Source organism: Phyllobates terribilis, unplaced genomic scaffold (genome assembly GCF_046119375.1).
Source record: "Phyllobates terribilis strain yellow unplaced genomic scaffold, ASM4611937v1 Scaffold_2__4_contigs__length_985480577, whole genome shotgun sequence".
Lineage (NCBI taxonomy): Eukaryota > Metazoa > Chordata > Amphibia > Anura > Dendrobatidae > Phyllobates > Phyllobates terribilis.
Genome location: NW_027362762.1, coordinates 35732479 through 35876657, shown reverse-complemented (window position 1 = coordinate 35876657; position 144179 = coordinate 35732479).

The following is a 144179-nucleotide window of genomic DNA, read 5'->3' as shown; positions in this document are numbered from 1 at the left end:
GTCTGCTGAGCCGTGTATCTAATCCTAACCTGTGTGATACTGTCTGCTGAGCCGTGTATCTAATCCTATGCTGTGTGATACTGTCTGCTGAGCCGTGTATCTAATCCTCTCACGTGTGATACTGTCTGCTGAGCCGTGTATCTAACCCTCTCCTGTGTGATACTATCTGCTGAGCCGTGTATCTAATCCTATCCTGTGTGATAATGTCTGCTGAGCTGTATCTAATCCTATCCTTTGTGATACCGTCTGCTGAGCCGTGTATCTAACCCTAACCTGTGTGATACTGTCTGCTGAGCCGTGTATCTAATCCTATCCTGTGTGATACTGTCTGCTGAGCCGTGTATCTAATCCTATGCTGTGTGATACTGTGTGCTGAGCCGTGTATCTAATCCTCTCCTGTGTGATACTGTCTGCTGAGCCGTGTATCTAATCCTATCCTGTGTGATACTGTCTGCTGAGCTGTGTATCTAACCCTATCCTGTGTGATACTGTCTGCTGTGCCATGTATCTAATCCTATCCTGTGTGATACCGTCTGCTGAGCCGTGTATCTAATCCTATCCTGTGTGATACTGTGTGCTGAGCCGTGTATCTAATCCTATGCTGTGTGATACTGTCTGCTGAGCCGTGTATCTAATCCTCTCACGTGTGATACTGTCTGCTGAGCCGTGTGTCTAATCCTCTCCTGTGTGATACTGTCTGCTGAGCTGTGTATCTAATCCTCTCCTGTGTTATAATGTTTGCTGAGCTGTGTATCTAATCCTCTCCTGTGTGATACTGTGTGCTGAGCCGTGTATCTAATTCTATCCTGTGTGATACCGTCGGCTGAGCAGTGTATCTAATCCTATCCTGTGTGATACCGTCTGCTGAGCCGTGTATCTAATCCTATCCTGTGTGATACTGTCTGCAGAGCTGTGTATCTAATCCTATCCTGTGTGATACTCTCTGCTGAGCCGTGTATCAAATCCTCTCCTGTGTGATACCGTCTGCTGAGCCGTGTATCTAATCCTATCCTGTGTGATACTGTCTGCTGAGCTGTGAATCTCATCCTATCCTATGTGATACTGTCTGCTGAGCCGTGTATCTAATCCTCTCCTGTGTGATACTGTCTGCTGAGCCGTGTATCTAATCCTATTCTGTGTGATACTGTCTGCTGAGCTGTGTATCTAATCCTATCCTGTGTGATACTGTCTGCTGAGCCATGTATCTAATCCTATCCTGTGTGATACCGTCTGCTGACCCGTGTATCTAATCCTATCCTGAGTGATACCGTCTGCTGACCGCTGTATCTAATCCTGTCCTGTGTGATACTGTCTGCTGAGCCGTGTATCTAATCCTATCCTGTGTGATACCGTCTGCTGAGCCGTGTATCTAATCCTATCCTGTGTGATACTGTCTGCTGAGCCGTGTATCTAATCCTATGCTGTGTGATACTGTCTGCTGAGCCGTGTATCTAATCCTCTCACGTGTGATACTGTCTGCTGAGACGTGTATCTAATCCTCTCCTGTGTGATACTGTCTGCTGAGCCATGTATCTAATCCTATCCTGTGTGATACTGTCTGCTGAGCTGTGTATCTAATCCTATCCTGTGTGATACTGTCTGCTGAGCCGTGTATCTAATCCTACCCTGTGTGACACTGTCTGCTGAGCTGTGTATCTAATCCTATCCTGTGTGATACTGTCTGCTGAGCCGTGTATCTAATCCTATGCTGTGTGATACTGTCTGCTGAGCTGTGTATCTAATCCTCTCCTGTTTGATACTGTCTGCTGAGACGTGTATCTAATCCTGTCCTGTGTGATAATGTCTGCTGATCCATGTATCTAATCCTCTCCTGTGTGATACTGTCTGCTGAGCCATGTATCTAATCCTATCCTGTGTGATACTGACTGCTGAGCCGTGTATCTAATCCTCTCCTGTGTGATAGTGTCTGCTGATCCATGTATCTAATCCTATCCTGTGTGACACTGTCTGCTGAGCTGTATCTAATCCTATCCTTTGTGATACCGTCTGCTGAGCCGTGTATCTAATCCTAACCTGTGTGATACTGTCTGCTGAGCCGTGTATCTAATCCTATCCTGTGTGACACTGTCTGCTGAACTGTGTATCTAACCCTCTCCTGTGTGATACTGTCTGCTGAGCCGTGTATCTAATCCTATCCTGTGTGATACTGTCTGCTGAGCCGTGTATCTAATCCTATCCTGTGTGATACTGTCTGCTGAGCCGTGTATCTAATCCTATCCTGTGTGATACTGTCTGCTGAGCCGTGTATCTAATCCTATCCTGTGTGATACTATCTGCTGAGCTGTGTATCTAATCCTCTCCTGTGTAATACTATCTGCTGAGCTGTGTATCTAATCCTCTCCTGTGTGATACTGTCTGCTGAGCTGTGTATCTAACCCTTTCCTGTGTGATACTGTCTGCTGAGCCGTGTATCTAATCCTATCTTGTGTGACACTGTCTGCTGAGCCGTGTATCTAATCCTATCCTGTGTGATACTGTCTGCTGAGCCGTGTATCTAATCCTATCCTGTGTGATACTGTCTGCTGAGCTGTGTATCTAACCCTCTCCTGTGTGATACTGTCTGCTGAGCCGTGTATCTAATCCTGTCCTTTGTGATACCGTCTTCTGAGCCGTGTATCTAATCCTATCCTGTGTGATACTGTCTGCTGAGCCATGTATCTAATCCTATCCTGTGTGATACTGTCTGCTGAGCCGTGTATCTAATCCTATCCTGTGTGATACTGTCTGCTGAGCCGTGTATCTAATCCTATCCTGTGTGATACTGTCTGCTGAGCCGTGTATCTAATCCTATTCTGTGTGATACTGTCTGCTGAGCCGTGTATCTAATCTTATCCTGTGTGATACTGTCTGCTGAGCCGGGTATCTAATCCTATCCTGTGTGATACTGTTTGCTGAGCCGTGTATCTAATCGTCTCCTGTGTGATACTGTCTGCTGAGCCGTGTATCTAATCCTCTACTGTGTGATACTGTCTGCTGAGCCGTGTATCTAATCCTTTTCTGTGTGAAACTGTCTGCTGAGCCGTGTATCTAATCCTATCCTATGTGATACTGTCTGCTGAGCCGTGTATCTAATCCTATTTTGTGTGATAATGTCTGCTGAGCCGTGTATCTAATCCTCTCCTGTGTGATACTATCTGCTGAGCTGTGTATCTAATCCTATGCTGTGTGATATCGTCTGCTGAACTGTGTATCTAATCCTATGCTGTGCGATACTGTCTGCTGAGCCGTGTATCTAATCCTATCCTGTGCGATACTGTCTGCTGAGCCGTGTATCTAATCCTATCCTGTGTGATACTGTCTGCTGAGCTGTGTATCTAATCCTCTCCTGTGTGATACTATCTGCTGAGCTGTGTATCTAATCCTATGCTGTGCGATACCGTCTGCTGAGCTGTGTATCTAATCCTATCCTGTGCGATACTGTCTGCTGAGCTGTGTATCTAATCCTATGCTGTGCGATACTGTCTGCTGAGCCGTGTATCTAATCCTATCCTGTGCGATACTGTCTGCTGAGCTGTGTATCTAATCCTATCCTGTGTGATACTATCTGCTGAGCTGTGTATCTAAAAATATCCTGTGTGATACTGTCTGCTGAGCCGTGTATCTAATCCTATGCTGTGTGATACTGTCTTTTGAGCCGTGTATCTAATCCTATCCTGTGCGATACTGTCTGCTGAGCTGTGTATCTAATCCTCTCCTGTGTGATACTGTCTGCTGAGCTGTGTATCTAAAAATATCCTGTGTGATACTGTCTGCTGAGCTGTGTATCTAATCCTATCCTGTGTGATACTATCTGCTGAGCTGTGTATCTAAAAATATCCTGTGTGATACTGTCTGCTGAGCCGTGTATCTAATCCTATGCTGTGTGATACTGTCTTTTGAGCCGTGTATCTAATCCTATCCTGTGCGATACTATCTGCTGAGCTGTGTATCTAAACCTATCCTGTGTGATACTGTCTGCTGAGCCGTGCATCTAATCCTCTCCTGTGTGATACTGTCTGCTGAGCCGTGTATCTAATCCTATCCTGTGTGATACTGTCTGCTGAGCCGTGTATCTAACCCTCTCCTGTGTGATACTGTCTGCTGAGCCGTGTATCTAACCCTTTCCTGTGTGATACTGTCTGCTGAGCCGTGTATCTAACCCTCTCCTGTGTGATACTGTCTGCTGAGCCGTGTATCTAATCCTATCCTGTGTGATACTGTCTGCTGAGCTGTGTATCTAATCCTATCCTGTGTGATACCGTCTGCTGAGCTGTGTATCTAATCCTCTCCTGTGTGATACTGTCTTCTGAGCCATGTATCTAATCCTGTCCTGTGTGATACGTCTGCTGAGCCGTGTATCTAATCCTTTCCTGTGTGATACTGTCTGCTGAGCCGTGTATCTAATCCTATCCTGTGTGATACCGTCTGCTGAGCTGTGTATCTAATCCTCTCCTGTGTGATACTGTCTTCTGAGCCATGTATCTAATCCTGTCCTGTGTGATAAGTCTGCTGAGCCGTGTATCTAATCCTTTCCTGTGTGATACTGTCTGCTGAGCCGTGTATCTAATCCTATCCTGTGTGATACCGTCTGCTGAGCCGTGTATCTAATCCTATCCTGTGTGATACTGTCTGCTGAGCCGTGTATCTAACCCTCTCCTGTGTGATACTGTCTGCTGAGCCGTGTATCTAACCCTCTCCTGTGTGATACTGTCTGCTGAGCCGTGTATCTAATCCTATCCTGTGTGATACTGTCTGCTGAGCTGTGTATCTAACCCTCTCCTGTGTGATACGGTCTTCTGAGCCATGTATCTAATCCTGTCCTGTGTGATACTGTCTGCTGAGCCATGTATCTAATCCTATCCTGTGTGATACCGTCTGCTGAGCAGTGTATCTAATCCTATCCTGTGTGATACCGTCTGCTGAGCCGTGTATCTAATCCTATCCTGTGTGATACTGTCTGCAGAGCTGTGTATCTAATCCTATCCTGTGTGATACTCTCTGCTGAGCCGTGTATCTAATCCTCTCCTGTGTGATACCGTCTGCTGAGCCGTGTATCTAATCCTATCCTGTGTGATACTGTCTGCTGAGCTGTGAATCTCATCCTATCCTATGTGATACTGTCTGCTGAGCCGTGTATCTAATCCTCTCCTGTGTGATACTGTCTGCTGAGCCGTGTATCTAATCCTATTCTGTGTGATACTGTCTGCTGAGCTGTGTATCTAATCCTATCCTGTGTGATACTGTCTGCTGAGCCATGTAACTAATCCTATCCTGTGTGATACCGTCTGCTGACCCGTGTATCTAATCCTATCCTGAGTGATACCGTCTGCTGACCGCTGTATCTAATCCTGTCCTGTGTGATACTGTCTGCTGAGCCGTGTATCTAATCCTATCCTGTGTGATACTGTCTGCTGAGCCGTGTATCTAATCCTATCCTGTGTGATACCGTCTGCTGAGCCGTGTATCTAATCCTATCCTGTGTGATACTGTGTGCTGAGCCGTGTATCTAATCCTATGCTGTGTGATACTGTCTGCTGAGCCGTGTATCTAATCCTGTCCAGTGTGATACTGTCTGCTGTGCCGTGTATCTAATCCTATCCTGTGTGATACTGTCTGCTGAGCCGTGTATCTAATCCTATGCTGTGTGATACTGTCTGCTGAGCTGTGTATCTAATCCTCTCCTGTTTGATACTGTCTGCTGAGACGTGTATCTAATCCTGTCCTGTGTGATAGTGTCTGCTGATCCATGTATCTAATCCTCTCCTGTGTGATAGTGTCTGCTGATCCATGTATCTAATCCTATCCTGTGTGACACTGTCTGCTGAACTGTGTATCTAACCCTCTCCTGTGTGATACTGTCTGCTGAGCCGTGTATCTAATCCTATGCTGTGTGATACTGTCTGCTGAGCCGTGTATCTAATCCTATCCAGTGTGATACTGTCTGCTGAGCCGTGTATCTAATCCTATCCTGTGTGATACTGTCTGCTGAGCTGTGTATCTAATCCTATCCTGTGTGATACTGTCTGCTGAGCCATGTATCTAATCCTATCCTGTGTGATACCGTCTGCTGAGCCGTGTATCTAATCCTATCCTGTGTAATACTGTGTGCTGAGCCGTGTATCTAATCCTATGCTGTGTGATACTGTCTGCTGAGCCGTGTATCTAATCCTCTCACGTGTGATACTGTCTGCTGAGCCGTGTATCTAATCCTCTCCTGTGTGATACTGTCTGCTGAGCCGTGTATCTAATCCTCTCCTGTGTGATACTGTCTGCTGAGCCGTGTATCTAATCCTATCCTGAGTGATACCGTCTGCTGACCGCTGTATCTAATCCTGTCCTGTGTGATACTGTCTGCTGAGCTGTGTATCTAATCGTATCCTGTGTGATACTGTATGCTGAGCTGTGTATCTAATCCCATCCTGTGTGATACTGTCTGCTGAGCCGTGTATCTAATCCTATCCTGTGTGATACTGTCTGCTGAGCCGTGTATCTAATCCTATCCTGTGTGATACCGTCTGCTGAGCCATGTATCTAATCCTATCCTGTGTGATACTGTGTGCTGAGCCGTGTATCTAATCCTATGCTGTGTGATACTGTCTGCTGAGCCGTGTATCTAATCCTCTCACGTGTGATACTGTCTGCTGAGACGTGTATCTAATCCTCTCCTGTGTGATAGTGTCTGCTGATCCATGTATCTAATCCTCTCCTGTGTGATACTGTCTGCTGAGCCATGTATCTAATCCTATCCTGTGTGATACTGTCTGCTGAGCCGTGTATCTATTCCTATCCTGTGTGATACCGTCTGCTGAGCCATGTATCTAATCCTATCCTGTGTGATACTGTCTGCTGAGCCGTGTATCTAATCCTATGCTGTGTGATACTGTCTGCTGAGCTGTGTATCTAATCCTCTCCTGTGTGATACTGTCTGCTGAGACGTGTATCTAATCCTCTCCTGTGTGATACTGTCTGCTGATCCATGTATCTAATCCTCTCCTGTGTGATACTGTCTGCTGAGCTGTGTATCTAATCCTCTCCTGTGTGATACTGTCTGCTGATCCATGTATCTAATCCTCTCCTGTGTGATACTGTCTGCTGAGCTGTGTATCTAATCCTCTCCTGTGTGATACTGTCTGCTGAGCCGTGTATCTAATCCTATGCTGTGTGATACTGTCTGCTGAGCTGTGTATCTAATCCTCTCCTGTGTGATACTGTCTGCTGAGACGTGTATCTAATCCTCTCCTGTGTGATACTGTCTGCTGATCCATGTATCTAATCCTCTCCTGTGTGATACTGTCTGCTGAGCTGTGTATCTAATCCTCTCCTGTGTGATACTGTCTGCTGATCCATGTATCTAATCCTCTCCTGTGTGATACTGTCTGCTGAGCTGTGTATCTAATCCTCTCCTGTGTGATACTGTCTGCTGATCCATGTATCTAATCCTCTCCTGTGTGATACTGTCTGCTGAGCTGTGTATCTAATCCTCTCCTGTGTGACACTGTCTGCTGAGCCGTGTATCTAATCCTATCCTGTGTGACACTGTCTGCTGAGCAGTGTATCTAATCCTACCCTGTGTGACACTGTCTGCTGAGCTGTGTATCTAATCCTATCCTGTGTGATACTGTCTGCTGAGCTGTGTATCTAATCCTATCCTGTGTGATACTGTCTGCTGAGCCATGTATCTAATCCTATACTGTGTGATACTGTCTGCTGAGCTGTGTATCTAATCCTATCCTGTGTGATACTGTCTGCTGAACCGTGTATCTAATCCTATCCTGTGTGATACTGTCTGCTGAGCCGTGTATCTAATCCTCTCCTGTGTGATACTATCTGCTGAGCCGTGTATCTAATCCTATCCTGTGTGATAATGTCTGCTGAGCTGTATCTAATCCTATCCTTTGTGATACCGTCTGCTGAGCCGTGTATCTAATCCTAACCTGTGTGATACTGTCTGCTGAGCCGTGTATCTAATCCTATCCTGTGTGATACTGTCTGCTGAGCCGTGTATCTAATCCTATCCTGTGTGATACTGTCTGCTGAGCTGTGTATCTAATCCTATCCTGTGTGATACTGTCTGCTGAGCCATGTATCTAATCCTATCCTGTGTGATACCGTCTGCTGAGCCGTGTATCTAATCCTATCCTGTGTGATACTGTGTGCTGAGCCGTGTATCTAATCCTATGCTGTGTGATACTGTCTGCTGAGCCGTGTATCTAATCCTCTCACGTGTGATACTGTCTGCTGAGCCGTGTATCTAATCCTATCCTGTGTGATACTGTCTGCTGAGCCGTGTATCTAACCCTCTCCTGTGTGATACTATCTGCTGAGCCGTGTATCTAATCCTATCCTGTGTGATAATGTCTGCTGAGCTGTATCTAATCCTATCCTGTGTGATACTGTCTGATGAGCCGTGTATCTAATCCTATCCTGTGTGATACTGTCTGCTGAGCTTTGTATCTAACCCTCTCCTGTGTGATACTGTCTGCTGAGCCGTGTATCTAATCCTGTCCTTTGTGATACCGTCTTCTGAGCCATGTATCTAATCCTATCCTGTGTGATACCGTCTGCTGAGCCGTGTATCTAATCCTATCCTGTGTGATACTGTCTGCTGAGCTGTGTATCTAATCCTATTCTGTGTGATACTGTGTGCTGAGCTGTGTATCTAATCCTCTCCTGTGTGATACTGTCTGCTGAGCCATGTATTTAATCCTATGCTGTGTGATACTTTCTGCTGAGCCGTGTATCTAATCCTATGCTGTGTGATACTATCTGCTGAGCCGTGTATCTAATCCTATCCTGTGTGATACCGTCTGCTGAGCCGTGTATCTAATGCTATCCTGTGTGATACCGTCTGCTGAGCCGTGTATCTAATCCTATCCTGTGTGATAGTGTCTGCTGAGCTGTGTATCTAATCCTCTCCTGTGTTATAATGTTTGCTGAGCTATGTATCTAATCCTCTCCTGTGTGATACTATCTGCTGAGCCGTGTATCTAATCCTATCCTGTGTGATACTGTCTGCTGAGCTGTGTATCTAATCCTATCCTGTGTGATACTCTCTGCTGAGCCGTGTATCTAATCCTATCCTGTGTGATACTGTCTGCTGAGCCGTGTATCTAATCCTATCCTGTGTGATACTCTCTGCTGAGCTGTGTATCTAATCCTATCCTGTGTGATACTGTCTGCTGAGCCGTGTATCTAATCCTATCCTGTGTGATACCGTCTGCTGAGCCGGGTATCTAATCCTATCCTGTGTGATACCGTCTGCTGAGCTGTGTTTCTAATCCTATCCTATGTGATACTGTGTGCTGAGCGGTGTATCTAATCCTATACTGTGTGATACTGTGTGCTGAGCAGTGTATCTAATCCTATCCTGTGTGATACCGTCTGCTGAGCCGGGTATCTAATCCTATCCTGTGTGATACCGTCTGCTGAGCTGTGTTTCTAATCCTATCCTATGTGATACTGTCTGCTGAGCCGTGTATCTAATCCTATACTGTGTGATACTGTCTGCTGAGCCGGGTATCTAATCCTATCCTGTGTGATACTGTCTGCTGAGACGTGTTTCTAATCCTATCCTATGTGATACTGTCTGCTGAGACGTGTATCTAATCCTCTCCTGTGTGATACTGTCTGCTGAGCGGTGTATCTAATACTATCCTGTGTGATATTGTCTGCTGAGCCGTGTATCTAATCCTCTCCTGTGTGATACTGTCTGCTGAGCCGTGTATCTAATCCTATGCTGTGTGATACTGTCTGCTGAGCCGTGTATCTAATCCTATGCTGTGTGATACTGTCTGCTGAGCCGTGTATCTAATCCTCTCACGTGTGATACTGTCTGCTGAGCCGTGTATCTAATCCTCTCCTGTGTGATACTGTCTGCTGAGCCGTGTATCTAATCCTCTCCTGTGTGATACTGTCTGCTGAGCCGTGTATCTAATCCTCTCCTGTGTGATACTGTCTGCTGAGCCGTGTATCTAATCCTATCCTGTGTGATACTGTCTGCTGAGCCGTGTATCTAATCCTCTCCTGTGTGATAGTGTCTGCTGAGCCGTGTATCTAATCCTATGCTGTGTGATACTGTCTGCTGAGCCGTGTATCTAATCCTCTCCTGTGTGACACTGTCTGCTGAGCCATGTATCTAATCCTATCCTGTGTGATACTGTCTGCTGAACTGTATCTAATCCTATCCTGTGTGATACTGTCTAATGAGCCGTGTATCTAATCCTATCCTGTGTGATACTGTCTGCTGAGCTTTGTATCTAACCTTCTCCTGTGTGATACTGTCTGCTGAGCCGTGTATCTAATCCTGTCCTTTGTGATACCGTCTTCAGAGCCGTGTATCTAATCCTATCCTGTGTGATACCGTCTGCTGAGCCGTGTATCTAATCCTATCCAGTGTGATACCGTCTGCTGTGCCGTGTATCTAATCCTATCCTGTGTGATACCGTCTGCTGAGCCGTGTATCTAATCCTATCCAGTGTGATACCGTCTGCTGAGCCGTGTATCTAATCCTATTCTGTGTGATACTGTGTGCTGAGCTGTGTATCTAATCCTCTCCTGTGTGATACTTTCTGCTGAGCCGTGTATCTAATCCTATGCTGTGTGATACCATCTGCTGAGCCGTGTATCTAATCCTATCCTGTGTGATACCGTCTGCTGAGCCGTGTATCTAATGCTATCCTGTGTGATACCGTCTGCTGAGCCGTGTATCTAATCCTATCCTGTGTGATACTGTCTGCTGAGCTGTGTAGCTAATCCTCTCCTGTGTGATACTATCTGCTGAGCCGTGTATCTAATCCTATCCTGTGTGATACTGTCTGCTGAGCTGTGTATCTAATCCTATCCTGTGTGATACTCTCTGCTGAGCCGTGTATCTAATCCTATCCTGTGTGATACTGTCTGGTGAGCCGTGTATCTAATCCTATCCTGTGTGATACTCTCTGCTGAGCTGCGTATCTAATCCTATCCTGTGTGATACTGTCTGCTGAGCCATGTATCTAATCCTATCCTGTGTGATACTGTCTGCTGAGCCGTGTATCTAATCCTATCCTGTGTGATACTGACTGCTGAGCCGTGTATCTAACCCTCTCCTGTGTGATACTGTCTGCTGAACCGTGTATCTAATCTTATCCTGTGTGATACTGTCTGCTGAGCCGTGTACCTAATCCTGTCCTGTGTGATACTGTCTGCTGAGCCGTGTATCTAATCTTATCCTGTGTGATACTGTCTGCTGAGCCGTGTATCTAATCCTATCCTGTGTGATACTGTCTGCTGAGCAGTGTATCTAATCCTTTCCTGTGTGATACCGTCTGCTGAGCCGTGTATCTAATCCTATCCTGTGTGATACTGTCTGCTGAGCCGTGTATCTAATCCTATCCTGTGTGATACTGTCTGCTGAGCCGTGTATCTAATCCTATCCTGTGTGATACTGTCTGCTGAGCAGTGTATCTAATCCTTTCCTGTGTGATACCGTCTGCTGAGCCGTGTATCTAATCCTATCCTGCGTGATACTGTCTGCTGAGCCGTGTATCTAATCCTATCCTGTGTGATACTGTCTGCTGAGCAGTGTATCTAATCCTATCCTGTGTGATACTGTCTGCTGAGCTGTGTATCTAATCCTATACTGTGTGATACTGTGTGCTGAGCGGTGTATCTAATCCTATACTGTGTGATACTGTGTGCTGAGCAGTGTATCTAATCCTATCCTGTGTGATACCGTCTGCTGAGCCGGGTATCTAATCCTATCCTGTGTGATACCGTCTGCTGAGCCGTGTTTCTAATCCTATCCTATGTGATACTGTCTGCTGAGCCGTGTATCTAATCCTGTCCTTTGTGATACCGTCTTCAGAGCCGTGTATCTAATCCTATCCTGTGTGATACCGTCTGCTGAGCCGTGTATCTAATCCTATCCAGTGTGATACCGTCTGCTGTGCCGTGTATCTAATCCTATCCTGTGTGATACCGTCTGCTGAGCCGTGTATCTAATCCTATCCAGTGTGATACCGTCTGCTGAGCCGTGTATCTAATCCTATTCTGTGTGATACTGTGTGCTGAGCTGTGTATCTAATCCTATCCTGTGTGATACCGTCTGCTGAACCGTGTATCTAATCCTATCCTGTGTGATACTGTCTGCTGAGCAGTGTATCTAATTCTATTCTGTGTGATACTGTCTGCAGAGCTGTGTATCTAATCCTATCCTGTGTGATACTATCTGCTGAGCCGTGTATCTAATCCTCTCCTGTGTGATACTGTCTGCTGAGCCGTGTATCTAATCCTCTCCTGTGTGATACTGTCTGCTGAGCCGTGTATCTAATCCTCTCCTGTGTGATACCGTCTGCTGAGCCGTGTATCTAATCCTATCCTGTGTGATACTGTCTGCTGAGCCGTGTATCTAATCCTATCCTGTGTGATACTGTCTGCTGAGCTGTGAATCTAATCCTCTCCTGTGTGATACTGTCTGCTGAGCTGTGTATCTAATCCTCTCCTGTGTGATACTGTCTGCTGAGCTGTGTATCTAATCCTCTCCTGTGTGATACTGTCTGCTGAGCTGTGTATCTAATCCTATCCTGTGTGATACTTTCTGCTGAGCTGTGCATCTAATCCTATCCTGTGTGATACTGTCTGCTGAGCCATGTATCTAATCCTATCCTGTGTGATACCGTCTGCTGACCCGTGTATCTAATCCTATTCTGAGTGATACCGTCTGCTGACCGCTGTATCTAATCCTGTCCTGTGTGATACTGTCTGCTGAGCTGTGTATCTAATCGTATCCTGTGTGATACTGTATGCTGAGCTGTGTATCTAATCCCATCCTGTGTGATACTGTATGCTGAGCCGTGTATCTAATCCTATCCTGTGTGATACTGTCTGCTGAGCCGTATATCTAATCCTATCCTGTGTGATACCGTCTGCTGAGCCATGTATCTAATCCTATCCTGTGTGATACTGTGTGCTGAGCCGTGTATCTAACCCTCTCCTGTGTGATACCGTCTGCTGAGCCATGTATCTAATCCTATCCTGTGTGATACTGTCTGCTGAGCCGTGTATCTAATCCTCTCACGTGTGATACTGTCTGCTGAGACGTGTATCTAATCCTCTCCTGTGTGATAGTGTCTGCTGATCCATGTATCTAATCCTCTCCTGTGTGATACTGTCTGCTGAGCCGTGTATCTAATCCTATCCTGTGTGATACTGTCTGCTGAGCCATGTATCTAATCCTATCCTGTGTGATACTGTCTGCTGAACCGTGTATCTAATCCTATCCTGTGTGATACTGTCTGCTGAGCTGTGTATCTAATCCTCTCCTGTGTGATACTGTCTGCTGAGCTGTGTATCTAATCCTATCCTGTGTGATACTGTCTGCTGAGCCATGTATCTAATCCTATCCTGTGTGATACTGTCTGCTGAACCGTGTATCTAATCCTATCCTGTGTGATACTGTCTGCTGAGCTGTGTATCTAATCCTATCCTGTGTGATACTGTCTGCTGAGCTGTGTATCTAATCCTATCCTGTGTGATACTGTCTGCTGATCCATGTATCTAATCCTCGCCTGTGTGATACTGTCTGCTGAGACGTGTATCTAATCCTACCCTGTGTGACACTGTCTGCTGAGCTGTGTATCTAATCCTATCCTGTGTGATACTGTCTGCTGAGCCGTGTATCTAATCCTATGCTGTGTGATACTGTCTGCTGAGCTGTGTATCTAATCCTCTCCTGTGTGATACTGTCTGCTGAGCTGTGTATCTAATCCTGTCCTGTGTGATACTGTCTGCTGAGCCATGTATCTAATCCTATCCTGTGTGATACTGTCTGCTGAGCTGTGTATCTAATCCTCTCCTGTGTGATACTGTCTGCTGATCCATGTATCTAATCCTCTCCTGTGTGATACTGTCTGCTGAGCCATGTATCTAATCCTATCCTGTGTGATACTGTCTGCTGAGCTGTGTATCTAATCCTCTCCTGTGTGATACTGTCTGCTGATCCATGTATCTAATCCTCTCCTGTGTGATAGTGTCTGCTGATCCATGTATCTAACCCTCTCCTGTGTTACACTGTCTGCTGAGCTGTGTATCTAATCCTCTCCTGTGTGATACTGTCTGCTGAGCTGTATCTAATCCTATCCTGTGTGATACTGTCTGCTGAGCCATGTATCTAATCCTATCCTGTGTGATACTGTCTGCTGAACCGTGTATCTAATCCTATCCTGTGTGATACTGTCTGCTGAGCCGTGTATCTAACCCTCTCCTGTGTGATACTATCTGCTGAGCCGTGTATCTAATCCTATCCTGTGTGATACTGTCTGCTGAGCCGTGTATCTAATCCTATCCTGTGTGATAATGTCTGCTGAGCTGTATCTAATCCTATCCTTTGTGATACCGTTTGCTGAGCCGTGTATCTAATCCTAACCTGTGTGATACTGTCTGCTGAGCCGTGTATCTAATCCTATCCTGTGTGATACTGTCTGCTGAACTGTGTATCTAACCCTCTCCTGTGTGATACTGTCTGCTGAGCCGTGTATCTAATCCTATGCTGTGTGATACTGTCTGCTGAGCCGTGTATCTAATCCTATCCTGTGTGATACTGTCTGCTGAGCCGTGTATCTAATCCTATCCTGTGTGATACTGTCTGCTGAGCTGTGTATCTAATCCTATCCTGTGTGATACTGTCTGCTGAGCCATGTATCTAAACCTATCCTGTGTGATACCGTCTGCTGAGCCGTGTATCTAATCCTATCCTGTGTGATACTGTGTGCTGAGCCGTGTATCTAATCCTAACCTGTGTGATACTGTCTGCTGAGCCGTGTATCTAATCCTATCCTGTGTGATACTGTCTGCTGAACTGTGTATCTAACCCTCTCCTGTGTGATACTGTCTGCTGAGCCGTGTATCTAATCCTATGCTGTGTGATACTGTCTGCTGAGCCGTGTATCTAATCCTATCCTGTGTGATACTGTCTGCTGAGCCGTGTATCTAATCCTATCCTGTGTGATACTGTCTGCTGAGCTGTGTATCTAATCCTATCCTGTGTGATACTGTCTGCTGAGCCATGTATCTAATCCTATCCTGTGTGATACCGTCTGCTGAGCCGTGTATCTAATCCTATCCTGTGTGATACTGTGTGCTGAGGCGTGTATCTAATCCTATGCTGTGTGATACTGTCTGCTGAGCCGTGTATCTAATCCTCTCACGTGTGATACTGTCTGCTGAGCCGTGTATCTAATCCTCTCCTGTGTGATACTGTCTGCTGAGCCGTGTATCTAATCCTCTCCTGTGTGATACTGTCTGCTGAGCCGTGTATCTAATCTTCTCCTGTGTGATACTGTCTGCTGAGCCGTGTATCTAATCCTATGCTGTGTGATACTGTCTGCTGAGCCGTGTATCTAATCCTATCCTGTGTGATACTGTCTGCTGAGCCGTGTATCTAATCCTCTCCTGTGTGATAGTGTCTGCTGATCCATGTATCTAATCCTATCCTGTGTGATACTGTCTGCTGAGCTGTGTATCTAATCCTCTCCTGTGTGACACTGTCTGCTGAGCTGTGTATCTAATCCTATCCTGTGTGATACTGTCTGCTGAACTGTATCTAATCCTATCCTGTGTGATACTGTCTGCTGAGCCATGTATCTAATCCTATCCTGTGTGATACTGTCTGCTGAACCGTGTATCTAACCCTCTCCTGTGTGATACTATCTGCTGAGCCGTGTATCTAATCCTATCCTGTGTGATACTGTCTGCTGAGCCGTGTATCTAATCGCTTCCTGTGTGATACTGTCTGCTGAGCCGTGTATCTAATCCTCTCCTGTGATAGTGTCTGCTGAGCCATGTATCTAATCCCTTCCTGTGTGATACTGTCTGCTGATCCTTGTATCTAATCCCTTACTGTGTGATACTGTCTGCTGAGCCTTGTATCTAATCGCTTCCTGTGTGATACTGTCTGCTGAGCCGTGTATCTAATCCCTTCCTGTGTGATACTGTCTGCTGAGCCGTGTATCTAATCCCTTCCTGTGTGATACTGTCTGCTGATCCTTGTATCTAATCCCTTCCTGTGTGATACTGTCTGCTGAGCCGTGTATCTAATCGCTTCCTGTGTGATACTGTCTGCTGAGCCGTGTATCTAATCCCTTCCTGTGTGATACTGTCTGCTGATACTTGTATCTAATCCTCTTCGGTGTGATACGGTCTGCTGAGCTGTGTATCTAATCCTCTTCTGTGTGATACTGTCTGCTGAGCCGTGTATCTAATCCCTTCCTGTGTGATACTGTCTGCCGATCCTTGTATCTAATCATCTCCTGTGTGATACTATCTACTGAGCCGTGTATCTAATCGCTTCCTGTGTGATACTGTCTGCTGAGCCGTGTATCTAATCGCTTCCTGTGTGATACTGTCTGCTGAGCCATGTATCTAATCCCTTCCTGTGTGATACTGTCTGCTGATCCTTGTATCTAATCCCTTACTGTGTGATACTGTCTGCTGAGCCGTGTATCTAATCCCTTCCTGTGTGATACTGTCTGCTGATCCTTGTATCTAATCCCTTACTGTGTGATACTGTCTGCTGAGCCGTGTATCTAATCCCTTCCTGTGTGATACTGTCTGCTGATCCTTGTATCTAATCATCTCCTGTGTGATACTGTCTGCTGAGCCTTGTATCTAATCGCTTCCTGTGTGATACTGTCTGCTGAGCCGTGTATCTAATCCCTTCCTGTGTGATACTGTCTGCTGAGCCGTGTATCTAATCCCTTCCTGTGTGATACTGTCTGCTGATCCTTGTATCTAATCCCTTCCTGTGTGATACTGTCTGCTGAGCCGTGTATCTAATCGCTTCCTGTGTGATACTGTCTGCTGAGCCGTGTATCTAATCCCTTCCTGTGTGATACTGTCTGCTGATACTTGTATCTAATCCTCTTCGGTGTGATACGGTCTGCTGAGCTGTGTATCTAATCCTCTGCTGTGTGATACTGTCTGCTGAGCCGTGTATCTAATCCTATCCTGTGTGATACTGTCTGCTGAGCTGTGTATCTAATCCTTTCCTGTGTGATACTGTCTGCTGAGCTGTGTATCTAATCCTGTCCAGTGTGATACTGTCTGCTGAGCTGTGTATCTAATCCTATCCTGTGTGATACTGTCTGCTGAGCTGTATCTAATCCTATCCTGTGTGATACTGTCTGCTGAGCCATGTATCTAATCCTATACTGTGTGATACTGTCTGCTGAACCGTGTATCTAATCCTATCCTGTGTGATACTGTCTGCTGAGCCGTGTATCTAACCCTCTCCTGTGTGATACTGTCTGCTGAGCCGTGTATCTAATCCTATCCTGTGTGATACTGTCTGCTGAGCTGTGTAGCTAATCCTTTCCTGTGTGATACTGTCTGCTGAGCTGTGTATCTAATCCTGTCCAGTGTGATACTGTCTGCTGAGACGTGTATCTAATCCCATCCTGTGTGATACTGTCTGCTGAGCCGTGAATCTAATTCTCTCCTGTGTGATACTGTCTGCTGAGACGTGTATCTAATCCCATCCTGTGTGATACTGTCTTCTGAGCCGCGTATCTAATCCTCTCCTGTTTGAAACTGTCTGCTGAGCTGTGTATCTAATCCCATCCTGTGTGATACTATCTGCTGAGCCGTGTATCCAATCCTATCCTGTGTGATACTGTTTGCTGAGACGTGTATCTAATCCCATCCTGTGTGATACTGTCTGCTGAGCTGTGCATCTAATCCTCGCCTGTGTGATACTGTCTGCTGTGCCGTGTATCTAATCCTGTCCTGTGTGATACTGTCTGCTGAGCCGTGTATCTAATCATCTCCTGTGTGATACTATCTACTGAGCTGTGTATCTAATCGCTTCCTGTGTGATACTGTCTGCTGAGCCTTGTATCTAATCGCTTCCTGTGTGATACTGTCTGCTGAGCCGTGTATCTAATCCCTTCCTGTGTGATACTGTCTGCTGAGCCTTGTATCTAATCCCTTCCTGTGTGATACTGTCTGCTGATCCTTGTATCTAATCGCTTCCTGTGTGATACTGTCTGCTGAGCCGTGTATCTAATCGCTTCCTGTGTGATACTGTCTGCTGAGCCGTGTATCTAATCGCTTCCTGTGTGATACTGTCTGCTGAGCCGTGTATCAAATCCCTTCCTGTGTGATACTGTCTGCTGAGCCGTGTATCTAATCGCTTCCTGTGTGATACTGTCTGCTGAGCCGTGTATCTAATCCCTTCCTGTGTGATACTGTCTGCTGATCCTTGTATCTAATCCCTTCCTGTGTGATACTGTCTGCTGAGCCTTGTATCTAATCGCTTCCTGTGTGATACTGTCTGCTGAGCCGTGTATCTAATCCCATCCTGTTTGATACTGTATGCTGAGACGTGTATCTAATCCTCTTCGGTGTGATAGGTCTGCTGAGCTGTGTATCTAATCCTCTTCTGTGTGATACTGTCTGCTGAGCAGTGTATCTAATCCTATCCTGTGTGATACTGTCTGCTGAGCTGTGTATCTAATCCTGTCCTGTGTGATACTGTCTGCTGAGCCGTGTATCTAATCCTGTCCTGTGTGATACTGTCTGCTGAGCCGTGTATCTAATCCTGTCCTGTGTGATACTGTCTGCTGAGCCGTGTATCTAATCCTGTCCTGTGTGATACTGTCTGCTGAGCCATGTATCTAATCCTGTCCTGTGTGATACTGTCTGCTGAGCCGTGTATCTAATCCTATCCTGTGTGATACTGTCTGCTGAGCCGTGTATCTAATCCTGTCCTGTGTGATACTGTCTGCTGAGCCATGTATCTAATCCTGTCCTGTGTGATACTGTCTGCTGAGCTGTGTATCTAATCCTATCCTGTGTGATACTGTCTGCTGAGCCATGTATCTAATCCTGTCCTGTGTGATACTGTCTGCTGAGCTGTGTATCTAATCCTATCCTGTGTGATACTGTCTGCTGAGCTGTGTATCTAATCCTATCCTGTGTGATACTGTCTGCTGAGCCATGTATCTAATCCTGTCCTGTGTGATACTGTCTGCTGAGCCAAGTATCTAATCCTATCCTGTGTGATACTGTCTGCTGAGCCATGTATCTAATCCTGTCCTGTGTGATACTGTCTGCTGAGCCAAGTATCTAATCCTATCCTGTGTGATACTGTCTGCTGAGCCATGTATCTAATCCTGTCCTGTGTGATACTGTCTGCTGAGCCGGGTATCTAATCCTATCCTGTGTGATACTGTTTGCTGAGCCGTGTATCTAATCCTCTCCTGTGTGATACTGTCTGCTGAGCCATGTATCTTATCCTGCCCTGTGTCATACTGTCTGCTGAGCCGGGTATCTAATCCTTTCCTGTGTGAAACTGTCTGCTGATCCCTGTATCTAATCCCTTCCTGTGTGATACTGTCTGCTGAGCCTTGTATCTAATCGCTTCCTGTGTGATACTGTCTGCTGAGCCGTGTATCTAATCCCATCCTGTGTGATACGGTCTGCTGAGCCGTATATCTAATCCTCTTCGGTGTGATACTGTCTGCTGAGCCGTGTATCTAATCCTCTCCTGTGTGATACGGTCTGCTGAGCTGTGTATCTAATCCTCTTCTGTGTGATACTGTCTGCTGAGCCGTGTATCTAATCCTCTCCTGTGTGATACTGTCTGCTGAGCAGTGTATCTAATCCTCTCCTGTGTGATACGGTCTGCTGAGCTGTGTATCTAATCCTCTTCTGTGTGATACTGTCTGCTGAGCCGTGTATCTAATCCTCTCCTGTGTGATACTGTCTGCTAAGCAGTGTATCTAATCCTCTCCTGTGTGATACTGTCTGCTGAGCCGTGTATCTAATCCTCTCCTGTGTGATACTGTCTGCTGAGCCGTGTATCTAATCCTATGCTGTGTGATACTGTCTGCTGAGCCGTGTATCTAATCCTATGCTGTGTGATACTGTCTGCTGAGCCGTGTATCTAATCCTATCCTGTGTGATACTGTCTGCTGAGCCGTGTATCTAATCATATCCTGTGTGATACTGTCTGCTGAGCCGTGTATCTAATCCTCTCCTGTGTGATAGTGTCTGCTGATCCATGTATCTAATCCTCTCCTGTGTGACACTGTCTGCTGAGCTGTGTATCTAATCCTATCCTGTGTGATACTGTCTGCTGAACTGTATCTAATCCTATCCTGTGTGATACTGTCTACTGAACCGTGTATCTAATCCTATCCTGTGTGATACTGTCTGCTGAACTGTGTATCTAATCCTATCCTGTGTGATCCTGTCTGCTGAGCCGTGTATCTAACCCTCTCCTGTGTGATACTGTCTGCTGAGCCGTGTATCTAATCCTATCCTTTGTGATACCGTCTGCTGAGCCGTGTATCTAATCCTATCCTGTGTGATACTGTCTGCTGAGCCGTGTATCTAATCCTATCCTGTGTGATACTGTCTGCTGAACTGTGTATCTAACCCTCTCCTGTGTGATACTGTCTGCTGAGCCGTGTATCTAATCCTGTCCTTTGTGATACCGTCTGCTGAGCCGTGTATCTAATCCTATGCTGTGTGATACTGTCTGATGAGCCGTGTATCTAATCCTATCCTGTGTGATACTGTCTGCTGAGCTGTGTATCTAACCCTCTCCTGTGTGATACTGTCTGCTGAGCCGTGTATCTAATCCTGTCCTTTGTGATACCGTCTTCTGAGCCGTGTATCTAATCCTCTCCTGTGTGATACTGTCTGCTGAGCCGTGTATCTAATCCTCTCCTGTGTGATACTGTCTGCTGAGCCGTGTATCTAATCCTATGCTGTGTGATACTGTCTGCTGAGCCGTGTATCTAATCCTATCCTGTGTGATACTGTCTGCTGAGCCGTGTATCTAATCCTCTCCTGTGTGATACTGTCTGCTGATCCATGTATCTAATCCTATCCTGTGTGATACTGTCTGCTGAGCTGTGTATCTAATCCTCTCCTGTGTGACACTGTCTGCTGAGCTGTGTATCTAATCCTATCCTGTGTGATACTGTCTGCTGAACTGTATCTAATCCTATCCTGTGTGATACTGTCTGCTGAGCCGTGTATCTAATCCTATCCTGTGTGATACTGTCTGCTGAACCGTGTATCTAATCCTATCCTGTGGGATACTGTCTGCTGAACTGTATCTAATCCTATCCTGTGTGATACTGTCTGCTGAGCCATGTATCTAATCCTATCCTGTGTGATACTGTCTGCTGAACCGTGTATCTAATCCTATCCTGTGGGATACTGTCTGCTGAGCCGTGTATCTAACCCTCTCCTGTGTGATACTATCTGCTGAGCCGTGTATCTAATCCTATCCTGTGTGATAATGTCTGCTGAGCTGTATCTAATCCTATCCTGTGTGATACTGTCTGCTGAACTGTGTATCTAATCCTATCCTGTGTGATCCTGTCTGCTGAGCCGTGTATCTAACCCTCTCCTGTGTGATACTGTCTGCTGAGCTGTGTATCTAACCCCCTCCTGTGTGATATTGTCTGCTGAGCTGTGTATCTAACCCTCTCCTGTGTGATACTGTCTGCTGAGCCGTGTATCTAATCCTATCCTGTGTGATACTGTCTGCTGAGCCGTGTATCTAATCCTATCCTGTGTGATACCGTCTGCTGAGCCGTGTATCTAATCCTATCCTGTGTGATACTGTGTGCTGAGCCGTGTATCTAATCCTATCCTGTGTGATACTGTCTGCTGAGCCATGTATCTAATCCTATTCTTTGTGATACTGTCTGCTGAGACGTGTATCTAATCCTATCCTGTGTGATACTGTCTGCTGAGCCGTGTATCTAATCCTATCCTGTGTGATACTATCTGCTGAGCCGTGTATCTAATCCTATCCTGTGTGATACTATCTCCTGAGCCGTGTATCTAATCCTATCCTGTGTGATACTGTCTGCTGAGACGTGTATCTAATCCCATCCTGTGTGATACTGTCTGCTGAGCCGTGTATCTAATCCTGTTCTGTGTGATACTGTCTGCTGAGCCGTGTATCTAATCATCTCCTGTGTGATACTATCTACTGAGCCGTGTATCTAATCGCTTCCTGTGTGATACTGTCTGCTGAGCCGTGTATCTAATCGCTTCCTGTGTGATACTGTCTGCTGAGCCGTGTATCTAATCCCTTCCTGTGTGATACTGTCTGCTGAGCCTTGTATCTAATCGCTTCCTGTGTGATACTGTCTGCTGAGCCGTGTATCTAATCGCTTCCTGTGTGATACTGTCTGCTGAGCCGTGTATCTAATCCCTTCCTGTGTGATACTGTCTGCTGATCCTTGTATCTACTCCCTTCCTGTGTGATACTGTCTGCTGAGCTGTGTATCTAATCCTGTCCTGTGTGATACTGTCCGCTGAGCCGTGTATCTAATCTTATCCTGTGTGATACTGTCTGCTGAGCCGGGTATCTAATCCTATCCTGTGTGATACTGTTTGCTGAGCCGTGTATCTAATCCTCTCCTGTGTGATACTGTCTGCTGAGCCGTGTATCTAATCCTATCCTGTGTGATACTGTCTGCTGAGCTGTGTATCTAATCCTTTCCTGTGTGATACTGTCTGCTGAGCTGTGTATCTAATCCTTTCCTGTGTGAAACTGTCTGCTGATCCTTGTATCTAATCGCTTCCTGTGTGATACTGTCTGCTGAGCCGTGTATCTAATCCTCTTCTGTGTGATACTGTCTGCTGAGCCGTGTATCTAATCCTCTCCTGTGTTATACTGTCTGCTGAGCCGTGTATCTAATCCTATCCTGTGTGATACTGTCTGCTGAGCTGTGTATCTAATCCTTTCCTGTGTGATACTGTCTGCTGAGCTGTGTATCTAATCCTGTCCAGTGTGATACTGTCTGCTGAGCCATGTATCTAATCCTGTCCTGTGTGATACTGTCTGCTGAGCCGTGTATCTAATCCTATCCTGTGTGATACTGTCTGCTGAGCTGTGTATCTAATCCTATCCTGTGTGATACTGTCTGCTGAGCCATGTATCTAATCCTGTCCTGTGTGATACTGTATGCTGAGCTGTGTATCTAATCCTATCCTGTGTGATACTGTCTGCTGAGCCAAGTATCTAATCCTATCCTGTGTGATACTGTCTGCTGAGCCGTGTATCTAATCCTCTCCTGTGTGATACTGTCTGCTGAGCTGTGTATCTAATCCTCTCCTGTGTGATACTGTCTGCTGAGCCGTGTATCTAATCCTATCCTGTGTGATACTGTCTGCTGAGCCGTGTATCTAATCCTATCCTGTGTGATACCGTCTGCTGAGCCGTGTATCTATTCCTATTCTGTGTGATACTGTCTGCTGTGCCGTGTATCTAATCCTATCCTGTGTGATACTGTCTGCTGAGCCGTGTATCTAATCCTATGCTGTGTGATACTGTCTGCTGAGCCGTGTATCTAATCCTATCCTGTGTGATACTGTCTGCTGAGCCGTGTATCTAATCCTATCCTGTGTGATACTGTCTGCCGAGCCGTGTATCTAATCCTATCCTGTGTGATACCGTCTGCTGAACCGTGTATCTAATCCTATCCTGTGTGGTACTGTGTGCTGAGCCGTGTATCTAATTCTATCCTGTGTGATACCGTCTGCTGAGCAGTGTATGTAATTCTATTCTGTGTGATACTATCTGCAGAGCTGTGTATCTAATCCTATCCTGTGTGATACTATCTGCTGGGCCGTGTATCTAATCCTATCCTGTGTGATACTCTCTGCTGAGCCGCGTATCTAATCCTCTCCTGTGTGATACTATCTGCTGAGCCGTGTATCTAATCATCTCCTGTGTGATTCTGTCTACTGAGCCGTGTATCTAATCGCTTCCTGTGTGATACTGTCTGCTGAGCCGTGTATCTAATCCCTTCCTGTGTGATACTGTCTGCTGATCCTTGTATCTAATCCCTTCCTGTGTGATACTGTCTGCTGAGCCTTGTATCTAATCGCTTCCTGTGTGATACTGTCTGCTGAGCCGTGTATCTAATCCCTTCCTGTGTGATACTGTCTGCTGAGCCATGTATCTAATCCTATCCTGTGTGATACTGTCTGCCGAGCCGTGTATCTAATCCTATCCTGTGTGATACTATCTGCTGAGCCATGTATCTAATCGCTTCCTGTGTGATACTGTCTGCTGAGCCTTGTATCTAATCGCTTCCTGTGTGATACTGTCTGCTGAGCCATGTATCTAATCCTATCCTGTGTGATACTGTCTGCCGAGCCGTGTATCTAATCCTATCCTGTGTGATACTATCTGCTGAGCCATGTATCTAATCGCTTCCTGTGTGATACTGTCTGCTGAGCCTTGTATCTAATCGCTTCCTGTGTGATACTGTCTGCTGAGCAGTGTATCTAATCCCTTCCTGTGTGATACTGTCTGCTGAGCCGTGTATCTAATCATCTCCTGTGTGATACTATCTACTGAGCCGTGTATCTAATCGCTTCCTGTGTGATACTGTCTGCTGAGCCGTGTATCTAATCGCTTCCTGTGTGATACTGTCTGCTGAGCCGTGTATCTAATCGCTTCCTGTGTGATACTGTCTGCTGAGCCGTGTATCTAATCCTGTCCAGTGTGATACTGTCTGCTGAGCCATGTATCTAATCCTGTCCTGTGTGATACTGTCTGCTGAGCCGTGTATCTAATCCTGTCCTGTGTGATACTGTCTGCTGAGCCGTGTATCTAATCCTATCCTGTGTGATACTGTCTGCTGAGCCATGTATCTAATCCTGTCCTGTGTGATACTGTCTGCTGAGCTGTGTATCTAATCCTATCCTGTGTGATACTGTCTGCTGAGCCAAGTATCTAATCCTATCCTGTGTGATACTGTCTGCTGAGCCATGTATCTAAACCTGTCCTGTGTGATACTGTCTGCTGAGCTGTGTATCTAATCCTGTCCTGTGTGATACTGTCTGCTGAGCCGTGTATCTAATCTTATCCTGTGTGATACTGTCTGCTGAGCCGGGTATCTAATCCTATCCTGTGTGATACTGTTTGCTGAGCCGTGTATCTAATCCTCTCCTGTGTGATACTGTCTGCTGAGCCGTGTATCTGATCCTGCCCTGTGTCATACTGTCTGCTGAGCCGTGTATCTAATCCTTTCCTGTGTGAAACTGTCTGCTGATCCTTGTATCTAATCCCTTCCTGTGTGATACTGTCTGCTGAGCCATGTATCTAATCCCATCCTGTTTGATACTGTCTGCTGAGCTGTGTATCTAATCCTCTTCTGTGTGATACTGTCTGCTGAGCCGTGTATCTAATCCTCTTCTGTGTGATACTGTCTGCTGAGTCGTGTATCTAATCCTCTCCTGTGTTATACCGTCTGCTGAGCCGTGTATCTAATCCTAACCTGTGTGATACTGTCTGCTGAGCCGTGTATCTAATCCTATCCTGTGTGATACTGTCTGCTGAACTGTGTATCTAACCCTCTCCTGTGTGATACTGTCTGCTGAGCCGTGTATCTAATCCTATGCTGTGTGATACTGTCTGCTGAGCCGTGTATCTAATCCTATCCTGTGTGATACTGTCTGCTGAGCCGTGTATCTAATCCTATCCTGTGTGATACTGTCTGCTGAGCTGTGTATCTAATCCTTTCCTCTGTGATACTGTCTGCTGAGATGTGTATCTAATCCTGTCCAGTGTGATACTGTCTGCTGAGCCATGTATCTAATCCTGTCCTGTGTGATACTGTCTGCTGAGCCGTGTATCTAATCCTATCCTGTGTGATACTGTCTGCTGAGCTGTGTATCTATTCCTATCCTGTGTGATACTGTCTGCTGAGCCGTGTATCTAATCCTATCCTGTGTGATACTGTCTGCTGAGCTGTGTATCTATTCCTATCCTGTGTGATACTGTCTGCTGAGCCATGTATCTAATCCTATCCTGTGTGATACTGTGTGCTGAGCCGTGTATCTAATCCTATGCTGTGTGATACTGTCTGCTGAGCCCTGTATCTAATCCTCTCACGTGTGATACTGTCTGCTGAGCCGTGTATCTAATCCTCTCCTGTGTGATACTGTCTGCTGAGCCGTGTATCTAATCCTATGCTGTGTGATACTGTCTGCTGAGCCGTGTATCTAATCCTATCCTGTGTGATACTGTCTGCTGAACTGTGTATCTAATCCTATCCTGTGTGATACTGTCTGCTGAGCTGTGTATCTAATCCTATCCTGTGTGATACTGTCTGCTGAGCCGTGTATCTAATCCTCTCCTGTGTGATACTGTCTGCTGAGCCGTGTATCTAATCCTCTCCTGTGTGATACTGTCTGCTGAGCCGTGTATCTAATCCTCTCCTGTGTGATACTGTCTGCTGAGCCGTGTATCTAACCCTCTCCTGTGTGATACTGTCTGCTGAGCCGTGTATCTAACCCTCTCCTGTGTGATACTGTCTGCCGAGCCGTGTATCTAATCCTATCCTGTGTGATACCGTCTGCTGAACCGTGTATCTAATCCTATCCTGTGTGATACTGTCTGCTGAGCCGTGTATCTAACCCTCTCCTGTGTGATACTGTCTGCCGAGCCGTGTATCTAATCCTATCCTGTGTGATACCGTCTGCTGAACCGTGTATCTAATCCTATCCTGTGTGATACTGTCTGCTGAGCTGTGTATCTAATCCTATCCTGTGTGATACTGTCTGCTGAGCCGTGTATCTAACCCTCTCCTGTGTGATACTGTCTGCTGAGCTGTGTATCTAATCCTATCCTGTGTGATACTGTCTGCTGAGCTGTGTATCTAATCCTATCCTGTGTGATACTGTCTGCTGAGCCGTGTATCTAATCCTATCCTGTGTGATACTGTCTGCTGAACTGTGTATCTAATCCTATCCTGTGTGATCCTGTCTGCTGAGCCGTGTATCTAACCCTCTCCTGTGTGATACTGTCTGCCGAGCCGTGTATCTAATCCTATCCTGTGTGATACCGTCTGCTGAACCGTGTATCTAATCCTATCCTGTGTGATACTGTGTGCTGAGCCGTGTATCTAATTCTATTCTGTGTGATACTGTCTGCTGAGCCGTGTATCTAATCCTCTCCTGTGTGATACTATCTGCTGGGCCGTGTATCTAATCCTATCCTGTGTGATACTCTCTGCTGAGCCGCGTATCTAATCCTCTCCTGTTTGAAACTGTCTGCTGAGCTGTGTATCTAATCCCATCCTGTGTGATACTATCTGCTGAGCCGTGTATCTAATCCTCTCCTGTGTGATACTGTCTACTGAGCCGTGTATCTAATCGCTTCCTGTGTGATACTGTCTGCTGAGCCGTGTATCTAATCCCTTCCTGTGTGATACTGTATGCTGAGCCGTGTATCTAATCGCTTCCTGTGTGATACTGTCTGCTGAGCCTTGTATCTAATCGCTTCCTGTGTGATACTGTCTGCTGAGCCGTGTATCTAATCCCTTCCTGTGTGATACTGTCTGCTGAGCCGTGTATCTAATCATCTCCTGTGTGATACTATATACTGAGCCGTGTATCTAATCACTTCCTGTGTGATACTGTCTGCTGAGCCGTGTATCTAATCGCTTCCTGTGTGATACTGTCTGCTGAGCCGTGTATCTAATCCCTTCCTGTGTGATACTGTCTGCTGATCCTTGTATCTAATCCCTTCCTGTGTGATACTGTATGCTGAGCCGTGTATCTAATCGCTTCCTGTGTGATACTGTCTGCTGAGCCTTGTATCTAATCGCTTCCTGTGTGATACTGTCTGCTGAGCCGTGTATCTAATCCCATCCTGTGTGATACTGTCTGCTGATCCTTGTATCTAATCCCTTCCTGTGTGATACTGTCTGCTGAGCCGTGTATCTAATCCCATCCTGTTTGATACTGTATGCTGAGCCGTGTATCTAATCCCTTCCTGTGTGATACTGTCTGCTGAGCCGTGTATCTAATCGCTTCCTGTGTGATACTGTCTGCTGAGCCGTGTATCTAATCCCTTCCTGTGTGATACTGTCTGCTGAGCCGTGTATCTAATCGCTTCCTGTGTGATACTGTCTGCTGAGCCTTGTATCTAATCGCTTCCTGTGTGATACTGTCTGCTGAGCCGTGTATCTAATCCCTTCCTGTGTGATACTGTCTGCTGAGCCGTGTATCTAATCATCTCCTGTGTGATACTATCTACTGAGCCGTGTATCTAATCGCTTCCTGTGTGATACTGTCTGCTGAGCCGTGTATCTAATCGCTTCCTGTGTGATACTGTCTGCTGAGCCGTGTATCTAATCCCTTCCTGTGTGATACTGTCTGCTGATCCTTGTATCTAATCCCTTCCTGTGTGATACTGTATGCTGAGCCGTGTATCTAATCGCTTCCTGTGTGATACTGTCTGCTGAGCCGTGTATCTAATCCTGTCCAGTGTGATACTGTCTGCTGAGCTATGTATCTAATCCTGTTCTGTGTGATACTGTCTGCTGAGCCGTGTATCTAATCCTATCCTGTGTGATACTGTCTGCTGAGCTGTGTATCTAATCATATCCTGTGTGATACTGTCTGCTGAGCCATGTATCTAATCCTGTCCTGTGTGATACTGTCTGCTGAGCTGTGTATCTAATCCTATCCTGTGTGATACTGTGTGCTGAGCCAAGTATCTAATCCTATCCTGTGTGATACTGTCTGCTGAGCCATGTATCTAAACCTGTCCTGTGTGATACTGTCTGCTGAGCTGTGTATCTAATCCTGTCCTGTGTGATACTGTCTGCTGAGCCGTGTATCTAATCTTATCCTGTGTGATACTGTCTGCTGAGCCGTGTATCTAATCCTTTCCTGTGTGAAACTGTCTGCTGATCCTTGTATCTAATCCCTTCCTGTGTGATACTGTCTGCTGAGCCTTGTATCTAATCGCTTCCTGTGTGATACTGTCTGCTGAGCCGTGTATCTAATCCCATCCTGTTTGATACTGTATGCTGAGCCGTATATCTAATCCTCTTCGGTGTGATACGGTCTGCTGAGCTGTGTATCTAATCCTCTTCTGTGTGATACTGTCTGCTGAGCTGTGTATCTAATCCTCTTCTGTGTGATACTGTCTGCTGAGTCGTGTATCTAATCCTCTCCTGTGTTATACCGTCTGCTGAGCCGTGTATCTAATCCTAACCTGTGTGATACTGTCTGCTGAGCCGTGTATCTTATCCTATCCTGTGTGATACTGTCTGCTGAACTGTGTATCTAACCCTCTCCTGTGTGATACTGTCTGCTGAGCCGTGTATCTAATCCTATGCTGTGTGATACTGTCTGCTGAGCCGTGTATCTAATCCTATCCTGTGTGATACTGTCTGCTGAGCCGTGTATCTAATCCTATCCTGTGTGATACTGTCTGCTGAGCCGTGTATCTAATCCTATCCTGTGTGATACTGTCTGCTGAGCCGTGTATCTAATCCTATCCTGTGTGATACTGTCTGCTGAGCCGTGTATCTAATCCTTTCCTCTGTGATACTGTCTGCTGAGATGTGTATCTAATCCTGTCCAGTGTGATACTGTCTGCTGAGCCATGTATCTAATCCTGTCCTGTGTGATACTGTCTGCTGAGCCGTGTATCTAATCCTATCCTGTGTGATACTGTCTGCTGAGCTGTGTATCTAATCCTATCCTGTGTGATACTGTCTGCTGAGCCATGTATCTAATCCTATCCTGTGTGATACTGTGTGCTGAGCCTTGTATCTAATCCTATGCTGTGTGATACTGTCTGCTGAGCCCTGTATCTAATCCTCTCACGTGTGATACTGTCTGCTGAGCCATGTATCTAATCCTCTCCTGTGTGATACTGTCTGCTGAGCCGTGTATCTAATCCTCTCCTGTGTGATACTGTCTGCTGAGCCGTGTATCTAATCCTCTCCTGTGTGATACTGTCTGCTGAACCGTGTATCTAATCCTCTCCTGTGTGATACTGTCTGCTGAGCCGTGTATCTAATCCTATGCTGTGTGATACTGTCTGCTGAGCCGTGTATCTAATCCTATCCTGTGTGATACTGTCTGCTGAGCCATGTATCTAATCCTATCCTGTGTGATACTGTCTGCTGAACTGTGTATCTAATCATATCCTGTGTGATACTGTCTGCTGAGCTGTGTATCTAATCCTATCCTGTGTGATACTGTCTGCTGAACTGTGTATCTAATCCTATCCTGTGTGATACTGTCTACTGAACTGTGTATCTAATCCTATCCTGTGTGATCCTGTCTGCTGAGCCGTGTATCTAACCTTCTCCTGTGTGATACTGTCTGCTGAGCCGTGTATCTAACCCTCTCCTGTGTGATACTGTCTGCCGAGCCGTGTATCTAATCCTATCCTGTGTGATACCATCTGCTGAACCGTGTATCTAATCCTATCCTGTGTGATACTGTGTGCTGAGCCGTGTATCTAATTCTATTCTGTGTGATACTGTCTGCTGAGCCGTGTATCTAATCCTCTCCTGTGTGATACTATCTGCTGGGCCGTGTATCTAATCCTATCCTGTGTGATACTCTCTGCTGAGCCGCGTATCTAATCCTCTCCTGTTTGAAACTGTCTGCAGAGCTGTGTATCTAATCCCATCCTGTGTGATACTATCTGCTGAGCCGCGTATCTAATCCTCTCCTGTTTGAAACTGTCTGCTGAGCTGTGTATCTAATCCCATCCTGTGTGATACTATCTGCTGGGCCGTGTATCTAATCCTATCCTGTGTGATACTCTCTGCTGAGCCGCGTATCTAATCCTCTCCTGTTTGAAACTGTCTGCTGAGCTGTGTATCTAATCCCATCCTGTGTGATACTATCTGCTGAGCCGTGTATCTAATCCTCTCCTGTGTGATACTGTCTACTGAGCCGTGTATCTAATCGCTTCCTGTGTGATACTGTCTGCTGATCCTTGTATCTAATCCCTTCCTGTGTGATACTGTATGCTGAACCGTGTATCTAATCGCTTCCTGTGTGATACTGTCTGCTGAGCCTTGTATATAATCCCTTCCTGTGTGATACTGTCTGCTGATCCTTGTATCTAATCCCTTCCTGTGTGATACTGTATGCTGAGCCGTGTATCTAATCCCTTCCTGTGTGATACTGTCTGCTGATCCTTGTATCTAATCCCTTCCTGTGTGATACTGTATGCTGAGCCGTGTATCTAATCGCTTCCTGTGTGATACTGTCTGCTGAGCCTTGTATCTAATCGCTTCCTGTGTGATACTGTCTGCTGAGCCGTGTATCTAATCCCTTCCTGTGTGATACTGTCTGCTGAGCCGTGTATCTAATCATCTCCTGTGTGATACTATATACTGAGCCGTGTATCTAATCACTTCCTGTGTGATACTGTCTGCTGAGCCGTGTATCTAATCGCTTCCTGTGTGATACTGTCTGCTGAGCCGTGTATCTAATCCCTTCCTGTGTGATACTGTCTGCTGATCCTTGTATCTAATCCCTTCCTGTGTGATACTGTATGCTGAGCCGTGTATCTAATCGCTTCCTGTGTGATACTGTCTGCTGAGCCTTGTATCTAATCGCTTCCTGTGTGATACTGTCTGCTGAGCCGTGTATCTAATCCCTTCCTGTGTGATACTGTCTGCTGATCCTTGTATCTAATCCCTTCCTGTGTGATACTGTCTGCTGAGCCTTGTATCTAATCGCTTCCTGTGTGATTCTGTCTGCTGAGCCGTGTATCTAATCCCATCCTGTTTGATACTGTATGCTGAGCCGTGTATCTAATCCACTTCGGTGTGATACGGTCTGCTGAGCTGTGTATCTAATCCTCTTCTGTGTGATACGGTCTGCTGAGCTGTGTATCTAATCCTCTCCTGTGTTATACTGTCTGCTGAGCCGTGTATCTAATCCTATCCTGTGTGATACTGTCTGCTGAGCTGTGTATCTAATCCTTTCCTGTGTGATACTGTCTGCTGAGCTGTGTATCTAATCCTGTCCAGTGTGATACTGTCTGCTGAGCCATGTATCTAATCCTGTCCTGTGTGATACTGTCTGCTGAGCCGTGTATCTAATCCTATCCTGTGTGATACTGTCTGCTGAGCTGTGTATCTAATCCTATCCTGTGTGATACTGTCTGCTGAGCCAAGTATCTAATCCTATCCTGTGTGATACTGTCTGCTGAGCCGTGTATCTAATCCTATCCTGTGTGATACTGTCTGCTGAGCCGTGTATCTAACCCTCTCCTGTGTGATACTGTCTGCTGAGCCATGTATCTAACCCTCTCCTGTGTGATACTGTCTGCTGAGCCGTGTATCTAACCCTTTCCTGTGTGATACTGTCTGCTGAGCCGTGTATCTAACCCTCTCCTGTGTGATACTGTCTGCTGAGCCGTGTATCTAATCCTATCCTGTGTGATACTGTCTGCTGAGCTGTTTATCTAATCCTATCCTGTGTGATACCGTCTGCTGAGCTGTGTATCTAATCCTCTCCTGTGTGATACTGTCTTCTGAGCCATGTATCTAATCCTGTCCTGTGTGATACGTCTGCTGAGCCGTGTATCTAATCCTTTCCTGTGTGTTACTGTCTGCTGAGCCGTGTATCTAATCCTATCCTGTGTGATACCGTCTGCTGAGCCGTGTATCTAATCCTATCCTGTGTGATACTGTCTGCTGAGCCGTGTATCTAATCCTATCCTGTGTGATACTGTCTGCTGAGCCGTGTATCTAATCCTATCCAGTGTGATACCGTCTGCTGAGCCGTGTATCTAATCCTATCCTGTGTGATACTGTCTGCTGAGCCGTGTATCTAACCCTCTCCTGTGTGATACTGTCTGCTGAGCCGTGTATCTAACCCTCTCCTGTGTGATACTGTCTGCTGAGCCGTGTATCTAATCCTATCCTGTGTGATACTGTCTGCTGAGCTGTGTATCTAACCCTCTCCTGTGTGATACGGTCTTCTGAGCCATGTATCTAATCCTGTCCTGTGTGATACTGTCTGCTGAGCCGTGTATCTAATCCTATCCTGTGTGATACCGTCTGCTGAGCCGTGTATCTAATCCTATCCAGTGTGATACCGTCTGCTGTGCCGTGTATCTAATCCTATCCTGTGTGATACTGTCTGCTGAGCCATGTATCTAATCATATCCTGTGTGATACCGTCTACTGAGCCGTGTATCTAATTCTATCCTGTGTGATACTGTCTGCTGAGCCGTGTATCTAATCCTATCCTGTGTGATACTGTCTGCTGAGCCGTGTATCTAATGCTATCCTGTGTGATACTGTCTGCTGAGCCGTGTATCTAATCCTATGCTGTGTGATACTATCTGCTGAGCCGTGTATCTAATCCTATCCTGTGTGATACCGTCTGCTGAGCCGTGTATCTAATGCTATCCTGTGTGATACTGTCTGCTGAGCCGTGTATCTAATGCTATCCTGTGTGATACTGTCTGCTGAGCCATGTATCTAATCCTCTCCTGTGTTATAATGTTTGCTGAGCTGTGTATCTAATCCTCTCCTGTGTGATACTGTGTGCTGAGCCGTGTATCTAATTCTATCCTGTGTGATACCGTCGGCTGAGCAGTGTATCTAATCCTATCCTGTGTGATACCGTCTGCTGAGCCGTGTATCTAATCCTATCCTGTGTGATACTGTCTGCAGAGCTGTGTATCTAATCCTATCCTGTGTGATACCGTCTGCTGAGCCGTGTATCTAATCCTATCCTATGTGATACTGTCTGCTGAGCCGTGTATCTAATCCTCTCCTGTGTGATACTGTCTGCTGAGCCGTGTATCTAATCGTATCCTGTGTGATACTTTCTGCTGAGCTGTGCATCTAATCCTATCCTATGTGATACTGTCTGCTGAGCCGTGTATCTAATCCTCTCCTGTGTGATACTGTCTGCTGAGCCGTGTATCTAATCGTATCCTGTGTGATACTTTCTGCTGAGCTGTGCATCTAATCCTATCTTGTGTGATACTGTCTGCTGAGCTGTGTATCTAATCCTATCCTGTGTGATACTGTCTGCTGAGCCATGTATCTAATCCTATCCTGTGTGATACCGTCTGCTGACCCGTGTATCTAATCCTATCCTGAGTGATACCGTCTGCTGACCGCTGTATCTAATCCTGTCCTGTGTGATACTGTCTGCTGAGCCGTGTATCTAATCCTATCCTGTGTGATACCGTCTGCTGAGCCGTGTATCTAATCCTATCCTGTGTGATACTGTGTGCTGAGCCGTGTATCTAATCCTATGCTGTGTGATACTGTCTGCTGAGCCGTGTATCTAATCCTCTCACGTGTGATACTGTCTGCTGAGACGTGTATCTAATCCTCTCCTGTGTGATACTGTCTGCTGAGCCATGTATCTAATCCTATCCTGTGTGATACTGTCTGCTGAGCTGTGTATCTAATCCTCTCCTGTGTGATAGTGTCTGTTGAGCCGTGTATCTAATCCTATCCTGTGTGACACTGTCTGCTGAGCTGTGTAGCTAATCCTATCCTGTGTGATACTGTCTGCTGAGCCGTGTATCTAATCCTACCCTGTGTGACACTGTCTGCTGAGCCGTGTATCTAATCCTACCCTGTGTGACACTGTCTGCTGAGCTGTGTAGCTAATCCTATCCTGTGTGATACTGTCTGCTGAGCCGTGTATCTAATCCTACCCTGTGTGATACTGTCTGCTGAGCTGTGTAGCTAATCCTATCCTGTGTGATACTGTCTGCTGAGCCGTGTATCTAATCCTACCCTGTGTGATACTGTCTGCTGAGCCGTGTATCTAATCCTACCCTGTGTGACACTGTCTGCTGAGCCGTGTATCTAATCCTACCCTGTGTGACACTGTCTGCTGAGCCGTGTATCTAATCCTACCCTGTGTGATACTGTCTGCTGAGCCGTGTATCTAATCCTACCCTGTGTGACACTGTCTGCTGAGCTGTGTATCTAATCGTCTCCTGTGTGATACTGTCTGCTGAGCTGTGTATCTAATCCTCTCCTGTGTGATAGTGTCTGCTGATCCATGTATCTAATCCTATCCTGTGTGACACTGTCTGCTGAGCCGTGTATCTAATCCTATCCTTTGTGATACCGTCTGCTGAGCCGTGTATCTAACCCTCTCCTGTGTGATACTGTCTGCTGAGCCGTGTATCTAATCCTATGCTGTGTGATACTGTCTGCTGAGCCGTGTATCTAATCCTATCCTGTGTGATACTGTCTGCTGAGCTGTGTATCTAATCCTATCCTGTGTGATACTGTCTGCTGAGCCATGTATCTAATCCTATCCTGTGTGATACCGTCTGCTGAGCCGTGTATCTAATCCTATCCTGTGTAATACTGTCTGCTGAGCCGTGTATCTAATCCTATGCTGTGTGATACTGTCTGCTGAGCCGTGTATCTAATCCTCTCACGTGTGATACTGTCTGCTGAGCCGTGTATCTAATCCTATGCTGTGTGATACTGTCTGCTGAGCCGTGTATCTAATCCTCTCACGTGTGATACTGTCTGCTGAGCCGTGTATCTAATCCTCTCCTGTGTGATACTGTCTGCTGAGCCGTGTATCTAATCCTCTCCTGTGTGATACTGTCTGCTGAGCCGTGTATCTAATCCTATGCTGTGTAATACTGTCTGCTGAGCCGTGTATCTAATCCTATGCTGTGTGATACTGTCTGCTGAGCCGTATATCTAATCCTCTCCTGTGTGATACTGTCTGCTGAGCCGTGTATCTAATCCTCTCACGTGTGATACTGTCTGCTGAGCCGTGTATCTAATCCTCTCCTGTGTGATACTGTCTGCTGAGCCGTGTATCTAATCCTCTCCTGTGTGATACTGTCTGCTGAGCCGTGTATCTAATCCTATGCTGTGTGATACTGTCTGCTGAGCCGTGTATCTAATCCTATCCTGTGTGATACTGTCTGCTGAGCCGTGTATCTAATCCTCTCCTGTGTGATAGTGTCTGCTGATCCATGTATCTAATCCTATCCTGTGTGATAGTGTCTGCTGATCCATGTATCTAATCCTATCCTGTGTGATACCGTCTGCTGAGCCATGTATCTAATCCTATCCTGTGTGATACCGTCTGCTGACCCGTGTATCTAATCCTATCCTGAGTGATACCGTCTGCTGACCGCTGTATCTAATCCTGTCCTGTGTGATACTGTCTGCTGAGCTGTGTATCTAATCGTATCCTGTGTGATACTGTATGCTGAGCTGTGTATCTAATCCCATCCTGTGTGATACTGTCTGCTGAGCCGTGTATCTAATCCTATCCTGTGTGATACTGTCTGCTGAGCCGTGTATCTAATCCTATCCTGTGTGATACCGTCTGCTGAGCCATGTATCTAATCGTATCCTGTGTGATACTGTGTGCTGAGCCGTGTATCTAATCCTATGCTGTGTGATACTGTCTGCTGAGCCGTGTATCTAATCCTCTCACGTGTGATACTGTCTGCTGAGACGTGTATCTAATCCTCTCCTGTGTGATAGTGTCTGCTGATCCATGTATCTAATCCTCTCCTGTGTGATACTGTCTGCTGAGCCATGTATCTAATCCTATCCTGTGTGATACTGTCTGCTGAGCTGTGTATCTAATCCTCTCCTGTGTGATACTGTCTGCTGAGCTGTGTATCTAATCCTCTCCTGTGTGACACTGTCTGCTGAGCTGTGTATCTAATCCTATCCTGTGTGATACTGTCTGCTGAGCCGTGTATCTAATCCTATGCTGTGTGATACTGTCTGCTGAGCTGTGTATCTAATCCTCTCCTGTGTGATACTGTCTGCTGAGACGTGTATCTAATCCTCTCCTGTGTGATACTGTCTGCTGATCCATGTATCTAATCCTCTCCTGTGTGATACTGTCTGCTGAGTTGTGTATCTAATCCTCTCCTGTGTGATACTGTCTGCTGAGCTGTGTATCTAATCCTCTCCTGTGTGATACTGTCTGCTGAGCTGTGTATCTAATCCTCTCCTGTGTGATACTGTCTGCTGAGCCGTGTATCTAATCCTATCCTGTGTGATACTGTCTGCTGATCCATGTATCTAATCCTCTCCTGTGTGATAGTGTCTGCTGATCCATGTATCTAATCCTATCCTGTGTGACACTGTCTGCTGAGCTGTGTATCTAATCCTATCCTGTGTGATACTGTCTGCTGAGCTGTGTATCTAATCCTCTCCTGTGTGACACTGTCTGCTGAGCTGTGTATCTAATCCTATCCTGTGTGATACTGTCTGCTGAGCCGTGTATCTAATCCTATGCTGTGTGATACTGTCTGCTGAGCTGTGTATCTAATCCTCTCCTGTGTGATACTGTCTGCTGAGACGTGTATCTAATCCTCTCCTGTGTGATACTGTCTGCTGATCCATGTATCTAATCCTCTCCTGTGTGATACTGTCTGCTGAGCTGTGTATCTAATCCTCTCCTGTGTGATACTGTCTGCTGATCCATGTATCTAATCCTCTCCTGTGTGATACTGTCTGCTGAGCTGTGTATCTAATCCTCTCCTGTGTGATACTGTCTGCTGAGCCGTGTATCTAATCCTATCCTGTGTGATACTGTCTGCTGATCCATGTATCTAATCCTCTCCTGTGTGATACTGTCTGCTGAGCAGTGTATCTAATCCTACCCTGTGTGACACTGTCTGCTGAGCTGTGTATCTAATCCTATCCTGTGTGATACTGTCTGCCAAGCCATGTATCTAATCCTATCCTGTGTGATACTGTCTGCTGAGCTGTGTATCTAATCCTATCCTGTGTGATACTGTCTGCTGAACCGTGTATCTAATCCTATCCTGTGTGATACTGTCTGCTGAGCCGTGTATCTAACCCTCTCCTGTGTGATACTATCTGCTGAGCCGTGTATCTAATCCTATCCTGTGTGATAATGTCTGCTGAGCTGTATCTAATCCTAACCTGTGTGATACTGTCTGCTGAGCCGTGTATCTAATCCTATCCTGTGTGATACTGTCTGCTGAGCCGTGTATCTAATCCTATCCTGTGTGATACTGTCTGCTGAACTGTGTATCTAACCCTCTCCTGTGTGATACTGTCTGCTGAGCCGTGTATCTAATCCTATGCTGTGTGATACTGTCTGCTGAGCCGTGTATCTAATCCTATCCTGTGTGATACTGTCTGCTGAGCCGTGTATCTAATCCTGTCCTTTGTGATACTGTCTTCTGAGCCATGTATCTAATCCTATCCTGTGTGATACCGTCTGCTGAGCCGTGTATCTAATAATATCCAGTGTGATACCGTCTGCTGTGCCGTGTATCTAATCCTATTCTGTGTGATACTGTCTGATGAGCCGTGTATCTAATCCTATCCTGTGTGATACTGTCTGATGAGCCGTGTATCTAATCCTATCCTGTGTGATACTGTCTGCTGAGCCGTGTATCTAATCCTATCCTGTGTGATACTGTCTGATGAGCCGTGTATCTAATCCTATCCTGTGTGATACTGTCTGCTGAGCTTTGTATCTAACCTCTCCTGTGTGATACTGTCTGCTGAGCCGTGTATCTAATCCTGTCCTTTGTGATACCGTCTTCTGAGCCATGTATCTAATCCTATCCTGTGTGATACCGTCTGCTGAGCCGTGTATCTAATCCTATCCTGTGTGATACTGTCTGCTGAGCCGTGTATCTAATCCTATTCTGTGTGATACTGTGTGCTGAGCTGTGTATCTAATCCTCTCCTGTGTGATACTGTCTGCTGAGCCATGTATTTAATCCTATGCTGTGTGATACTTTCTGCTGAGCCGTGTATCTAATCCTATGCTGTGTGATACTATCTGCTGAGCCGTGTATCTAATCCTATCATGTGTGATACCGTCTGCTGAGCCGTGTATCTAATGCTATCCTGTGTGATACCGTCTGCTGAGCCGTGTATCTAATCCTATCCTGTGTGATACTGTCTGCTGAGCTGTGTATCTAATCCTCTCCTGTGTTATAATGTTTGCTGAGCCGTGTATCTAATCCTCTCCTGTGTGATACTATCTGCTGAGCCGTGTATCTAATCCTATCCTGTGTGATACTGTCTGGTGAGCCGTGTATCTAATCCTATGCTGTGTGATACTATCTGCTGAGCCGTGTATCTAATCCTATCCTGTGTGATACTGTCTGCTGAGCCGTGTATCTAATCCTATCCTGTGTGATACTGTCTGGTGAGCCGTGTATCTAATCCTATCCTGTGTGATACTCTCTGCTGAGCCGTGTATCTAATCCTATCCTGTGTGATACTGTCTGCTGAGCCGTGTATCTAATCCTATCCTGTGTGATACTGTCTGGTGAGCCGTGTATCTAATCCTATCCTGTGTGATACTGTCTGCTGAGCTGTGTATCTAATCCTATCCTGTGTGATACTCTCTGCTCAGCCGTGTATCTAATCCTATCCTGTGTGATACTGTCTGGTGAGCCGTGTATCTAATCCTATCCTGTGTGATACTCTCTGCTGAGCTGTGTATCTAATCCTATCCTGTGTGATACTGTCTGCTGAGCCATGTATCTAATCCTATCCTGTGTGATACTGTCTGCTGAGCCGTGTATCTAATCCTATCCTGTGTGATACTGACTTTTGAGCCGTGTATCTAACCCTCTCCTGTGTGATACTGTCTGCTGAGCCGTGTATCTAACCCTCTCCTGTGTGATACTGTCTGCTGAACCGTGTATCTAATCTTATCCTGTGTGATACTGTCTGCTGAGCCGTGTACCTAATCTTGTCCTGTGTGATACTGTCTGCTGAGCCGTGTATCTAATCTTATCCTGTGTGATACTGTCTGCTGAGCCGTGTATCTAATCCTATCCTGTGTGATACTGTCTGCTGAGCCATGTATCTAATCCTCTCCTGTGTGATACTGTCTGCTGAGCCGTGTATCTAATCCTATCCTGTGTGATACTGTCTGCTGAGCCGTGTATCTAATCCTATCCTGTGTGATACTGTCTGCTGAGCAGTGTATCTAATCCTTTCCTGTGTGATACCGTCTGCTGAGCCGTGTATCTAAACCTATCCTGTGTGATACTGTCTGCTGAGCCGTGTATCTAATCCTATCGTGTGTGATACTGTCTGCTGAGCAGTGTATCTAATCCTATCCTGTGTGATACTGTCTGCTGAGCTGTGTATCTAATCCTATACTGTGTGATACTGTGTGCTGAGCCTTGTATCTAATCCTATACTGTGTGATACTGTGTGCTGAGCAGTGTATCTAATCCTATCCTGTGTGATACCGTCTGCTGAGCCGGGTATCTAATCCTATCCTGTGTGATACCGTCTGCTGAGCTGTGTTTCTAATCCTATCCTATGTGATACTGTCTGCTGAGCCGTGTATCTAATCCTATACTGTGTGATACTGTGTGCTGAGCCGGGTATCTAATCCTATCCTGTGTGATACTGTCTGCTGAGCCGTGTTTCTAATCCTATCCTGTGTGATACTGTCTGCCGAGCCGTTTGTCTAACCCTCTCCTGTGTGATACTGTCTGCTGAGCCGTGTATCTAATCCTATGCTGTGTGATACTGTCTGCTGAGCCGTGTATCTAATCCTATCCTGTGTGATACTGTCTGCTGAGCCATGTATCTAATCCTATCCTGTGTGATACTGTCTGCTGAACCGTGTATCTAACCCTCTCCTGTGTGATACTATCTGCTGAGCCGTGTATCTAATCCTATCCTGTGTGATAATGTCTGCTGAGCTGTATCTAATCCTATCCTGTGTGATACTGTCTGCTGAACTGTGTATCTAATCCTCTCCTGTGTGATACTGTCTGCTGAGCCGTGTATCTAACCCTCTCCTGTGTGACACTGTCTGCTGAGCCGTGTATCTAATCCTATCCTTTGTGATACCGTCTGCTGAGCCGTGTATCTAATCCTATCCTGTGTGATACTGTCTGCTGAGCCGTGTATCTAATCCTATCCTGTGTGATACTGTCTGCTGAGCCGTGTATCTAATCCTCTCCTGTGTGATACTGTCTGCTGAGCCGTGTATCTAATCCTCTCCTGTGTGATACTGTATGTTGAGCCGTGTATCTAACCCTCTCCTGTGTGATACTGTCTGCTGAGCCGTGTATCTAATCCTATCCTGTGTGACACTGTCTGCTGAGCCGTGTATCTAATCCTATCCTTTGTGATACCGTCTGATGAGCCCTGTATCTAATCCTATCCTGTGTGATACTGTCTGCTGAGCCGTGTATCTAATCCTATCCTGTGTGATACTGTCTAATGAGCCGTGTATCTAATCCTATCCTGTGTGATACTGTCTGCTGAGCTTTGTATCTAACCCTCTCCTGTGTGATACTGTCTGCTGAGCCGTGTATCTAATCCTGTCCTTTGTGATACCGTCTTCTGAGCCGTGTATCTAATCCTATCCTGTGTGATACCGTCTGCTGAGCCGTGTATCTAATCCTATCCAGTGTGATACCGTCTGCTGTGCCGTGTATCTAATCCTATCCCGTGTGATACTGTCTGCTGAGCCGTGTATCTAATCCTATTCTGTGTGATACTGTGTGCTGAGCTGTGTATCTAATCCTCTCCTGTGTGATACTGTCTGCTGAGCCGTGTATCTAATCCTATCCCGTGTGATACTGTCTGCTGAGCCGTGTATCTAATCCTATTCTGTGTGATACTGTGTGCTGAGCTGTGTATCTAATCCTATGCTGTGTGATACAATCTGCTGAGCCGTGTATCTAATCCTATCCTGTGTGATACTGTCTGCTGAGCCGTGTATCTAATCCTATGCTGTGTGATACTATCTGCTGAGCCGTGTATCTAATCCTATCCCGTGTGATACTGTCTGCTGAGCCATGTATCTAATGCTATCCTGTGTGATACCGTCTGCTGAGCCGTGTATCTAATCCTATCCTGTGTGATACTTTCTGCTGAGCCGTGTATCTAATCCTATGCTGTGTGATACTATCTGCTGAGCCGTGTATCTAATCCTATCCTGTGTGATACCGTCTGCTGAGCCGTGTATCTAATGCTATCCTGTGTGATACCGTCTGCTGAGCCGTGTATCTAATCCTATCCTGTGTGATACTGTCTGCTGAGCCGTGTATCTAATCCTATCCTGTGTGATACTGTCTGCTGAGCCGTGTATCTAATCCTATCCAGTGTGATACTGTCTGCTGAGCTGTGTATCTAATCCTATCCTGTGTGATACCGTCTGCTGAACCGTGTATCTAATCCTATCCTGTGTGATACTGTGTGCTGAGCCGTGTATCTAATCCTATCCTGTGTGATACTATCTGCTGAGCCGTGTATCTAATCCTCTCCTGTGTGATACTGTCTGCTGAGCCGTGTATCTAATCCTATCCTGTGTGATACTCTCTGCTGAGCCGTGTATCTAATCCTCTCCTGTGTGATACCGTCTGCTGAGCCGTGTATCTAATCCTATCCTGTGTGATACTGTCTGCTGAGCCGTGTATCTAATCCTCTCCTGTGTGATACTTTCTGCTGAGCTGTGCATATAATCCTATCCTGTGTGATACTGTCTGCTGAGCCGTGTATCTAATCCTATTCTGTGTGATGCCGTCTGCTGAGCTGTGTATCTAATCCTATCCTGTGTGATACTGTCTGCTGAGCCATGTATCTAATCCTATCCTGTGTGATACCGTCTGCTGACCCGTGTATCTAATCCTATTCTGAGTGATACCGTCTGCTGACCGCTGTATCTAATCCTGTCCTGTGTGATACTGTCTGCTGAGCTGTGTATCTAATCCCATCCTGTGTGATACTGTATGCTGAGCCGTGTATCTAATCCTATCCTGTGTGATACTGTCTGCTGAGCCGTGTATCTAATCCTATCCTGTGTGATACCGTCTGCTGAGCCATGTATCTAATCCTATCCTGTGTGATACTGTGTGCTGAGCCGTGTATCTAATCCTATGCTGTGTGATACTGTCTGCTGAGCCGTGTATCTAATCCTCTCACGTGTGATACTGTCTGCTGAGACGTGTATCTAATCCTCTCCTGTGTGATAGTGTCTGCTGATCCATGTATCTAATCCTCTCCTGTGTGATACTGTCTGCTGAGCCATGTATCTAATCCTATCCTGTGTGATACTGTCTGCTGAGCTGTGTATCTAATCCTCTCCTGTGTGATACTGTCTGCTGAGCTGTGTATCTAATCCTCTCCTGTGTGACACTGTCTGCTGAGCTGTGTATCTAATCCTATCCTGTGTGATACTGTCTGCTGAGCCGTGTATCTAATCCTATGCTGTGTGATACTGTCTGCTGAGCTGTGTATCTAATCCTCTCCTGTGTGATACTGTCTGCTGAGACGTGTATCTAATCCTCTCCTGTGTGATACTGTCTGCTGATCCATGTATCTAATCCTCTCCTGTGTGATACTGTCTGCTGAGCTGTGTATCTAATCCTCTCCTGTGTGATACTGTCTGCTGATCCATGTATCTAATCCTCTCCTGTGTGATACTGTCTGCTGAGCTGTGTATCTAATCCTCTCCTGTGTGATACTGTCTGCTGAGCTGTGTATCTAATCCTCTCCTGTGTGATACTGTCTGCTGAGCCGTGTATCTAATCCTATCCTGTGTGATACTGTCTGCTGATCCATGTATCTAATCCTCTCCTGTGTGATACTGTCTGCTGAGCTGTGTATCTAATCCTCTCCTGTGTGATACTGTCTGCTGAGCTGTGTATCTAATCCTATCCTGTGTGACACTGTCTGCTGAGCTGTGTATCTAATCCTATCCTGTGTGATACTGTCTGCTGAGCTGTATCTAATGCTATCCTGTGTGATACTGTCTGCTGAGCAGTGTATCTAATCCTACCCTGTGTGACACTGTCTGCTGAGCTGTGTATCTAATCCTATCCTGTGTGATACTGTCTGCCAAGCCATGTATCTAATCCTATCCTGTGTGATACTGTCTGCTGAGCTGTGTATCTAATCCTATCCTGTGTGATACTGTCTGCTGAACCGTGTATCTAATCCTATCCTGTGTGATACTGTCTGCTGAGCCGTGTATCTAACCCTCTCCTGTGTGATACTATCTGCTGAGCCGTGTATCTAATCCTATCCTGTGTGATAATGTCTGCTGAGCTGTATCTAATCCTAACCTGTGTGATACTGTCTGCTGAGCCGTGTATCTAATCCTATCCTGTGTGATACTGTCTGCTGAGCCGTGTATCTAATCCTATCCTGTGTGATACTGTCTGCTGAACTGTGTATCTAACCCTCTCCTGTGTGATACTGTCTGCTGAGCCGTGTATCTAATCCTAAGCTGTGTGATACTGTCTTCTGAGCCGTGTATCTAATCCTAACCTGTGTGATACTGTCTGCTGAGCCGTGTATCTAATCCTATCCTGTGTGATACTGTCTGCTGAACTGTGTATCTAACCGTCTCCTGTGTGATACTGTCTGCTGAGCCGTGTATCTAATCCTATGCTGTGTGATACTGTCTGCTGAGCCGTGTATCTAATCCTATCCTGTGTGATACTGTCTGCTGAGCCGTGTATCTAATCCTGTCCTTTGTGATACTGTCTTCTGAGCCATGTATCTAATCCTATCCTGTGTGATACCGTCTGCTGTGCCGTGTATCTAATCCTATTCTGTGTGATACTGTCTGCTGAGCTGTGTATCTAATCCTCTCCTGTGTTATAATGTTTGCTGAGCCGTGTATCTAATCCTCTCCTGTGTGATACTATCTGCTGAGCCGTGTATCTAATCCTATCCTGTGTGATACTGTCTGGTGAGCCGTGTATCTAATCCTATGCTGTGTGATACTATCTGCTGAGCCGTGTATCTAATCCTATCCTGTGTGATACTGTCTGCTGAGCCGTGTATCTAATCCTATCCTGTGTGATACTGTCTGGTGAGCCGTGTATCTAATCCTATCCTGTGTGATACTCTCTGCTGAGCCGTGTATCTAATCCTATCCTGTGTGATACTGTCTGCTGAGCCGTGTATCTAATCCTATCCTGTGTGATACTGTCTGGTGAGCCGTGTATCTAATCCTATCCTGTGTGATACTGTCTGCTGAGCTGTGTATCTAATCCTATCCTGTGTGATACTCTCTGCTGAGCCGTGTATCTAATCCTATCCTGTGTGATACTGTCTGGTGAGCCGTGTATCTAATCCTATCCTGTGTGATACTCTCTGCTGAGCTGTGTATCTAATCCTATCCTGTGTGATACTGTCTGCTGAGCCGTGTATCTAATCCTATCCTGTGTGATACTGACTGCTGAGCCGTGTATCTAACCCTCTCCTGTGTGATACTGTCTGCTGAGCCGTGTATCTAACCCTCTCCTGTGTGATACTGTCTGCTGAACCGTGTATCTAATCTTATCCTGTGTGATACTGTCTGCTGAGCCGTGTACCTAATCTTGTCCTGTGTGATACTGTCTGCTGAGCCGTGTATCTAATCTTATCCTGTGTGATACTGTCTGCTGAGCCGTGTATCTAATCCTATCCTGTGTGATACTGTCTGCTGAGCCGTGTATCTAATCCTCTCCTGTGTGATACTGTCTGCTGAGCCGTGTATCTAATCCTATCCTGTGTGATACTGTCTGCTGAGCAGTGTATCTAATCCTTTCCTGTGTGATACCGTCTGCTGAGCCGTGTATCTAATCCTATCCTGTGTGATACTGTCTGCTGAGCCGTGTATCTAATCCTATCCTGTGTGATACTGTCTGCTGAGCAGTGTATCTAATCCTATCCTGTGTGATACTGTCTACTGAGCTGTGTATCTAATCCTATACTGTGTGATACTGTGTGCTGAGCGGTGTATCTAATCCTATACTGTGTGATACTGTGTGCTGAGCAGTGTATCTAATCCTATCCTGTGTGATACCGTCTGCTGAGCCGGGTATCTAATCCTATCCTGTGTGATACCGTCTGCTGAGCTGTGTTTCTAATCCTATCCTATGTGATACTGTCTGCTGAGCCGTGTATCTAATCCTATACTGTGTGATACTGTGTGCTGAGCCGGGTATCTAATCCTATCCTGTGTGATACTGTCTGCTGAGCCGTGTTTCTAATCCTATCCTATGTGATACTGTCTGCTGAGCCGTGTTTCTAATCCTATACTGTGTGATACTGTCTGCTGAGCCGTTTGTCTAACCCTCTCCTGTGTGATACTGTCTGCTGAGCCGTGTATCTAATCCTATGCTGTGTGATACTGTCTGCTGAGCCGTGTATCTAATCCTCTCCTGTGTGATACTGTCTGCTGAGCCGTGTATCTAATCCTATCCTGTGTGATACTGTCTGCTGAGCCGTGTATCTAATCCTCTCCTGTGTGATAGTGTCTGCTGATCCATGTATCTAATCCTCTCCTGTGTGACACTGTCTGCTGAGCTGTGTATCTAATCCTATCCTGTGTGATACTGTCTGCTGAACTGTATCTAATCCTATCCTGTGTGATACTGTCTGCTGAGCCATGTATCTAATCCTATCCTGTGTGATACTGTCTGCTGAACCGTGTATCTAACCCTCTCCTGTGTGATACTATCTGCTGAGCCGTGTATCTAATCCTATCCTGTGTGATAATGTCTGCTGAGCTGTATCTAATCCTATCCTGTGTGATACTGTCTGCTGAACTGTGTATCTAATCCTCTCCTGTGTGATACTGTCTGCTGAGCCGTGTATCTAACCCTCTCCTGTGTGACACTGTCTGCTGAGCCGTGTATCTAATCCTATCCTTTGTGATACCGTCTGCTGAGCCGTGTATCTAATCCTATCCTGTGTGATACTGTCTGCTGAGCCGTGTATCTAATCCTATCCTGTGTGATACTGTCTGCTGAGCCGTGTATCTAATCCTCTCCTGTGTGATACTGTATGTTGAGCCGTGTATCTAACCCTCTCCTGTGTGATACTGTCTGCTGAGCCGTGTATCTAATCCTATCCTGTGTGACACTGTCTGCTGAGCCGTGTATCTAATCCTATCCTTTGTGATACCGTCTGATGAGCCCTGTATCTAATCCTATCCTGTGTGATACTGTCTGCTGAGCCGTGTATCTAATCCTATCCTGTGTGATACTGTCTAATGAGCCGTGTATCTAATCCTATCCTGTGTGATACTGTCTGCTGAGCTTTGTATCTAACCCTCTCCTGTGTGATACTGTCTGCTGAGCCGTGTATCTAATCCTGTCCTTTGTGATACCATCTTCTGAGCCGTGTATCTAATCCTATCCTGTGTGATACCGTCTGCTGAGCCGTGTATCTAATCCTATCCAGTGTGATACCGTCTGCTGTGCCGTGTATCTAATCCTATCCCGTGTGATACTGTCTGCTGAGCCGTGTATCTAATCCTATTCTGTGTGATACTGTGTGCTGAGCTGTGTATCTAATCCTCTCCTGTGTGATACTTTCTGCTGAGCCGTGTATCTAATCCTATGCTGTGTGATACTATCTGCTGAGCCGTGTATCTAATCCTATCCTGTGTGATACCGTCTGCTGAGCCGTGTATCTAATGCTATCCTGTGTGATACCGTCTGCTGAGCCGTGTATCTAATCCTATCCTGTGTGATACTGTCTGCTGAGCCGTGTATCTAATCCTATGCTGTGTGATACTGTCTGCTGAGCTGTGTATCTAATCCTCTCCTGTGTGATACTGTCTGCTGAGACGTGTATCTAATCCTGTCCTGTGTGATAGTGTCTGCTGATCCATGTATCTAATCCTCTCCTGTGTGATACTGTCTGCTGAGCCATGTATCTAATCCTATCCTGTGTGATACTGTCTGCTGAGCTGTGTATCTAATCCTCTCCTGTGTGATACTGTGTGCTGAGCTGTATCTAATCCTATCCTGTGTGATACTGTCTGCAGAGCCATGTATCTAATCCTATCCTGTGTGATACTGTCTGCTGAACCGTGTATCTAATCCTATCCTGTGTGATACTGTCTGCTGAGCCGTGTATCTAATCCTATCCTGTGTGATAATGTCTGCTGAACTGTATCTAATCCTATCCTTTGTGATACCGTTTGCTGAGCCGTGTATCTAATCCTAACCTGTGTGATACTGTCTGCTGAGCCGTGTATCTAATCCTATCCTGTGTGATACTGTCTGCTGAACTGTGTATCTAACCCTCTCCTGTGTGATACTGTCTGCTGAGCCGTGTATCTAATCCTATGCTGTGTGATACTGTCTGCTGAGCCGTGTATCTAATCCTATCCTGTGTGATACTGTCTGCTGAGCCGTGTATCTAATCCTATCCTGTGTGATACTGTCTGCTGGGCTGTGTATCTAATCCTATCCTGTGTGATACTGTCTGCTGAGCCATGTATCTAATCCTATCCTGTGTGATACCGTCTGCTGAGCCGTGTATCTAATCCTATCCTGTGTGATACTGTGTGCTGAGCCGTGTATCTAATCCTATGCTGTGTGATACTGTCTGCTGAGCCGTGTATCTAATCCTCTCACGTGTGATACTGTCTGCTGAGCCGTGTATCTAACCCTCTCCTGTGTGATACTGTCTGCTGAGCCGTGTATCTAACCCTCTCCTGTGTGATACTGTCTGCTGAACCGTGTATCTAATCTTATCCTGTGTGATACTGTCTGCTGAGCCGTGTACCTAATCCTGTCCTGTGTGATACTGTCTGCTGAGCCGTGTATCTAATCTTATCCTGTGTGATACTGTCTGCTGAGCCATGTATCTAATCCTATCCTGTGTGATACTGTCTGCTGAGCCGTGTATCTAATCCTCTCCTGTGTGATACTGTCTGCTGAGCCGTGTATCTAATCCTATCCTGTGTGATACTGTCTGCTGAGCCGTGTATCTAATCCTATCCTGTGTGATACTGTCTGCTGAGCAGTGTATCTAATCCTTTCCTGTGTGATACCGTCTGCTGAGCCGTGTATCTAATCCTATCCTGTGTGATACTTTCTGCTGAGCCGTGTATCTAATCCTATCCTGTGTGATACTGTCTGCTGAGCAGTGTATCTAATCCTATCCTGTGTGATACTGTCTGCTGAGCTGTGTATCTAATCCTATACTGTGTGATACTGTGTGCTGAGCGGTGTATCTAATCCTATACTGTGTGATACTGTGTGCTGAGCAGTGTATCTAATCCTATCCTGTGTGATACCGTCTGCTGAGCCGTGTTTCTAATCCTATCCTATGTGATACTGTCTGCTGAGCCGTGTATCTAATCCTATACTGTGTGATACTGTGTGCTGAGCCGGGTATCTAATCCTATCCTGTGTGATACTGTCTGCTGAGCCGTGTTTCTAATCCTATCCTATGTGATACTGTCTGCTGAGCTGTGTATCTAATCCTATCCTGTGTGATACCGTCTGCTGAACCGTGTATCTAATCCTATCCTGTGTGATACTGTGTGCTGAGCCGTGTATCTAATTCTATCCTGTGTGATACCGTCTGCTGAACCGTGTATCTAATCCTATCCTGTGTGATACTGTGTGCTGAGCCGTGTATCTAATTCTATTCTGTGTGATACTGTCTGCAGAGCTGTGTATCTAATCCTATCCTGTGTGATACTATCTGCTGAGCCGTGTATCTAATCCTCTCCTGTGTGATACTGTCTGCTGAGCCGTGTAGCTAATCCTATCCTGTGTGATACTCTCTGCTGAGCCGTGTATCTAATCCTCTCCTGTGTGATACCGTCTGCTGAGCCGTGTATCTAATCCTATCCTGTGTGATACTGTCTGCTGAGCTGTGAATCTCATCCTATCCTATGTGATACTGTCTGCTGAGCCGTGTATCTAATCCTATCCTGTGTGATACTGTCTGCTGAGCTGTGTATCTAATCTTATCCTGTGTGATACTTTCTGCTGAGCTGTGCATCTAATCCTATCCTGTGTGATACTGTCTGCTGAGCCGTGTATCTAATCCTATTCTGTGTGATGCCGTCTGCTGAGCTGTGTATCTAATCCTATCCTGTGTGATACTGTCTGCTGAGCCATGTATCTAATCCTATCCTGTGTGATACCGTCTGCTGACCCGTGTATCTAATCCTATTCTGAGTGATACCGTCTGCTGACCGCTGTATCTAATCCTGTCCTGTGTGATACTGTCTGCTGAGCTGTGTATCTAATCGTATCCTGTGTGATACTGTATGCTGAGCTGTGTATCTAATCCCATCCTGTGTGATACTGTATGCTGAGCCGTGTATCTAATCCTATCCTGTGTGATACTGTCTGCTGAGCCGTGTATCTAATCCTATCCTGTGTGATACCGTCTGCTGAGCCGTGTATCTAATCCTATCCTGTGTGATACTGTGTGCTGAGCCGTGTATCTAACCCTCTCCTGTGTGATACTGTCTGCTGAGCCGTGTATCTAATCCTCTCACGTGTGATACTGTCTGCTGAGACGTGTATCTAATCCTCTCCTGTGTGATAGTGTCTGCTGATCCATGTATCTAATCCTCTCCTGTGTGATACTGTCTGCTGAGACGTGTATCTAATCCTACCCTGTGTGACACTGTCTGCTGAGCTGTGTATCTAATCCTATCCTGTGTGATACTGTCTGCTGAGCCGTGTATCTAATCCTCTCCTGTGTGATACTGTCTGCTGAGACGTGTATCTAATCCTACCCTGTGTGACACTGTCTGCTGAGCTGTGTATCTAATCCTATCCTGTGTGATACTGTCTGCTGAGCTGTGAATCTAATCCTCTCCTGTGTGATACTGTCTGCTGAGACGTGTATCTAATCCTGTCCTGTGTGATAGTGTCTGCTGATCCATGTATCTAATCCTCTCCTGTGTGATACTGTCTGCTGAACCGTGTATCTAATCCTATCCTGTGTGATACTGTCTGCTGAGCTGTGTATCTAATCCTATCCTGTGTGATACTGTCTGCTGAGCCATGTATCTAATCCTGTCCTGTGTGATACTGTCTGCTGAGCCATATATCTAATCCTGTCCTGTGTGATACTGTCTGCTGAGCTGTGTATCTAATCCTATCCTGTGTGATACTGTCTGCTGAGCCAAGTATCTAATCCTATCCTGTGTGATACTGTCTGCTGAGCCAAGTATCTAATCCTATCCTGTGTGATACTGTCTGCTGAGCCGTGTATCTATTCTTATCCTGTGTGATACTGTCTGCTGAGCCGGGTATCTAATCCTATCCTGTGTGATACTGTTTGCTGAGCCGTGTATCTAATCGTCTCCTGTGTGATACTGTCTGCTGAGCCGTGTATCTAATCCTATCCTGTGTGATACTGTCTGCTGAGCCGTGTATCTGATCGTCTCATGTGTGATACTGTCTGCTGAGCCGTGTATCTAATCCTTTCCTGTGTGAAACTGTCTGCTGAGCCGTGTATCTGATCCTGCCCTGTGTCATACTGTCTGCTGAGCCGTGTATCTAATCCTCTCCTGTGTGATACTATCTGCTGAGCTGTGTATCTAATCCTATGCTGTGTGATATCGTCTGCTGAGCTGTGTATCTAATCCTATGCTGTGCGATACTGTCTGCTGAGCCGTGTATCTAATCCTATCCTGTGCGATACTGTCTACTGAGCCGTGTATCTAATCCTCTCCTGTGTGATACTATCTGCTGAGCTGTGTATCTAATCCTATGCTGTGTGATACCGTCTGCTGAGCTGTGTATCTAATCCTATCCTGTGCGATACTGTCTGCTGAGCCGTGTATCTAATCCTATCCTGTGCGATACTGTCTGCTGAGCCGTGTATCTAAGCTTATGCTGTGTGACACTGTCTGCTGAGCCGTGTATCTAATCCTATCCTGTGTGATACTCTCTGCTGAGCCGTGTATCTAACCCTCTACTGTGTGATACTGTCTGCTGAGCCATGTATCTAATCCTATCCTGTGTGATACTGTCTGCTGAGCCGTGTATCTAATCCTATCCTGTGTGATACTGTATGCTGAGCTGTATCTAATCCTATCCTGTGTGATACTGTCTGCTGAGCCATGTATCTAATTCTATCCTGTGTGATACTGTCTGCTGAGCCGTGTATCTAAACCTATCCTGTGTGATACTGTCTGCTGAGCCATGTATCTAAACCTATCCTGTGTGATACTGTCTGCTGAGCCGTGTATCTAACCCTCTACTGTGTGATACTGTCTGCTGAGCCGTGTATCTAATCCTATCCTGTGTGATACTGTCTGCTGAGCCGTGTATCTAACCCTCTCCTGTGTGGTACTGTATGCTGAGCTGTATCTAATCCTATCCTGTGTGATACTGTCTGCTGAGCCATGTATCTAATCCTATCCTGTGTGATACTGTCTGCTGAGCCGTGTATCTAATCCTATCCTGTGTGATACTTTCTGCTGAGCCGTGTATCTAATCCTATCCTGTGTGGTACTGTATGCTGAGCTGTATCTAATCCTATCCTGCGTGATACTGTCTGCTGAGCCGTGTATCTAAACCTATCCTGTGTGATACTGTCTGCTGAGCCTGTATCTAACCCTCTCCTGTGTGATACTGTCTGCTGAGCCGTGTATCTAATCCTATCCTGTGTGATACTTTCTGCTGAGCCGTGTATCTAATCCTGTCCTGTGTGGTACTGTATGCTGAGCCGTGTATCTAATACTATCCTGTGTGATACTGTCTGCTGAGCTGTGTATCTAATCCTATCCTGTGTGATACTGTCTGCTGAGCCATGTATCTAATCCTGTCCTGTGTGATACTGTCTGCTGAGCTGTGTATCTAATCCTATCCTGTGTGATACTGTCTGCTGAGCCAAGTATCTAATCCTATCCTGTGTGATACTGTCTGCTGAGCTGTGTATCTAATCCTATCCTGTGTGATACTGTCTGCTGAGCCGTGTATCTATTCTTATCCTGTGTGATACTGTCTGCTGAGCCGGGTATCTAATCCTATCCTGTGTGATACTGTTTGCTGAGCCGTGTATCTAATCGTCTCCTGTGTGATACTGTCTGCTGAGCCGTGTATCTAATCCTATCCTGTGTGATACTGTCTGCTGAGCCGTGTATCTGATCGTCTCCTGTGTGATACTGTCTGCTGAGCCGTGTATCTAATCCTCTCCTGTGTCATACTGTCTGCTGAGCCGTGTATCTAATCCTCTCCTGTGTGATACTATCTGCTGAGCTGTGTATCTAATCCTATGCTGTGTGATATCGTCTGCTGAGCTGTGTATCTAATCCTATGCTGTGCGATACTGTCTGCTGAGCCGTGTATCTAATCCTATCCTGTGCGATACTGTCTACTGAGCCGTGTATCTAATCCTCTCCTGTGTGATACTATCTGCTGAGCTGTGTATCTAATCCTATGCTGTGTGATACCGTCTGCTGAGCTGTGTATCTAATCCTATCCTGTGCGATACTGTCTGCTGAGCCGTGTATCTAATCCTATCCTGTGCGATACTGTCTGCTGAGCCGTGTATCTAAGCCTATGCTGTGTGACACTGTCTGCTGAGCCGTGTATCTAATCCTATCCTGTGTGATACTCTCTGCTGAGCCGTGTATCTAACCCTCTACTGTGTGATACTGTCTGCTGAGCCATGTATCTAATCCTATCCTGTGTGATACTGTCTGCTGAGCCGTGTATCTAATCCTATCCTGTGTGATACTGTCTGCTGAGCTGTATCTAATCCTATCCTGTGTGATACTGTCTGCTGAGCCATGTATCTAATCCTATCCTGTGTGATACTGTCTGCTGAGCCGTGTATCTAAACCTATCCTGTGTGATACTGTCTGCTGAGCCGTGTATCTAACCCTCTCCTGTGTGATACTGTCTGCTGAGCCGTGTATCTAATCCTATCCTGTGTGATACTTTCTGCTGAGCCGTGTATCTAATCCTATCCTGTGTGATACTGTATGCTGAGCTGTATCTAATCCTATCCTGTGTGATACTGTCTGCTGAGCCATGTATCTAATCCTATCCTGTGTGATACTGTCTGCTGAGCCGTGTATCTAAACCTATCCTGTGTGATACTGTCTGCTGAGCCTGTATCTAATCCTATCCTGTGTGATACTGTCTGCTGAGCCGTGTATCTAACCCTCTCCTGTGTGATACTGTCTGCTGAGCCGTGTATCTAATCCTATCCTGTGTGATACTGTCTGATGAGCCGTGTATCTAATCCTATCCTGTGTGATACTGTCTGCTGAGCCGTGTATCTAACCCTCTCCTGTGTGATACTGTCTGCTGAGCCGTGTATCTAACCCTCTCCTGTTTGATACTGTCTGCTGAGCCGTGTATCTAATCCTATCCTGTGTGATACCGTCTGCTGAGCTGTGTATCTAATCCTCTCCTGTGTGTTATTGTCTTCTGAGCCATGTATCTAGTCCTGTCCTGTGTGATACGTCTGCTGAGCCGTGTATCTAATCCTATCCTGTGTGATACTGTCTGCTGAGCCGTGTATCTAATCCTATCCTGTGTGATACCGTCTTCTGAGCCGTGTATCTAATCCTATCCTGTGTGATACTGTCTGCTGAGTCATGTATCTAATCCTATCCTGTGTGATACTGTCTGCTGAGCCGTCTATCTAATCCTATCCAGTGTGATACCGTCTGCTGAGCCGTGTATCTAATCCTATCCTGTGTGATACTGTCTACTGAGCCGTGTATCTAATTCTATCCTGTGTGATACTGTCTGCTGAGCCGTGTATCTAATCCTATCCTGTGTGATACTGTCTGTTGAGCCGTGTATCTAACCCTCTCCTGTGTGATACTGTCTGCTGAGCCGTGTATCTAATCCTATCCTGTGTGATACTGTCTGCTGAGCCGTGTATCTAATCCTATCCTGTGTGATACTGTATGCTGAGCTGTATCTAATCCTATCCTGTGTGATACTGTCTGCTGAGCCGTGTATCTAATCCTATCCTGTGTGATACTGTCTGCTGAGCCGTGTATCTAACCCTCTCCTGTGTGATACTGTCTGCTGAGCCGTGTATCTAATCGTATCCTGTGTGATACTGTCTGCTGAGCCGTGTATCTAATCCAATCCTGTGTGATACTGTATGCTGAGCTGTATCTAATCCTATCCTGTGTGATACTGTCTGCTGAGCCATGTATCTAATCCTATCCTGTGTGATACTGTCTGCTGAGCCGTTTATCTAAACCTAACCTGTGTGATACTGTCTGCTGAGCCGTGCATCTAATCCTCTCCTGTGTGATACTGTCTGCTGAGCCGTGTATCTATTCTTATCCTGTGTGATACTGTCTGCTGAGCCGGGTATCTAATCCTATCCTGTGTGATACTGTTTGCTGAGTCGTGTATCTAATCCTCTCCTGTGTCATACTGTCTGCTGAGCCGTGTATCTAATCCTTTCCTGTGTGAAACTGTCTGCTGAGCCGTGTATCTAATCCTCTCCTGTGTGATACTGTCTGCTGAGCCGTGTATCTAATCCTCTCCTGTGTGATACTGTCTGCTGAGCCGTGTATCTAATCCTCTCCTGTGTCATACTGTCTGCTGAGCCGTGTATCTAATCCTCTCCTGTGTGATACTATCTGCTGAGCTGTGTATCTAATCCTATGCTGTGTGATATCGTCTGCTGAGCTGTGTATCTAATCCTATGCTGTGCGATACTGTCTGCTGAGCCGTGTATCTAATCCTATCCTGTGCGATACTGTCTACTGAGCCGTGTATCTAATCCTCTCCTGTGTGATACTATCTGCTGAGCTGTGTATCTAATCCTATGCTGTGTGATACCGTCTGCTGAGCTGTGTATCTAATCCTATCCTGTGCGATACTGTCTGCTGAGCCGTGTATCTAATCCTATCCTGTGTGATACTCTCTGCTGAGCCGTGTATCTAACCCTCTACTGTGTGATACTGTCTGCTGAGCCATGTATCTAATCCTATCCTGTGTGATACTGTCTGCTGAGCCGTGTATCTAATCCTATCCTGTGTGATACTGTATGCTGAGCTGTATCTAATCCTATCCTGTGTGATACTGTCTGCTGAGCCATGTATCTAATCCTATCCTGTGTGATACTGTCTGCTGAGCCGTGTATCTAAACCTATCCTGTGTGATACTGTCTGCTGAGCCGTGTATCTAACCCTCTCCTGTGTGATACTGTCTGCTGAGCCGTGTATCTAATCCTATGCTGTGTGATACTTTCTGCTGAGCCGTGTATCTAATCCTATCCTGTGTGATACTGTATGCTGAGCTGTATCTAATCCTATCCTGTGTGATACTGTCTGCTGAGCCATGTATCTAATCCTATCCTGTGTGATACTGTCTGCTGAGCCGTGTATCTAAACCTATCCTGTGTGATACTGTCTGCTGAGCCTGTATCTAATCCTATCCTGTGTGATACTGTCTGCTGAGCCGTGTATCTAACCCTCTCCTGTGTGATACTGTCTGCTGAGCCGTGTATCTAATCCTATCCTGTGTGATACTGTCTGATGAGCCGTGTATCTAATCCTATCCTGTGTGATACTGTCTGCTGAGCCGTGTATCTAACCCTCTCCTGTTTGATACTGTCTGCTGAGCCGTGTATCTAATCCTATCCTGTGTGATACTGTCTGCTGAGCTGTGTATGTAATCCTATCCTGTGTGATACCGTCTGCTGAGCTGTGTATCTAATCCTCTCCTGTGTGATATTGTCTTCTGAGCCATGTATCTAATCCTGTCCTGTGTGATACGTCTGCTGAGCCGTGTATCTAATCCTATCCTGTGTGATACTGTCTGCTGAGCCGTGTATCTAATCCTATCCTGTGTGATACCGTCTGATGAGCCGTGTATCTAATCCTATCCTGTGTGATACTGTCTGCTGAGCCGTGTATCTAATCCTATCCTGTGTGATACTGTCTGCTGAGCCGTCTATCTAATCCTATCCAGTGTGATACCGTCTGCTGAGCCGTGTATCTAATCCTATCCTGTGTGATACTGTCTACTGAGCCGTGTATCTAATTCTATCCTGTGTGATACTGTCTGCTGAGCCGTGTATCTAATCCTATCCTGTGTGATACTGTCTGTTGAGCCGTGTATCTAACCCTCTCCTGTGTGATACTGTCTGCTGAGCCGTGTATCTAATCCTATCCTGTGTGATACTGTCTGCTGAGCCATGTATCTAATCCTATCCTGTGTGATACTGTCTGCTGAGCCGTGTATCTAATCCTATCCTGTGTGATACTGTCTGCTGAGCCGTGTATCTAATCCTATCCTGTGTGATACTGTATGCTGAGCTGTATCTAATCCTATCCTGTGTGATACTGTCTGCTGAGCCATGTATCTAATCCTATCCTGTGTGATACTGTCTGCTGAGCCGTGTATCTAAACCTAATCTGTGTGATACTGTCTGCTGAGCCGTGCATCTAATCCTCTCCTGTGTGATACTGTCTGCTGAGCCGTGTATCTAACCCTCTACTGTGTGATACTGTCTGCTGAGCCGTGTATCTAACCCTCTCCTGTGTGATACTGTCTGCTGAGCCGTGTATCTAATCCTATCCTGTGTGATACTGTCTGCTGAGCCGTGTATCTAATCCTATCCTGTGTGATACTGTCTGCTGAGCCATGTATCTAATCCTGTCCTGTGTGATACGTCTGCTGAGCCGTGTATCTAATCCTATCCTGTGTGATACTGTCTGCTGAGCCGTGTATCTAATCCTCTCCTGTATGATACTGTCTGCTGAGCCGTGTATCTAATCCTATACTGTGTGATACTGTGTGCTGAGCCGAGCATCTAATTCTATACTGTGTGATACTGTGTGCTGAGCAGTGTATCTAATCCTATCCTGTGTGATACCGTCTGCTGAGCCGGGTATCTAATCCTATCCTGTGTGATACCGTCTGCTGAGCCGGGTATCTAATCCTACCCTGTGTGATACCGTCTGCTGAGCCGTCTATCTAATCCTATACTGTGTGATACTGTGTGCTGAAACGTGTATCTAATCCTATCCTGTGTGATACTGTGTGCTGAGCCGGGTATCTGATCCTATCCTGTGTGATACTATCTGCTGAGCTGTGTATCTAATCCTCTCCTGTGTGATACTGTCTGCTGAGCCGTGTTTCTAATCCTATCCTGTGTGATATTGTCTGCTGAGCCGTGTATCTAATCCTATCCTGTGTGATACCGTATGCTGAGCTGTGTATCTAATCCTATCCTGTGTGATACTGTCTGCTGATCAGTGTATCTAATCCTATCCTGTGTGATACCGTCTGCTGAGCCATGTATCTAATCCTATTCTGTGTGATACTGTCTGCTGAGCCGTGTATCTAATCCTATCCTGTGTGATACTGTCTGCTGAGCCGTGTATCTAATCCTATGCTGTGTGATACTGTCTGCTGAGCCGTGTATCTAATCCTATCCTGTGTGATACTGTCTGCTGAGCCGTGTATCTAATCCTATGCTGTGTGATACTTTCTGCTGAGCCGTGTATCTAATCCTATCCTGTGTGATACTGTATGCTGAGCTGTATCTAATCCTATCCTGTGTGATACTGTCTGCTGAGCCATGTATCTAATCCTATCCTGTGTGATACTGTCTGCTGAGCCGTGTATCTAAACCTATCCTGTGTGATACTGTCTGCTGAGCCGTGTATCTAATCCTATCCTGTGTGATACTGTCTGCTGAGCCGTGTATCTAAACCTATCCTGTGTGATACTGTCTGCTGAGCCGTGTATCTAACCCTCTCCTGTGTGATACTGTCTGCTGAGCCGTGTATCTAATCCTATGCTGTGTGATACTTTCTGCTGAGCCGTGTATCTAATCCTATCCTGTGTGATACTGTATGCTGAGCTGTATCTAATCCTATCCTGTGTGATACTGTCTGCTGAGCCATGTATCTAATCCTATCCTGTGTGATACTGTCTGCTGAGCCGTGTATCTAAACCTATCCTGTGTGATACTGTCTGCTGAGCCTGTATCTAATCCTATCCTGTGTGATACTGTCTGCTGAGCCGTGTATCTAACCCTCTCCTGTGTGATACTGTCTGCTGAGCCGTGTATCTAATCCTATCCTGTGTGATACTGTCTGATGAGCCGTGTATCTAATCCTATCCTGTGTGATACTGTCTGCTGAGCTGTGTATGTAATCCTATCCTGTGTGATACGTCTGCTGAGCTGTGTATCTAATCCTCTCCTGTGTGATATTGTCTTCTGAGCCATGTATCTAATCCCGTCCTGTGTGATACGTCTGCTGAGCCGTGTATCTAATCCTATCCTGTGTGATATTGTCTGCTGAGCCGTGTATCTAATCCTATCCTGTGTGATACCGTCTGATGAGCCGTGTATCTAATCCTATCCTGTGTGATACTGTCTGCTGAGCCGTGTATCTAATCCTATCCTGTGTGATACTGTCTGCTGAGCCGTCTATCTAATCCTATCCAGTGTGATACCGTCTGCTGAGCCGTGTATCTAATCCTATCCTGTGTGATATTGTCTGCTGAGCCGTGTATCTAATCCTATCCTGTGTGATACCGTCTGATGAGCCGTGTATCTAATCCTATCCTGTGTGATACTGTCTGCTGAGCCGTGTATCTAATCCTATCCTGTGTGATACTGTCTGCTGAGCCGTCTATCTAATCCTATCCAGTGTGATACCGTCTGCTGAGCCGTGTATCTAATCCTCTCCTGTGTGATACTATCTGCTGAGCTGTGTATCTAATCCTATGCTGTGTGATACCGTCTGCTGAGCTGTGTATCTAATCCTATCCTGTGCGATACTGTCTGCTGAGCCGTGTATCTAATCCTATCCTGTGTGATACTCTCTGCTGAGCCGTGTATCTAACCCTCTACTGTGTGATACTGTCTGCTGAGCCATGTATCTAATCCTATCCTGTGTGATACTGTCTGCTGAGCCGTGTATCTAATCCTATCCTGTGTGATACTGTATGCTGAGCTGTATCTAATCCTATCCTGTGTGATACTGTCTGCTGAGCCATGTATCTAATCCTATCCTGTGTGATACTGTCTGCTGAGCCGTGTATCTAAACCTATCCTGTGTGATACTGTCTGCTGAGCCGTGTATCTAACCCTCTCCTGTGTGATACTGTCTGCTGAGCCGTGTATCTAATCCTATGCTGTGTGATACTTTCTGCTGAGCCGTGTATCTAATCCTATCCTGTGTGATACTGTATGCTGAGCTGTATCTAATCCTATCCTGTGTGATACTGTCTGCTGAGCCATGTATCTAATCCTATCCTGTGTGATACTGTCTGCTGAGCCGTGTATCTAAACCTATCCTGTGTGATACTGTCTGCTGAGCCTGTATCTAATCCTATCCTGTGTGATACTGTCTGCTGAGCCGTGTATCTAACCCTCTCCTGTGTGATACTGTCTGCTGAGCCGTGTATCTAATCCTATCCTGTGTGATACTGTCTGATGAGCCGTGTATCTAATCCTATCCTGTGTGATACTGTCTGCTGAGCCGTGTATCTAACCCTCTCCTGTTTGATACTGTCTGCTGAGCCGTGTATCTAATCCTATCCTGTGTGATACTGTCTGCTGAGCTGTGTATGTAATCCTATCCTGTGTGATACCGTCTGCTGAGCTGTGTATCTAATCCTCTCCTGTGTGATATTGTCTTCTGAGCCATGTATCTAATCCTGTCCTGTGTGATACGTCTGCTGAGCCGTGTATATAATCCTATCCTGTGTGATACTGTCTGCTGAGCCGTGTATCTAATCCTATCCTGTGTGATACCGTCTGATGAGCCGTGTATCTAATCCTATCCTGTGTGATACTGTCTGCTGAGCCGTGTATCTAATCCTATCCTGTGTGATACTGTCTGCTGAGCCGTCTATCTAATCCTATCCAGTGTGATACCGTCTGCTGAGCCGTGTATCTAATCCTATCCTGTGTGATACTGTCTACTGAGCCGTGTATCTAATTCTATCCTGTGTGATACTGTCTGCTGAGCCGTGTATCTAATCCTATCCTGTGTGATACTGTCTGTTGAGCCGTGTATCTAACCCTCTCCTGTGTGATACTGTCTGCTGAGCCGTGTATCTAATCCTATCCTGTGTGATACTGTCTGCTGAGCCGTGTATCTAATCCTATCCTGTGTGATACTGTATGCTGAGCTGTATCTAATCCTATCCTGTGTGATACTGTCTGCTGAGCCATGTATCTAATCCTATCCTGTGTGATACTGTCTGCTGAGCCGTGTATCTAATCCTATCCTGTGTGATACTGTCTGCTGAGCCGTGTATCTAATCCTATCCTGTGTGATACTGTATGCTGAGCTGTATCTAATCCTATCCTGTGTGATACTGTCTGCTGAGCCATGTATCTAATCCTATCCTGTGTGATACTGTCTGCTGAGCCGTGTATCTAAACCTAATCTGTGTGATACTGTCTGCTGAGCCGTGCATCTAATCCTCTCCTGTGTGATACTGTCTGCTGAGCCGTGTATCTAACCCTCTACTGTGTGATACTGTCTGCTGAGCCGTGTATCTAACCCTCTCCTGTGTGATACTGTCTGCTGAGCCGTGTATCTAATCCTATCCTGTGTGATACTGTCTGCTGAGCCGTGTATCTAATCCTATCCTGTGTGATACTGTCTGCTGAGCCATGTATCTAATCCTGTCCTGTGTGATACGTCTGCTGAGCCGTGTATCTAATCCTATCCTGTGTGATACTGTCTGCTGAGCCGTGTATCTAATCCTATGCTGTGTGATACTTTCTGCTGAGCCGTGTATCTAATCCTATCCTGTGTGATACTGTATGCTGAGCTGTATCTAATCCTATCCTGTGTGATACTGTCTGCTGAGCCATGTATCTAATCCTATCCTGTGTGATACTGTCTGCTGAGCCGTGTATCTAAACCTATCCTGTGTGATACTGTCTGCTGAGCCGTGTATCTAATCCTATCCTGTGTGATACTGTCTGCTGAGCCGTGTATCTAAACCTATCCTGTGTGATACTGTCTGCTGAGCCGTGTATCTAACCCTCTCCTGTGTGATACTGTCTGCTGAGCCGTGTATCTAATCCTATGCTGTGTGATACTTTCTGCTGAGCCGTGTATCTAATCCTATCCTGTGTGATACTGTATGCTGAGCTGTATCTAATCCTATCCTGTGTGATACTGTCTGCTGAGCCATGTATCTAATCCTATCCTGTGTGATACTGTCTGCTGAGCCGTGTATCTAAACCTATCCTGTGTGATACTGTCTGCTGAGCCTGTATCTAATCCTATCCTGTGTGATACTGTCTGCTGAGCCGTGTATCTAACCCTCTCCTGTGTGATACTGTCTGCTGAGCCGTGTATCTAATCCTATCCTGTGTGATACTGTCTGATGAGCCGTGTATCTAATCCTATCCTGTGTGATACTGTCTGCTGAGCCGTGTATCTAACCCTCTCCTGTTTGATACTGTCTGCTGAGCCGTGTATCTAATCCTATCCTGTGTGATACTGTCTGCTGAGCTGTGTATGTAATCCTATCCTGTGTGATACGTCTGCTGAGCTGTGTATCTAATCCTCTCCTGTGTGATATTGTCTTCTGAGCCATGTATCTAATCCCGTCCTGTGTGATACGTCTGCTGAGCCGTGTATCTAATCCTATCCTGTGTGATATTGTCTGCTGAGCCGTGTATCTAATCCTATCCTGTGTGATACCGTCTGATGAGCCGTGTATCTAATCCTATCCTGTGTGATACTGTCTGCTGAGCCGTGTATCTAATCCTATCCTGTGTGATACTGTCTGCTGAGCCGTCTATCTAATCCTATCCAGTGTGATACCGTCTGCTGAGCCGTGTATCTAATCCTATCCTGTGTGATATTGTCTGCTGAGCCGTGTATCTAATCCTATCCTGTGTGATACCGTCTGATGAGCCGTGTATCTAATCCTATCCTGTGTGATACTGTCTGCTGAGCCGTGTATCTAATCCTATCCTGTGTGATACTGTCTGCTGAGCCGTCTATCTAATCCTATCCAGTGTGATACCGTCTGCTGAGCCGTGTATCTAATCCTCTCCTGTGTGATACTATCTGCTGAGCTGTGTATCTAATCCTATGCTGTGTGATACCGTCTGCTGAGCTGTGTATCTAATCCTATCCTGTGCGATACTGTCTGCTGAGCCGTGTATCTAATCCTATCCTGTGTGATACTCTCTGCTGAGCCGTGTATCTAACCCTCTACTGTGTGATACTGTCTGCTGAGCCATGTATCTAATCCTATCCTGTGTGATACTGTCTGCTGAGCCGTGTATCTAATCCTATCCTGTGTGATACTGTATGCTGAGCTGTATCTAATCCTATCCTGTGTGATACTGTCTGCTGAGCCATGTATCTAATCCTATCCTGTGTGATACTGTCTGCTGAGCCGTGTATCTAAACCTATCCTGTGTGATACTGTCTGCTGAGCCGTGTATCTAACCCTCTCCTGTGTGATACTGTCTGCTGAGCCGTGTATCTAATCCTATGCTGTGTGATACTTTCTGCTGAGCCGTGTATCTAATCCTATCCTGTGTGATACTGTATGCTGAGCTGTATCTAATCCTATCCTGTGTGATACTGTCTGCTGAGCCATGTATCTAATCCTATCCTGTGTGATACTGTCTGCTGAGCCGTGTATCTAAACCTATCCTGTGTGATACTGTCTGCTGAGCCTGTATCTAATCCTATCCTGTGTGATACTGTCTGCTGAGCCGTGTATCTAACCCTCTCCTGTGTGATACTGTCTGCTGAGCCGTGTATCTAATCCTATCCTGTGTGATACTGTCTGATGAGCCGTGTATCTAATCCTATCCTGTGTGATACTGTCTGCTGAGCCGTGTATCTAACCCTCTCCTGTTTGATACTGTCTGCTGAGCCGTGTATCTAATCCTATCCTGTGTGATACTGTCTGCTGAGCTGTGTATGTAATCCTATCCTGTGTGATACCGTCTGCTGAGCTGTGTATCTAATCCTCTCCTGTGTGATATTGTCTTCTGAGCCATGTATCTAATCCTGTCCTGTGTGATACGTCTGCTGAGCCGTGTATATAATCCTATCCTGTGTGATACTGTCTGCTGAGCCGTGTATCTAATCCTATCCTGTGTGATACCGTCTGATGAGCCGTGTATCTAATCCTATCCTGTGTGATACTGTCTGCTGAGCCGTGTATCTAATCCTATCCTGTGTGATACTGTCTGCTGAGCCGTCTATCTAATCCTATCCAGTGTGATACCGTCTGCTGAGCCGTGTATCTAATCCTATCCTGTGTGATACTGTCTGTTGAGCCGTGTATCTAACCCTCTCCTGTGTGATACTGTCTGCTGAGCCGTGTATCTAATCCTATCCTGTGTGATACTGTATGCTGAGCTGTATCTAATCCTATCCTGTGTGATACTGTCTGCTGAGCCATGTATCTAATCCTATCCTGTGTGATACTGTCTGCTGAGCCGTGTATCTAAACCTAATCTGTGTGATACTGTCTGCTGAGCCGTGTATCTAACCCTCTACTGTGTGATACTGTCTGCTGAGCCGTGTATCTAACCCTCTCCTGTGTGATACTGTCTGCTGAGCCGTGTATCTAATCCTATCCTGTGTGATACTGTCTGCTGAGCCGTGTATCTAATCCTATCCTGTGTGATACTGTCTGCTGAGCCATGTATCTAATCCTGTCCTGTGTGATACGTCTGCTGAGCCGTGTATCTAATCCTATCCTGTGTGATACTGTCTGCTGAGCCGTGTATCTAATCCTCTCCTGTATGATACTGTCTGCTGAGCCGTGTATCTAATCCTATACTGTGTGATACTGTGTGCTGAGCCGAGCATCTAATCCTATACTGTGTGATACTGTGTGCTGAGCAGTGTATCTAATCCTATCCTGTGTGATACCGTCTGCTGAGCCGTGTATCTAATCCTATCCTGTGTGATACTGTCTGTTGAGCCGTCTATCTAATCCTATACTGTGTGATACTGTGTGCTGAAACGTGTATCTAATCCTATCCTGTGTGATACTGTGTGCTGAGCCGGGTATCTAATCCTATCCTGTGTGATACTATCTGCTGAGCTGTGTATCTAATCCTCTCCTGTGTGATACTGTCTGCTGAGCCGTGTTTCTAATCCTATCCTGTGTGATATTGTCTGCTGAGCCGTGTATCTAATCCTATCCTGTGTGATACCGTATGCTGAGCTGTGTATCTAATCCTATCCTGTGTGATACTGTCTGCTGATCAGTGTATCTAATCCTATCCTGTGTGATACCGTCTGCTGAGCCATGTATCTAATCCTATTCTGTGTGATACTGTCTGCTGAGCCGTGTATCTAATCCTATCCTGTGTGATACTGTCTGCTGAGCCGTGTATCTAATCCTATGCTGTGTGATACTGTCTGCTGAGCCGTGTATCTAATCCTATCCTGTGTGATACTGTCTGCTGAGCCGTGTATCTAATCCTATGCTGTGTGATACTTTCTGCTGAGCCGTGTATCTAATCCTATCCTGTGTGATACTGTATGCTGAGCTGTATCTAATCCTATCCTGTGTGATACTGTCTGCTGAGCCATGTATCTAATCCTATCCTGTGTGATACTGTCTGCTGAGCCGTGTATCTAAACCTATCCTGTGTGATACTGTCTGCTGAGCCGTGTATCTAATCCTATCCTGTGTGATACTGTCTGCTGAGCCGTGTATCTAAACCTATCCTGTGTGATACTGTCTGCTGAGCCGTGTATCTAACCCTCTCCTGTGTGATACTGTCTGCTGAGCCGTGTATCTAATCCTATGCTGTGTGATACTTTCTGCTGAGCCGTGTATCTAATCCTATCCTGTGTGATACTGTATGCTGAGCTGTATCTAATCCTATCCTGTGTGATACTGTCTGCTGAGCCATGTATCTAATCCTATCCTGTGTGATACTGTCTGCTGAGCCGTGTATCTAAACCTATCCTGTGTGATACTGTCTGCTGAGCCTGTATCTAATCCTATCCTGTGTGATACTGTCTGCTGAGCCGTGTATCTAACCCTCTCCTGTGTGATACTGTCTGCTGAGCCGTGTATCTAATCCTATCCTGTGTGATACTGTCTGATGAGCCGTGTATCTAATCCTATCCTGTGTGATACTGTCTGCTGAGCCGTGTATCTAACCCTCTCCTGTTTGATACTGTCTGCTGAGCCGTGTATCTAATCCTATCCTGTGTGATACTGTCTGCTGAGCTGTGTATCTAATCCTCTCCTGTGTGATATTGTCTTCTGAGCCATGTATCTAATCCCGTCCTGTGTGATACGTCTGCTGAGCCGTGTATCTAATCCTATCCTGTGTGATATTGTCTGCTGAGCCGTGTATCTAATCCTATCCTGTGTGATACCGTCTGATGAGCCGTGTATCTAATCCTATCCTGTGTGATACTGTCTGCTGAGCCGTGTATCTAATCCTATCCTGTGTGATACTGTCTACTGAGCCGTCTATCTAATCCTATCCAGTGTGATACCGTCTGCTGAGCCGTGTATCTAATCCTATCCTGTGTGATACTGTCTACTGAGCCGTGTATCTAATTCTATCCTGTGTGATACTGTCTGCTGAGCCGTGTATCTAATCCTATCCTGTGTGATACTGTCTGTTGAGCCGTGTATCTAACCCTCTCCTGTGTGATACTGTCTGCTGAGCCGTGTATCTAATCCTATCCTGTGTGATACTGTCTGCTGAGCCGTGTATCTAATCCTATCCTGTGTGATACTGTATGCTGAGCTGTATCTAATCCTATCCTGTGTGATACTGTCTGCTGAGCCATGTATCTAATCCTATCCTGTGTGATACTGTCTGCTGAGCCGTGTATCTAATCCTATCCTGTGTGATACTGTCTGCTGAGCCGTGTATCTAATCCTATCCTGTGTGATACTGTATGCTGAGCTGTATCTAATCCTATCCTGTGTGATACTGTCTGCTGAGCCATGTATCTAATCCTATCCTGTGTGATACTGTCTGCTGAGCCGTGTATCTAAACCTAACCTGTGTGATACTGTCTGCTGAGCCGTGCATCTAATCCTCTCCTGTGTGATACTGTCTGCTGAGCCGTGTATCTAACCCTCTACTGTGTGATACTGTCTGCTGAGCCGTGTATCTAACCCTCTCCTGTGTGATACTGTCTGCTGAGCCGTGTATCTAATCCTATCCTGTGTGATACTGTCTGCTGAGCCGTGTATCTAATCCTATCCTGTGTGATACTGTCTGCTGAGCCATGTATCTAATCCTGTCCTGTGTGATACGTCTGCTGAGCCGTGTATCTAATCCTATCCTGTGTGATACTGTCTGCTGAGCCGTGTATCTAATCCTCTCCTGTATGATACTGTCTGCTGAGCCGTGTATCTAATCCTATACTGTGTGATACTGTGTGCTGAGCCGAGCATCTAATCCTATACTGTGTGATACTGTGTGCTGAGCAGTGTATCTAATCCTATCCTGTGTGATACCGTCTGCTGAGCCGGGTATCTAATCCTACCCTGTGTGATACCGTCTGCTGAGCCGTGTATCTAATCCTATCCTGTGTGATACTGTCTGTTGAGCCGTGTATCTAATCCTATACTGTGTGATACTGTGTGCTGAAACGTGTATCTAATCCTATCCTGTGTGATACTGTGTGCTGAGCCGGGTATCTAATCCTCTCCTGTGTGATACTGTCTGCTGATCCGTGTTTCTAATCCTATCCTGTGTGATATTGTCTGCTGAGCCGTGTATCTAATCCTATCCTGTGTGATACCGTATGCTGAGCTGTGTATCTAATCCTATCCTGTGTGATACTGTCTGCTGATCAGTGTATCTAATCCTATCCTGTGTGATACCGTCTGCTGAGCCATGTATCTAATCCTATTCTGTGTGATACTGTCTGCTGAGCCGTGTATCTAATCCTATCCTGTGTGATACTGTCTGCTGAGCCGTGTATCTAATCCTATGCTGTGTGATACTGTCTGCTGAGCCGTGTATCTAATCCTATCCTGTGTGATACTGTCTGCTGAGCCGTGTATCTAATCCTATGCTGTGTGATACTTTCTGCTGAGCCGTGTATCTAATCCTATCCTGTGTGATACTGTCTGCTGAGCCATGTATCTAATCCTATCCTGTGTGATACTGTCTGCTGAGCCATGTATCTAATCCTATCCTGTGTGATACTGTCTGCTGAGCCATGTATCTAATCCTATCCTGTGTGATACTGTCTGCTGAGCCGTGTATCTAATCCTATACTGTGTGATACTGTCTGCTGAGCCTGTATCTAATCCTATCCTGTGTGATACTGTCTGCTGAGCTGTGTATCTAATCCTATCCTGTGTGATACTGTCTGCTGAGCCGTGTATCTAATCCTATACTGTGTGATACTGTCTGCTGAGCCGTGTATCTAATCCTATACTGTGTGATACTGTCTGCTGAGCTGTGTATCTAATCCTATCCTGTGTGATACTGTCTGCTGAGCCGTGTATCTAACCCTCTCCTGTGTGATACTGTCTGCTGAGCCGTGTATCTAATCCTATCCTGTGTGATACTGTCTGATGAGCCGTGTATCTGATCCTATCCTGTGTGATACTGTCTGCTGAGCCGTGTATCTAACCCTCTCCTGTGTGATACTGTCTGCTGAGCCGTGTATCTAACCCTCTCCTGTTTGATACTGTCTGCTGAGCCATGTATCTAATCCTATCCTGTGTGATACTGTCTGCTGAGCTGTGTATGTAATCCTATCCTGTGTGATACCGTCTGCTGAGCTGTGTATCTAATCCTCTCCTGTGTGATATTGTCTTCTGAGCCATGTATCTAATCCTGTCCTGTGTGATACGTCTGCTGAGCCGTGTATCTAATCCTATCCTGTGTGATACTGTCTGCTGAGCCGTGTATCTAATCCTATCCTGTGTGATACCGTCTGATGAGCCGTGTATCTAATCCTATCCTGTGTGATACTGTCTGCTGAGCCGTGTATCTAATCCTATCCTGTGTGATACTGTCTGCTGAGCCGTCTATCTAATCCTATCCAGTGTGATACCGTCTGCTGAGCCGTGTATCTAATCCTATCCTGTGTGATACTGTCTACTGAGCCATGTATCTAATCCTATCATGTGTGATACTGTCTGTTGAGCCGTGTATCTAACCCTCTCCTGTGTGATACTGTCTGCTGAGCCGTGTATCTAATCCTATCCTGTGTGATACTGTCTGCTGAGCCGTGTATCTAATCCTATCCTGTGTGATACTGTGTGCTGAGCCGTGTATCTAATCCTATCCTGTGTGATACTGTCTGCTGAGCTGTATCTAATCCTATCCTGTGTGATACTGTCTGCTGAGCCATGTATCTAATCCTATCCTGTGTGATACTGTCTGCTGAGCCGTGTATCTAACCCTCTCCTGTGTGATACTGTCTGCTGAGCCGTGTATCTAATCCTGTCCTGTGTGATACTGTCTGCTGAGCCGTGTATCTAATCCTATCCTGTGTGATACTGTATGCTGAGCTGTATCTAATCCTATCCTGTGTGATACTGTCTGCTGAGCCATGTATCTAATCCTATCCTGTGTGATACTGTCTGCTGAGCCGTGTATCTAAACCTAACCTGTGTGATACTGTCTGCTGAGCCGTGCATCTAATCCTCTCCTGTGTGATACTGTCTGCTGAGCCGTGTATCTAACCCTCTACTGTGTGATACTGTCTGCTGAGCCGTGTATCTAACCCTCTCCTGTGTGATACTGTCTGCTGAGCCGTGTATCTAATCCTATCCTGTGTGATACTGTCTGCTGAGCCGTGTATCTAATCCTATCCTGTGTGATACTGTCTGCTGAGCCGTGTATCTAATCCTGTCCTGTGTGATATGTCTGCTGAGCCGTGTATCTAATCCTATCCTGTGTGATACTGTCTGCTGAGCCGTGTATCTAATCCTCTCCTGTATGATACTGTCTGCTGAGCCGTGTATCTAATCCTATACTGTGTGATACTGTGTGCTGAGCCGAGCATCTAATCCTATACTGTGTGATACTGTGTGCTGAGCAGTGTATCTAATCCTATCCTGTGTGATACCGTCTGCTGAGCCGGGTATCTAATCCTACCCTGTGTGATACCGTCTGCTGAGCCGTGTATCTAATCCTATCCTGTGTGATACTGTCTGTTGAGCCGTGTATCTAATCCTATACTGTGTGATACTGTGTGCTGAAACGTGTATCTAATCCTATCCTGTGTGATACTGTGTGCTGAGCCGGGTATCTAATCCTATCCTGTGTGATACTATCTGCTGAGCTGTGTATCTAATCCTCTCCTGTGTGATACTGTCTGCTGAGCCGTGTTTCTAATCCTATCCTGTGTGATATTGTCTGCTGAGCCGTGTATCTAATCCTATCCTGTGTGATACCTTATGCTGAGCTGTGTATCTAATCCTATCCTGTGTGATACTGTCTGCTGATCAGTGTATCTAATCCTATCCTGTGTGATACCGTCTGCTGAGCCGTGTATCTAATCCTATCCTGTGTGATACTGTCTGCTGAGCCGTGTATCTAATCCTATTCTGTGTGATACTGTCTGCTGAGCCGTGTATCTAATCCTATCCTGTGTGATACTGTCTGCTGAGCCGTGTATCTAATCCTATCCTGTGTGATACTGTCTGCTGAGCCGTGTATCTAATCCTATTCTGTGTGATACTGTCTGCTGAGCCGTGTATCTAATCCTATCCTGTGTGATACTGTCTGCTGAGCCGTGTATCTAATCCTATCCTGTGTGATACCGTCTGCTGAGCCGTGTATCTAATCCTATCCTGTGTGATACTGTCTGCTGAGCCGTGTATCTAATCCTATTCTGTGTGATACTGTCTGCTGAGCCGTGTATCTAATCCTATCCTGTGTGATACTGTCTGCTGAGCCGTGTATCTAATCCTATGCTGTGTGATACTGTCTGCTGAGCCGTGTATCTAATCCTATCCTGTGTGATACTGTCTGCTGAGCCGTGTATCTAATCCTATCCTGTGTGATACTGTCTGCTGAGCCGTGTATCTAACCCTCTCCTGTGTGATACTGTCTGCTGAGCCGTGTATCTAACCCTCTCCTGTGTGATACTGTCTGCTGAGCCGTGTTTCTAATCCTATCCTGTGTGATATTGTCTGCTGAGCCGTGTATCTAATCCTATCCTGTGTGATACTGTCTGCTGAGCCGTGTTTCTAATCCTATCCTGTGTGATATTGTCTGCTGAGCCGTGTATCTAATCCTATCCTGTGTGATACCGTATGCTGAGCTGTGTATCTAATCCTATCCTGTGTGATACTGTCTGCTGATCAGTGTATCTAATCATATCCTGTGTGATACCGTCTGCTGAGCCATGTATCTAATCCTATTCTGTGTGATACTGTCTGCTGAGCCGTGTATCTAATCCTATCCTGTGTGATACTGTCTGCTGAGCCGTGTATCTAATCCTATGCTGTGTGATACTGTCTGCTGAGCCGTGTATCTAATCCTATCCTGTGTGATACTGTCTGCTGAGCCGTGTATCTAATCCTATGCTGTGTGATACTTTCTGCTGAGCCGTGTATCTAATCCTATCCTGTGTGATACTGTATGCTGAGCTGTATCTAATCCTATCCTGTGTGATACTGTCTGCTGAGCCATGTATCTAATCCTATCCTGTGTGATACTGTCTGCTGAGCCGTGTATCTAACCCTCTCCTGTGTGATACTGTCTGCTGAGCCGTGTATCTAATCCTATCCTGTGTGATACTGTCTGATGAGCCGTGTATCTAATCCTATCCTGTGTGATACTGTCTGCTGAGCCGTGTATCTAACCCTCTCCTGTGTGATACTGTCTGCTGAGCCGTGTATCTAACCCTCTCCTGTTTGATACTGTCTGCTGAGCCGTGTATCTAATCCTATCCTGTGTGATACTGTCTGCTGAGCTGTGTATGTAATCCTATCCTGTGTGATACCGTCTGCTGAGCTGTGTATCTAATCCTCTCCTGTGTGATATTGTCTTCTGAGCCATGTATCTAATCCTGTCCTGTGTGATACGTCTGCTGAGCCGTGTATCTAATCCTATCCTGTGTGATACTGTCTGCTGAGCCGTGTATCTAATCCTATCCTGTGTGATACCGTCTGATGAGCCGTGTATCTAATCCTATCCTGTGTGATACTGTCTGCTGAGCCGTGTATCTAATCCTATCCTGTGTGATACTGTCTGCTGAGCCGTCTATCTAATCCTATCCAGTGTGATACCGTCTGCTGAGCCGTGTATCTAATCCTATCCTGTGTGATACTGTCTACTGAGCCGTGTATCTAATCCTATCCTGTGTGATACTGTCTGTTGAGCCGTGTATCTAACCCTCTCCTGTGTGATACTGTCTGCTGAGCCGTGTATCTAATCCTATCCTGTGTGATACTGTCTGCTGAGCCGTGTATCTAATCCTATCCTGTGTGATACTGTCTGCTGAGCCATGTATCTAATCCTATCCTGTGTGATACTGTCTGCTGAGCCGTGTATCTAACCCTCTCCTGTGTGATACTGTCTGCTGAGCCGTGTATCTAATCCTATCCTGTGTGATACTGTCTGCTGAGCCGTGTATCTAATCCTATCCTGTGTGATACTGTATGCTGAGCTGTATCTAATCCTATCCTGTGTGATACTGTCTGCTGAGCCATGTATCTAATCCTATCCTGTGTGATACTGTCTGCTGAGCCGTGTATCTAAACCTAACCTGTGTGATACTGTCTGCTGAGCCGTGCATCTAATCCTCTCCTGTGTGATACTGTCTGCTGAGCCGTGTATCTAACCCTCTACTGTGTGATACTGTCTGCTGAGCCGTGTATCTAACCCTCTCCTGTGTGATACTGTCTGCTGAGCCGTGTATCTAATCCTATCCTGTGTGATACTGTCTGCTGAGCCGTGTATCTAATCCTATCCTGTGTGATACTGTCTGCTGAGCCATGTATCTAATCCTGTCCTGTGTGATACGTCTGCTGAGCCGTGTATCTAATCATATCCTGTGTGATACTGTCTGCTGAGCCGTGTATCTAATCCTATGCTGTGTGATACTATCTGCTGAGCTGTGTATCTAATCCTCTCCTGTGTGATACTGTCTGCTGAGCCGTGTTTCTAATCCTATCCTGTGTGATACCGTATGCTGAGCTGTGTATCTAATCCTATCCTGTGTGATACTGTCTGCTGATCAGTGTATCTAATCCTATCCTGTGTGATACCGTCTGCTGAGCCGTGTATCTAATCCTATCCTGTGTGATACCGTCTGCTGAGCCATGTATCTAATCCTATTCTGTGTGATACTGTCTGCTGAGCCGTGTATTTAATCCTATCCTGTGTGATACTGTCTGCTGAGCCGTGTATCTAATCCTATGCTGTGTGATACTGTCTGCTGAGCCGTGTATCTAATCCTATTCTGTGTGATACTGTCTGTTGAGCCGTGTATCTAATCCTATACTGTGTGATACTGTGTGCTGAAACGTGTATCTAATCCTATCCTGTGTGATACTGTCTGCTGAGCCGTGTATCTAATCCTATGCTGTGTGATACTATCTGCTGAGCTGTGTATCTAATCCTCTCCTGTGTGATACTGTCTGCTGAGCCGTGTTTCTAATCCTATCCTGTGTGATACCGTATGCTGAGCTGTGTATCTAATCCTATCCTGTGTGATACTGTCTGCTGATCAGTGTATCTAATCCTATCCTGTGTGATACTGTCTGCTGATCAGTGTATCTAATCCTATCCTGTGTGATACCGTCTGCTGAGCCATGTATCTAATCCTATTCTGTGTGATACTGTCTGCTGAGCCATGTATCTAATCCTATCCTGTGTGATACTGTCTGCTGAGCCGTGTATCTAATCCTATGCTGTGTGATACTGTCTGCTGAGCCGTGTATCTAATCCTATCCTGTGTGATACTGTCTGCTGAGCCGTGTATCTAATCCTATCTATCCTGTGTGATACTGTCTGCTGAGCCGTGTATCTAACCCTCTCCTGTGTGATACTGTCTGCTGAGCCGTGTATCTAACCCTCTCCTGTGTGATACTGTCTGCTGAGCCATGTATCTAATCCTATCCAGTGTGATACCGTCTGCTGAGCCGTGTATCTAATCCTATCCTGAGTGATACTGTCTGCTGAGCCATGTATCTAATCATATCCTGTGTGATACCGTCTACTGAGCCGTGTATCTAATTCTATCCTGTGTGATACTGTCTGTTGAGCCGTGTATCTAACCCTCTCCTGTGTGATACTGTCTGCTGAGCCGTGTATCTAATTCTATCCTGTGTGATACTGTCTGCTGAGCCGTGTATCTAATCCTATCCTGTGTGATACTGTGTGCTGAGCTGTGTATCAAATCCTCTCCTGTGTGATACTGTCTGCTGAGCCATGTATCTATTCCTATGCTGTGTGATACTGTCTGCTGAGCTGAGTATCTAATCATATGCTGTGTGATACTATCTGCTGAGCCGTGTATCTAATCCTATCCTGTGTGATACTGTCTGCTGAGCCGTGTATCTAATCCTATCCTGTGTGATACTGTCTGCTGAGCCGTGTATCTAATCCTATCCTGTGTGATACTGTCTGCTGAGCCGTGTATTCAACCCTCTCCTGTGTGATACTGTCTGCTGAGCCGTGTATCTAACCCTCTCCTGTGTGATACTGTCTGCTGAGCCGTGTATCTAATCCTATCCAGTGTGATACCGTCTGCTGAGCCGTGTATCTAATCCTATCCTGAGTGATACTGTCTGCTGAGCCATGTATCTAATCCTATCCAGTGTGATACCGTCTGCTGAGCCATGTATCTAATCCTATCCAGTGTGATACCGTCTGCTGAGCCATGTATCTAATCCTATCCTGTGTGATACTGTCTGCTGAGCCGTGTATCTAATCCTATGCTGTGTGATACTATCTGCTGAGCTGTGTATCTAATCCTCTCCTGTGTGATACTGTCTGCTGAGCCGTGTTTCTAATCCTATCCTGTGTGATACCGTATGCTGAGCTGTGTATCTAATCCTATCCTGTGTGATACTGTCTGCTGATCAGTGTATCTAATCCTATCCTGTGTGATACTGTCTGCTGATCAGTGTATCTAATCCTATCCTGTGTGATACCGTCTGCTGAGCCATGTATCTAATCCTATTCTGTGTGATACTGTCTGCTGAGCCATGTATCTAATCCTATCCTGTGTGATACTGTCTGCTGAGCCGTGTATCTAATCCTATGCTGTGTGATACTGTCTGCTGAGCCGTGTATCTAATCCTATCCTGTGTGATACTGTCTGCTGAGCCGTGTATCTAATCCTATCTATCCTGTGTGATACTGTCTGCTGAGCCGTGTATCTAACCCTCTCCTGTGTGATACTGTCTGCTGAGCCGTGTATCTAACCCTCTCCTGTGTGATACTGTCTGCTGAGCCATGTATCTAATCCTATCCAGTGTGATACCGTCTGCTGAGCCGTGTATCTAATCCTATCCTGAGTGATACTGTCTGCTGAGCCATGTATCTAATCATATCCTGTGTGATACCGTCTACTGAGCCGTGTATCTAATTCTATCCTGTGTGATACTGTCTGTTGAGCCGTGTATCTAACCCTCTCCTGTGTGATACTGTCTGCTGAGCCGTGTATCTAATTCTATCCTGTGTGATACTGTCTGCTGAGCCGTGTATCTAATCCTATCCTGTGTGATACTGTGTGCTGAGCTGTGTATCAAATCCTCTCCTGTGTGATACTGTCTGCTGAGCCATGTATCTAATCCTATGCTGTGTGATACTGTCTGCTGAGCTGTGTATCTAATCATATGCTGTGTGATACTATCTGCTGAGCCGTGTATCTAATCCTATCCTGTGTGATACTGTCTGCTGAGCCGTGTATCTAATCCTATCCTGTGTGATACTGTCTGCTGAGCCGTGTATCTAATCCTATCATGTGTGATACTGTCTGCTGAGCCGTGTATCTAACCCTCTCCTGTGTGATACTGTCTGCTGAGCCGTGTATCTAACCCTCTCCTGTGTGATACTGTCTGCTGAGCCGTGTATCTAATCCTATCCAGTGTGATACCGTCTGCTGAGCCGTGTATCTAATCCTATCCTGAGTGATACTGTCTGCTGAGCCATGTATCTAATCATATCCTGTGTGATACTGTCTACTGAGCCGTGTATCTAATTCTATCCTGTGTGATACTGTCTACTGAGCCGTGTATCTAATTCTATCCTGTGTGATACTGTCTGCTGAACCATGTATCTAATCCTATCCTGTGTGATACTGTCTGTTGAGCCGTGTATCTAACCCTCTCCTGTGTGATACTGTCTGCTGAGCCGTGTATCTAATTCTATCCTGTGTGAAACTGTCTGCTGAGCCGTGTATCTAATCCTATGCTGTGTGATACTGTCTGCTGAGCTGTGTATCTAATCCTCTCCTGTGTGATACTGTCTACTGAGCCGTGTATCTAATTCTATCCTGTGTGATACTGTCTGCTGAACCATGTATCTAATCCTATCCTGTGTGATACTGTCTGTTGAGCCGTGTATCTAACCCTCTCCTGTGTGATACTGTCTGCTGAGCCGTGTATCTAATTCTATCCTGTGTGAAACTGTCTGCTGAGCCGTGTATCTAATCCTATGCTGTGTGATACTGTCTGCTGAGCTGTGTATCTAATCCTATCCTGTGTGATACTGTCTGTTGAGCCGTGTATCTAACCCTCTCCTGTGTGATACTGTCTGCTGAGCCGTGTATCTAATTCTATCCTGTGTGATACTGTCTGCTGAGCTGTGTATCAAATCCTCTCCTGTGTGATACTGTCTGCTGAGCCATGTATCTAATCCTATGCTGTGTGATACTGTCTGCTGAGCTGTGTATCTAATCCTCTCCTGTGTGAAACTGTCTGCTGAGCCGTGTATCTAATCCTATCCTGTGTGATACTGTGTGCTGAGCTGTGTATCAAATCCTCTCCTGTGTGATACTGTCTGCTGAGCCATGTATCTAATCCTATCCTGTGTGATACTGTCTGCTGAGCTGGGTATCTAATCCTCTCCTGTGTGATACTGTCTGCTGAGCTGTGTATCTAATCCTCTCCTGTGTGATACTGTCTGCTGAGCCGTGTATCTAATCCTCTCCTGTGTGATACTGTCTGCTGAGCCATGTATCTAATCCTATCCTGCGTGATACTGTCTGCTGAGCAGTGTATCTAATCCTATCCTGTGTGATACTGTCTGCTGAGCCGTGTATCTAATCCTATCCTGTGTGATACCGTCTGCTGAGCTGTGTATCTAATCCTCTCCTGTGTGATACTGTGTGCTGAGCTGTGTATCAAATCCTCTCCTGTGTGATACTGTCTGCTGAGCCATGTATCTAATCCTATGCTGTGTGATACTGTCTGCTGAGCTGTGTATCTAATCCTCTCCTGTGTGAAACTGTCTGCTGAGCCGTGTATCTAATCCTATCCTGTGTGATACTGTCTGCTGAGCCATGTATCTAATCCTATCCTGTGTGATACTGTCTGCTGAGCTGTGTATCTAATCCTCTCCTGTGTGATACTGTCTGCTGAGCTGTGTATCTAATCCTCTCCTGTGTGATACTGTCTGCTGAGCCGTGTATCTAATCCTCTCCTGTGTGATACTGTCTGCTGAGCCATGTATCTAATCCTATCCTGCGTGATACTGTCTGCTGAGCAGTGTATCTAATCCTATCCTGTGTGATACTGTCTGCTGAGCCGTGTATCTAATCCTATCCTGTGTGATACCGTCTGCTGAGCTGTGTATCTAATCCTATCCTGTGTGATACTGTCTGCTGAGCCGTGTATCTAATCCTATCCTGTGTGATACCGTCTGCTGAGCTGTGTATCTAATCCTATCCTGTGTGATAATGTCTGCTGAGCCATGTATCTAATCCTATCCTGTGTGATACCGTCTGCTGAGCTGTGTATCTAATCCTATCCTGTGCGATACTGTCTGCTGAGCCGTGTATCTAATCCTATCCTGTGCGATACTGTCTGCTGAGCCGTGTATCTAAGCCTATGCTGTGTGACACTGTCTGCTGAGCCGTGTATCTAATCCTATCCTGTGTGATACTCTCTGCTGAGCCGTGTATCTAACCCTCTACTGTGTGATACTGTCTGCTGAGCCATGTATCTAATCCTATCCTGTGTGATACTGTCTGCTGAGCCGTGTATCTAATCCTATCCTGTGTGATACTGTATGCTGAGCTGTATCTAATCCTATCCTGTGTGATACTGTCTGCTGAGCCATGTATCTAATCCTATCCTGTGTGATACTGTCTGCTGAGCCGTGTATCTAATCCTATCCTGTGTGATACTGTATGCTGAGCTGTATCTAATCCTATCCTGTGTGATACTGTCTGCTGAGCCATGTATCTAATCCTATCCTGTGTGATACTGTCTGCTGAGCCGTGTATCTAATCCTATCCTGTGTGATACTGTATGCTGAGCTGTATCTAATCCTATCCTGTGTGATACTGTCTGCTGAGCCATGTATCTAATCCTATCCTGTGTGATACTTTCTGCTGAGCCGTGTATCTAATCCTATCCTGTGTGATACTGTATGCTGAGCTGTATCTAATCCTATCCTGTGTGATACTGTCTGCTGAGCCATGTATCTAATCCTATCCTGTGTGATACTGTCTGCTGAGCCGTGTATCTAAACCTATCCTGTGTGATACTGTCTGCTGAGCCTGTATCTAATCCTATCCTGTGTGATACTGTCTGCTGAGCCGTGTATCTAACCCTCTCCTGTGTGATACTGTCTGCTGAGCCGTGTATCTAATCCTATCCTGTGTGATACTGTCTGATGAGCCGTGTATCTAATCCTATCCTGTGTGATACTGTCTGCTGAGCCGTGTATCTAACCCTCTCCTGTTTGATACTGTCTGCTGAGCCGTGTATCTAATCCTATCCTGTGTGATACTGTCTGCTGTGCCATGTATCTAATCCTATCCTGTGTGATACTGTCTGCTGAGCTGTATCTAATCCTATCCTGTGTGATACTGTCTGCTGAGCCGTGTATCTAATCCTCTCCTGTGTGATACTGTCTGCTGAGCCGTGTATCTAATCCTCTCCTGTGTGATACTGTCTGCTGAGCTGTGTATGTAATCCTATCCTGTGTGATACCGTCTGCTGAGCTGTGTATCTAATCCTCTCCTGTGTGATATTGTCTTCTGAGCCATGTATCTAATCCTGTCCTGTGTGATACGTCTGCTGAGCCGTGTATCTAATCCTATCCTGTGTGATACTGTCTGCTGAGCTGTGTATCTAATCATATGCTGTGTGATACTATCTGCTGAGCCGTGTATCTAATCCTATCCTGTGTGATACTGTCTGCTGAGCCGTGTATCTAATCCTATCCTGTGTGATACTGTCTGCTGAGCCGTGTATCTAATCCTATCCTGTGTGATACTGTCTGCTGAGCCGTGTATCTAACCCTCTCCTGTGTGATACTGTCTGCTGAGCCGTGTATCTAACCCTCTCCTGTGTGATACTGTCTGCTGAGCCGTGTATCTAATCCTATCCAGTGTGATACCGTCTGCTGAGCCGTGTATCTAATCCTATCCTGAGTGATACTGTCTGCTGAGCCATGTATCTAATCATATCCTGTGTGATACTGTCTACTGAGCCGTGTATCTAATTCTATCCTGTGTGATACTGTCTACTGAGCCGTGTATCTAATTCTATCCTGTGTGATACTGTCTGTTGAGCCGTGTATCTAACCCTCTCCTGTGTGATACTGTCTGCTGAGCCGTGTATCTAATCCTATCCTGTGTGATACTGTCTGCTGAACCATGTATCTAATCCTATCCTGTGTGATACTGTCTGTTGAGCCGTGTATCTAACCCTCTCCTGTGTGATACTGTCTGCTGAGCCGTGTATCTAATTCTATCCTGTGTGAAACTGTCTGCTGAGCCGTGTATCTAATCCTATGCTGTGTGATACTGTCTGCTGAGCTGTGTATCTAATCCTCTCCTGTGTGATACTGTCTACTGAGCCGTGTATCTAATTCTATCCTGTGTGATACTGTCTGCTGAACCATGTATCTAATCCTATCCTGTGTGATACTGTCTGTTGAGCCGTGTATCTAACCCTCTCCTGTGTGATACTGTCTGCTGAGCCGTGTATCTAATTCTATCCTGTGTGAAACTGTCTGCTGAGCCGTGTATCTAATCCTATGCTGTGTGATACTGTCTGCTGAGCTGTGTATCTAATCCTATCCTGTGTGATACTGTCTGTTGAGCCGTGTATCTAACCCTCTCCTGTGTGATACTGTCTGCTGAGCCGTGTATCTAATTCTATCGTGTGTGAAACTGTCTGCTGAGCCGTGTATCTAATCCTATGCTGTGTGATACTGTCTGCTGAGCTGTGTATCAAATCCTCTCCTGTGTGATACTGTCTGCTGAGCCATGTATCTAATCCTATGCTGTGTGATACTGTCTGCTGAGCTGTGTATCTAATCCTCTCCTGTGTGAAACTGTCTGCTGAGCCGTGTATCTAATCCTATCCTGTGTGATACTGTGTGCTGAGCTGTGTATCAAATCCTCTCCTGTGTGATACTGTCTGCTGAGCCATGTATCTAATCCTATCCTGTGTGATACTGTCTGCTGAGCTGGGTATCTAATCCTCTCCTGTGTGATACTGTCTGCTGAGCTGTGTATCTAATCCTCTCCTGTGTGATACTGTCTGCTGAGCCGTGTATCTAATCCTCTCCTGTGTGATACTGTCTGCTGAGCCATGTATCTAATCCTATCCTGCGTGATACTGTCTGCTGAGCAGTGTATCTAATCCTATCCTGTGTGATACTGTCTGCTGAGCCGTGTATCTAATCCTATCCTGTGTGATACCGTCTGCTGAGCTGTGTATCTAATCCTCTCCTGTGTGATACTGTGTGCTGAGCTGTGTATCAAATCCTCTCCTGTGTGATACTGTCTGCTGAGCCATGTATCTAATCCTATGCTGTGTGATACTGTCTGCTGAGCTGTGTATCTAATCCTCTCCTGTGTGAAACTGTCTGCTGAGCCGTGTATCTAATCCTATCCTGTGTGATACTGTCTGCTGAGCCATGTATCTAATCCTATCCTGTGTGATACTGTCTGCTGAGCTGTGTATCTAATCCTCTCCTGTGTGATACTGTCTGCTGAGCTGTGTATCTAATCCTCTCCTGTGTGATACTGTCTGCTGAGCCGTGTATCTAATCCTCTCCTGTGTGATACTGTCTGCTGAGCCATGTATCTAATCCTATCCTGCGTGATACTGTCTGCTGAGCAGTGTATCTAATCCTATCCTGTGTGATACTGTCTGCTGAGCCGTGTATCTAATCCTATCCTGTGTGATACCGTCTGCTGAGCTGTGTATCTAATCCTATCCTGTGTGATACTGTCTGCTGAGCCGTGTATCTAATCCTATCCTGTGTGATACCGTCTGCTGAGCTGTGTATCTAATCCTATCCTGTGTGATAATGTCTGCTGAGCCATGTATCTAATCCTATCCTGTGTGATACCGTCTGCTGAGCTGTGTATCTAATCCTATCCTGTGCGATACTGTCTGCTGAGCCGTGTATCTAATCCTATCCTGTGCGATACTGTCTGCTGAGCCGTGTATCTAAGCCTATGCTGTGTGACACTGTCTGCTGAGCCGTGTATCTAATCCTATCCTGTGTGATACTCTCTGCTGAGACGTGTATCTAACCCTCTACTGTGTGATACTGTCTGCTGAGCCATGTATCTAATCCTATCCTGTGTGATACTGTCTGCTGAGCCGTGTATCTAACCCTCTCCTGTGTGATACTGTCTGCTGAGCCGTGTATCTAATCCTATGCTGTGTGATACTTTCTGCTGAGCCGTGTATCTAATCCTATCCTGTGTGATACTGTATGCTGAGCTGTATCTAATCCTATCCTGTGTGATACTGTCTGCTGAGCCATGTATCTAATCCTATCCTGTGTGATACTGTCTGCTGAGCCGTGTATCTAAACCTATCCTGTGTGATACTGTCTGCTGAGCCTGTATCTAATCCTATCCTGTGTGATACTGTCTGCTGAGCCGTGTATCTAACCCTCTCCTGTGTGATACTGTCTGCTGAGCCGTGTATCTAATCCTATCCTGTGTGATACTGTCTGATGAGCCGTGTATCTAATCCTATCCTGTGTGATACTGTCTGCTGAGCCGTGTATCTAACCCTCTCCTGTTTGATACTGTCTGCTGAGCCGTGTATCTAATCCTATCCTGTGTGATACTGTCTGCTGTGCCATGTATCTAATCCTATCCTGTGTGATACTGTCTGCTGAGCTGTATCTAATCCTATCCTGTGTGATACTGTCTGCTGAGCCGTGTATCTAATCCTCTCCTGTGTGATACTGTCTGCTGAGCCGTGTATCTAATCCTCTCCTGTGTGATACTGTCTGCTGAGCTGTGTATGTAATCCTATCCTGTGTGATACCGTCTGCTGAGCTGTGTATCTAATCCTCTCCTGTGTGATATTGTCTTCTGAGCCATGTATCTAATCCTGTCCTGTGTGATACGTCTGCTGAGCCGTGTATCTAATCCTATCCTGTGTGATACTGTCTGCTGAGCCGTGTATCTAATCCTATCCTGTGTGATACCGTCTGATGAGCCGTGTATCTAATCCTATCCTGTGTGATACTGTCTGCTGAGCCGTGTATCTAATCCTATCCTGTGTGCTACTGTCTGCTGAGCCGTCTATCTAATCCTATCCAGTGTGATACCGTCTGCTGAGCCGTGTATCTAATCCTCTCCTGTGTGATACTGTCTGCTGAGCCGTGTATCTAATCCTATCCTGTGTGATACTGTCTGTTGAGCCGTGTATCTAACCCTCTCCTGTGTGATACTGTCTGCTGAGCCGTGTATCTAATCCTATCCTGTGTGATACTGTCTGCTGAGCCGTGTATCTAATCCTATCCTGTGTGATACTGTATGCTGAGCTGTATCTAATCCTATCCTGTGTGATACTGTCTGCTGAGCCATGTATCTAATCCTATCCTGTGTGATACTGTCTGCTGAGCCGTGTATCTAACCCTCTCCTGTGTGATACTGTCTGCTGAGCCGTGTATCTAATCCTATCCTGTGTGATACTGTCTGCTGAGCCGTGTATCTAATCCTATCCTGTGTGATACTGTATGCTGAGCTGTATCTAATCCTATCCTGTGTGATACTGTCTGCTGAGCCATGTATCTAATCCTATCCTGTGTGATACTGTCTGCTGAGCCGTGCATCTAATCCTCTCCTGTGTGATACTGTCTGCTGAGCCGTGTATCTAACCCTCTACTGTGTGATACTGTCTGCTGAGCCGTGTATCTAACCCTCTCCTGTGTGATACTGTCTGCTGAGCCGTGTATCTAATCCTATCCTGTGTGATACTGTCTGCTGAGCCGTGTATCTAATCCTATCCTGTGTGATACTGTCTGCTGAGCCATGTATCTAATCCTGTCCTGTGTGATACGTCTGCTGAGCCGTGTATCTAATCCTATCCTGTGTGATACTGTCTGCTGAGCCGTGTATCTAATCCTCTCCTGTATGATACTGTCTGCTGAGCCGTGTATCTAATCCTATACTGTGTGATACTGTGTGCTGAGCCGAGCATCTAATCCTATACTGTGTGATACTGTGTGCTGAGCAGTGTATCTAATCCTATCCTGTGTGATACCGTCTGCTGAGCCGGGTATCTAATCCTACCCTGTGTGATACCGTCTGCTGAGCCGTGTATCTAATCCTATCCTGTGTGATACTGTCTGTTGAGCCGTGTATCTAATCCTATACTGTGTGATACTGTGTGCTGAAACGTGTATCTAATCCTATCCTGTGTGATACTGTGTGCTGAGCCGGGTATCTAATCCTATCCTGTGTGATACTATCTGCTGAGCTGTGTATCTAATCCTCTCCTGTGTGATACTGTCTGCTGAGCCGTGTTTCTAATCCTATCCTGTGTGATATTGTCTGCTGAGCCGTGTATCTAATCCTATCCTGTGTGATACCGTATGCTGAGCTGTGTATCTAATCCTATCCTGTGTGATACTGTCTGCTGATCAGTGTATCTAATCCTATCCTGTGTGATACCGTCTGCTGAGCCATGTATCTAATCCTATTCTGTGTGATACTGTCTGCTGAGCCGTGTATCTAATCCTATCCTGTGTGATACTGTCTGCTGAGCCGTGTATCTAATCCTATGCTGTGTGATACTGTCTGCTGAGCCGTGTATCTAATCCTATCCTGTGTGATACTGTCTGCTGAGCCGTGTATCTAATCCTATCCTGTGTGATACTGTCTGCTGAGCCGTGTATCTAACCCTCTCCTGTGTGATACTGTCTGCTGAGCCGTGTATCTAACCCTCTCCTGTGTGATACTGTCTGCTGAGCCGTGTATCTAATCCTATCCAGTGTGATACCGTCTGCTGAGCCGTGTATCTAATCCTATCCTGGGTGATACTGTCTGCTGAGCCATGTATCTAATCATATCCTGTGTGATACCGTCTACTGAGCCGTGTATCTAATTCTATCCTGTGTGATACTGTCTGTTGAGCCGTGTATCTAACCCTCTCCTGTGTGATACTGTCTGCTGAGCCGTGTATCTAATTCTATCCTGTGTGATACTGTCTGCTGAGCCGTGTATCTAATCCTATCCTGTGTGATACTGTCTGCTGAGCCATGTATCTAATCCTATCCTGTGTGATACTGTCTGCTGAGCCGTGTATCTAAACCTAACCTGTGTGATACTGTCTGCTGAGCCGTGCATCTAATCCTCTCCTGTGTGATACTGTCTGCTGAGCCGTGTATCTAACCCTCTACTGTGTGATACTGTCTGCTGAGCCATGTATCTAACCCTCTCCTGTGTGATACTGTCTGCTGAGCCGTGTATCTAATCCTATCCTGTGTGATACTGTCTGCTGAGCCGTGTATCTAATCCTATCCTGTGTGATACTGTCTGCTGAGCCATGTATCTAATCCTGTCCTGTGTGATACGTCTGCTGAGCCGTGTATCTAATCCTATCCTGTGTGATACTGTCTGCTGAGCCGTGTATCTAATCCTCTCCTGTATGATACTGTCTGCTGAGCCGTGTATCTAATCCTATACTGTGTGATACTGTGTGTTGAGCCGAGCATCTAATCCTATACTGTGTGATACTGTGTGCTGAGCCGTGTATCTAATCCTATCCTGTGTGATACCGTCTGCTGAGCCGGGTATCTAATCCTACCCTGTGTGATACCGTCTGCTGAGCCGTGTATCTAATCCTATCCTGTGTGATACTGTCTGTTGAGCCGTGTATCTAATCCTATACTGTGTGATACTGTGTGCTGAAACGTGTATCTAATCCTATCCTGTGTGATACTGTGTGCTGAGCCGGGTATCTAATCCTATCCTGTGTGATACTATCTGCTGAGCTGTGTATCTAATCCTCTCCTGTGTGATACTGTCTGCTGAGCCGTGTTTCTAATCCTATCCTGTGTGATATTGTCTGCTGAGCCGTGTATCTAATCCTATCCTGTGTGATACCGTATGCTGAGCTGTGTATCTAATCCTATCCTGTGTGATACTGACTGCTGATCAGTGTATCTAATCCTATCCTGTGTGATACCGTCTGCTGAGCCATGTATCTAATCCTATTCTGTGTGATACTGTCTGCTGAGCCGTGTATCTAATCCTATCCTGTGTGATACTGTCTGCTGAGCCGTGTATCTAATCCTATGCTGTGTGATACTGTCTGCTGAGCCGTGTATCTAATCCTATCCTGTGTGATACTGTCTGCTGAGCCGTGTATCTAATCCTATCCTGTGTGATACTGTCTGCTGAGCCGTGTATCTAACCCTCTCCTGTGTGATACTGTCTGCTGAGCCGTGTATCTAACCCTCTCCTGTGTGATACTGTCTGCTGAGCCGTGTTTCTAATCCTATCCTGTGTGATATTGTCTGCTGAGCCGTGTATCTAATCCTATCCTGTGTGATACCGTATGCTGAGCTGTGTATCTAATCCTATCCTGTGTGATACTGTCTGCTGATCAGTGTATCTAATCCTATCCTGTGTGATACCGTCTGCTGAGCCATGTATCTAATCCTATTCTGTGTGATACTGTCTGCTGAGCCGTGTATCTAATCCTATCCTGTGTGATACTGTCTGCTGAGCCGTGTATCTAATCCTATGCTGTGTGATACTGTCTGCTGAGCCGTGTATCTAATCCTATCCTGTGTGATACTGTCTGCTGAGCCGTGTATCTAATCCTATGCTGTGTGATACTTTCTGCTGAGCCGTGTATCTAATCCTATCCTGTGTGATACTGTATGCTGAGCTGTATCTAATCCTATCCTGTGTGATACTGTCTGCTGAGCCATGTATCTAATCCTATCCTGTGTGATACTGTCTGCTGAGCCGTGTATCTAAACCTATCCTGTGTGATACTGTCTGCTGAGCCTGTATCTAATCCTATCCTGTGTGATACTGTCTGCTGAGCCGTGTATCTAACCCTCTCCTGTGTGATACTGTCTGCTGAGCCGTGTATCTAATCCTTTCCTGTGTGATACTGTCTGATGAGCCGTGTATCTAATCCTATCCTGTGTGATACTGTCTGCTGAGCCGTGTATCTAACCCTCTCCTGTTTGATACTGTCTGCTGAGCCGTGTATCTAATCCTATCCTGTGTGATACTGTCTGCTGAGCTGTGTATGTAATCCTATCCTGTGTGATACCGTCTGCTGAGCTGTGTATCTAATCCTCTCCTGTGTGATATTGTCTTCTGAGCCATGTATCTAATCCTGTCCTGTGTGATACGTCTGCTGAGCCGTGTATCTAATCCTATCCTGTGTGATACTGTCTGCTGAGCCGTGTATCTAATCCTATCCTGTGTGATACCGTCTGATGAGCCGTGTATCTAATCCTATCCTGTGTGATACTGTCTGCTGAGCCGTGTATCTAATCCTATCCTGTGTGATACTGTCTGCTGAGCCGTCTATCTAATCCTATCCAGTGTGATACCGTCTGCTGAGCCGTGTATCTAATCCTATCCTGTGTGATACTGTCTACTGAGCCGTGTATCTAATCCTATCCTGTGTGATACTGTCTGTTGAGCCGTGTATCTAACCCTCTCCTGTGTGATACTGTCTGCTGAGCCGTGTATCTAATCCTATCCTGTGTGATACTGTCTGCTGAGCCGTGTATCTAATCCTATCCTGTGTGATACTGTATGCTGAGCTGTATCTAATCCTATCCTGTGTGATACTGTCTGCTGAGCCATGTATCTAATCCTATCCTGTGTGATACTGTCTGCTGAGCCGTGTATCTAACCCTCTCCTGTGTGATACTGTCTGCTGAGCCGTGTATCTAATCCTATCCTGTGTGATACTGTCTGCTGAGCCGTGTATCTAATCCTATCCTGTGTGATACTGTATGCTGAGCTGTATCTAATCCTATCCTGTGTGATACTGTCTGCTGAGCCATGTATCTAATCCTATCCTGTGTGATACTGTCTGCTGAGCCGTGTATCTAAACCTAACCTGTGTGATACTGTCTGCTGAGCCGTGCATCTAATCCTCTCCTGTGTGATACTGTCTGCTGAGCCGTGTATCTAACCCTCTACTGTGTGATACTGTCTGCTGAGCCGTGTATCTAACCCTCTCCTGTGTGATACTGTCTGCTGAGCCGTGTATCTAATCCTATCCTGTGTGATACTGTCTGCTGAGCCGTGTATCTAATCCTATCCTGTGTGATACTGTCTGCTGAGCCATGTATCTAATCCTGTCCTGTGTGATACGTCTGCTGAGCCGTGTATCTAATCCTATCCTGTGTGATACTGTCTGCTGAGCCGTGTATCTAATCCTCTCCTGTATGATACTGTCTGCTGAGCCGTGTATCTAATCCTATACTGTGTGATACTGTGTGCTGAGCCGAGCATCTAATCCTATACTGTGTGATACTGTGTGCTGAGCAGTGTATCTAATCCTATCCTGTGTGATACCGTCTGCTGAGCCGGGTATCTAATCCTACCCTATGTGATACCGTCTGCTGAGCCGTGTATCTAATCCGATCCTGTGTGATACTGTCTGTTGAGCCGTGTATCTAATCCTATACTGTGTGATACTGTGTGCTGAAACGTGTATCTAATCCTATCCTGTGTGATACTGTGTGCTGAGCCGGGTATCTAATCCTATCCTGTGTGATACTATCTGCTGAGCTGTGTATCTAATCCTCTCCTGTGTGATACTGTCTGCTGAGCCGTGTTTCTAATCCTATCCTGTGTGATATTGTCTGCTGAGCCGTGTATCTAATCCTATCCTGTGTGATACCGTATGCTGAGCTGTGTATCTAATCCTATCCTGTGTGATACTGTCTGCTGATCAGTGTATCTAATCCTATCCTGTGTGATACCGTCTGCTGAGCCATGTATCTAATCCTATTCTGTGTGATACTGTCTGCTGAGCCGTGTATCTAATCCTATCCTGTGTGATACTGTCTGCTGAGCCGTGTATCTAATCCTATGCTGTGTGATACTGTCTGCTGAGCCGTGTATCTAATCCTATCCTGTGTGATACTGTCTGCTGAGCCGTGTATCTAATCCTATCCTGTGTGATACTGTCTGCTGAGCCGTGTATCTAACCCTCTCCTGTGTGATACTGTCTGCTGAGCCGTGTATCTAACCCTCTCCTGTGTGATACTGTCTGCTGAGCCGTGTATCTAATCCTATCCAGTGTGATACCGTCTGCTGAGCCGTGTATCTAATCCTATCCTGAGTGATACTGTCTGCTGAGCCATGTATCTAATCATATCCTGTGTGATACCGTCTGCTGAGCCGTGTATCTAATTCTATCCTGTGTGATACTGTCTGCTGAGCTGTGTATCAAATCCTCTCCTGTGTGATACTGTCTGCTGAGCTGTGTATCTAATCCTATGCTGTGTGATACTGTCTGCTGAGCCATGTATCTAATCCTATGCTGTGTGATACTGTCTGCTGAGCCGTGTATCTAATCATATGCTGTGTGATACTATCTGCTGAGCCGTGTATCTAATCCTATCCTGTGTGATACTGTCTGCTGAGCCGTGTATCTAATCCTATCCTGTGTGATACTGTCTGCTGAGCCGTGTATCTAATCCTATCCTGTGTGATACTGTCTGCTGAGCCGTGTATCTAACCCTCTCCTGTGTGATACTGTCTGCTGAGCCGTGTATCTAATCCTATCCAGTGTGATACCGTCTGCTGAGCCGTGTATCTAATCCTATCCTGAGTGATACTGTCTGCTGAGCCATGTATCTAATCATATCCTGTGTGATACCGTCTACTGAGCCGTGTATCTAATTCTATCCTGTGTGATACTGTCTGCTGAACCATGTATCTAATCCTATCCTGTGTGATACTGTCTGTTGAGCCGTGTATCTAACCCTCTCCTGTGTGATACTGTCTGCTGAGCCGTGTATCTAATTCTATCCTGTGTGAAACTGTCTGCTGAGCCGTGTATCTAATCCTATCCTGTGTGATACTGTGTGCTGAGCTGTGTATCAAATCCTCTCCTGTGTGATACTGTCTGCTGAGCCATGTATCTAATCCTATCCTGTGTGATACTGTCTGCTGAGCCGTGTATCTAATCCTATCCTGTGTGATACTGTCTGCTGAGCTGTGTATCTAATCCTCTCCTGTGTGATACTGTCTGCTGAGCTGTGTATCTAATACTCTCCTGTGTGATACTGTCTGCTGAGCCGTGTATCTAATCCTCTCCTGTGTGATACTGTCTGCTGAGCCATGTATCTAATCCTATCCTGCGTGATACTGTCTGCTGAGCAGTGTATCTAATCCTATCCTGTGTGATACTGTCTGCTGAGCCGTGTATCTAATCCTATCCTGTGTGATACCATCTGCTGAGCTGTGTATCTAATCCTATCCTGTGTGATACTGTCTGCTGAGCCGTGTATCTAATCCTATCCTGTGTGATACCGTCTGCTGAGCTGTGTATCTAATCCTATCCTGTGTGATAATGTCTGCTGAGCCATGTATCTAATCCTATCCTGTGTGATACCGTCTGCTGAGCTGTGTATCTAATCCTATCCTGTGCGATACTGTCTGCTGAGCCGTGTATCTAATCCTATCCTGTGCGATACTGTCTGCTGAGCCGTGTATCTAAGCCTATGCTGTGTGACACTGTCTGCTGAGCCGTGTATCTAATCCTATCCTGTGTGATACTCTCTGCTGAGCCGTGTATCTAACCCTCTACTGTGTGATACTGTCTGCTGAGCCATGTATCTAATCCTATCCTGTGTGATACTGTCTGCTGAGCCGTGTATCTAATCCTATCCTGTGTGATACTGTATGCTGAGCTGTATCTAATCCTATCCTGTGTGATACTGTCTGCTGAGCCATGTATCTAATCCTATCCTGTGTGATACTGTCTGCTGAGCCGTGTATCTAAACCTATCCTGTGTGATACTGTCTGCTGAGCCGTGTATCTAACCCTCTCCTGTGTGATACTGTCTGCTGAGCCGTGTATCTAATCCTATGCTGTGTGATACTTTCTGCTGAGCCGTGTATCTAATCCTATCCTGTGTGATACTGTATGCTGAGCTGTATCTAATCCTATCCTGTGTGATACTGTCTGCTGAGCCGTGTATCTAAACCTATCCTGTGTGATACTGTCTGCTGAGCCTGTATCTAATCCTATCCTGTGTGATACTGTCTGCTGAGCCGTGTATCTAAACCTATCCTGTGTGATACTGTCTGCTGAGCCTGTATCTAATCCTATCCTGTGTGATACTGTCTGCTGAGCCGTGTATCTAACCCTCTCCTGTGTGATACTGTCTGCTGAGCCTGTATCTAATCCTATCCTGTGTGATACTGTCTGCTGAGCCGTGTATCTAACCCTCTCCTGTGTGATACTGTCTGCTGAGCCTGTATCTAATCCTATCCTGTGTGATACTGTCTGCTGAGCCATGTATCTAAACCTATCCTGTGTGATACTGTCTGCTGAGCCTGTATCTAATCCTATCCTGTGTGATACTGTCTGCTGAGCCGTGTATCTAACCCTCTCCTGTGTGATACTGTCTGCTGAGCCTGTATCTAATCCTATCCTGTGTGATACTGTCTGCTGAGCCGTGTATCTAATCCTCTCCTGTGTGATATTGTCTTCTGAGCCATGTATCTAATCCTGTCCTGTGTGATACGTCTGCTGAGCCGTGTATCTAATCCTATCCTGTGTGATACTGTCTGCTGAGCCGTGTATCTAATCCTATCCTGTGTGATACCGTCTGATGAGCCGTGTATCTAATCCTATCCTGTGTGATACTGTCTGCTGAGCCGTGTATCTAATCCTATCCTGTGTGATACTGTCTGCTGAGCCGTCTATCTAATCCTATCCAGTGTGATACCGTCTGCTGAGCCGTGTATCTAATCCTCTCCTGTGTGATACTGTCTACTGAGCCGTGTATCTAATTCTATCCTGTGTGATACTGTCTGCTGAGCCGTGTATCTAATCCTATCCTGTGTGATACTGTCTGTTGAGCCGTGTATCTAACCCTCTCCTGTGTGATACTGTCTGCTGAGCCGTGTATCTAATCCTATCCTGTGTGATACTGTCTGCTGAGCCGTGTATCTAATCCTATCCTGTGTGATACTGTATGCTGAGCTGTATCTAATCCTATCCTGTGTGATACTGTCTGCTGAGCCATGTATCTAATCCTATCCTGTGTGATACTGTCTGCTGAGCCGTGTATCTAATCCTATCCTGTGTGATACTGTCTGCTGAGCCGTGTATCTAATCCTATCCTGTGTGATACTGTATGCTGAGCTGTATCTAATCCTATCCTGTGTGATACTGTCTGCTGAGCCATGTATCTAATCCTATCCTGTGTGATACTGTCTGCTGAGCCGTGTATCTAAACCTAACCTGTGTGATACTGTCTGCTGAGCCATGCATCTAATCCTCTCCTGTGTGATACTGTCTGCTGAGCCGTGTATCTAACCCTCTACTGTGTGATACTGTCTGCTGAGCCGTGTATCTAACCCTCTCCTGTGTGATACTGTCTGCTGAGCCGTGTATCTAATCCTATCCTGTGTGATACTGTCTGCTGAGCCGTGTATCTAATCCTATCCTGTGTGATACTGTCTGCTGAGCCATGTATCTAATCCTGTCCTGTGTGATACGTCTGCTGAGCCGTGTATCTAATCCTATCCTGTGTGATACTGTCTGCTGAGCCGTGTATCTAATCCTCTCCTGTATGATACTGTCTGCTGAGCCGTGTATCTAATCCTCTCCTGTGTGATACTGTGTGCTGAGCAGTGTATCTAATCCTATCCTGTGTGATACCGTCTGCTGAGCCGGGTATCTAATCCTACCCTGTGTGATACCGTCTGCTGAGCCGTGTATCTAATCCTATCCTGTGTGATACTGTCTGTTGAGCCGTGTATCTAATCCTATACTGTGTGATACTGTGTGCTGAAACGTGTATCTAATCCTATCCTGTGTGATACTGTGTGCTGAGCCGGGTATCTAATCCTATCCTGTGTGATACTATCTGCTGAGCTGTGTATCTAATCCTCTCCTGTGTGATACTGTCTGCTGAGCCGTGTTTCTAATCCTATCCTGTGTGATATTGTCTGCTGAGCCGTGTATCTAATCCTATCCTGTGTGATACCGTATGCTGAGCTGTGTATCTAATCCTATCCTGTGTGATACTGTCTGCTGATCAGTGTATCTAATCCTATCCTGTGTGATACCGTCTGCTGAGCCATGTATCTAATCCTATTCTGTGTGATACTGTCTGCTGAGCCGTGCATCTAATCCTCTCCTGTGTGATACTGTCTGCTGAGCCGTGTATCTAACCCTCTACTGTGTGATACTGTCTGCTGAGCCGTGTATCTAACCCTCTCCTGTGTGATACTGTCTGCTGAGCCGTGTATCTAATCCTATCCTGTGTGATACTGTCTGCTGAGCCGTGTATCTAATCCTATCCTGTGTGATACTGTCTGCTGAGCCGTGTATCTAATCCTGTCCTGTGTGATATGTCTGCTGAGCCGTGTATCTAATCCTATCCTGTGTGATACTGTCTGCTGAGCCGTGTATCTAATCCTCTCCTGTATGATACTGTCTGCTGAGCCGTGTATCTAATCCTATACTGTGTGATACTGTGTGCTGAGCCGAGCATCTAATCCTATACTGTGTGATACTGTGTGCTGAGCAGTGTATCTAATCCTATCCTGTGTGATACCGTCTGCTGAGCCGGGTATCTAATCCTACCCTGTGTGATACCGTCTGCTGAGCCGTGTATCTAATCCTATCCTGTGTGATACTGTCTGTTGAGCCGTGTATCTAATCCTATACTGTGTGATACTGTGTGCTGAAACGTGTATCTAATCCTATCCTGTGTGATACTGTGTGCTGAGCCGGGTATCTAATCCTATCCTGTGTGATACTATCTGCTGAGCTGTGTATCTAATCCTCTCCTGTGTGATACTGTCTGCTGAGCCGTGTTTCTAATCCTATCCTGTGTGATATTGTCTGCTGAGCCGTGTATCTAATCCTATCCTGTGTGATACCTTATGCTGAGCTGTGTATCTAATCCTATCCTGTGTGATACTGTCTGCTGATCAGTGTATCTAATCCTATCCTGTGTGATACCGTCTGCTGAGCCGTGTATCTAATCCTATCCTGTGTGATACTGTCTGCTGAGCCGTGTATCTAATCCTATTCTGTGTGATACTGTCTGCTGAGCCGTGTATCTAATCCTATCCTGTGTGATACTGTCTGCTGAGCCGTGTATCTAATCCTATCCTGTGTGATACTGTCTGCTGAGCCGTGTATCTAATCCTATTCTGTGTGATACTGTCTGCTGAGCCGTGTATCTAATCCTATCCTGTGTGATACTGTCTGCTGAGCCGTGTATCTAATCCTATCCTGTGTGATACCGTCTGCTGAGCCGTGTATCTAATCCTATCCTGTGTGATACTGTCTGCTGAGCCGTGTATCTAATCCTATTCTGTGTGATACTGTCTGCTGAGCCGTGTATCTAATCCTATCCTGTGTGATACTGTCTGCTGAGCCGTGTATCTAATCCTATGCTGTGTGATACTGTCTGCTGAGCCGTGTATCTAATCCTATCCTGTGTGATACTGTCTGCTGAGCCGTGTATCTAATCCTATCCTGTGTGATACTGTCTGCTGAGCCGTGTATCTAACCCTCTCCTGTGTGATACTGTCTGCTGAGCCGTGTATCTAACCCTCTCCTGTGTGATACTGTCTGCTGAGCCGTGTTTCTAATCCTATCCTGTGTGATATTGTCTGCTGAGCCGTGTATCTAATCCTATCCTGTGTGATACTGTCTGCTGAGCCGTGTTTCTAATCCTATCCTGTGTGATATTGTCTGCTGAGCCGTGTATCTAATCCTATCCTGTGTGATACCGTATGCTGAGCTGTGTATCTAATCCTATCCTGTGTGATACTGTCTGCTGATCAGTGTATCTAATCATATCCTGTGTGATACCGTCTGCTGAGCCATGTATCTAATCCTATTCTGTGTGATACTGTCTGCTGAGCCGTGTATCTAATCCTATCCTGTGTGATACTGTCTGCTGAGCCGTGTATCTAATCCTATGCTGTGTGATACTGTCTGCTGAGCCGTGTATCTAATCCTATCCTGTGTGATACTGTCTGCTGAGCCGTGTATCTAATCCTATGCTGTGTGATACTTTCTGCTGAGCCGTGTATCTAATCCTATCCTGTGTGATACTGTATGCTGAGCTGTATCTAATCCTATCCTGTGTGATACTGTCTGCTGAGCCATGTATCTAATCCTATCCTGTGTGATACTGTCTGCTGAGCCGTGTATCTAACCCTCTCCTGTGTGATACTGTCTGCTGAGCCGTGTATCTAATCCTATCCTGTGTGATACTGTCTGATGAGCCGTGTATCTAATCCTATCCTGTGTGATACTGTCTGCTGAGCCGTGTATCTAACCCTCTCCTGTGTGATACTGTCTGCTGAGCCGTGTATCTAACCCTCTCCTGTTTGATACTGTCTGCTGAGCCGTGTATCTAATCCTATCCTGTGTGATACTGTCTGCTGAGCTGTGTATGTAATCCTATCCTGTGTGATACCGTCTGCTGAGCTGTGTATCTAATCCTCTCCTGTGTGATATTGTCTTCTGAGCCATGTATCTAATCCTGTCCTGTGTGATACGTCTGCTGAGCCGTGTATCTAATCCTATCCTGTGTGATACTGTCTGCTGAGCCGTGTATCTAACCCTCTCCTGTGTGATACTGTCTGCTGAGCCGTGTTTCTAATCCTATCCTGTGTGATATTGTCTGCTGAGCCGTGTATCTAATCCTATCCTGTGTGATACCGTATGCTGAGCTGTGTATCTAATCCTATCCTGTGTGATACTGTCTGCTGATCAGTGTATCTAATCCTATCCTGTGTGATACCGTCTGCTGAGCCATGTATCTAATCCTATTCTGTGTGATACTGTCTGCTGAGCCGTGTATCTAATCCTATCCTGTGTGATACTGTCTGCTGAGCCGTGTATCTAATCCTATGCTGTGTGATACTGTCTGCTGAGCCGTGTATCTAATCCTATCCTGTGTGATACTGTCTGCTGAGCCGTGTATCTAATCCTATGCTGTGTGATACTTTCTGCTGAGCCGTGTATCTAATCCTATCCTGTGTGATACTGTATGCTGAGCTGTATCTAATCCTATCCTGTGTGATACTGTCTGCTGAGCCATGTATCTAATCCTATCCTGTGTGATACTGTCTGCTGAGCCGTGTATCTAAACCTATCCTGTGTGATACTGTCTGCTGAGCCTGTATCTAATCCTATCCTGTGTGATACTGTCTGCTGAGCCGTGTATCTAACCCTCTCCTGTGTGATACTGTCTGCTGAGCCGTGTATCTAATCCTTTCCTGTGTGATACTGTCTGATGAGCCGTGTATCTAATCCTATCCTGTGTGATACTGTCTGCTGAGCCGTGTATCTAACCCTCTCCTGTTTGATACTGTCTGCTGAGCCGTGTATCTAATCCTATCCTGTGTGATACTGTCTGCTGAGCTGTGTATGTAATCCTATCCTGTGTGATACCGTCTGCTGAGCTGTGTATCTAATCCTCTCCTGTGTGATATTGTCTTCTGAGCCATGTATCTAATCCTGTCCTGTGTGATACGTCTGCTGAGCCGTGTATCTAATCCTATCCTGTGTGATACTGTCTGCTGAGCCGTGTATCTAATCCTATCCTGTGTGATACCGTCTGATGAGCCGTGTATCTAATCCTATCCTGTGTGATACTGTCTGCTGAGCCGTGTATCTAATCCTATCCTGTGTGATACTGTCTGCTGAGCCGTCTATCTAATCCTATCCAGTGTGATACCGTCTGCTGAGCCGTGTATCTAATCCTATCCTGTGTGATACTGTCTACTGAGCCGTGTATCTAATCCTATCCTGTGTGATACTGTCTGTTGAGCCGTGTATCTAACCCTCTCCTGTGTGATACTGTCTGCTGAGCCGTGTATCTAATCCTATCCTGTGTGATACTGTCTGCTGAGCCGTGTATCTAATCCTATCCTGTGTGATACTGTATGCTGAGCTGTATCTAATCCTATCCTGTGTGATACTGTCTGCTGAGCCATGTATCTAATCCTATCCTGTGTGATACTGTCTGCTGAGCCGTGTATCTAACCCTCTCCTGTGTGATACTGTCTGCTGAGCCGTGTATCTAATCCTATCCTGTGTGATACTGTCTGCTGAGCCGTGTATCTAATCCTATCCTGTGTGATACTGTATGCTGAGCTGTATCTAATCCTATCCTGTGTGATACTGTCTGCTGAGCCATGTATCTAATCCTATCCTGTGTGATACTGTCTGCTGAGCCGTGTATCTAAACCTAACCTGTGTGATACTGTCTGCTGAGCCGTGCATCTAATCCTCTCCTGTGTGATACTGTCTGCTGAGCCGTGTATCTAACCCTCTACTGTGTGATACTGTCTGCTGAGCCGTGTATCTAACCCTCTCCTGTGTGATACTGTCTGCTGAGCCGTGTATCTAATCCTATCCTGTGTGATACTGTCTGCTGAGCCGTGTATCTAATCCTATCCTGTGTGATACTGTCTGCTGAGCCATGTATCTAATCCTGTCCTGTGTGATACGTCTGCTGAGCCGTGTATCTAATCCTATCCTGTGTGATACTGTCTGCTGAGCCGTGTATCTAATCCTCTCCTGTATGATACTGTCTGCTGAGCCGTGTATCTAATCCTATACTGTGTGATACTGTGTGCTGAGCCGAGCATCTAATCCTATACTGTGTGATACTGTGTGCTGAGCAGTGTATCTAATCCTATCCTGTGTGATACCGTCTGCTGAGCCGGGTATCTAATCCTACCCTATGTGATACCGTCTGCTGAGCCGTGTATCTAATCCGATCCTGTGTGATACTGTCTGTTGAGCCGTGTATCTAATCCTATACTGTGTGATACTGTGTGCTGAAACGTGTATCTAATCCTATCCTGTGTGATACTGTGTGCTGAGCCGGGTATCTAATCCTATCCTGTGTGATACTATCTGCTGAGCTGTGTATCTAATCCTCTCCTGTGTGATACTGTCTGCTGAGCCGTGTTTCTAATCCTATCCTGTGTGATATTGTCTGCTGAGCCGTGTATCTAATCCTATCCTGTGTGATACCGTATGCTGAGCTGTGTATCTAATCCTATCCTGTGTGATACTGTCTGCTGATCAGTGTATCTAATCCTATCCTGTGTGATACCGTCTGCTGAGCCATGTATCTAATCCTATTCTGTGTGATACTGTCTGCTGAGCCGTGTATCTAATCCTATCCTGTGTGATACTGTCTGCTGAGCCGTGTATCTAATCCTATGCTGTGTGATACTGTCTGCTGAGCCGTGTATCTAATCCTATCCTGTGTGATACTGTCTGCTGAGCCGTGTATCTAATCCTATCCTGTGTGATACTGTCTGCTGAGCCGTGTATCTAACCCTCTCCTGTGTGATACTGTCTGCTGAGCCGTGTATCTAACCCTCTCCTGTGTGATACTGTCTGCTGAGCCGTGTATCTAATCCTATCCAGTGTGATACCGTCTGCTGAGCCGTGTATCTAATCCTATCCTGAGTGATACTGTCTGCTGAGCCATGTATCTAATCATATCCTGTGTGATACCGTCTGCTGAGCCGTGTATCTAATTCTATCCTGTGTGATACTGTCTGCTGAGCTGTGTATCAAATCCTCTCCTGTGTGATACTGTCTGCTGAGCTGTGTATCTAATCCTATGCTGTGTGATACTGTCTGCTGAGCCATGTATCTAATCCTATGCTGTGTGATACTGTCTGCTGAGCCGTGTATCTAATCATATGCTGTGTGATACTATCTGCTGAGCCGTGTATCTAATCCTATCCTGTGTGATACTGTCTGCTGAGCCGTGTATCTAATCCTATCCTGTGTGATACTGTCTGCTGAGCCGTGTATCTAATCCTATCCTGTGTGATACTGTCTGCTGAGCCGTGTATCTAACCCTCTCCTGTGTGATACTGTCTGCTGAGCCGTGTATCTAATCCTATCCAGTGTGATACCGTCTGCTGAGCCGTGTATCTAATCCTATCCTGAGTGATACTGTCTGCTGAGCCATGTATCTAATCATATCCTGTGTGATACCGTCTACTGAGCCGTGTATCTAATTCTATCCTGTGTGATACTGTCTGCTGAACCATGTATCTAATCCTATCCTGTGTGATACTGTCTGTTGAGCCGTGTATCTAACCCTCTCCTGTGTGATACTGTCTGCTGAGCCGTGTATCTAATTCTATCCTGTGTGAAACTGTCTGCTGAGCCGTGTATCTAATCCTATCCTGTGTGATACTGTGTGCTGAGCTGTGTATCAAATCCTCTCCTGTGTGATACTGTCTGCTGAGCCATGTATCTAATCCTATCCTGTGTGATACTGTCTGCTGAGCCGTGTATCTAATCCTATCCTGTGTGATACTGTCTGCTGAGCTGTGTATCTAATCCTCTCCTGTGTGATACTGTCTGCTGAGCTGTGTATCTAATACTCTCCTGTGTGATACTGTCTGCTGAGCCGTGTATCTAATCCTCTCCTGTGTGATACTGTCTGCTGAGCCATGTATCTAATCCTATCCTGCGTGATACTGTCTGCTGAGCAGTGTATCTAATCCTATCCTGTGTGATACTGTCTGCTGAGCCGTGTATCTAATCCTATCCTGTGTGATACCATCTGCTGAGCTGTGTATCTAATCCTATCCTGTGTGATACTGTCTGCTGAGCCGTGTATCTAATCCTATCCTGTGTGATACCGTCTGCTGAGCTGTGTATCTAATCCTATCCTGTGTGATAATGTCTGCTGAGCCATGTATCTAATCCTATCCTGTGTGATACCGTCTGCTGAGCTGTGTATCTAATCCTATCCTGTGCGATACTGTCTGCTGAGCCGTGTATCTAATCCTATCCTGTGCGATACTGTCTGCTGAGCCGTGTATCTAAGCCTATGCTGTGTGACACTGTCTGCTGAGCCGTGTATCTAATCCTATCCTGTGTGATACTCTCTGCTGAGCCGTGTATCTAACCCTCTACTGTGTGATACTGTCTGCTGAGCCATGTATCTAATCCTATCCTGTGTGATACTGTCTGCTGAGCCGTGTATCTAATCCTATCCTGTGTGATACTGTATGCTGAGCTGTATCTAATCCTATCCTGTGTGATACTGTCTGCTGAGCCATGTATCTAATCCTATCCTGTGTGATACTGTCTGCTGAGCCGTGTATCTAAACCTATCCTGTGTGATACTGTCTGCTGAGCCGTGTATCTAACCCTCTCCTGTGTGATACTGTCTGCTGAGCCGTGTATCTAATCCTATGCTGTGTGATACTTTCTGCTGAGCCGTGTATCTAATCCTATCCTGTGTGATACTGTATGCTGAGCTGTATCTAATCCTATCCTGTGTGATACTGTCTGCTGAGCCGTGTATCTAAACCTATCCTGTGTGATACTGTCTGCTGAGCCTGTATCTAATCCTATCCTGTGTGATACTGTCTGCTGAGCCGTGTATCTAAACCTATCCTGTGTGATACTGTCTGCTGAGCCTGTATCTAATCCTATCCTGTGTGATACTGTCTGCTGAGCCGTGTATCTAACCCTCTCCTGTGTGATACTGTCTGCTGAGCCTGTATCTAATCCTATCCTGTGTGATACTGTCTGCTGAGCCGTGTATCTAACCCTCTCCTGTGTGATACTGTCTGCTGAGCCTGTATCTAATCCTATCCTGTGTGATACTGTCTGCTGAGCCATGTATCTAAACCTATCCTGTGTGATACTGTCTGCTGAGCCTGTATCTAATCCTATCCTGTGTGATACTGTCTGCTGAGCCGTGTATCTAACCCTCTCCTGTGTGATACTGTCTGCTGAGCCTGTATCTAATCCTATCCTGTGTGATACTGTCTGCTGAGCCGTGTATCTAATCCTCTCCTGTGTGATATTGTCTTCTGAGCCATGTATCTAATCCTGTCCTGTGTGATACGTCTGCTGAGCCGTGTATCTAATCCTATCCTGTGTGATACTGTCTGCTGAGCCGTGTATCTAATCCTATCCTGTGTGATACCGTCTGATGAGCCGTGTATCTAATCCTATCCTGTGTGATACTGTCTGCTGAGCCGTGTATCTAATCCTATCCTGTGTGATACTGTCTGCTGAGCCGTCTATCTAATCCTATCCAGTGTGATACCGTCTGCTGAGCCGTGTATCTAATCCTCTCCTGTGTGATACTGTCTACTGAGCCGTGTATCTAATTCTATCCTGTGTGATACTGTCTGCTGAGCCGTGTATCTAATCCTATCCTGTGTGATACTGTCTGTTGAGCCGTGTATCTAACCCTCTCCTGTGTGATACTGTCTGCTGAGCCGTGTATCTAATCCTATCCTGTGTGATACTGTCTGCTGAGCCGTGTATCTAATCCTATCCTGTGTGATACTGTATGCTGAGCTGTATCTAATCCTATCCTGTGTGATACTGTCTGCTGAGCCATGTATCTAATCCTATCCTGTGTGATACTGTCTGCTGAGCCGTGTATCTAATCCTATCCTGTGTGATACTGTCTGCTGAGCCGTGTATCTAATCCTATCCTGTGTGATACTGTATGCTGAGCTGTATCTAATCCTATCCTGTGTGATACTGTCTGCTGAGCCATGTATCTAATCCTATCCTGTGTGATACTGTCTGCTGAGCCGTGTATCTAAACCTAACCTGTGTGATACTGTCTGCTGAGCCATGCATCTAATCCTCTCCTGTGTGATACTGTCTGCTGAGCCGTGTATCTAACCCTCTACTGTGTGATACTGTCTGCTGAGCCGTGTATCTAACCCTCTCCTGTGTGATACTGTCTGCTGAGCCGTGTATCTAATCCTATCCTGTGTGATACTGTCTGCTGAGCCGTGTATCTAATCCTATCCTGTGTGATACTGTCTGCTGAGCCATGTATCTAATCCTGTCCTGTGTGATACGTCTGCTGAGCCGTGTATCTAATCCTATCCTGTGTGATACTGTCTGCTGAGCCGTGTATCTAATCCTCTCCTGTATGATACTGTCTGCTGAGCCGTGTATCTAATCCTCTCCTGTGTGATACTGTGTGCTGAGCAGTGTATCTAATCCTATCCTGTGTGATACCGTCTGCTGAGCCGGGTATCTAATCCTACCCTGTGTGATACCGTCTGCTGAGCCGTGTATCTAATCCTATCCTGTGTGATACTGTCTGTTGAGCCGTGTATCTAATCCTATACTGTGTGATACTGTGTGCTGAAACGTGTATCTAATCCTATCCTGTGTGATACTGTGTGCTGAGCCGGGTATCTAATCCTATCCTGTGTGATACTATCTGCTGAGCTGTGTATCTAATCCTCTCCTGTGTGATACTGTCTGCTGAGCCGTGTTTCTAATCCTATCCTGTGTGATATTGTCTGCTGAGCCGTGTATCTAATCCTATCCTGTGTGATACCGTATGCTGAGCTGTGTATCTAATCCTATCCTGTGTGATACTGTCTGCTGATCAGTGTATCTAATCCTATCCTGTGTGATACCGTCTGCTGAGCCATGTATCTAATCCTATTCTGTGTGATACTGTCTGCTGAGCCGTGCATCTAATCCTCTCCTGTGTGATACTGTCTGCTGAGCCGTGTATCTAACCCTCTACTGTGTGATACTGTCTGCTGAGCCGTGTATCTAACCCTCTCCTGTGTGATACTGTCTGCTGAGCCGTGTATCTAATCCTATCCTGTGTGATACTGTCTGCTGAGCCGTGTATCTAATCCTATCCTGTGTGATACTGTCTGCTGAGCCGTGTATCTAATCCTGTCCTGTGTGATATGTCTGCTGAGCCGTGTATCTAATCCTATCCTGTGTGATACTGTCTGCTGAGCCGTGTATCTAATCCTCTCCTGTATGATACTGTCTGCTGAGCCGTGTATCTAATCCTATACTGTGTGATACTGTGTGCTGAGCCGAGCATCTAATCCTATACTGTGTGATACTGTGTGCTGAGCAGTGTATCTAATCCTATCCTGTGTGATACCGTCTGCTGAGCCGGGTATCTAATCCTACCCTGTGTGATACCGTCTGCTGAGCCGTGTATCTAATCCTATCCTGTGTGATACTGTCTGTTGAGCCGTGTATCTAATCCTATACTGTGTGATACTGTGTGCTGAAACGTGTATCTAATCCTATCCTGTGTGATACTGTGTGCTGAGCCGGGTATCTAATCCTATCCTGTGTGATACTATCTGCTGAGCTGTGTATCTAATCCTCTCCTGTGTGATACTGTCTGCTGAGCCGTGTTTCTAATCCTATCCTGTGTGATATTGTCTGCTGAGCCGTGTATCTAATCCTATCCTGTGTGATACCTTATGCTGAGCTGTGTATCTAATCCTATCCTGTGTGATACTGTCTGCTGATCAGTGTATCTAATCCTATCCTGTGTGATACCGTCTGCTGAGCCGTGTATCTAATCCTATCCTGTGTGATACTGTCTGCTGAGCCGTGTATCTAATCCTATTCTGTGTGATACTGTCTGCTGAGCCGTGTATCTAATCCTATCCTGTGTGATACTGTCTGCTGAGCCGTGTATCTAATCCTATCCTGTGTGATACTGTCTGCTGAGCCGTGTATCTAATCCTATTCTGTGTGATACTGTCTGCTGAGCCGTGTATCTAATCCTATCCTGTGTGATACTGTCTGCTGAGCCGTGTATCTAATCCTATCCTGTGTGATACCGTCTGCTGAGCCGTGTATCTAATCCTATCCTGTGTGATACTGTCTGCTGAGCCGTGTATCTAATCCTATTCTGTGTGATACTGTCTGCTGAGCCGTGTATCTAATCCTATCCTGTGTGATACTGTCTGCTGAGCCGTGTATCTAATCCTATGCTGTGTGATACTGTCTGCTGAGCCGTGTATCTAATCCTATCCTGTGTGATACTGTCTGCTGAGCCGTGTATCTAATCCTATCCTGTGTGATACTGTCTGCTGAGCCGTGTATCTAACCCTCTCCTGTGTGATACTGTCTGCTGAGCCGTGTATCTAACCCTCTCCTGTGTGATACTGTCTGCTGAGCCGTGTTTCTAATCCTATCCTGTGTGATATTGTCTGCTGAGCCGTGTATCTAATCCTATCCTGTGTGATACTGTCTGCTGAGCCGTGTTTCTAATCCTATCCTGTGTGATATTGTCTGCTGAGCCGTGTATCTAATCCTATCCTGTGTGATACCGTATGCTGAGCTGTGTATCTAATCCTATCCTGTGTGATACTGTCTGCTGATCAGTGTATCTAATCATATCCTGTGTGATACCGTCTGCTGAGCCATGTATCTAATCCTATTCTGTGTGATACTGTCTGCTGAGCCGTGTATCTAATCCTATCCTGTGTGATACTGTCTGCTGAGCCGTGTATCTAATCCTATGCTGTGTGATACTGTCTGCTGAGCCGTGTATCTAATCCTATCCTGTGTGATACTGTCTGCTGAGCCGTGTATCTAATCCTATGCTGTGTGATACTTTCTGCTGAGCCGTGTATCTAATCCTATCCTGTGTGATACTGTATGCTGAGCTGTATCTAATCCTATCCTGTGTGATACTGTCTGCTGAGCCATGTATCTAATCCTATCCTGTGTGATACTGTCTGCTGAGCCGTGTATCTAACCCTCTCCTGTGTGATACTGTCTGCTGAGCCGTGTATCTAATCCTATCCTGTGTGATACTGTCTGATGAGCCGTGTATCTAATCCTATCCTGTGTGATACTGTCTGCTGAGCCGTGTATCTAACCCTCTCCTGTGTGATACTGTCTGCTGAGCCGTGTATCTAACCCTCTCCTGTTTGATACTGTCTGCTGAGCCGTGTATCTAATCCTATCCTGTGTGATACTGTCTGCTGAGCTGTGTATGTAATCCTATCCTGTGTGATACCGTCTGCTGAGCTGTGTATCTAATCCTCTCCTGTGTGATATTGTCTTCTGAGCCATGTATCTAATCCTGTCCTGTGTGATACGTCTGCTGAGCCGTGTATCTAATCCTATCCTGTGTGATACTGTCTGCTGAGCCGTGTATCTAATCCTATCCTGTGTGATACCGTCTGATGAGCCGTGTATCTAATCCTATCCTGTGTGATACTGTCTGCTGAGCCGTGTATCTAATCCTATCCTGTGTGATACTGTCTGCTGAGCCGTCTATCTAATCCTATCCAGTGTGATACCGTCTGCTGAGCCGTGTATCTAATCCTATCCTGTGTGATACTGTCTACTGAGCCGTGTATCTAATCCTATCCTGTGTGATACTGTCTGTTGAGCCGTGTATCTAACCCTCTCCTGTGTGATACTGTCTGCTGAGCCGTGTATCTAATCCTATCCTGTGTGATACTGTCTGCTGAGCCGTGTATCTAATCCTATCCTGTGTGATACTGTCTGCTGAGCCATGTATCTAATCCTATCCTGTGTGATACTGTCTGCTGAGCCGTGTATCTAACCCTCTCCTGTGTGATACTGTCTGCTGAGCCGTGTATCTAATCCTATCCTGTGTGATACTGTCTGCTGAGCCGTGTATCTAATCCTATCCTGTGTGATACTGTATGCTGAGCTGTATCTAATCCTATCCTGTGTGATACTGTCTGCTGAGCCATGTATCTAATCCTATCCTGTGTGATACTGTCTGCTGAGCCGTGTATCTAAACCTAACCTGTGTGATACTGTCTGCTGAGCCGTGCATCTAATCCTCTCCTGTGTGATACTGTCTGCTGAGCCGTGTATCTAACCCTCTACTGTGTGATACTGTCTGCTGAGCCGTGTATCTAACCCTCTCCTGTGTGATACTGTCTGCTGAGCCGTGTATCTAATCCTATCCTGTGTGATACTGTCTGCTGAGCCGTGTATCTAATCCTATCCTGTGTGATACTGTCTGCTGAGCCATGTATCTAATCCTGTCCTGTGTGATACGTCTGCTGAGCCGTGTATCTAATCATATCCTGTGTGATACTGTCTGCTGAGCCGTGTATCTAATCCTATGCTGTGTGATACTATCTGCTGAGCTGTGTATCTAATCCTCTCCTGTGTGATACTGTCTGCTGAGCCGTGTTTCTAATCCTATCCTGTGTGATACCGTATGCTGAGCTGTGTATCTAATCCTATCCTGTGTGATACTGTCTGCTGATCAGTGTATCTAATCCTATCCTGTGTGATACCGTCTGCTGAGCCGTGTATCTAATCCTATCCTGTGTGATACCGTCTGCTGAGCCATGTATCTAATCCTATTCTGTGTGATACTGTCTGCTGAGCCGTGTATTTAATCCTATCCTGTGTGATACTGTCTGCTGAGCCGTGTATCTAATCCTATGCTGTGTGATACTGTCTGCTGAGCCGTGTATCTAATCCTATTCTGTGTGATACTGTCTGTTGAGCCGTGTATCTAATCCTATACTGTGTGATACTGTGTGCTGAAACGTGTATCTAATCCTATCCTGTGTGATACTGTCTGCTGAGCCGTGTATCTAATCCTATGCTGTGTGATACTATCTGCTGAGCTGTGTATCTAATCCTCTCCTGTGTGATACTGTCTGCTGAGCCGTGTTTCTAATCCTATCCTGTGTGATACCGTATGCTGAGCTGTGTATCTAATCCTATCCTGTGTGATACTGTCTGCTGATCAGTGTATCTAATCCTATCCTGTGTGATACTGTCTGCTGATCAGTGTATCTAATCCTATCCTGTGTGATACCGTCTGCTGAGCCATGTATCTAATCCTATTCTGTGTGATACTGTCTGCTGAGCCATGTATCTAATCCTATCCTGTGTGATACTGTCTGCTGAGCCGTGTATCTAATCCTATGCTGTGTGATACTGTCTGCTGAGCCGTGTATCTAATCCTATCCTGTGTGATACTGTCTGCTGAGCCGTGTATCTAATCCTATCTATCCTGTGTGATACTGTCTGCTGAGCCGTGTATCTAACCCTCTCCTGTGTGATACTGTCTGCTGAGCCGTGTATCTAACCCTCTCCTGTGTGATACTGTCTGCTGAGCCATGTATCTAATCCTATCCAGTGTGATACCGTCTGCTGAGCCGTGTATCTAATCCTATCCTGAGTGATACTGTCTGCTGAGCCATGTATCTAATCATATCCTGTGTGATACCGTCTACTGAGCCGTGTATCTAATTCTATCCTGTGTGATACTGTCTGTTGAGCCGTGTATCTAACCCTCTCCTGTGTGATACTGTCTGCTGAGCCGTGTATCTAATTCTATCCTGTGTGATACTGTCTGCTGAGCCGTGTATCTAATCCTATCCTGTGTGATACTGTGTGCTGAGCTGTGTATCAAATCCTCTCCTGTGTGATACTGTCTGCTGAGCCATGTATCTAATCCTATGCTGTGTGATACTGTCTGCTGAGCTGTGTATCTAATCATATGCTGTGTGATACTATCTGCTGAGCCGTGTATCTAATCCTATCCTGTGTGATACTGTCTGCTGAGCCGTGTATCTAATCCTATCCTGTGTGATACTGTCTGCTGAGCCGTGTATCTAATCCTATCCTGTGTGATACTGTCTGCTGAGCCGTGTATCTAACCCTCTCCTGTGTGATACTGTCTGCTGAGCCGTGTATCTAACCCTCTCCTGTGTGATACTGTCTGCTGAGCCGTGTATCTAATCCTATCCAGTGTGATACCGTCTGCTGAGCCGTGTATCTAATCCTATCCTGAGTGATACTGTCTGCTGAGCCATGTATCTAATCCTATCCAGTGTGATACCGTCTGCTGAGCCATGTATCTAATCCTATCCAGTGTGATACCGTCTGCTGAGCCATGTATCTAATCCTATCCTGTGTGATACTGTCTGCTGAGCCGTGTATCTAATCCTATGCTGTGTGATACTATCTGCTGAGCTGTGTATCTAATCCTCTCCTGTGTGATACTGTCTGCTGAGCCGTGTTTCTAATCCTATCCTGTGTGATACCGTATGCTGAGCTGTGTATCTAATCCTATCCTGTGTGATACTGTCTGCTGATCAGTGTATCTAATCCTATCCTGTGTGATACTGTCTGCTGATCAGTGTATCTAATCCTATCCTGTGTGATACCGTCTGCTGAGCCATGTATCTAATCCTATTCTGTGTGATACTGTCTGCTGAGCCATGTATCTAATCCTATCCTGTGTGATACTGTCTGCTGAGCCGTGTATCTAATCCTATGCTGTGTGATACTGTCTGCTGAGCCGTGTATCTAATCCTATCCTGTGTGATACTGTCTGCTGAGCCGTGTATCTAATCCTATCTATCCTGTGTGATACTGTCTGCTGAGCCGTGTATCTAACCCTCTCCTGTGTGATACTGTCTGCTGAGCCGTGTATCTAACCCTCTCCTGTGTGATACTGTCTGCTGAGCCATGTATCTAATCCTATCCAGTGTGATACCGTCTGCTGAGCCGTGTATCTAATCCTATCCTGAGTGATACTGTCTGCTGAGCCATGTATCTAATCATATCCTGTGTGATACCGTCTACTGAGCCGTGTATCTAATTCTATCCTGTGTGATACTGTCTGTTGAGCCGTGTATCTAACCCTCTCCTGTGTGATACTGTCTGCTGAGCCGTGTATCTAATTCTATCCTGTGTGATACTGTCTGCTGAGCCGTGTATCTAATCCTATCCTGTGTGATACTGTGTGCTGAGCTGTGTATCAAATCCTCTCCTGTGTGATACTGTCTGCTGAGCCATGTATCTAATCCTATGCTGTGTGATACTGTCTGCTGAGCTGTGTATCTAATCATATGCTGTGTGATACTATCTGCTGAGCCGTGTATCTAATCCTATCCTGTGTGATACTGTCTGCTGAGCCGTGTATCTAATCCTATCCTGTGTGATACTGTCTGCTGAGCCGTGTATCTAATCCTATCCTGTGTGATACTGTCTGCTGAGCCGTGTATCTAACCCTCTCCTGTGTGATACTGTCTGCTGAGCCGTGTATCTAACCCTCTCCTGTGTGATACTGTCTGCTGAGCCGTGTATCTAATCCTATCCAGTGTGATACCGTCTGCTGAGCCGTGTATCTAATCCTATCCTGAGTGATACTGTCTGCTGAGCCATGTATCTAATCATATCCTGTGTGATACTGTCTACTGAGCCGTGTATCTAATTCTATCCTGTGTGATACTGTCTACTGAGCCGTGTATCTAATTCTATCCTGTGTGATACTGTCTGCTGAACCATGTATCTAATCCTATCCTGTGTGATACTGTCTGTTGAGCCGTGTATCTAACCCTCTCCTGTGTGATACTGTCTGCTGAGCCGTGTATCTAATTCTATCCTGTGTGAAACTGTCTGCTGAGCCGTGTATCTAATCCTATGCTGTGTGATACTGTCTGCTGAGCTGTGTATCTAATCCTCTCCTGTGTGATACTGTCTACTGAGCCGTGTATCTAATTCTATCCTGTGTGATACTGTCTGCTGAACCATGTATCTAATCCTATCCTGTGTGATACTGTCTGTTGAGCCGTGTATCTAACCCTCTCCTGTGTGATACTGTCTGCTGAGCCGTGTATCTAATTCTATCCTGTGTGAAACTGTCTGCTGAGCCGTGTATCTAATCCTATGCTGTGTGATACTGTCTGCTGAGCTGTGTATCTAATCCTATCCTGTGTGATACTGTCTGTTGAGCCGTGTATCTAACCCTCTCCTGTGTGATACTGTCTGCTGAGCCGTGTATCTAATCCTATGCTGTGTGATACTGTCTGCTGAGCTGTGTATCAAATCCTCTCCTGTGTGATACTGTCTGCTGAGCCATGTATCTAATCCTATGCTGTGTGATACTGTCTGCTGAGCTGTGTATCTAATCCTCTCCTGTGTGAAACTGTCTGCTGAGCCGTGTATCTAATCCTATCCTGTGTGATACTGTGTGCTGAGCTGTGTATCAAATCCTCTCCTGTGTGATACTGTCTGCTGAGCCATGTATCTAATCCTATCCTGTGTGATACTGTCTGCTGAGCTGGGTATCTAATCCTCTCCTGTGTGATACTGTCTGCTGAGCTGTGTATCTAATCCTCTCCTGTGTGATACTGTCTGCTGAGCCGTGTATCTAATCCTCTCCTGTGTGATACTGTCTGCTGAGCCATGTATCTAATCCTATCCTGCGTGATACTGTCTGCTGAGCAGTGTATCTAATCCTATCCTGTGTGATACTGTCTGCTGAGCCGTGTATCTAATCCTATCCTGTGTGATACCGTCTGCTGAGCTGTGTATCTAATCCTCTCCTGTGTGATACTGTGTGCTGAGCTGTGTATCAAATCCTCTCCTGTGTGATACTGTCTGCTGAGCCATGTATCTAATCCTATGCTGTGTGATACTGTCTGCTGAGCTGTGTATCTAATCCTCTCCTGTGTGAAACTGTCTGCTGAGCCGTGTATCTAATCCTATCCTGTGTGATACTGTCTGCTGAGCCATGTATCTAATCCTATCCTGTGTGATACTGTCTGCTGAGCTGTGTATCTAATCCTCTCCTGTGTGATACTGTCTGCTGAGCTGTGTATCTAATCCTCTCCTGTGTGATACTGTCTGCTGAGCCGTGTATCTAATCCTCTCCTGTGTGATACTGTCTGCTGAGCCATGTATCTAATCCTATCCTGCGTGATACTGTCTGCTGAGCAGTGTATCTAATCCTATCCTGTGTGATACTGTCTGCTGAGCCGTGTATCTAATCCTATCCTGTGTGATACCGTCTGCTGAGCTGTGTATCTAATCCTATCCTGTGTGATACTGTCTGCTGAGCCGTGTATCTAATCCTATCCTGTGTGATACCGTCTGCTGAGCTGTGTATCTAATCCTATCCTGTGTGATAATGTCTGCTGAGCCATGTATCTAATCCTATCCTGTGTGATACCGTCTGCTGAGCTGTGTATCTAATCCTATCCTGTGCGATACTGTCTGCTGAGCCGTGTATCTAATCCTATCCTGTGCGATACTGTCTGCTGAGCCGTGTATCTAAGCCTATGCTGTGTGACACTGTCTGCTGAGCCGTGTATCTAATCCTATCCTGTGTGATACTCTCTGCTGAGCCGTGTATCTAACCCTCTACTGTGTGATACTGTCTGCTGAGCCATGTATCTAATCCTATCCTGTGTGATACTGTCTGCTGAGCCGTGTATCTAATCCTATCCTGTGTGATACTGTATGCTGAGCTGTATCTAATCCTATCCTGTGTGATACTGTCTGCTGAGCCATGTATCTAATCCTATCCTGTGTGATACTGTCTGCTGAGCCGTGTATCTAAACCTATCCTGTGTGATACTGTCTGCTGAGCCGTGTATCTAACCCTCTCCTGTGTGATACTGTCTGCTGAGCCGTGTATCTAATCCTATGCTGTGTGATACTTTCTGCTGAGCCGTGTATCTAATCCTATCCTGTGTGATACTGTATGCTGAGCTGTATCTAATCCTATCCTGTGTGATACTGTCTGCTGAGCCATGTATCTAATCCTATCCTGTGTGATACTGTCTGCTGAGCCGTGTATCTAAACCTATCCTGTGTGATACTGTCTGCTGAGCCTGTATCTAATCCTATCCTGTGTGATACTGTCTGCTGAGCCGTGTATCTAACCCTCTCCTGTGTGATACTGTCTGCTGAGCCGTGTATCTAATCCTATCCTGTGTGATACTGTCTGATGAGCCGTGTATCTAATCCTATCCTGTGTGATACTGTCTGCTGAGCCGTGTATCTAACCCTCTCCTGTTTGATACTGTCTGCTGAGCCGTGTATCTAATCCTATCCTGTGTGATACTGTCTGCTGTGCCATGTATCTAATCCTATCCTGTGTGACACTGTCTGCTGAGCTGTATCTAATCCTATCCTGTGTGATACTGTCTGCTGAGCCGTGTATCTAATCCTCTCCTGTGTGATACTGTCTGCTGAGCCGTGTATCTAATCCTCTCCTGTGTGATACTGTCTGCTGAGCTGTGTATGTAATCCTATCCTGTGTGATACCGTCTGCTGAGCTGTGTATCTAATCCTCTCCTGTGTGATATTGTCTTCTGAGCCATGTATCTAATCCTGTCCTGTGTGATACGTCTGCTGAGCCGTGTATCTAATCCTATCCTGTGTGATACTGTCTGCTGAGCTGTGTATCTAATCATATGCTGTGTGATACTATCTGCTGAGCCGTGTATCTAATCCTATCCTGTGTGATACTGTCTGCTGAGCCGTGTATCTAATCCTATCCTGTGTGATACTGTCTGCTGAGCCGTGTATCTAATCCTATCCTGTGTGATACTGTCTGCTGAGCCGTGTATCTAACCCTCTCCTGTGTGATACTGTCTGCTGAGCCGTGTATCTAACCCTCTCCTGTGTGATACTGTCTGCTGAGCCGTGTATCTAATCCTATCCAGTGTGATACCGTCTGCTGAGCCGTGTATCTAATCCTATCCTGAGTGATACTGTCTGCTGAGCCATGTATCTAATCATATCCTGTGTGATACTGTCTACTGAGCCGTGTATCTAATTCTATCCTGTGTGATACTGTCTACTGAGCCGTGTATCTAATTCTATCCTGTGTGATACTGTCTGCTGAACCATGTATCTAATCCTATCCTGTGTGATACTGTCTGTTGAGCCGTGTATCTAACCCTCTCCTGTGTGATACTGTCTGCTGAGCCGTGTATCTAATTCTATCCTGTGTGAAACTGTCTGCTGAGCCGTGTATCTAATCCTATGCTGTGTGATACTGTCTGCTGAGCTGTGTATCTAATCCTCTCCTGTGTGATACTGTCTACTGAGCCGTGTATCTAATTCTATCCTGTGTGATACTGTCTGCTGAACCATGTATCTAATCCTATCCTGTGTGATACTGTCTGTTGAGCCGTGTATCTAACCCTCTCCTGTGTGATACTGTCTGCTGAGCCGTGTATCTAATTCTATCCTGTGTGAAACTGTCTGCTGAGCCGTGTATCTAATCCTATGCTGTGTGATACTGTCTGCTGAGCTGTGTATCTAATCCTATCCTGTGTGATACTGTCTGTTGAGCCGTGTATCTAACCCTCTCCTGTGTGATACTGTCTGCTGAGCCGTGTATCTAATTCTATCCTGTGTGAAACTGTCTGCTGAGCCGTGTATCTAATCCTATGCTGTGTGATACTGTCTGCTGAGCTGTGTATCAAATCCTCTCCTGTGTGATACTGTCTGCTGAGCCATGTATCTAATCCTATGCTGTGTGATACTGTCTGCTGAGCTGTGTATCTAATCCTCTCCTGTGTGAAACTGTCTGCTGAGCCGTGTATCTAATCCTATCCTGTGTGATACTGTGTGCTGAGCTGTGTATCAAATCCTCTCCTGTGTGATACTGTCTGCTGAGCCATGTATCTAATCCTATCCTGTGTGATACTGTCTGCTGAGCTGGGTATCTAATCCTCTCCTGTGTGATACTGTCTGCTGAGCTGTGTATCTAATCCTCTCCTGTGTGATACTGTCTGCTGAGCCGTGTATCTAATCCTCTCCTGTGTGATACTGTCTGCTGAGCCATGTATCTAATCCTATCCTGCGTGATACTGTCTGCTGAGCAGTGTATCTAATCCTATCCTGTGTGATACTGTCTGCTGAGCCGTGTATCTAATCCTATCCTGTGTGATACCGTCTGCTGAGCTGTGTATCTAATCCTCTCCTGTGTGATACTGTGTGCTGAGCTGTGTATCAAATCCTCTCCTGTGTGATACTGTCTGCTGAGCCATGTATCTAATCCTATGCTGTGTGATACTGTCTGCTGAGCTGTGTATCTAATCCTCTCCTGTGTGAAACTGTCTGCTGAGCCGTGTATCTAATCCTATCCTGTGTGATACTGTCTGCTGAGCCATGTATCTAATCCTATCCTGTGTGATACTGTCTGCTGAGCTGTGTATCTAATCCTCTCCTGTGTGATACTGTCTGCTGAGCTGTGTATCTAATCCTCTCCTGTGTGATACTGTCTGCTGAGCCGTGTATCTAATCCTCTCCTGTGTGATACTGTCTGCTGAGCCATGTATCTAATCCTATCCTGCGTGATACTGTCTGCTGAGCAGTGTATCTAATCCTATCCTGTGTGATACTGTCTGCTGAGCCGTGTATCTAATCCTATCCTGTGTGATACCGTCTGCTGAGCTGTGTATCTAATCCTATCCTGTGTGATACTGTCTGCTGAGCCGTGTATCTAATCCTATCCTGTGTGATACCGTCTGCTGAGCTGTGTATCTAATCCTATCCTGTGTGATAATGTCTGCTGAGCCATGTATCTAATCCTATCCTGTGTGATACCGTCTGCTGAGCTGTGTATCTAATCCTATCCTGTGCGATACTGTCTGCTGAGCCGTGTATCTAATCCTATCCTGTGCGATACTGTCTGCTGAGCCGTGTATCTAAGCCTATGCTGTGTGACACTGTCTGCTGAGCCGTGTATCTAATCCTATCCTGTGTGATACTCTCTGCTGAGCCGTGTATCTAACCCTCTACTGTGTGATACTGTCTGCTGAGCCATGTATCTAATCCTATCCTGTGTGATACTGTCTGCTGAGCCGTGTATCTAATCCTATCCTGTGTGATACTGTATGCTGAGCTGTATCTAATCCTATCCTGTGTGATACTGTCTGCTGAGCCATGTATCTAATCCTATCCTGTGTGATACTGTCTGCTGAGCCGTGTATCTAAACCTATCCTGTGTGATACTGTCTGCTGAGCCGTGTATCTAACCCTCTCCTGTGTGATACTGTCTGCTGAGCCGTGTATCTAATCCTATGCTGTGTGATACTTTCTGCTGAGCCGTGTATCTAATCCTATCCTGTGTGATACTGTATGGTGAGCTGTATCTAATCCTATCCTGTGTGATACTGTCTGCTGAGCCATGTATCTAATCCTATCCTGTGTGATACTGTCTGCTGAGCCGTGTATCTAAACCTATCCTGTGTGATACTGTCTGCTGAGCCTGTATCTAATCCTATCCTGTGTGATACTGTCTGCTGAGCCGTGTATCTAACCCTCTCCTGTGTGATACTGTCTGCTGAGCCGTGTATCTAATCCTATCCTGTGTGATACTGTCTGATGAGCCGTGTATCTAATCCTATCCTGTGTGATACTGTCTGCTGAGCCGTGTATCTAACCCTCTCCTGTTTGATACTGTCTGCTGAGCCGTGTATCTAATCCTATCCTGTGTGATACTGTCTGCTGTGCCATGTATCTAATCCTATCCTGTGTGATACTGTCTGCTGAGCTGTATCTAATCCTATCCTGTGTGATACTGTCTGCTGAGCCGTGTATCTAATCCTCTCCTGTGTGATACTGTCTGCTGAGCCGTGTATCTAATCCTCTCCTGTGTGATACTGTCTGCTGAGCTGTGTATGTAATCCTATCCTGTGTGATACCGTCTGCTGAGCTGTGTATCTAATCCTCTCCTGTGTGATATTGTCTTCTGAGCCATGTATCTAATCCTGTCCTGTGTGATACGTCTGCTGAGCCGTGTATCTAATCCTATCCTGTGTGATACTGTCTGCTGAGCCGTGTATCTAATCCTATCCTGTGTGATACCGTCTGATGAGCCGTGTATCTAATCCTATCCTGTGTGATACTGTCTGCTGAGCCGTGTATCTAATCCTATCCTGTGTGCTACTGTCTGCTGAGCCGTCTATCTAATCCTATCCAGTGTGATACCGTCTGCTGAGCCGTGTATCTAATCCTCTCCTGTGTGATACTGTCTGCTGAGCCGTGTATCTAATCCTATCCTGTGTGATACTGTCTGTTGAGCCGTGTATCTAACCCTCTCCTGTGTGATACTGTCTGCTGAGCCGTGTATCTAATCCTATCCTGTGTGATACTGTCTGCTGAGCCGTGTATCTAATCCTATCCTGTGTGATACTGTATGCTGAGCTGTATCTAATCCTATCCTGTGTGATACTGTCTGCTGAGCCATGTATCTAATCCTATCCTGTGTGATACTGTCTGCTGAGCCGTGTATCTAACCCTCTCCTGTGTGATACTGTCTGCTGAGCCGTGTATCTAATCCTATCCTGTGTGATACTGTCTGCTGAGCCGTGTATCTAATCCTATCCTGTGTGATACTGTATGCTGAGCTGTATCTAATCCTATCCTGTGTGATACTGTCTGCTGAGCCATGTATCTAATCCTATCCTGTGTGATACTGTCTGCTGAGCCGTGCATCTAATCCTCTCCTGTGTGATACTGTCTGCTGAGCCGTGTATCTAACCCTCTACTGTGTGATACTGTCTGCTGAGCCGTGTATCTAACCCTCTCCTGTGTGATACTGTCTGCTGAGCCGTGTATCTAATCCTATCCTGTGTGATACTGTCTGCTGAGCCGTGTATCTAATCCTATCCTGTGTGATACTGTCTGCTGAGCCATGTATCTAATCCTGTCCTGTGTGATACGTCTGCTGAGCCGTGTATCTAATCCTATCCTGTGTGATACTGTCTGCTGAGCCGTGTATCTAATCCTCTCCTGTATGATACTGTCTGCTGAGCCGTGTATCTAATCCTATACTGTGTGATACTGTGTGCTGAGCCGAGCATCTAATCCTATACTGTGTGATACTGTGTGCTGAGCAGTGTATCTAATCCTATCCTGTGTGATACCGTCTGCTGAGCCGGGTATCTAATCCTACCCTGTGTGATACCGTCTGCTGAGCCGTGTATCTAATCCTATCCTGTGTGATACTGTCTGTTGAGCCGTGTATCTAATCCTATACTGTGTGATACTGTGTGCTGAAACGTGTATCTAATCCTATCCTGTGTGATACTGTGTGCTGAGCCGGGTATCTAATCCTATCCTGTGTGATACTATCTGCTGAGCTGTGTATCTAATCCTCTCCTGTGTGATACTGTCTGCTGAGCCGTGTTTCTAATCCTATCCTGTGTGATATTGTCTGCTGAGCCGTGTATCTAATCCTATCCTGTGTGATACCGTATGCTGAGCTGTGTATCTAATCCTATCCTGTGTGATACTGTCTGCTGATCAGTGTATCTAATCCTATCCTGTGTGATACCGTCTGCTGAGCCATGTATCTAATCCTATTCTGTGTGATACTGTCTGCTGAGCCGTGTATCTAATCCTATCCTGTGTGATACTGTCTGCTGAGCCGTGTATCTAATCCTATGCTGTGTGATACTGTCTGCTGAGCCGTGTATCTAATCCTATCCTGTGTGATACTGTCTGCTGAGCCGTGTATCTAATCCTATCCTGTGTGATACTGTCTGCTGAGCCGTGTATCTAACCCTCTCCTGTGTGATACTGTCTGCTGAGCCGTGTATCTAACCCTCTCCTGTGTGATACTGTCTGCTGAGCCGTGTATCTAATCCTATCCAGTGTGATACCGTCTGCTGAGCCGTGTATCTAATCCTATCCTGGGTGATACTGTCTGCTGAGCCATGTATCTAATCATATCCTGTGTGATACCGTCTACTGAGCCGTGTATCTAATTCTATCCTGTGTGATACTGTCTGTTGAGCCGTGTATCTAACCCTCTCCTGTGTGATACTGTCTGCTGAGCCGTGTATCTAATTCTATCCTGTGTGATACTGTCTGCTGAGCCGTGTATCTAATCCTATCCTGTGTGATACTGTCTGCTGAGCCATGTATCTAATCCTATCCTGTGTGATACTGTCTGCTGAGCCGTGTATCTAAACCTAACCTGTGTGATACTGTCTGCTGAGCCGTGCATCTAATCCTCTCCTGTGTGATACTGTCTGCTGAGCCGTGTATCTAACCCTCTACTGTGTGATACTGTCTGCTGAGCCATGTATCTAACCCTCTCCTGTGTGATACTGTCTGCTGAGCCGTGTATCTAATCCTATCCTGTGTGATACTGTCTGCTGAGCCGTGTATCTAATCCTATCCTGTGTGATACTGTCTGCTGAGCCATGTATCTAATCCTGTCCTGTGTGATACGTCTGCTGAGCCGTGTATCTAATCCTATCCTGTGTGATACTGTCTGCTGAGCCGTGTATCTAATCCTCTCCTGTATGATACTGTCTGCTGAGCCGTGTATCTAATCCTATACTGTGTGATACTGTGTGTTGAGCCGAGCATCTAATCCTATACTGTGTGATACTGTGTGCTGAGCCGTGTATCTAATCCTATCCTGTGTGATACCGTCTGCTGAGCCGGGTATCTAATCCTACCCTGTGTGATACCGTCTGCTGAGCCGTGTATCTAATCCTATCCTGTGTGATACTGTCTGTTGAGCCGTGTATCTAATCCTATACTGTGTGATACTGTGTGCTGAAACGTGTATCTAATCCTATCCTGTGTGATACTGTGTGCTGAGCCGGGTATCTAATCCTATCCTGTGTGATACTATCTGCTGAGCTGTGTATCTAATCCTCTCCTGTGTGATACTGTCTGCTGAGCCGTGTTTCTAATCCTATCCTGTGTGATATTGTCTGCTGAGCCGTGTATCTAATCCTATCCTGTGTGATACCGTATGCTGAGCTGTGTATCTAATCCTATCCTGTGTGATACTGACTGCTGATCAGTGTATCTAATCCTATCCTGTGTGATACCGTCTGCTGAGCCATGTATCTAATCCTATTCTGTGTGATACTGTCTGCTGAGCCGTGTATCTAATCCTATCCTGTGTGATACTGTCTGCTGAGCCGTGTATCTAATCCTATGCTGTGTGATACTGTCTGCTGAGCCGTGTATCTAATCCTATCCTGTGTGATACTGTCTGCTGAGCCGTGTATCTAATCCTATCCTGTGTGATACTGTCTGCTGAGCCGTGTATCTAACCCTCTCCTGTGTGATACTGTCTGCTGAGCCGTGTATCTAACCCTCTCCTGTGTGATACTGTCTGCTGAGCCGTGTTTCTAATCCTATCCTGTGTGATATTGTCTGCTGAGCCGTGTATCTAATCCTATCCTGTGTGATACCGTATGCTGAGCTGTGTATCTAATCCTATCCTGTGTGATACTGTCTGCTGATCAGTGTATCTAATCCTATCCTGTGTGATACCGTCTGCTGAGCCATGTATCTAATCCTATTCTGTGTGATACTGTCTGCTGAGCCGTGTATCTAATCCTATCCTGTGTGATACTGTCTGCTGAGCCGTGTATCTAATCCTATGCTGTGTGATACTGTCTGCTGAGCCGTGTATCTAATCCTATCCTGTGTGATACTGTCTGCTGAGCCGTGTATCTAATCCTATGCTGTGTGATACTTTCTGCTGAGCCGTGTATCTAATCCTATCCTGTGTGATACTGTATGCTGAGCTGTATCTAATCCTATCCTGTGTGATACTGTCTGCTGAGCCATGTATCTAATCCTATCCTGTGTGATACTGTCTGCTGAGCCGTGTATCTAAACCTATCCTGTGTGATACTGTCTGCTGAGCCTGTATCTAATCCTATCCTGTGTGATACTGTCTGCTGAGCCGTGTATCTAACCCTCTCCTGTGTGATACTGTCTGCTGAGCCGTGTATCTAATCCTTTCCTGTGTGATACTGTCTGATGAGCCGTGTATCTAATCCTATCCTGTGTGATACTGTCTGCTGAGCCGTGTATCTAACCCTCTCCTGTTTGATACTGTCTGCTGAGCCGTGTATCTAATCCTATCCTGTGTGATATTGTCTGCTGAGCTGTGTATGTAATCCTATCCTGTGTGATACCGTCTGCTGAGCTGTGTATCTAATCCTCTCCTGTGTGATATTGTCTTCTGAGCCATGTATCTAATCCTGTCCTGTGTGATACGTCTGCTGAGCCGTGTATCTAATCCTATCCTGTGTGATACTGTCTGCTGAGCCGTGTATCTAATCCTATCCTGTGTGATACCGTCTGATGAGCCGTGTATCTAATCCTATCCTGTGTGATACTGTCTGCTGAGCCGTGTATCTAATCCTATCCTGTGTGATACTGTCTGCTGAGCCGTCTATCTAATCCTATCCAGTGTGATACCGTCTGCTGAGCCGTGTATCTAATCCTATCCTGTGTGATACTGTCTACTGAGCCGTGTATCTAATCCTATCCTGTGTGATACTGTCTGTTGAGCCGTGTATCTAACCCTCTCCTGTGTGATACTGTCTGCTGAGCCGTGTATCTAATCCTATCCTGTGTGATACTGTCTGCTGAGCCGTGTATCTAATCCTATCCTGTGTGATACTGTATGCTGAGCTGTATCTAATCCTATCCTGTGTGATACTGTCTGCTGAGCCATGTATCTAATCCTATCCTGTGTGATACTGTCTGCTGAGCCGTGTATCTAACCCTCTCCTGTGTGATACTGTCTGCTGAGCCGTGTATCTAATCCTATCCTGTGTGATACTGTCTGCTGAGCCGTGTATCTAATCCTATCCTGTGTGATACTGTATGCTGAGCTGTATCTAATCCTATCCTGTGTGATACTGTCTGCTGAGCCATGTATCTAATCCTATCCTGTGTGATACTGTCTGCTGAGCCGTGTATCTAAACCTAACCTGTGTGATACTGTCTGCTGAGCCGTGCATCTAATCCTCTCCTGTGTGATACTGTCTGCTGAGCCGTGTATCTAACCCTCTACTGTGTGATACTGTCTGCTGAGCCGTGTATCTAACCCTCTCCTGTGTGATACTGTCTGCTGAGCCGTGTATCTAATCCTATCCTGTGTGATACTGTCTGCTGAGCCGTGTATCTAATCCTATCCTGTGTGATACTGTCTGCTGAGCCATGTATCTAATCCTGTCCTGTGTGATACGTCTGCTGAGCCGTGTATCTAATCCTATCCTGTGTGATACTGTCTGCTGAGCCGTGTATCTAATCCTCTCCTGTATGATACTGTCTGCTGAGCCGTGTATCTAATCCTATACTGTGTGATACTGTGTGCTGAGCCGAGCATCTAATCCTATACTGTGTGATACTGTGTGCTGAGCAGTGTATCTAATCCTATCCTGTGTGATACCGTCTGCTGAGCCGGGTATCTAATCCTACCCTATGTGATACCGTCTGCTGAGCCGTGTATCTAATCCGATCCTGTGTGATACTGTCTGTTGAGCCGTGTATCTAATCCTATACTGTGTGATACTGTGTGCTGAAACGTGTATCTAATCCTATCCTGTGTGATACTGTGTGCTGAGCCGTGTATCTAATCCTATCCTGTGTGATACTATCTGCTGAGCTGTGTATCTAATCCTCTCCTGTGTGATACTGTCTGCTGAGCCGTGTTTCTAATCCTATCCTGTGTGATATTGTCTGCTGAGCCGTGTATCTAATCCTATCCTGTGTGATACCGTATGCTGAGCTGTGTATCTAATCCTATCCTGTGTGATACTGTCTGCTGATCAGTGTATCTAATCCTATCCTGTGTGATACCATCTGCTGAGCCATGTATCTAATCCTATTCTGTGTGATACTGTCTGCTGAGCCGTGTATCTAATCCTATCCTGTGTGATACTGTCTGCTGAGCCGTGTATCTAATCCTATGCTGTGTGATACTGTCTGCTGAGCCGTGTATCTAATCCTATCCTGTGTGATACTGTCTGCTGAGCCGTGTATCTAATCCTATCCTGTGTGATACTGTCTGCTGAGCCGTGTATCTAACCCTCTCCTGTGTGATACTGTCTGCTGAGCCGTGTATCTAACCCTCTCCTGTGTGATACTGTCTGCTGAGCCGTGTATCTAATCCTATCCAGTGTGATACCGTCTGCTGAGCCGTGTATCTAATCCTATCCTGAGTGATACTGTCTGCTGAGCCATGTATCTAATCATATCCTGTGTGATACCGTCTGCTGAGCCGTGTATCTAATTCTATCCTGTGTGATACTGTCTGCTGAGCTGTGTATCAAATCCTCTCCTGTGTGATACTGTCTGCTGAGCTGTGTATCTAATCCTATGCTGTGTGATACTGTCTGCTGAGCCATGTATCTAATCCTATGCTGTGTGATACTGTCTGCTGAGCCGTGTATCTAATCATATGCTGTGTGATACTATCTGCTGAGCCGTGTATCTAATCCTATCCTGTGTGATACTGTCTGCTGAGCCGTGTATCTAATCCTATCCTGTGTGATACTGTCTGCTGAGCCGTGTATCTAATCCTATCCTGTGTGATACTGTCTGCTGAGCCGTGTATCTAACCCTCTCCTGTGTGATACTGTCTGCTGAGCCGTGTATCTAATCCTATCCAGTGTGATACCGTCTGCTGAGCCGTGTATCTAATCCTATCCTGAGTGATACTGTCTGCTGAGCCATGTATCTAATCATATCCTGTGTGATACCGTCTACTGAGCCGTGTATCTAATTCTATCCTGTGTGATACTGTCTGCTGAACCATGTATCTAATCCTATCCTGTGTGATACTGTCTGTTGAGCCGTGTATCTAACCCTCTCCTGTGTGATACTGTCTGCTGAGCCGTGTATCTAATTCTATCCTGTGTGAAACTGTCTGCTGAGCCGTGTATCTAATCCTATCCTGTGTGATACTGTGTGCTGAGCTGTGTATCAAATCCTCTCCTGTGTGATACTGTCTGCTGAGCCATGTATCTAATCCTATCCTGTGTGATACTGTCTGCTGAGCCGTGTATCTAATCCTATCCTGTGTGATACTGTCTGCTGAGCTGTGTATCTAATCCTCTCCTGTGTGATACTGTCTGCTGAGCTGTGTATCTAATCCTCTCCTGTGTGATACTGTCTGCTGAGCCGTGTATCTAATCCTCTCCTGTGTGATACTGTCTGCTGAGCCATGTATCTAATCCTATCCTGCGTGATACTGTCTGCTGAGCAGTGTATCTAATCCTATCCTGTGTGATACTGTCTGCTGAGCCGTGTATCTAATCCTATCCTGTGTGATACCATCTGCTGAGCTGTGTATCTAATCCTATCCTGTGTGATACTGTCTGCTGAGCCGTGTATCTAATCCTATCCTGTGTGATACCGTCTGCTGAGCTGTGTATCTAATCCTATCCTGTGTGATAATGTCTGCTGAGCCATGTATCTAATCCTATCCTGTGTGATACCGTCTGCTGAGCTGTGTATCTAATCCTATCCTGTGCGATACTGTCTGCTGAGCCGTGTATCTAATCCTATCCTGTGCGATACTGTCTGCTGAGCCGTGTATCTAAGCCTATGCTGTGTGACACTGTCTGCTGAGCCGTGTATCTAATCCTATCCTGTGTGATACTCTCTGCTGAGCCGTGTATCTAACCCTCTACTGTGTGATACTGTCTGCTGAGCCATGTATCTAATCCTATCCTGTGTGATACTGTCTGCTGAGCCGTGTATCTAATCCTATCCTGTGTGATACTGTATGCTGAGCTGTATCTAATCCTATCCTGTGTGATACTGTCTGCTGAGCCATGTATCTAATCCTATCCTGTGTGATACTGTCTGCTGAGCCGTGTATCTAAACCTATCCTGTGTGATACTGTCTGCTGAGCCGTGTATCTAACCCTCTCCTGTGTGATACTGTCTGCTGAGCCGTGTATCTAATCCTATGCTGTGTGATACTTTCTGCTGAGCTGTATCTAATCCTATCCTGTGTGATACTGTCTGCTGAGCCGTGTATCTAAACCTATCCTGTGTGATACTGTCTGCTGAGCCTGTATCTAATCCTATCCTGTGTGATACTGTCTGCTGAGCCGTGTATCTAAACCTATCCTGTGTGATACTGTCTGCTGAGCCTGTATCTAATCCTATCCTGTGTGATACTGTCTGCTGAGCCGTGTATCTAACCCTCTCCTGTGTGATACTGTCTGCTGAGCCTGTATCTAATCCTATCCTGTGTGATACTGTCTGCTGAGCCGTGTATCTAACCCTCTCCTGTGTGATACTGTCTGCTGAGCCTGTATCTAATCCTATCCTGTGTGATACTGTCTGCTGAGCCATGTATCTAAACCTATCCTGTGTGATACTGTCTGCTGAGCCTGTATCTAATCCTATCCTGTGTGATACTGTCTGCTGAGCCGTGTATCTAACCCTCTCCTGTGTGATACTGTCTGCTGAGCCTGTATCTAATCCTATCCTGTGTGATACTGTCTGCTGAGCCGTGTATCTAATCCTCTCCTGTGTGATATTGTCTTCTGAGCCATGTATCTAATCCTGTCCTGTGTGATACGTCTGCTGAGCCGTGTATCTAATCCTATCCTGTGTGATACTGTCTGCTGAGCCGTGTATCTAATCCTATCCTGTGTGATACCGTCTGATGAGCCGTGTATCTAATCCTATCCTGTGTGATACTGTCTGCTGAGCCGTGTATCTAATCCTATCCTGTGTGATACTGTCTGCTGAGCCGTCTATCTAATCCTATCCAGTGTGATACCGTCTGCTGAGCCGTGTATCTAATCCTCTCCTGTGTGATACTGTCTACTGAGCCGTGTATCTAATTCTATCCTGTGTGATACTGTCTGCTGAGCCGTGTATCTAATCCTATCCTGTGTGATACTGTCTGTTGAGCCGTGTATCTAACCCTCTCCTGTGTGATACTGTCTGCTGAGCCGTGTATCTAATCCTATCCTGTGTGATACTGTCTGCTGAGCCGTGTATCTAATCCTATCCTGTGTGATACTGTATGCTGAGCTGTATCTAATCCTATCCTGTGTGATACTGTCTGCTGAGCCATGTATCTAATCCTATCCTGTGTGATACTGTCTTCTGAGCCGTGTATCTAATCCTATCCTGTGTGATACTGTCTGCTGAGCCGTGTATCTAATCCTATCCTGTGTGATACTGTATGCTGAGCTGTATCTAATCCTATCCTGTGTGATACTGTCTGCTGAGCCATGTATCTAATCCTATCCTGTGTGATACTGTCTGCTGAGCCGTGTATCTAAACCTAACCTGTGTGATACTGTCTGCTGAGCCATGCATCTAATCCTCTCCTGTGTGATACTGTCTGCTGAGCCGTGTATCTAACCCTCTACTGTGTGATACTGTCTGCTGAGCCGTGTATCTAACCCTCTCCTGTGTGATACTGTCTGCTGAGCCGTGTATCTAATCCTATCCTGTGTGATACTGTCTGCTGAGCCGTGTATCTAATCCTATCCTGTGTGATACTGTCTGCTGAGCCATGTATCTAATCCTGTCCTGTGTGATACGTCTGCTGAGCCGTGTATCTAATCCTATCCTGTGTGATACTGTCTGCTGAGCCGTGTATCTAATCCTCTCCTGTATGATACTGTCTGCTGAGCCGTGTATCTAATCCTCTCCTGTGTGATACTGTGTGCTGAGCAGTGTATCTAATCCTATCCTGTGTGATACCGTCTGCTGAGCCGGGTATCTAATCCTACCCTGTGTGATACCGTCTGCTGAGCCGTGTATCTAATCCTATCCTGTGTGATACTGTCTGTTGAGCCGTGTATCTAATCCTATACTGTGTGATACTGTGTGCTGAAACGTGTATCTAATCCTATCCTGTGTGATACTGTGTGCTGAGCCGGGTATCTAATCCTATCCTGTGTGATACTATCTGCTGAGCTGTGTATCTAATCCTCTCCTGTGTGATACTGTCTGCTGAGCCGTGTTTCTAATCCTATCCTGTGTGATATTGTCTGCTGAGCCGTGTATCTAATCCTATCCTGTGTGATACCGTATGCTGAGCTGTGTATCTAATCCTATCCTGTGTGATACTGTCTGCTGATCAGTGTATCTAATCCTATCCTGTGTGATACCGTCTGCTGAGCCATGTATCTAATCCTATTCTGTGTGATACTGTCTGCTGAGCCGTGTATCTAATCCTATCCTGTGTGATACTGTCTGCTGAGCCGTGTATCTAATCCTATGCTGTGTGATACTGTCTGCTGAGCCGTGTATCTAATCCTATCCTGTGTGATACTGTCTGCTGAGCCGTGTATCTAATCCTATCCTGTGTGATACTGTCTGCTGAGCCGTGTATCTAACCCTCTCCTGTGTGATACTGTCTGCTGAGCCGTGTATCTAACCCTCTCCTGTGTGATACTGTCTGCTGAGCCGTGTATCTAATCCTATCCAGTGTGATACCGTCTGCTGAGCCGTGTATCTAATCCTATCCTGGGTGATACTGTCTGCTGAGCCATGTATCTAATCATATCCTGTGTGATACCGTCTACTGAGCCGTGTATCTAATTCTATCCTGTGTGATACTGTCTGCTGAGCCGTGTATCTAATCCTATGCTGTGTGATACTGTCTGCTGAGCCGTGTATCTAATCCTCTCCTGTGTGATACTGTCAGCTGATCCATGTATCTAATCCTATCCTGTGTGATACTGTCTGCTGAGCTGTGTATCTAATCCTCTCCTGTGTGACACTGTCTGCTGAGCTGTGTATCTAATCCTATCCTGTGTGATACTGTCTGCTGAACTGTATCTAATCCTATCCTGTGTGATACTGTCTGCTGAGCCATGTATCTAATCCTATCCTGTGTGATACTGTCTGCTGAGCCGTGTATCTAACCCTCTCCTGTGTGATACTATCTGCTGAGCCGTGTATCTAATCCTATGCTGTGTGATACTGTCTGCTGAGCTGTATCTAATCCTATCCTGTGTGACACTGTCTGCTGAGCTGTGTATCTAACCCTCTCCTGTGTGATACTGTCTGCTGAGCTGTGTATCTAATCCTATGCTGTGTGATACTGTCTGCTGAGCTGTATCTAATCCTATCCTGTGTGATACTGTCTGCTGAGCTGTGTATCTAACCCTCTCCTGTGTGATACTGTCTGCTGAGCTGTGTATCTAATCCTATCCTGTGTGACACTGTCTGCTGAGCCGTGTATCTAATCCTATCCTTTGTGATACCGTCTGCTGAGCCGTGTATCTAATCCTATCCTGTGTGATACTGTCTGCTGAGCCGTGTATCTAATCCTATCCTGTGTGATACTGTCTGCTGAACTGTGTATATAACCCTCTCCTGTGTGATACTTTCTGCTGAGCCGTGTATCTAATCCTGTCCTTTGTGATACCGTCTTCTGAGCCGTGTATCTAATCCTATCCTGTGTGATACTGTCTGCTGAGCCGTGTATCTAATCCTCTCCTGTGTGATACTGTCTGCTGAGCCGTGTATCTAATCCTCTCCTGTGTGATACTGTCTGCTGAGCCGTGTATCTAATCCTATGCTGTGTGATACTGTCTGCTGAGCCGTGTATCTAATCCTATCCTGTGTGATACTGTCTGCTGAGCCGTGTATCTAATCCTCTCCTGTGTGATAGTGTCTGCTGATCCATGTATCTAATCCTATCCTGTGTGATACTGTCTGCTGAGCTGTGTATCTAATCCTCTCCTGTGTGACACTGTCTGCTGAGCTGTGTATCTAATCCTATCCTGTGTGATACTGTCTGCTGAACTGTATCTAATCCTATGCTGTGTGATACCGTCTGCTGAGCCATGTATCTAATCCTATCCTGTGTGATACTGTCTGCTGAACCGTGTATCTAATCCTATCCTGTGGGATACTGTCTGCTGAGCCGTGTATCTAATCCTATCCTGTGTGATAATGTCTGCTGAGCTGTATCTAATCCTATCCTGTGTGATCCTGTCTGCTGAGCCGTGTATCTAACCCTATCCTGTGTGATACTGTCTGCTGAGCCGTGTATCTAACCCTCTCCTGTGTGATACTGTCTGCTGAGCTGTGTATCTAACCCTCTCCTGTGTGATACTGTCTGCTGAGCCGTGTATCTAATCCTATCCTGTGTGACACTGTCTGCTGAGCCGTGTATCTAATCCTATCCTTTGTGATACCGTCTGCTGAGCCGTGTATCTAATCCTATCCTGTGTGATACTGTCTGCTGAGCCGTGTATCTAATCCTATCCTGTGTGATACTGTCTGCTGAGCCGTGTATCTAATCCTATGCTGTGTGATACTGTCTGCTGAACCGTGTATCTAATCCTCTCCTGTGTGATACTGTCTGCTGAGCCATGTATCTAATCCTATGCTGTGTGATACTGTCTGATGAGCCGTGTATCTAATCCTATCCTGTGTGATACTGTCTGCTGAACTGTGTATCTAACCCTCTCCTGTGTGATACTGTCTGATGAGCCGTGTATCTAATCCTATCCTGTGTGATACTGTCTGCTGAGCCGTGTATCTAATCCTATCCTGTGTGATACTGTGTGCTGAGCCGTGTATCTAATCCTATCCTGTGTGATACTGTCTGCTGAGCCGTGTATCTAATCCTATTCTGTGTGATACTGTCTGCTGAGCCGTGTATCTAACCCTCTCCTGTGTGATACTGTCTGCTGAGCCATGTATCTAATCCTATGCTGTGTGATACTGTCTGATGAGCCGTGTATCTAATCCTATCCTGTGTGATACTGTCTGCTGAGCTGTGTATCTAATCCCATCCTGTGTGATACTATCTGCTGAGCCGTGTATCCAATCCTATCCTGTGTGATACTGTCTGCTGAGACGTGTATCTAATCCTCTCCTGTGTGATACTGTCTGCTGAGATGTGTATCTAATCCCATCCTGTGTGATACTGTCTGCTGAGCTGTGTATCTAATCCCATCCTGTGTGATACTATCTGCTGAGCCGTGTATCCAATCCTATCCTGTGTGATACTGTCTGCTGAGACGTGTATCTAACCCTCTCCTGTGTGATACTGTCTGCTGAGCCATGTATCTAATCCTCTCCTGTGTGATACCGTCTGCTGAGCCGTGTATCTAATCCCTTCCTGTGTGATACTGTCTGCTGAGCCTTGTATCTAATCGCTTCCTGTGTGATACTGTCTGCTGAGCCGTGTATCTAATCCCATCCTGTTTGATACTGTATGCTGAGCCGTGTATCTAATCCTTTTCTGTGTGATACCGTCTGCTGAGCTGTGTATCTAATCCTATCCTGTGTGATACTGTCTGTTGAGCCGTGTATCTAATCCTCTCCTGTGTGATACCGTCTGCTGAGCCGTGTATCTAATCCTATCCTGTGTGATACTGTCTGCTGAGCCGTGTATCTAATCCTATTCTGTGTGATACCGTCTGCTGAGCTGTGTATCTAATCCTATCCTGTGTGATGCCGTCTGCTGAGCTGTGTATCTAATCCTATCCTGTGTGATACTGTCTGCTGAGCCATGTATCTAATCCTATCCTGTGTGATACCGTCTGCTGAGCTGTGTATCTAATCCTATCCTGTGTGATGCCGTCTGCTGAGCTGTGTATCTAATCCTATCCTGTGTGATACCGTCTGCTGAGCTGTGTATCTAATCCTATCCTGTGTGATGCCGTCTGCTGAGCTGTGTATCTAATCCTATCCTGTGTGATACTGTCTGCTGAGCCATGTATCTAATCCTATCCTGTGTGATACCGTCTGCTGAGCTGTGTATCTAATCCTATCCTGTGTGATACCGTCTGCTGAGCTGTGTATCTAATCCTATTCTGTGTGATACCGTCTGCTGAGCTGTGTATCTAATCCTATCCTGTGTGATGCCGTCTGCTGAGCTGTGTATCTAATCCTATCCTGTGTGATACTGTCTGTTGAGCCGTGTATCTAACCCTCTCCTGTGTGATACTGTCTGCTGAGCCGTGTATCTAATCCTATCCTGTGTGATACTGTCTGCTGAGCCGTGTATCTAATCCTATCCTGTGTGATACTGTATGCTGAGCTGTATCTAATCCTATCCTGTGTGATACTGTCTGCTGAGCCATGTATCTAATCCTATCCTGTGTGATACTGTCTGCTGAGCCGTGTATCTAACCCTCTCCTGTGTGATACTGTCTGCTGAGCCGTGTATCTAATCCTATCCTGTGTGATACTGTCTGCTGAGCCGTGTATCTAATCCTATCCTGTGTGATACTGTATGCTGAGCTGTATCTAATCCTATCCTGTGTGATACTGTCTGCTGAGCCATGTATCTAATCCTATCCTGTGTGATACTGTCTGCTGAGCCGTGTATCTAAACCTAACCTGTGTGATACTGTCTGCTGAGCCGTGGATCTAATCCTCTCCTGTGTGATACTGTCTGCTGAGCCGTGCATCTAATCCTCTCCTGTGTGATACTGTCTGCTGAGCCGTGTATCTAACCCTCTACTGTGTGATACTGTCTGCTGAGCCGTGTATCTAACCCTCTCCTGTGTGATACTGTCTGCTGAGCCGTGTATCTAATCCTATCCTGTGTGATACTGTCTGCTGAGCCGTGTATCTAATCATATCCTGTGTGATACTGTCTGCTGAGCCATGTATCTAATCCTGTCCTGTGTGATACGTCTGCTGAGCCGTGTATCTAATCCTATCCTGTGTGATACTGTCTGCTGAGCCGTGTATCTAATCCTCTCCTGTATGATACTGTCTGCTGAGCCGTGTATCTAATCCTATACTGTGTGATACTGTGTGCTGAGCCGAGCATCTAATCCTATACTGTGTGATACTGTGTGCTGAGCAGTGTATCTAATCCTATCCTGTGTGATACCGTCTGCTGAGCCGGGTATCTAATCCTACCCTGTGTGATACCGTCTGCTGAGCCGTGTATCTAATCCTATCCTGTGTGATACTGTCTGTTGAGCCGTGTATCTAATCCTATACTGTGTGATACTGTGTGCTGAAACGTGTATCTAATCCTATCCTGTGTGATACTGTGTGCTGAGCCGGGTATCTAATCCTATCCTGTGTGATACTATCTGCTGAGCCGTGTATCCAATCCTATCCTGTGTGATACTGTCTGCTGAGACGTGTATCTAACCCTCTCCTGTGTGATACTGTCTGCTGAGCCATGTATCTAATCCTCTCCTGTGTGATACCGTCTGCTGAGCCGTGTATCTAATCCCTTCCTGTGTGATACTGTCTGCTGAGCCTTGTATCTAATCGCTTCCTGTGTGATACTGTCTGCTGAGCCGTGTATCTAATCCCATCCTGTTTGATACTGTATGCTGAGCCGTGTATCTAATCCTTTTCTGTGTGATACCGTCTGCTGAGCTGTGTATCTAATCCTATCCTGTGTGATACTGTCTGTTGAGCCGTGTATCTAATCCTCTCCTGTGTGATACCGTCTGCTGAGCCGTGTATCTAATCCTATCCTGTGTGATACTGTCTGCTGAGCCGTGTATCTAATCCTATTCTGTGTGATACCGTCTGCTGAGCTGTGTATCTAATCCTATCCTGTGTGATGCCGTCTGCTGAGCTGTGTATCTAATCCTATCCTGTGTGATACTGTCTGCTGAGCCATGTATCTAATCCTATCCTGTGTGATACCGTCTGCTGAGCTGTGTATCTAATCCTATCCTGTGTGATGCCGTCTGCTGAGCTGTGTATCTAATCCTATCCTGTGTGATACCGTCTGCTGAGCTGTGTATCTAATCCTATCCTGTGTGATGCCGTCTGCTGAGCTGTGTATCTAATCCTATCCTGTGTGATACTGTCTGCTGAGCCATGTATCTAATCCTATCCTGTGTGATACCGTCTGCTGAGCTGTGTATCTAATCCTATCCTGTGTGATACCGTCTGCTGAGCTGTGTATCTAATCCTATTCTGTGTGATACCGTCTGCTGAGCTGTGTATCTAATCCTATCCTGTGTGATGCCGTCTGCTGAGCTGTGTATCTAATCCTATCCTGTGTGATACTGTCTGTTGAGCCGTGTATCTAACCCTCTCCTGTGTGATACTGTCTGCTGAGCCGTGTATCTAATCCTATCCTGTGTGATACTGTCTGCTGAGCCGTGTATCTAATCCTATCCTGTGTGATACTGTATGCTGAGCTGTATCTAATCCTATCCTGTGTGATACTGTCTGCTGAGCCATGTATCTAATCCTATCCTGTGTGATACTGTCTGCTGAGCCGTGTATCTAACCCTCTCCTGTGTGATACTGTCTGCTGAGCCGTGTATCTAATCCTATCCTGTGTGATACTGTCTGCTGAGCCGTGTATCTAATCCTATCCTGTGTGATACTGTATGCTGAGCTGTATCTAATCCTATCCTGTGTGATACTGTCTGCTGAGCCATGTATCTAATCCTATCCTGTGTGATACTGTCTGCTGAGCCGTGTATCTAAACCTAACCTGTGTGATACTGTCTGCTGAGCCGTGGATCTAATCCTCTCCTGTGTGATACTGTCTGCTGAGCCGTGCATCTAATCCTCTCCTGTGTGATACTGTCTGCTGAGCCGTGTATCTAACCCTCTACTGTGTGATACTGTCTGCTGAGCCGTGTATCTAACCCTCTCCTGTGTGATACTGTCTGCTGAGCCGTGTATCTAATCCTATCCTGTGTGATACTGTCTGCTGAGCCGTGTATCTAATCCTATCCTGTGTGATACTGTCTGCTGAGCCATGTATCTAATCCTGTCCTGTGTGATACGTCTGCTGAGCCGTGTATCTAATCCTATCCTGTGTGATACTGTCTGCTGAGCCGTGTATCTAATCCTCTCCTGTATGATACTGTCTGCTGAGCCGTGTATCTAATCCTATACTGTGTGATACTGTGTGCTGAGCCGAGCATCTAATCCTATACTGTGTGATACTGTGTGCTGAGCAGTGTATCTAATCCTATCCTGTGTGATACCGTCTGCTGAGCCGGGTATCTAATCCTACCCTGTGTGATACCGTCTGCTGAGCCGTGTATCTAATCCTATCCTGTGTGATACTGTCTGTTGAGCCGTGTATCTAATCCTATACTGTGTGATACTGTGTGCTGAAACGTGTATCTAATCCTATCCTGTGTGATACTGTGTGCTGAGCCGGGTATCTAATCCTATCCTGTGTGATACTATCTGCTGAGCTGTGTATCTAATCCTCTCCTGTGTGATACTGTCTGCTGAGCCGTGTTTCTAATCCTATCCTGTGTGATATTGTCTGCTGAGCCGTGTATCTAATCCTATCCTGTGTGATACCGTATGCTGAGCTGTGTATCTAATCCTATCCTGTGTGATACTGTCTGCTGATCAGTGTATCTAATCCTATCCTGTGTGATACCGTCTGCTGAGCCATGTATCTAATCCTATTCTGTGTGATACTGTCTGCTGAGCCGTGTATCTAATCCTATCCTGTGTGATACTGTCTGCTGAGCCGTGTATCTAATCCTATGCTGTGTGATACTGTCTGCTGAGCCGTGTATCTAATCCTATCCTGTGTGATACTGTCTGCTGAGCCGTGTATCTAATCCTATCCTGTGTGATACTGTCTGCTGAGCCGTGTATCTAACCCTCTCCTGTGTGATACTGTCTGCTGAGCCGTGTATCTAACCCTCTCCTGTGTGATACTGTCTGCTGAGCCGTGTATCTAATCCTATCCAGTGTGATACCGTCTGCTGAGCCGTGTATCTAATCCTATCCTGGGTGATGCTGTCTGCTGAGCCATGTATCTAATCATATCCTGTGTGATACCGTCTACTGAGCCGTGTATCTAATTCTATCCTGTGTGATACCGTCTGCTGAGCCGTGTATCTAATCCTATGCTGTGTGATACTGTCTGCTGAGCCGTGTATCTAATCCTCTCCTGTGTGATACTGTCAGCTGATCCATGTATCTAATCCTATCCTGTGTGATACTGTCTGCTGAGCTGTGTATCTAATCCTCTCCTGTGTGACACTGTCTGCTGAGCTGTGTATCTAATCCTATCCTGTGTGATACTGTCTGCTGAACTGTATCTAATCCTATCCTGTGTGATACTGTCTGCTGAGCCATGTATCTAATCCTATCCTGTGTGATACTGTCTGCTGAGCCGTGTATCTAACCCTCTCCTGTGTGATACTATCTGCTGAGCCGTGTATCTAATCCTATGCTGTGTGATACTGTCTGCTGAGCTGTATCTAATCCTATCCTGTGTGATACTGTCTGCTGAGCTGTGTATCTAACCCTCTCCTGTGTGATACTGTCTGCTGAGCTGTGTATCTAATCCTATGCTGTGTGATACTGTCTGCTGAGCTGTATCTAATCCTATCCTGTGTGATACTGTCTGCTGAGCTGTGTATCTAACCCTCTCCTGTGTGATACTGTCTGCTGAGCTGTGTATCTAACCCTCTCCTGTGTGATACTGTCTGCTGAGCTGTGTATCTAATCCTATCCTGTGTGATACTGTCTGCTGAGCCGTGTATCTAATCCTATCCTTTGTGATACCGTCTGCTGAGCCGTGTATCTAATCCTATCCTGTGTGATACTGTCTGCTGAGCCGTGTATCTAACCCTCTCCTGTGTGATACTGTCTGCTGAGCCGTGTATCTAATCCTATCCAGTGTGATACCGTCTGCTGAGCCGTGTATCTAATCCTATCCTGGGTGATGCTGTCTGCTGAGCCATGTATCTAATCATATCCTGTGTGATACCGTCTACTGAGCCGTGTATCTAATTCTATCCTGTGTGATACCGTCTGCTGAGCCGTGTATCTAATCCTATGCTGTGTGATACTGTCTGCTGAGCCGTGTATCTAATCCTCTCCTGTGTGATACTGTCAGCTGATCCATGTATCTAATCCTATCCTGTGTGATACTGTCTGCTGAGCTGTGTATCTAATCCTCTCCTGTGTGACACTGTCTGCTGAGCTGTGTATCTAATCCTATCCTGTGTGATACTGTCTGCTGAACTGTATCTAATCCTATCCTGTGTGATACTGTCTGCTGAGCCATGTATCTAATCCTATCCTGTGTGATACTGTCTGCTGAGCCGTGTATCTAACCCTCTCCTGTGTGATACTATCTGCTGAGCCGTGTATCTAATCCTATGCTGTGTGATACTGTCTGCTGAGCTGTATCTAATCCTATCCTGTGTGATACTGTCTGCTGAGCTGTGTATCTAACCCTCTCCTGTGTGATACTGTCTGCTGAGCTGTGTATCTAATCCTATGCTGTGTGATACTGTCTGCTGAGCTGTATCTAATCCTATCCTGTGTGATACTGTCTGCTAAGCTGTGTATCTAACCCTCTCCTGTGTGATACTGTCTGCTGAGCTGTGTATCTAACCCTCTCCTGTGTGATACTGTCTGCTGAGCTGTGTATCTAATCCTATCCTGTGTGACACTGTCTGCTGAGCCGTGTATCTAATCCTATCCTTTGTGATACCGTCTGCTGAGCCGTGTATCTAATCCTATCCTGTGTGATACTGTCTGCTGAGCCGTGTATCTAATCCTATCCTGTGTGATACTGTCTGCTGAACTGTGTATATAACCCTCTCCTGTGTGATACTGTCTGCTGAGCCGTGTATCTAATCCTCTCCTGTGTGATACTGTCTGCTGAACTGTGTATATAACATTCTCCTGTGTGATACTGTCTGATGAGCCATGTATCTAATCCTATCCTGTGTGATACTGTCTGCTGAGCCGTGTATCTAATCCTATCCTGTGTGATACTGTCTGCTGAGCCGTGTATCTAATCCTATCCTGTGTGATACTGTCTGCTGAACTGTGTATATAACCCTCTCCTGTGTGATACTGTCTGATGAGCCATGTATCTAATCCTATCCTGTGTGATACTGTCTGCTGAGCTGTGTATCTAACCCTCTCCTGTGTGATACTGTCTGCTGAGCCGTGTATCTAATCCTGTCCTTTGTGATACCGTCTTCTGAGCCGTGTATCTAATCCTATCCTGTGTGATACTGTCTGCTGAGCCGTGTATCTAATCCTCTCCTGTGTGATACTGTCTGCTGAGCCGTGTATCTAATCCTCTCCTGTGTGATACTGTCTGCTGAGCCGTGTATCTAATCCTATGCTGTGTGATACTGTCTGCTGAGCCGTGTATCTAATCCTATCCTGTGTGATACTGTCTGCTGAGCCGTGTATCTAATCCTCTCCTGTGTGATAGTGTCTGCTGATCCATGTATCTAATCCTATCCTGTGTGATACTGTCTGCTGAGCTGTGTATCTAATCCTCTCCTGTGTGACACTGTCTGCTGAGCTGTGTATCTAATCCTATCCTGTGTGATACTGTCTGCTGAACTGTATCTAATCCTATGCTGTGTGATACCGTCTGCTGAGCCATGTATCTAATCCTATCCTGTGTGATACTGTCTGCTGAACCGTGTATCTAATCCTATCCTGTGGGATACTGTCTGCTGAGCCGTGTATCTAATCCTATCCTGTGTGATAATGTCTGCTGAGCTGTATCTAATCCTATCCTGTGTGATCCTGTCTGCTGAGCCGTGTATCTAACCCTCTCCTGTGTGATACTGTCTGCTGAGCCGTGTATCTAACCCTCTCCTGTGTGATACTGTCTGCTGAGCCGTGTATCTAATCCTATCCTGTGTGACACTGTCTGCTGAGCCGTGTATCTAATCCTATCCTTTGTGATACCGTCTGCTGAGCCGTGTATCTAATCCTATCCTGTGTGATACTGTCTGCTGAGCCGTGTATCTAATCCTATCCTGTGTGATACTGTCTGCTGAGCCGTGTATCTAATCCTATGCTGTGTGATACTGTCTGCTGAACCGTGTATCTAATCCTCTCCTGTGTGATACTGTCTGCTGAGCCATGTATCTAATCCTATGCTGTGTGATACTGTCTGATGAGCCGTGTATCTAATCCTATCCTGTGTGATACTGTCTGCTGAACTGTGTATCTAACCCTCTCCTGTGTGATACTGTCTGATGAGCCGTGTATCTAATCCTATCCTGTGTGATACTGTCTGCTGAGCCGTGTATCTAATCCTATCCTGTGTGATACTGTGTGCTGAGCCGTGTATCTAATCCTATCCTGTGTGATACTGTCTGCTGAGCCGTGTATCTAATCCTATTCTGTGTGATACTGTCTGCTGAGCCGTGCATCTAATTCTCTCCTGTGTGATACTGTCTGCTGAGCCATGTATCTAATCCTATGCTGTGTGATACTGTCTGATGAGCTGTGTATCTAATCCTATCCTGTGTGATACTGTCTGCTGAGCTGTGTATCTAATCCCATCCTGTGTGATACTATCTGCTGAGCCGTGTATCCAATCCTATCCTGTGTGATACTGTCTGCTGAGACGTGTATCTAATCCTCTCCTGTGTGATACTGTCTGCTGAGACGTGTATCTAATCCCATCCTGTGTGATACTATCTGCTGAGCCGTGTATCCAATCCTATCCTGTGTGATACTGTCTGCTGAGACGTGTATCTAACCCTCTCCTGTGTGATACTGTCTGCTGAGCCATGTATCTAATCCCTTCCTGTGTGATACTGTCTGCTGAGCCTTGTATCTAATCCTGTCCTGTGTGATACTGTCTGCTGAGCCGTGTATCTAATCCCATCCTGTTTGATACTGTATGCTGAGCCGTGTATCTAATCCTTTTCTGTGTGATACCGTCTGCTGAGCTGTGTATCTAATCCTATCCTGTGTGATACTGTCTGTTGAGCCGTGTATCTAATCCTCTCCTGTGTGATACCGTCTGCTGAGCCGTGTATCTAATCCTATCCTGTGTGATACTGTCTGCTGAGCCGTGTATCTAATCCTATTCTGTGTGATACCGTCTGCTGAGCTGTGTATCTAATCCTATCCTGTGTGATGCCGTCTGCTGAGCTGTGTATCTAATCCTATCCTGTGTGATACTGTCTGCTGAGCCATGTATCTAATCCTATCCTGTGTGATACCGTCTGCTGAGCTGTGTATCTAATCCTATCCTGTGTGATACCGTCTGCTGAGCTGTGTATCTAATCCTATTCTGTGTGATACCGTCTGCTGAGCTGTGTATCTAATCCTATCCTGTGTGATGCCGTCTGCTGAGCTGTGTATCTAATCCTATCCTGTGTGATACTGTCTGCTGAGCCGTGTATCTAATCCTATCCTGTGTGATACCGTCTGCTGAGCTGTGTATCTAATCCTATCCTGTGTGATACTATCTGCTGAGCCGTGTATCTAATCCTATCCTGTGTGATACTATCTGCTGAGCCATGTATCTAATCCTATCCTGTGTGATACTATCTGCTGAGCCGTGTATCTAATCCTATCCTGTGTGATACTGTATGCTGAGCCGTGTATCTAATCCTGTCCTGTGTGATATTGTATGTTGAGGCGTGTATCTAATCTTATTCTGTGTGATACCATCTGCTGAGCTGTGTATCTAACCCTTTCATGTGTGATACTGTCTGCTGAGCCGTGTATCTAATCCTATCCTGTGTGATACTGTCTGCTGAGCCGTGTATCTAATCCTCTCCTGTGTGATACTGTCTGCTGAGCCGTGTATCTAATCCTATCCTGTGTGATACTGTCTGCTGAGCTGTGTATCTAATCCTCTCCTGTTTGAAACTGTCTGCTGAGCTGTGTATCTAATCCCATCTTGTGTGATACTATCTGCTGAGCCGTGTATCCAATCCTATCCTGTGTGATACTGTTTGCTGAGACGTGTATCTAATCCCATCCTGTGTGATACTGTCTGCTGAGCTGTGCATCTAATCCTCTCCTGTGTGATACTGTCTGCTGTGCCGTGTATCTAATCGCTTCCTGTGTGATACTGTCTGCTGAGCCGTGTATCTAATCGCTTCCTGTGTGATACCGTCTGCTGAGCCGTGTATCTAATCCCTTCCTGTGTGATACTGTCTGCTGAGCCTTGTATCTAATCGCTTCCTGTGTGATACTGTCTGCTGAGCCGTGTATCTAATCCCTTCCTGTGTGATACTGTCTGCTGAGCCGTATATCTAATCCTTTTCTGTGTGATACCGTCTGCTGAGCTGTGTATCTAATCCTATCCTGTGTGATACTGTCTGTTGAGCCGTGTATCTAATCCTCTCCTGTGTGATACCGTCTGCTGAGCCGTGTATCTAATCCTATCCTGTGTGATACTGTCTGCTGAGCTGTGTATCTAATCCTATCCTGCGTGATACTGTCTGCTGAGCCGTGTATCTAATCCTATTCTGTGTGATACCGTCTGCTGAGCTGTGTATCTAATCCTATCCTGTGTGATACTGTCTGCTGAGCCGTGTATCTAATCCTATCCTGTGTGATACCGTCTGCTGACCGCTGAATCTAATCCTGTCCTGTGTGATACTATCTGCTGAGCTGTGTATCTAATCTTATCCTGTTTGATACTGTCTGCTGACCCGTGTATCTAATCCTATCCTGTGTGATACCGTCTGCTGACCGCTGTATCTAATCCTGTCCTGTGTGATACTGTCTGCTGAGCTGTGTATCTAATCGTATCCTGTGTGATACTGTATGCTGAGCCATGTATCTAATCCTATCCTGTGTGATACTATCTGCTGAGCCGTGTATCTAATCCTGTCCTGTGTGATATTGTATGTTGAGGCGTGTATCTAATCTTATTCTGTGTGATACCATCTGCTGAGCTGTGTATCTAACCCTTTCATGTGTGATACTGTCTGCTGAGCCGTGTATCTAATCCTATCCTGTGTGATACTGTCTGCTGAGCCGTGTATCTAATCCTGTTCTGTGTGATACTGTCTGCTGAGACGTGTATCTAATCCCATCCTGTGTGATACTGTCTGCTGAGCCGTGTATCTAATCCTCTCCTGTTTGAAACTGTCTGCTGAGCCATGTATCTAATCCCATCTTGTGTGATACTGTCTTCTGAGCCACGTATCTAATCCTCTCCTGTTTGAAACTGTCTGCTGAGCCATGTATCTAATCCCATCTTGTGTGATACTATCTGCTGAGCCGTGTATCCAATCCTATCCTGTGTGATACTGTTTGCTGAGACGTGTATCTAATCCCATCCTGTGTGATACTGTCTGCTGAGCTGTGCATCTAATCCTCTCCTGTGTGATACTGTCTGCTGTGCCGTGTATCTAATCCTGTCCTGTGTGATACTATCTACTGAGCCGTGTATCTAATCGCTTCCTGTGTGATACTGTCTGCTGAGCCGTGTATCTAATTGCTTCCTGTGTGATACTGTCTGCTGAGCTGTGTATCTAATCCCTTCCTGTGTGATACTGTCTGCTGAGCCTTGTATCTAATCGCTTCCTGTGTGATACTGTCTGCTGAGCCGTGTATCTAATCGCTTCCTGTGTGATACTGTCTGCTGAGCCTTGTATCTAATCGCTTCCTGTGTGATACTGTCTGCTGAGCTGTGTATCTAATCCCTTCCTGTGTGATACTGTCTGCTGAGCTGTGTATCTAATCCCTTCCTGTGTGATACTGTCTGCTGATCCTTGTATCTAATCCCTTCCTGTGTGATACTGTCTGCTGAGCCGTGTATCTAATCCCATCCTGTTTGATACTGTATGCTGAGCCGTGTATCTAATCCTCTTCGGTGTGATACGGTCTGCTGAGCTGTGTATCTAATCCTCTTCTGTGTGATACTGTCTGCTGAGCCGTGTATCTAATCCTCTCCTGTGTTATACTGTCTGCTGAGCCGTGTATCTAATCCTATCCTGTGTGATACTGTCTGCTGAGCTGTGTATCTAATCCTTTCCTGTGTGATACTGTCTGCTGAGCTGTGTATCTAATCCTGTCCAGTGTGATACTGTCTGCTGAGCCATGTATCTAATCCTGTCCTGTGTGATACTGTCTGCTGAGCCGTGTATCTAATTCTATCCTGTGTGATACTGTCTGCTGAGCTGTGTATCTAATCCTATCCTGTGTGATACTGTCTGCTGAGCCGTGTATCTAATCCTATCCTGTGTGATACTGTCTGCTGAGCTGTGTATCTAATCCTATCCTGTGTGATACTGTCTGCTGAACCAAGTATCTAATCCTATCCTGTGTGATACTGTCTGCTGAGCCATGTATCTAATCCTGTCCTGTGTGATACTGTCTGCTGAGCTGTGTATCTAATCCTATCCTGTGTGATACTGTCTGCTGAGCCAAGTATCTAATCCTATCCTGTGTGATACTGTCTGCTGAGCCGTGTATCTAATCCTGTCCTGTGTGATACTGTCTGCTGAGCTGTGTATCTAATCCTGTCCTGTGTGATACTGTCTGCTGAGCCGTGTATCTAATCTTATCCTGTGTGATACTGTCTGCTGAGCCGGGTATCTAATCCTCTCCTGTGTGATACTGTCTGCTGATCCTTGTATCTAATCCCTTCCTGTGTGATACTGTCTGCTGAGCCTTGTATCTAATCGCTTCCTGTGTGATACTGTCTGCTGAGCCGTGTATCTAATCCTATCCTTTGTGATACCGTCTGCTGAGCCGTGTATCTAATCCTAACCTGTGTGATACTGTCTGCTGAGCCGTGCATCTAATCCTATCCTGTGTGATACTGTCTGCTGAACTGTGTATCTAACCCTCTCCTGTGTGATACTGTCTGCTGAGCCGTGTATCTAATCCTATGCTGTGTGATACTGTCTGCTGAGCCGTGTATCTAATCCTATGCTGTGTGATACTGTCTGCTGAGCTGTGTAGCTAATCCTTTCCTGTGTGATACTGTCTGCTGAGCTGTGTATCTAATCCTGTCCAGTGTGATACTGTCTGCTGAGCCGTGTATCTAATCCTATCCTGTGTGATACCGTCTGCTGAGCTGTGTATCTAATCCTATCCTGTGTGATACTGTCTGCTGAGCCGTGTATCTAATCCTATCCTGTGTGATACCGTCTGCTGAGCTGTGTATCTAATCCTATCCTGTGTGATACCGTCTGCTGAGCTGTGTATCTAATCCTATTCTGTGTGATACCGTCTGCTGAGCTGTGTATCTAATCCTATCCTGTGTGATGCCGTCTGCTGAGCTGTGTATCTAATCCTATCCTGTGTGATACTGTCTGTTGAGCCGTGTATCTAACCCTCTCCTGTGTGATACTGTCTGCTGAGCCGTGTATCTAATCCTATCCTGTGTGATACTGTGTGCTGAGCCGTGTATCTAATCCTATCCTGTGTGATACTGTCTGCTGAGCCGTGTATCTAATCCTATCCTGTGTGATACTGTATGCTGAGCTGTATCTAATCCTATCCTGTGTGATACTGTCTGCTGAGCCATGTATCTAATCCTATCCTGTGTGATACTGTCTGCTGAGCCGTGTATCTAACCCTCTCCTGCGTGATACTGTCTGCTGAGCCGTGTATCTAATCCTATCCTGTGTGATACTGTCTGCTGAGCCGTGTATCTAATCCTATCCTGTGTGATACTGTATGCTGAGCTGTATCTAATCCTATCCTGTGTGATACTGTCTGCTGAGCCATGTATCTAATCCTATCCTGTGTGATACTGTCTGCTGAGCCGTGTATCTAAACCTAACCTGTGTGATACTGTCTGCTGAGCCGTGTATCTAATCCTCTCCTGTGTGATACTGTCTGCTGAGCCGTGCATCTAATCCTCTCCTGTGTGATACTGTCTGCTGAGCCGTGTATCTAACCCTCTACTGTGTGATACTGTCTGCTGAGCCGTGTATCTAACCCTCTCCTGTGTGATACTGTCTGCTGAGCCGTGTATCTAATCCTATCCTGTGTGATACTGTCTGCTGAGCCGTGTATCTAATCCTATCCTGTGTGATACTGTCTGCTGAGCCATGTATCTAATCCTGTCCTGTGTGATACGTCTGCTGAGCCGTGTATCTAATCCTATCCTGTGTGATACTGTCTGCTGAGCCGTGTATCTAATCCTCTCCTGTATGATACTGTCTGCTGAGCCGTGTATCTAATCCTATACTGTGTGATACTGTGTGCTGAGCCGAGCATCTAATCCTATACTGTGTGATACTGTGTGCTGAGCAGTGTATCTAATCCTATCCTGTGTGATACCGTCTGCTGAGCCGGGTATCTAATCCTACCCTGTGTGATACCGTCTGCTGAGCCGTGTATCTAATCCTATCCTGTGTGATACTGTCTGTTGAGCCGTGTATCTAATCCTATACTGTGTGATACTGTGTGCTGAAACGTGTATCTAATCCTATCCTGTGTGATACTGTGTGCTGAGCCGGGTATCTAATCCTATCCTGTGTGATACTATCTGCTGAGCTGTGTATCTAATCCTCTCCTGTGTGATACTGTCTGCTGAGCCGTGTTTCTAATCCTATCCTGTGTGATATTGTCTGCTGAGCCGTGTATCTAATCCTATCCTGTGTGATACCGTATGCTGAGCTGTGTATCTAATCCTATCCTGTGTGATACTGTCTGCTGATCAGTGTATCTAATCCTATCCTGTGTGATACCGTCTGCTGAGCCATGTATCTAATCCTATTCTGTGTGATACTGTCTGCTGAGCCGTGTATCTAATCCTATCCTGTGTGATACTGTCTGCTGAGCCGTGTATCTAATCCTATGCTGTGTGATACTGTCTGCTGAGCCGTGTATCTAATCCTATCCTGTGTGATACTGTCTGCTGAGCCGTGTATCTAATCCTATCCTGTGTGATACTGTCTGCTGAGCCGTGTATCTAACCCTCTCCTGTGTGATACTGTCTGCTGAGCCGTGTATCTAACCCTCTCCTGTGTGATACTGTCTGCTGAGCCGTGTATCTAATCCTATCCAGTGTGATACCGTCTGTTGAGCCGTGTATCTAATCCTATCCTGGGTGATACTGTCTGCTGAGCCATGTATCTAATCATATCCTGTGTGATACCGTCTACTGAGCCGTGTATCTAATTCTATCCTGTGTGATACCGTCTGCTGAGCCGTGTATCTAATCCTATGCTGTGTGATACTGTCTGCTGAGCCGTGTATCTAATCCTCTCCTGTGTGATACTGTCAGCTGATCCATGTATCTAATCCTATCCTGTGTGATACTGTCTGCTGAGCTGTGTATCTAATCCTCTCCTGTGTGACACTGTCTGCTGAGCTGTGTATCTAATCCTATCCTGTGTGATACTGTCTGCTTAACTGTATCTAATCCTATCCTGTGTGATACTGTCTGCTGAGCCATGTATCTAATCCTATCCTGTGTGATACTGTCTGCTGAGCCGTGTATCTAACCCTCTCCTGTGTGATACTATCTGCTGAGCCGTGTATCTAATCCTATGCTGTGTGATACTGTCTGCTGAGCTGTATCTAATCCTATCCTGTGTGATACTGTCTGCTGAGCTGTGTATCTAACCCTCTCCTGTGTGATACTGTCTGCTGAGCTGTGTATCTAATCCTATGCTGTGTGATACTGTCTGCTGAGCTGTATCTAATCCTATCCTGTGTGATACTGTCTGCTGAGCTGTGTATCTAACCCTCTCCTGTGTGATACTGTCTGCTGAGCTGTGTATCTAACCCTCTCCTGTGTGATACTGTCTGCTGAGCTGTGTATCTAATCCTATCCTGTGTGACACTGTCTGCTGAGCCGTGTATCTAATCCTATCCTTTGTGATACCGTCTGCTGAGCCGTGTATCTAATCCTATCCTGTGTGATACTGTCTGCTGAACTGTGTATATAACCCTCTCCTGTGTGATACTGTCTGCTGAGCCGTGTATCTAATCCTCTCCTGTGTGATACTGTCTGCTGAACTGTGTATATAACATTCTCCTGTGTGATACTGTCTGCTGAGCCGTGTATCTAATCCTATCCTGTGTGATACTGTCTGCTGAGCCGTGTATCTAATCCTATCCTGTGTGATACTGTCTGCTGAACTGTGTATATAACCCTCTCCTGTGTGATACTGTCTGATGAGCCATGTATCTAATCCTATCCTGTGTGATACTGTCTGCTGAGCTGTGTATCTAACCCTCTCCTGTGTGATACTGTCTGCTGAGCCGTGTATCTAATCCTGTCCTTTGTGATACCGTCTTCTGAGCCGTGTATCTAATCCTATCCTGTGTGATACTGTCTGCTGAGCCGTGTATCTAATCCTCTCCTGTGTGATACTGTCTGCTGAGCCGTGTATCTAATCCTCTCCTGTGTGATACTGTCTGCTGAGCCGTGTATCTAATCCTATGCTGTGTGATACTGTCTGCTGAGCCGTGTATCTAATCCTATCCTGTGTGATACTGTCTGCTGAGCCGTGTATCTAATCCTCTCCTGTGTGATAGTGTCTGCTGATCCATGTATCTAATCCTATCCTGTGTGATACTGTCTGCTGAGCTGTGTATCTAATCCTCTCCTGTGTGACACTGTCTGCTGAGCTGTGTATCTAATCCTATCCTGTGTGATACTGTCTGCTGAACTGTATCTAATCCTATGCTGTGTGATACCGTCTGCTGAGCCATGTATCTAATCCTATCCTGTGTGATACTGTCTGCTGAACCGTGTATCTAATCCTATCCTGTGGGATACTGTCTGCTGAGCCGTGTATCTAATCCTATCCTGTGTGATAATGTCTGCTGAGCTGTATCTAATCCTATCCTGTGTGATCCTGTCTGCTGAGCCGTGTATCTAACCCTCTCCTGTGTGATACTGTCTGCTGAGCCGTGTATCTAACCCTCTCCTGTGTGATACTGTCTGCTGAGCCGTGTATCTAATCCTATCCTGTGTGACACTGTCTGCTGAGCCGTGTATCTAATCCTATCCTTTGTGATACCGTCTGCTGAGCCGTGTATCTAATCCTATCCTGTGTGATACTGTCTGCTGAGCCGTGTATCTAATCCTATCCTGTGTGATACTGTCTGCTGAGCCGTGTATCTAATCCTATGCTGTGTG